Consider the following 144179-nt stretch of genomic DNA (forward strand, 5'->3'; position numbering starts at 1 on the left):
TATTTTTGACTATCTCTAATTCTTTGCAGCAGCCTTCCCCAATTTGGTGCTCTCCAGATTTATTGAAGTTGCTAGGAGTTATAGTCTCCATATATCTGGAGTATGCCAATTCGGAGAAGGCTGCTTAAGACAGTTGTTTAGCATCTAGAATTTTACCTTAGTTCAGGAAGTTAGAATTAAACCATCCTTAAGTTTTTTTTTTCTTGATATGAACTCAAATAGCTTTCTCATGGATTTTCTGGATACTATGGATTCTCTATCAAGTAGCAACCTAATTATAGAATCAATTTGGAAATGTGGTCCAGTATTACATCTGGCTTTCAGCCTATACCATAGACAAAGCAGACCCCTCATTCTTGAACTTATTTATATAGAACTAGTTCCAGGTTTATGGAGGAACTGGCAAATTCATTTCCTCCCAAATGTTGGTATGCCTCTGTCTTATTGGACCTAAATAAGATGTAAATTATATGGCAGACAACAATGACGGTATGGATTTTAATCAGCCAATGCTCTTGATTTACAACACCTCTGCGGTTGAGCCTGCATTTGGAATACCAGAGAAATTAAAAGGTTAAGTCACGCACAAGCTCCAGTTATGTGGTATGCCTTTCAAGGCATCTTCAGAAATAAGACTTTTAAAAAATTCTTAGATTAGTGAACAGACAATACTGTGCTATATTAGTCTTTACTAGGATTCAGAGATTTGTTCAAAGATAGTGAGTGCCAGTGTTCATCCTGGATTTGTGCAAGAACATATGAAATCATAAACAGAAGGAAAGAGAGAATTTCCAATACAACTGGGTTTCTTTTTCCCTTTCCTGAAATAGTTCTTAAGCAAACCAGGAAAGAAAGGGAGCAGTTAGGGCAAACTGCAATATCAAACTAGAAACCATATAGCAATGGAGGTTCTGAACATCGGTCTGACCTGGGAATGACTATATCTGGACAGAGATATGAAGACAGTCAAATATGTGCCTTATAGTTTTCTACTGCACTTGGTATTTAAATTATTTTAACAGCTTCAAAATTACTTGACGTGCACAATATAATTCCCGTAAATATGTTGATGTAATCAAATAGGCATTATTATCATTCATTTTCAAATAGAAAAATGGGAACTGGGTTTTAAAAGCCTTGCTGAAAGCCACAGAAAGCTGGATAAAAGAGCCAAATACTGGTACCTTGTTACCCTGTTGTTGCCTTAGACCAGGGGTCTGCAACCTTAAACACTCAAAGAGCCATTTGGACCCATTTCCCAAAGAAAAGAAAACACCGGGAGCCACAAAACCCTTCCTGTGCCTGACTATTTCTTGAGCAGCCACAAAACTAGCATATGTAGTTGAATTAAACGTTCTGTTTTCTTCTGAAACTTTTCTTTTCTTGGATTTTTCCATGGTTGGCCTACTAGGGGGTTGAAAAGCTCAATAAATTGCATGCCGGCGGGTGTCACACATTGGCAGTTGCGACGCATATTTTGAGTGACAGGGAGCCGCAGCAGAGGGGTGAAAGAGCCACATGCGGCTTCAGAGCTGCAGGTTGCTGACCCCTGCCTTAGACCAAACCTACTGAATTTGTATTTGAGGCAATATCAGTGATCAAAACACTATGGTAATTCAAGAGAATAGGACATCATAGCCTCACTGGTTGGGAACAGCCACTCAAATCCTGCAGAATATGCAGCATGCCAGTATTCATTTGAATCAATCAGTCAATTAATTTCGATGCAAGTCCAGGTTGGCACCATATATCAGGTATTGCTACTAAAATATTCGAAAGTTTCCTGATTTATTTGATAGATCTGCTGAAGCTTTATTACGATGTGTTTCAAACCTGGCAACTTTTAGATATGTGGACTTCAACATATCTGGAATTTGCCATTCAGCATGGGAATTGGAAGTCCAGGCAGTGCATCTTAATGTTGTCAAGTTTGAAAAACGGGCTCTACTACAAATGCCGCTTCTCTTAGAGATGTGGAGCAAGCAATGGTCACAGAAGAGAGGTTTCCAGTGAAAGCACCATTGACCTGGCATTGACCTTCTTGTCTTTTTAGTGTTCATGAAAGAGATTTTACTTCCCCAAGCTTTTAGCTGATAACTTTACATCTGCTAGTTTGATTTTACTGCTGCTTTTGCTTTTAGCTACTGGTTTTGCTGTTGATGTCATTTTAATTGAATGTCAATATCATATACTTCCCTCTTGGTTTTATAGCTTTGAGAACTGCTATGGAAACTTCAGTGAAGGATGACCTTGGAATCTTTTCAATAATAGAATAATATAAAACAATGGCACCATAGTCATTCTGATCATGAAGCTGTGCTCGCTCTTCTGTTCTGAGAAAATCTCAGCTTGCTTTGAATCTAAAGAAAAAAAAATCTTCTGGATTTGCTGTCACCTATTTAACATTACTGATGTGCCTCCCCAATGATTCCATTTCTCCAATATGTGTATATTTGTTTAAAGCATTTATAGTCTAGCTCTTCCCTCTCCACCCAAAGGGTCCTAAAACGTTTTTACAAATATCAGTCTATAAGAACTCTGGCTATTAAGTTTGCAATTCAAATGACATGGTGTATAAGGAAAGAGATAGGGTAGGGCAAAATAATACTTATAACAGTTCATTTAGTGACAGTTCAAAGTTACAATGGCACTGAAAAAATATGCTTATGACTGTTTTTCCACTGTTTTGACTTCTGCAGTATCCCCATGATCATGTGATCAAAATTCAGATGCTTATCTGGTTCATGTTTAGGACTATGGGTCATGTGATCACTTTTTGTGACCTTCTCACAAGCAAAGTCAATGGAGAAACCAAGTTCATTTAACAACCGGGTTACTGATTTAACAACTGCTGTGATTCACTTAACAACTGTGGCAAGAAAAAAAAAGTAAAATGGGGCAAACTTCACTTAACAAATGTCTCACTTAACAATATATATTTTGGACTCCATTGTGATCCTAAGTTGAGGTCTTACCAGTAGAGTAAACCTTGCACCACCACCCATCTCCTTCCACTTATGACTATATGACTGTAACTTTGTTGCTTGTATCATTACGATTTATATTGATATTGTTTCCTGATTGCTTATTTGTACCCTATGATTATCATTAAGTGTTGTACCTTATGATTGTTGATGAACGTATCTTTTCTTTTATATACATTGAGAGCATATGCACCAAAGACAAATTCCTTGTTTGTCCAATCACACTTGGCCAATAAAAAATTCTATTCTATTCTTCTGCATTCATTTATAAAAGAATAATTTGAAGATAAATAGCTTTGGCCTATGTCACTTGGTCATAATAATGATCAACTTTATAGAAGACTGAAAGGCCCAGGTATGTGGTTTAAATTATTGACAGTACCAGGGATCAGTCTTCTTGGACCAGGACTAGAGGTGGTATTCAGCTGGTTCAGACCAGTTTGGGGAACTGGTAGATCTGACGATCAGCTGGCCCCGCCCACCGGCCCCCGCCCTATCCTATCCTTTATTTCCTGCTTTCTAGCTCATCTCAATTGCACGGCACAGCTGATTTCCACCCTCTTCACTGTTCTACTTACTATGGCTGACTTGGAAGGTAAGCAACTGAGCTTCTAAATGCTCCATTTTCAGCACAAAGCACGCACTTACCGAACCGGTTGTTATAAAATTTGAATCCCACCACTGACCAGGACTCAATTATGCGTCTCCAATCCCTTCACGTGGCTGACCTTGGCTGCTGGACTCAAACATGGCTGAAATCTCTTGGACATTTGTGATTTTGTGACTAGACAAGAGATTTAAGGTAAACCACAGCTCCCCCATACCCATAGCAGCTTACTTCTTTTGCTGTGGCTGCTTGCTTTTCCCACACTGTAGAAGTTTTCTTGCTCAGTACCTCAGGGTGTTGAATCTGAATGGTTGTTGTCATAACTGACATCTCTGCCCTGAGAACTGGCTCTTAGCTTATCTCTTACTCCAGGCACTTTTATTAAGTCACCACTTCTAAACAGTCCCAAGAACATCCTTTCCAACACTGGACTAACAATTTCCTGTGCACTAGTATTTGGCATTTTCCTAGCTGATTTAAGTTCCAGCTTTTCATTGCTGCTGCCAAAATTAACCAAAGTCGGTGGAAATGTCTTAGTGATATATAGCCTGGGTTAGTACCTTCTGTTTTTTCTTATGGGAAACTTGCACTATTAAAATAGATAAAGCACTAAAATCTTTATGAATGGGAAAATATTCATAATCTTTGTTTCCTGCATATAGTGACTTGTTTATTTTTTCAGGCTCCTCAAAAAGTGAGGTTGCAAAGTTATTTCATACAATAAACAGTTAAATGTCTTAAGGCATAAATAAATAGCACAGGAAAGACATATGGCTTAAAAAAAAAGTTACCACTCTAGCTTTTAAAAAATGAGTAACTATAATAGTGACTGGGAAAAGAGAAATATCTGCCACTCAAAAGACCAATATGAGCATTAAGCTCATGTCTTGAAAAAAGCATTCCATAGACAAGGTCTCATAACTGAGCAGGTTTCACCCTTTAAGCAGGTGGCATATTACAAGAAACAGAAATACACGAAAGAAAAAGGAGGAAACTATAAATTAAGAGAAATTATGTTTTAATTAGTATACTATAATTCACACTCAGATGCCCCATTTTTGTCTGCATCAAGTGAACCAAAACAACTTAAAATTTAGAATATTTGTTTTAGCAGTGCTGATATGTAAATCCAATATCTAGATCTCCCTAGTTCTAGTGGTGCCCAGGAGCAAATAAGAAACATTTGACCAAGGTTCATATCAAACTTTTACTACAATATTTTGGCCCGAATGCAGGATTTAGACTACTTTCAAAATCAAACCTACATAAAGTGCATTGCACAAATCCAGATTAGAGATGACTAGAGCATTAATGCCTGTGGCTTTGGTTTGATTTCTTCAAGAAAGGGTGCAACTAAAAAGGATTGGAAAGAAGCAGGGGTGAAATCCAGCAGGTTCTGACAGGTTCTGGAGAACCAGTAGCAGAAATTTTGAGTAGTCCGGAGAACCGGCAAATACCACCTCTGGCGGGCCCCGGAGTGGGGTGGGAATGGAGATTTTGCAATATCCTTCCCCCAGGAGTGGGGAAGGAATGGGGATTTTGCAGGATCCTTCCCCTGGAGTGGTGTGGGAATGGGGATTTTGCAGGATCCTTCCCCTGCCACACCCACCAAGCCATGGCCACCAAGCCACATCATGCCCACTAAGCCACACCCACAGAACCGGTAGTAAAAAATTTGGATTTCACCACTGGGAAGAAGTATTCCAAGTCAGCAACATCCACAAATTATTCAGGAACAGGCTGGAACCAGGAATACATCGACACTGTGAAAGTGATGATTATAGGTACAGTGGTGGAATATAAGCCCTGAAACAGACAGCAGTAACTGCCTCCGAGACTGTACTTTTGCTCAAATGCTCAAACAATCAGCATAATTACATTACCCAAAGGTAGAACATCTGTGGCCCTCCATAGGTTGCTGAAATTCAACAACAATAGGCTGTTGAATTTCTGTGCACAGTCTGCACTGCGAAGGATGTTGAAAGCCACAGTTTAACAAGATCTGGGAGTTCTCTAGTTCCAACATAATTTCTATTGTAGCTAATTAATAGTGTAATTATTTTGTGTTGATGGTACTGGGGTGATGTCTTATTACATAATGAAACTAGAAGAATCCAAAAAGTTTTTAATCAGCCCATGTGGATAATATCAAGGTTGCATCTCATTGTAACTGGAGATTCTAAACTTCAGACATGTTGCCCTGCTAACTTATTGGCTTGAATTATACTTTTAAAGTGCTTTCAGAATTATGAAATATGCAGGATCCTAAATAAATCCTTTCAAATAAAAGGCTAGAGAGTAGGAAAGATGACTGGAAAAAAAAAAGAGAATTTGGCAATCTGAAATGGCTTAGGGTGGGTTTTTTTTTGTTGAAGTGGCTAACAAAATTCATCAAAGCCATTAAAGCATAAAGCTGCACTTTGTAAAAAGTGAGAGTTGAAGTTTGTTTATTGTGGTGTGGAAGAGCCTCTCCTAACCCATCACAAATGAGGCTAGGATAAAGAAAACTTGCCCAATTTTTGCTTTTAGCAAAGATTTATTTCCGAGAAAGGGGCAAAACCACTTGCTGTGATACCAATTAGAAGAACAAGAAGCATGACGTTGCAAATCTGGGGTATTAAAAATGTAAATCCAAAGCCCAAGGGTGCCTGGATCACAACTAAAAGAGATGGAGGACAGAATGTGTCAAGCGATAACAAGAGTGGTACTCAAATGGCTTGTGCTGTCTGATTATCTCCCGGCTTCCATGCTGAAGCTAAACCTTACCAGAGGTTTAGATTTTGAAGCTTCCAATAATGGAAGAATATCTCAACAAGAACAGACATAAAAAGAAACAATATTAAGGAATCCTTCCTTCCTTCCTTCCTTCCTTCCTTCCTTCCTTCCTTCCTTCCTTCCTTCCTTCCAACATTTTATATCCTCATCCTCTTTTTCGCTATAATCATGTAGAAGTTGTACAGCATCATTTCCATCTAGGGAGACATTTCTGTCTAATAATCTTCACATTACAACGCCACCATAGTAATTAAAAGATTAAAAACCAAATGTCTAATTTGGAGGTAACATCTGGTGAAATGGCAACACAGGAGGTTGCATTTACCGAGCCCCATCTGATAATTATAAAATTTATTCCATAAAAATATTGGGTAGGAGTAGTTTTCATCGAGGCATACAGCAGCGGTATCAGCTGTGGTTTGACTGCAACAAGCAAAGTTTACTGCAGAAGTGTGGTATGCCAATAAGAAAGAATGTAAAGTAAAGATGGAACTTCAAGTTTTATCTTGCAAAATTTATTTTAGCTCTCTCAAGTATAATACAGGCAGCCAGTTAGTAAAGCTGAGAGTACGTACTGCAGGAAGATGGGAGAAAGATTGGGAACATAATAAGTAGGAGGGCTACTATTATTATTTATTTGATTGGGAGGTAGTGTTGATATTTTTTAACATGAGGGAAGGGATAGACTCTATCCAGAAACCTTTCATGCTGAAATGATATTATTTAGGCATCCTGGGAGAATTTCATTGCTTCTAAAAACCAAAGGAATGCACTCCCTTCATGTCTAAAACATCCAAAAACCAAAGGAATCAACACAATTATTTTCTGATGGTTAAATCTTATTGTGAATAAAATTATGTATTAAACCATATTTTAAAGCAAATTTGACTGTATTTTTAAAAATACAATAGTATATGGTTGAAGAAAATTTATTTCTTGATAGATGTTTATTCTTCCCTTCTTTCAGGAGTTCATAGTGGCAGTTATAGCACGTTCTCCTCCAATTCTTTCTATAGCAAGTCAAGAGCCCTATAGCTCACTTTGATTGATTGCTCAAAGTCTCCAAGTAAGCTTCTATGACTGAGAATAGATTGTAACATGAGTCTTGCTGGTCTTGTCCCAATGTTTTCGTGAGGTTAGCTTAGCCCCAATGCTGATGGTCTTCCTGTAGTCCCTTAAAATATGGTTCTTTCAACAGGGGTAGCAATAGCAATAGCACTTAGATTTATATACTGCTCCACAGTGCTATACAGCCCTCTCTAAGTGGTTTACAGAGTCAGCCTATTGCCCCCAACAATCTGGGTCCTCATTTTACCAACCTCGGAAGGATGGAAGGCTGAGTCAACCTTAAGCTGGTCAGGATCAAAGGAAACAAACCAGGGGTAGGTTCTAATTTTTTTTACTATTGGGTCTGTGGGCGTGGCTTATTTTGTGGGTGTGGCTTGATGGTCATGTGACAATTCTTTAGGATTTAGCAAAGGTACTGGTCTAACAGGCTTTTAACTGCTTGCAGAGCTGTACCGGTCTACTCATTTGTTTTTGGAAGCACTGGTCTACCCATTTGTTTTTGGAGGCACTGGTCTACCCATTAATTTTTGGAGGCACCGGTCTACCCATTTATTTTTGCAGGCACCGGTTTACTCATTTGTTTTTGGAGGCACCGGTCTACCTCCACACTGCCTTTTAATACTGATCAGCTGTAGGGCGGTCTTTGAAGCCCCACAGCAAGAGTTTAAACAGCTTTTTCCTTCTAGCCAATCAGCTGGGATTCAGGAGGCAGCAATAGATTGGGGGTGGGGCCAAATAAAAGGTAAGACTAAAGTGGGGGGATGGGTGGGGGGATGGGGGTGGCAGAACCGGTTTGGTGACGTCATATCGTCACCGCTACCGGCTGGGCAGAACCGGGAGGAACCCATCACTGAATCAAACGCCTGGCAATGTGAGCAGAGTTAGCCTGCAATATTTCATTCTGACCACTGTGCCATCACAGCTCTTTGGCAACAGGGTGCATGCTGGATGCATCACGTCTTGATGTACTTCCGTCTCGCAAGCGTTTTTAAAATGTATGTTTCATTGTTTTAATCTGGTTTTGTAAAATGTGCTGTGGTTGGTTTTATTGCACACTGCTCAGAGTCGCTTTGTGTGAGATGGGTGGCCATATAAATTTGATAAATAAAATAAAATAAATAAATAAATAAATAAATAAATAAATAAATACCTTAATCACTATCCCACACTATAAATTTCTCCTTCAGCCTGCCAGCCTGATTAGGAAGGAAGAGAGAGATGCCCTATTTTCTACTGCTAGTATTCCCCTTTCTGTTTATTTCTCTGGAATACAGTGAAAAGCTCTGGTTGCTGTTTCTCCTTAATTTTCTTTTGGGCAAATTTATATTGAGGCAACCCATGTTACAAGTAAGCAGACAGGTACCAGCAATGATAAATTCCAGTGGAAGTTCATGACACAGGGGGTTGTAGCTAGCTTCTGTAGCCTGAACTCAGTGGTGGGTTTCTACTGGTTTTACCTGGTTTGGGCAAACCAGTAGCGGAGGTAGTGGGTGGCTCCGCCCACCCTCCCAGACATCATCACGGACGCTCTGCACATGTGCAGAAGTGTCTGCGCATGTGCAGATGTGGCACATGCGCTCACATTTGCGAACTGGTAGCAAAGCTAAGTGAAACCCACTACTGCCTTAACTTATTTCAGGTAATAACACCCATAGCACTGCAGTATCATAATGCATAATTATTTAGTTCATGCAATCTGTGATATGAGACAGAATGTGTCACGACATCATGACACTTGTTTACATGTAATCCTTGATTTATGACTTCAATTGAGTCCAGAATTTTGGTGATAGTTCATTGCAGTTGTGTGACTGGACTTGATTTGACAACCATATTTACAATGCTTGTTAAGCAAATCACCATGGTTAGTGAGTGTATCCTGGGGTTGTTAAGTGAATCATGTGGTCAGAAGTCTGACTCAAGCTTGTCCAAGGGGTGTTATTTTGCTGGTTTTACAAAAAATAATAAATTGTAAAACACAATTGTGTAATTCTACTGCCTGTCATAAATACAAATCAATTGCAAAATGCTTGAAATGCAATACTGTGATCACATGAGGTATGATGCAGCAGTTGTATTTTCAAAGTCAGGTCATAAGAAACTTTTTTCCCCTCAAATCTATTATAACTTTCAACAGTTGTTAAGTGACTGGTCATAAATTGAGGATTACCTGTAGTCATTTGGAGCTTGTGGTGAGAAATGAATACCTGTGAAATCAAGTGTATTTTAATTACCCGGACTATATTTCTATAGTATTTGAAATATAAGAGATGCAACACTATCCCTCTAATTTGAACTATATATTATTCTATCAGATATAAGCATAAATATCTGGAATGTGTTATTAAAAGAGGCTTTTAAAAGAATAATGTAAGCCTGAAACACCAGTGAATCAAATTTGGCGAATGGGAAAAAAGAAAAAAAGCTTTCTGGTTAATTGTACTGGCAGAATTTCAAAAAATTCAGATGATTTAGAATTGGAAATAGAAGCAAAAGGTTGAAGACTGGGACAATAATTGATATGCTTATTCCATAACAATAAGAAAGAATGGACAACCCTTGAGATAAGGGGCACATCCGGAATTTTGAAAGCCATGCTGGCTGGGGAATTCTGGGAGCTGAAGTCCACAAGTCTTAAAAGTTGCCAGGGTTGGGCATCCCTGCTCTAGTAACACATGCTGCTTTTAAAGTATGGTGAGTATAAATAAAAATGATGCGGAGGCTCAGCCTTTCCTATGCAGCATGCCACCAACTTCCCATTTAATTTTTCTAACAATTAAAACTATCTTTCAAAAAACAAAACAAAAATAAAACCCCAGCTGAAGCAGGAATCCTGCTATGCATCAGGGGTATGTTTTGGGGCACTTACAAGCACTACTTTGCCTGTTCCTAGAATCATGATAAATCTTAGTTACTGACAGTGCATTTACGTGGGTCACACATGATGCTTCTCTCTACTCCATAACAAAGATTCTTCATTATAGAAAATGTCTCCTTTCTCCCAACATGCCTAGACATATCAGTGTAAACTTATGATTAAAAATCTGCCGAAGTGTAATTTCTAATAATTTGGTAATTATTTTAAAAGGGCTCATTCACACATGTAGTTTATTGTGATTAGAGGGTTCTCAGCATAGCCTGCTCTTGAAGCGCTCGCCAGCAACCACAGGGATAATTGGCTCTAAATCCTCTGAAATTCATACCTCATTAAATAAGACTGTCAGCAATCCTGCTGTAATCTCCTTGCTGAATCCTTTTTAGATTTGCCTGCCTGCCATGTCCTTTCTCCTGTTCTTGCTAATCTGTAGAAGGGAAACCCTTTTATGTTCTTTGTAGTGGTGTCCAAGAAAATCAATTTTATTTTGATACCTCGTTTGTTTTCTTTTTCTTTTTCTTTTTTAAAAACTTTCACTGCAGCTTAATTTTTGTTTCATTAGTCATTTGTTAAAATTGTGTTTTACAAATCATTTATAATAGCTACAGACAACTTCGTGACTTCAATGAACGTTTCTTCCACTTCGCTCGATTTTCCCCTAATACGACAGATTGATATGATGTTATTTTGAAGCATATTGGGAAAAATAATGACTGCTGCAAAAGTTAGGTTTTCCCCTATTTTTCCTAAATGGAAGTTATGGAAGTCTTTGTGTTAGAATAAATGAAAAATGAATGAAATGCATCAAATCATTACATGGGTTCTTGAACCAGGGTCTAGCTAACCTCCCTGTTTTCTAGCATCTACGTAAACGGTTGTGGGAATGGGGAATTGATGGTCACAAGCACAATGTGATCTGGAATGAGGTAGTTGTGATCTGTTGGGGGACAAATTTTGCTATGCTTTATCCTTCTAGTAAATTGCAATTTTTTTTCCTGCTAACATTATTAAATTTGACTGTACAAGTATAGAATAAAGAACACCTAGCTTTGATACAATACTTATGAAAAATATCTTGGAATAGTAGTAGAACACAATCTGAATAGGAATTGATACTATGAGGTATCTGCAAAAAAGACAATTGCAGTTTTGCCTGAATCAACAATAGAACAGTTTCCACATCAGGGCAAGTAAGAATTCTACTTTATTCCACATTCATCAGAACCCATCCTGAGCATTTAGTCCCTCATTGGGCATCACATTTCAAGAAGGATTCAGACAGCTGGAACAGGTTTTGAGAAGGATTATACAAATGATAGGGGACTGGTTACTACATCCTATGAAAAGTGATGGACAGAACTGGAAATATGGAACATGTACAACAGAACACAGAGAGGTATACAAATATGATGGAAATCTTTAAATATCTGAGAAGGCCAAATCCTGTTTTCTGTCATTCTAGAACATCTAGCACAAATGACAAGAAAGCAGGTTCTGGCTTGCATAAGAAAAACTTTCTAACAGTAGGAGGCTTTTGACAAGTTGCAGTAGTAAGCTTCCTTTATATGTTTAACTCTTTGGAAAATTCCATGTTGAAAATAGGTAGTACAGGATTCTGTTGGAAAGTTTGGGTAGAAGCTGGGATCACAACTTTAAATCAATTATTATGTAAGGGTTTTTCCCCCAAACCAAATTGAATTTGCTCTTCCCAACAGTGGTGGTAGCCTTCAACTTAAGAATGCTCTAATGCAGGGATGTCAAACTTGCGGCCGAGCCTTGTCATGTCCACCATGAGGAGGCCCTTTGGCTGAGTGCCTTACCTTCGCGGGCAGCTGCAGTGAACACAGTGGGCGAGGTGCGGAGATCAGCTGGGCCATGAGGTCTGGATGAGCGAGTGCGACTCTAGCCAGAGAGTAGCTGGGTGCGGGCATGACTCTAGCCACCCGCCAAGGCGTGCGAGGAGAGATGGGGGGGCGGAGGAGCGGGGCCAGCAAGTGGTGGGATTTGCTGGCTCACTGAACTGCAGAATCTTAACAACCTGTTCACCCAAATTGGTCTGAATCGGCTAAAGCCCACCTCTGCGTATACTGCATCTTTATAAATATACCAAAGTAAGGTATAAAACAATAAAATGATTATAATTCACAATTATGTGGGAAAATTGATTAAACCTATTCATGATGTAAGAAGACAGAGCAAAAATAAATATTGATTGGGGAACCTAGGCAGTTAGGCAATGGAGTTGCACAAAGCACAGTAACCTTTCTACAACAGGCAGAACAGACAGCATCAAACTTTTTCTCCCTCAGTTCTTCCAAGAAATTTTTGAAGCAGGGCCATTATTTATTTTATTTCCAATTTATATACCGCCCTCCTCCCTGAGGACTCAGGGCGGTGTACAGCCAGAATTAAGAACATGAAATACAAATATTAAAAAACAATTAAAATATATATAAATAATTTGGTCCAAAAATTAAAAATCACAAACCAATTTAAAACTTTTAAAAATTTCTTCTTAAGCCAGCCTGGCTTGCTAGAAAAAGTGGGTTTTAAGGGCACGTCGGAAGGCACTGAGGTCTTGGATTCTCCTTATCTCTGGGGGCAACTGATTCCAGAGGGTAGGTGCCCCCACAGATAAGGCCCTCCCCCTGGGGGTCACCAGCCTACATTGTTTGGCTGATGGCACCCTGAGGAGGCCCTCTCTGTGGGAGCGCACGGGTCGATGGGAAGTCGTCGGTAGCAGCAGGCGGTCTCGAAGATAGCTAGGCCCTATGCCATGGAGCGCTTTAAAGGTGATGACCAACACCTTGAAGCGCACCCGGAAGACCACCGGGAGCCAGTGCAGCTCGCGTAGGAGCGGTGTTACATGGGAGCACCATGCTGCTCCCGTCACTACCCGCGCTGCTGCGTTCTGGACCAGTTGGAGCCTCCGGGTGCTCTTCAAGGGGAGCCCCATGTAGAGAGCATTGCAGTAGTCAAGGCAAGAGGTGACGAGGGCGTGAGTGACTGTGCACAGGGAATCCTGATCAAGATTAGTCTTCTTATTAAGACTAAGGATCAAGCTTCATAAAAAGGGCAGTGCAATAGGACATTGCAATCTCCCAACTGGCAGGGACATAATCCCTCCTGCATTGAAGCTTTAGTGTTTAGAGCATCAAGAGGAAGGCAACACTATAGAATTTTTTCCGATAGCTATCCTGACCTTATAACTCGTTTACTGCCACATTCGACTGTAATAATATTTGTTTTCATAATTGTTCTTAGCTGCTGTGTTTGACTTTAATATGCATTGCAAAAATATTTTTTTAAATGAATTGTCACTTAAACAAGGGGAGGGCCGAGGGGCACCATTGTTGAGCTGTGCATAGGACATCAGGACCTGGGTGCTATATTGTTATAGTTCCCTTCTATGAACGTAAGTGGCAAAATATTGAAGTTCACCAGGGAGTAGGTTTTCCGTGCAGCACATGTGAAATATTAATTAAGGAGCTGGGATGAATGGCTGTCCACAAAGAGTATTTCCATAGATGGAGGGATTTATGCTCGACTCATCCTGAAGATGAACATCAAGGGCATGTTGCTTCAATTTCCAGTGAAGTCCCTCAAGTTCAGATGAAACTAAGTATTGAATTGAAAAGCCATAGTATCTAAAACCCAATCCAATACCTTTATTCTCCAATAAGATTAAAAACAATCAAAAAGAGACAAAGAAATCAGGGCTCTCTCATAAAAGAATCTAAGGCAGCAAAACCTGGTACGAACCGTTAGAAAAAGCCAGACCAAATTCTAAACATAGCCAAGAGTTGGATATTTTCTGAAGGACTTGTAGTGTAGATCTGAAACATTTGGGTTGTTTGGACTGCTTCAAGGGATCTTAAGTCTTTGTAAATGCAAATCTGGGAACTGTAAAGCAAAAGACTAATCACTTTAGTTTTACAGATGCTGATAGCAGCAGACACATTATTATGGCTTCTGCTACCCGCGAAAGATAGAATTGCATTATCAGTCTTATGGGCCTGATCAGTGACATCTTTTATTTGTTCCCTCCAGGCAGCAGAGGACCGAAATATAATTCCCGGATATTTAAAAGCCTATGGAGATATTATTTATTTTCCAGCAATTACTTTTGTCTTAGAATACTGAGTGAAGAGCCTGTCTTCACCACACTATAAAGCAAAGGCTTGCTTAAAGACTGTGCCTCAGCCTACTTGCTTTGGGGAGGGCATGGCTTCCTCATCAGCATAAAAGAGAACTGAAATGGATTCTTATCCAGTTTGGGAGGATGCCATTCAGTATTTTTCAGAGCTTGGATTATAATATTAAAATAGAAATGAAAAAGAAGAAGGAAAGCAACCTTGCTCCATTCTTTTTCTGGTGCATATTGGACATACTGAACATTTAACTTCCATTAAAGTATTTTCATGAAGTTTCATAATCAAATGTAGGAGCCTTCAATCCATAGGAGAAGCTGCCAACTATATCCAGAATCTGTATTTGGTAAATAAATCCTTTTTAAGACAGTAAAGAAGAGATAAAGAGCACTCTCTGTGTTTAAGCAGAGACAGGATGTAGATAGAAGGAAAGAAGCAAAATGTGATGGTTTCTTCCTCATTTTAATTTTTTTTATGATTGTATCTTTCTGTAACTAGGTCTCATCCTCATTTCTCTGACTTATTTTATTATTAGATTTTTATCCCACATTTATTACTTTATAAGTAATTCAAAATGGTAAAGATCTATAATATTTCTTCCTCCTCCTACCCGTGTTTTCCTGAAAATAAAACTGGGTCTTATTTTCTTTTGGACCCCAAAGTAAGCACCAGGGCTTATTTTTTTTGGGGGGGGGGGTGTCTTATTTTTTCCCCATATATGGGAGGCCCATTTCTTCTGCTTGCTCGCAGCGGGGCAGGAGACTATGTGGTGTGCTAGTGCCACCACCATGAGGCAGGGAGGTGGAGCTGCCCCACACCCCCCGCATTGGCTTACTTCAGGGTCCCTGCAGTCAGGCCAACCATGCCCTTCACGGTGATAGCTCTGGCAGCCTCATCCAGCAAGAGCCCACATGGCTGCCGGCCCACTTCTTCTTTTTGCTTAGGGCAGCAATGAAGCAGAAGGCTGAGCCATGCACCGGTGCCACAGCCATGAGGCGAGGTGGGATGGTGGTGGAGCTGCCCCATGTGCCCCACAGGGCCCCCATAGTCAGGCCATCCATGCACCGACACCTGCCTAGCCTTATGGTAATGGCACCAGCATGCCACTTGGCCTCCTGCTCTGTTACAGCCGCAAGCAAGCAGAAGAAGTGGGCCAGCAGCCATGTGGGCTCCTGATGCACATGGCTGTCAGTGCTGTTTCCATGAGGCAGGTGTCAGGGCATGGATGGCCTGGCTGTGGGAGCCCTGAGGTAAGTTGGTACAGGGCACATGGGGCAGCTCCATCACCACCCCGCCTTGCCTCATGGCAAGCAACCAGATGGAATGGGCAGTCGGTCAGCTGAGCAGGTTCTTAATTGTTAGGGAATGGGGTTGAGGGGTACCCCGGACCGTGAACCAGCTCATGAGTAAACACACTGAGACTGAAATAATTCTGACAGAGGCGTCTTGTGTAAAAATATAATTTACTTTAAAACATTTAAAAAGCACTATGTCTTTAAGAAAGCACATTAAAAACAAAATCTTATCTGGGTATGTGAAGCAAGGCTATCTCCCTAGATCCCTCTCCACAATACCGAAACAGTTCACAAGAGAATAAAGCTAGCATGAAGGTAAGCAGCTTCGGAGTCGATACATCATCAAGGCAATCCAAGTGGGGGCAGCACAAACTTCACAGCTAAAAGTCACCTGAAGTAAAAACAGTTCAAACAGCAAACATTGCTTGAAGCTTGTGGGAGGAAAAAGGTCCAGCAGCAGTCCCGATGATAGCTTGCGTGCTTCAAAACAGCAAAAGGCAAGCATCGGTGGGAGTTTCTCTGCAACGGCGTCTGGAGTCCTTATCTGCATTCTTCTCCCATCTGCGGCATTGCACTGAGCTTCCTGCAGGAGCTGTGCATTTAGGCCTAAACCAGGAGTAGCAAGCGAAAAGGTCCTTGCTTATATGGGGAGTTAACCTGCAATTAACTAGGGTGGGGAAGGCTTGCAGGTAATTACAAACAGGAGATGGCTTGATTAAAATCATACTGTTTGTGAGTAGGCAGGTAGCCACAGCAATCCTGGAAACACTCGTGACATTAATTAGGGCTTATTTTGGGGCAGGGCTTATATTAGGAGCACACATAAAACTTACTAGGGCTTATTTTTGGGATAGGTCTTATTTTTGGGGAAACAGGGTATTTTCCCCACAACAACTCTGGGTTGGATTGACTGAGAGTGACTGGCCCAAAGTCACCCAGCTACTTTCATACCTAAAATGGGATTAGAACTCATGGTCTCCTGGTTTCTAGGCCAACACCTTAGCTACTATACCAAACTGCCTACTCTCATTTAACTCCCCCCCCGCCTCTTCAGGATGCACAGATTAAATTATAGAATAACCACTATTTTGCTTTAAGTACAGGTACTATTTGATATAATGCCTATGGCTTTGATGGACCTGGAAGCTCACTGTATCTTGTATCTGAAAGTTACCAGATCATTTTTCTTCCTATCCAAAAAGCATCAGCATAGCATCACTGCATCTGTTGAGCTGATGCTAATATATTATTTTGATTCTGGATACCTTGGTTGCAGTTCTAATCCCTTTCCTGATTTCAGTCTTTTCCTCAGTTAATTTTTTATAAGTTTCTTTTAAGTTATGTTTTCCAATAGATGAGGATATCTGCAGCTCAGGGTTGAAAAACTGTGAAGTTTTTTTGTGCTTTCTGATCTTGGTTGTTTGCTTGCAGGCATTCCATTATATGTCATGATGAAAAAAACCTAATCTCAAAACACATAGCAGATCCAATCAGTTTCAATTGGGAAACTATTAGCATCTCAGACCAAGTCAAATCCAAAAATGCTAGGAAATTCCTGGAAGCTTGGCATTTGGACAAATCAGCCATGAATATATACATAGTTATCAACCACTTATACACCATTCAAAAGAGACAATAAAAAACCTAGGAAAGAAACAAAAAAAGACTATAGGAGAACAAATCCCTTCCAGAAACCATCACTCAGATAAGCAATGATTAATACTAGACAAATAATCAAGCAGAAAATAATACTCTAATCAAGGAATCACTAAGGAGGAAGCTACACCCTCACTAACATTGCAAGAAAGCTACTGCATATAAACAGGCAGCAAACCCCACACTTACAGCACGGATGATGTTATCTACTTGGGTAATATCTGCAAGCAAAACAGTCAAGCTCAGGGAGCACCAAGAACTTCAGAGTTATTTATTGTTTTAATGCATCTGACTTGCCACTTTATCTTTTTGCTTCAGAGTATTACTTTCCATTTTCCTCTAAGGTTTTTTTTTGTTATTTCTTGTTTTTACCTGGTTTTTAAAATCAAATTAAAAAAAGAAGCTACTTTACTTTTTGTATTCCTATATTGTTTTAGTGTCTGTAAATTGTCAGATTATTTTTTTTCCAAATTTATAGCTTTTAACATTATTATATATTTTTTCTTAGACCATCATGCCTGTATTTAGGCTATCCTCATTTTTCTCCTTGAGCTCTTGTAACTGCATCTTCTGCAGCAACAACTCTCTCTAATTTTCTCTTCCATAACCTGGCAGCTTTTAGATCTGTTGACCAAGAATTCTGGGTACTGAAGTCCAATATAAGTGGAGGGCATCAGGCTGGGAAAGGATGAAAGAGCTCTAGCACTTTAAGACTTCTCCAATGCATGTAGTCTTACTGTATTTTTCGGAGTATAAGACGCACTGGAGTATAAGACGCACCTACCTTTTTTGGTTGTTTTTTTTTAAAAGTTTTTTTTTTATTTTTTAGACAAACACACATACAAACATACAATGTATTTTCTTTGAACAGAGTATTTGGCTGGTTCACAAATTTAAACAATGTTTAGTCATTTCAATTAAATTTACAATTTTTATATTTCCTTTTTGCCATATTTATTCCTCATCTATTTTTTTTAAAAAAACTAATATTACCCTTCATTCTCATCTCTAATCTTAATCAAATTCAATTTTTCCCTTCTATTCTATATTATACCCCTTCCCATTGTCATCTATTTTTATATCCATCCTCACATTGGTTAATTATTTAATATTACAATTGTTTAATATAAATTTAACATTTTTATATAAATCAATTAGTTATAACTATCTTTTTTGTATATTAATCAATATGAACATGAATATTCCAATTATTTCCATACAATCCAATTTCTTACAAATTAATTAATTATATTTACCAATAATAATAAACCAAATAATTTCCCCCATATATTCCTCCAAACCACAACTTAACCATTTCTGCTTTCAACACAATATACAATTAATAGTATCTCAATTATTACAATTCCCTAGTTAAATAGAGCTTTTTTTTCTTTTGTGTTTTAAAATCTTGAACTCTCCTCTTTTGCCCTAAATTTCCCATTGTTTGCACCCACCTTTTTTGGTGAGCAAAAAGAAAAAGAAATCTCTCTCTGTCTCATTTTGTCACGTTGCAGCACAGTCTGCTTTACTTTCAGTTTCATTTTTTCAGCATAGCTAGGGAAAAAAAATCTGCTCCAGCACTCTTTGCCCCTAGCAGCAGAGCCCTGTGCAAAACAGCTGAGAGCAAATCAGCTGAGAGTCAGGAGGCCGATCTAATCAACTTGTGCTAATTAACCTATGCTGAAGCTGAAAGGGGCTGTTTTTTCTTGCTGTTTGCTGGCAAGGAGGTAATTGCTGCAAGGCACAGGCCAAAGGGTGGGGGCCAGTGGGTGGGCAGGGCTACATTTGGTGTATAAGATGCACTTAAATTTTCACCCCCTTTTGGGGGGTAAAAAGGTGCATCTTATACTCCGAAAAATACGGTAAGTCTTCTTACCGTATATAATGTATACATAACCTGGCTATGAATAACATTGCTAACTATGGTAACATACAATGTAACAACACCTATCTACTATAACATGTTGCACATGCAGCTGCTTATGAAGACTGTATATCAATTGTGGGTTGCCCCCGGCTTGGACTGGTTCGCAAGAACCGGTAGTAAAACCGGTGGGAGGCTCCGCCCACTGACCCAGACGTCATCATAAGTGATGTGCGCATGGGCAGAAGCTTCTGCACATGTGCAGAAGAGCGCGGGCAAGTTGCGAACCGATAGTAAAGGTAAGTAGAACCCACCCTTGCTGTATATGCCACAGTTTTTGTAAGAAGTGTGCAATATGCTTCAATGTGAACCTTTAAATGGTTCAGTAATGCAATATTTAGAATTTGAATCCATTTGCCTAATGTTTGGTATGGTCCCTAGGTTTGCTAGATGAGCTTTATATGAAAATACAAAATTTCTGGAGAACACTAGATTGCCTCTCCCTGTTCTAAAAAGCGGGTGCATGTTCCACTGATTCTGAAATAATTACTTTAATTGCTTTTAAATCTGACTGAAGATGTGGAGACTCATTGTTATAGTCATAATAGGTGGGGGCCCAAGTAAAAGCCTATCCTACATGACTCTGCCTGGGCATTAAGATTATTAGATTATTTTTTTCTTCATGTCCATGAAAAATATTTTGTATTGTTATTTATGATGACGGGAGCCTTTTTAGTGGTGGCTGCTTGATTTTATCATGAAATCCAGGGCAGATTTGATTAGCATGGCATTTGACAGAAAGATTAAAGCATTTGTTTGTTTCTTTGTTTATATTTTTATTTATTTCGATGTATGTATTTTCCATATTTTAAATTTGGGATTGAGATTTCTTCTTAATTCCGCACAATGTTACCGGTTAATACATTTTAAACTGCACTGTATTTGTAAACATAGGTTTGTATACAGGTTGTCTTCTACTTACAACCAGTGGTGGGATTCAGCCAGTTTGCACCACTTCGGGAGAACCGGTTGTTAACTTTCTGAACAGTTTGGTGAACTGGTTGTTGGAGAAATCATTAGGGCAGAGAACCGGTTGTTAAATTACTTGAATCCCATCACTGCTTACAACCATTCGTTTTAGGTGACAGTTCGAAATTACAATGGCACTAAAAAAAGTGATTTATGACTGTTTTTCACACTTACATCCATTGCAGCATCCCCATGGTCATGCGATCAAAATTCAGATGCTTGGCAACTGGCATGTATTTATAACAGGTTGCAGGGTCAAGTGATCAGCTTTTGCGACCTTCTGGCAAGCAAAGTCGATGAGGAAGCCAGATTGACTTCACAACCGTGTTACTAACTTAAGAACTGCAGTGATTCACTTAACTGTGGGCAAGAAAGGTCATAAAATGGGGCAAAATTTACTTAACAACCGTCTTGCTTAGCGATGGAAGTTTTGGACTCAGTTGTGATCTAGAACTGCCTGTATTGTCCCAGACTTTACTTGACATAGCCTGGTAGCAACAATGAAAATATGATGTTCCATTATGCATTTGCAGGATAAGCAAGCCTCTTTCTGATGGTCATCCCACTGCTGAGGCAGGCTATAATTATGCTGAGCTATTCTGGAATGAAAGTCGTGTTTTCCATCTTATGCCAGCGCCAGACCTTGCACTGAATCCATAGTGCATCGAAGAGGAACATTTTGAGGTCGGCAACTTAAAGGGGTCCAGTTTTCTGCTGCAGGACCATCCATACCCATCATAAGCTGCTGAGCATTGCACTTTCCTGGCCATTTGTGCTGTGGTGGCCAGAAGGATTGGATGATTCTCTTGCACAGCTATTTTCTTCTATGAGGGAGGCTGTTCAGTGATGGGAATGTCAATTTCATATGACCGAGTATCTGAAGGTCTTTCAAAAGGTGGGTATTTCCATTGGTACGGGGAATTTATGATTTTCTGAGCTCAAGTGTTTACTGGATTCAGAGGCTCATTCCTAAGTACGTATAAGCAGGCATGCATCGACTTATATTTCACTTTTTTATTAATTATATTTATATAGCCTCCCATCTTATGGAAAGTGACTCTGGGGGGCATACAATGGTCTGGTGAAACAGTAAAATAAATAGAAGAATCATTACCTAAAATCATAATATAATAACAATTAAGAGAGCATTAAAATGCTGGGCATTTTTATTTGTTTGAATAGCTGGGCCAAATTATTTAATATGCTTTTAAATCGTTTTTAAATTTTATATTTGTGTGCTTTTACTTTTGGCTGTACACTGCCCTGAGTCCTTTGGGAGAAGGGCGGTATATAAATTGGAAAAATAAATAAATAAATAAATAAATAAACAAATAAATAAAATATATAGTCAGAACTAAAACTGGAAAAGAGAATAGTAAATGGAGGGATGTTAATAATAATAGGGCCAACTCATGAGTTTATCCGTCCCCAGAGTATTCTTGCCATGGGAATATTGAAATTCCCAGTCTTCCAGGAGATTAAATGATATTGTCCTAGCAATGAATGAATGAATATAGAACCTGAGCAGTCAAACAAATCAAACCAAAATATGAAACCAGAAAATATTCCTTTTAACAAGAGGCTAGAGTCTCCAACCTCATCCTGTCACAGGTTCAAAGAAACAACTGGGGCTTGTTTTGTGCCAACAGATGATGTAATGGAGAAGAGGAAAGTAACATGGATTTTGCCCATAGCTGCCCCGAAAATGCCTTGTTTATGTAGCAGCAACAATTTTGACTGGTTCAATGTGATAAAGATAGGTTGTGGGGATTTAAGTTCTTTCTGATTCAAGGAAAGGAGGAAAGCACATCACTGCAGACATGAGGAGCCTACACTCATATCAACTTCTGTAGATATCCCTCCCCCTCCCTCTTTCCCTCCCCCTCCCCCCCTCTTTCTTCTATTCAGCTTCATTTATTCATGTTATTATTATCAATACACAGGCATTCTGGAAACCCAGCAATGATTTTGAGACTATGTTAATATTACTGTTAAACCCTTTTAACCATTCGCCATTTCTATCCAACTTGAACTGGCTTTATTTTTTGCCTAGAGAACTACCTAGAATGAATTCCCAGCTTCCTTAATGTAAAAAAGTGTCATGCTTTCCTTTACGTTTGTTCTCTGCCAGGCCAGAAACCTATGTACTTTGCCCAAGGCAAAAGGCAAGTCTGAGATGCAGCCGGGTCTTTGTGTTTTCAGAAACTGGGAAGACAGACATTCCTTCTTTTGTCTTAGAATGCTAAGTGTAATCTGATAGAGGGGGCAAAAAAAATGACTAGGAACTAATCCATTTAAACTGCTGTCTCAAAATGGAGAGTTAAGCTGCACAGCTTCCAGCCACAATCCTTTGGCTTATTTGGGGGGGACGGACGACTTTTTTCTTTCTTTGCCAGGATCTGAGCTGCAAAAGACTGAATGATCTCTAGATCACAGCAATAATTTAGAAGTTGAATCATGGCAACTGGACTTCTTTCTTGTTGTTTTGAAACATTTTGCTCCTTCTCCAAGTAGCTTCTTCAGACTGAGCAAGTTGGTTAAGGGGACTAGCATGGAGGTTTCATTAGATGAGGTGAGGTGAGAAATGAAACCTTCCTGCAGGACATATATGAGTCCCCCTAACCAACTTGCTCAATCTGAAGAAGCTATTTGGATAAGAAGTGAAATGTTTCGATGCAACAGAACAACAGAAGAAGTCTAATCAGAGCAGAGAACAACTCAAAAAAGTAGAGCAAGATAGTGGAGAGACCTGACCCATAGAATTGCAAATAGCTGGCTGGAGAATTCTGGGAGTTGAAGTCCACAAGTCTTAAAGCTGCCAAGTTTGAAGGCCTCTGATTTAGGCCTAAGTGCTTCAGGTACTCCGTGCAGAATCAAAATCACTTTTCTCAACTGAGGAATTTTAATTGAGAAAACATAGTAACATGGTTTGACACAATGGCAGCGGTGAATGCTCTTGGCGGATGTAATTACCTTGGCTATGAATTTTATAATAACTTTTAAATACACGGTTGTATTCTTTTTATTCTTTTGGTTTTTTAAATATTACTTTATCTGTCTGGAAGCCACCCAGAGTCATATATATTTGAGATGGATGTATGTAACTTAGAATAATAAGTAATAGAATAAAATTTGAAGGTGGTCTGAGGGAGTGAAAAATGAAATGGCTGCTAGCTGAAGGAACAAATGATGATTTCTTTGGGATGTAAGGAAGAGAGGGAGCAGCAATAGGAATTGGAAAGAAGGAACAAAAAAAAGGAACATTATGCTTTGTTTAAAGTTTGTAGGGTTACCAACTCAGCATCAGGGTAAAAGTAATGTAACAATCAAATTGAACTTCATTCCTGGTAAATATCTGAAGAAACCTGGACATTTTTCTTGGCAACAATACAGAAGTGTTTTGCCATTATTTTTTCTGGGATATTCTTTGAATTTCTAGTCTACAACCTTGTTATTCCCTGGTAGCCTCTTTTTCAAGTACTAACTTGGCCGGTTGTTGTTTATTTTCCAAGTCCAGGTAACATCCACCACTTGCTGAGACCACCTTATGATAGGAAGCAAGAAGAGAGAAATGACAGGATGTTCATGTGATTTTAAGGTTGTGGAGGCAAAGGGATTAAAAAAAGGAGAAATAGGAGGGAGAAACTTAGTTGAAAACATTTGAAAAGCAATAACATTTTACTATGATGGATGAAAGGAATGAAGACTTCCAAACAGTGGTGAGATTCAAGTAATTTAACGACCGGTTCTCTGCCCTAATGATTTCTTCCAACAACCAGTTTGTCAAACGACTCAGAAAGTTAACAACCGGTTCTCCCGAAGTGATGCGAACTGGCTGAATCCCACCACTGCTTCCAAAGCACCAGAAGGCAAGACAAAAAACAATGGATAGAAACTAATCAAGGAGAAAAGCAACCAGAACTAAGGAGAAACTTGTTAACAGCGAGAACAATTAACCAGTGGAACAGCTTGCCTTCAGAAGTTGTAAGTATTTCATCACTGGAAGTTTTTAAGAAAAGATTGGATAGCCACTTATCTGAAATGATATAGGGCAGTGATGGCCAACCATTTTTTCCTCGGGTGCCAAAAACCTGTGCGCGCGTGCGATAGTGCCCGCGTGCGTGCCCACATCCATAATGCAATACTCCCCACGCACGCCATGCACATGCACATGCAACCGCCCTACACTCCCCGCCCCCTGCGCCTGTGCATGTGACTCTTCCTGCGCCCCATTTTGGGCCTAGCAGGCCTTTCTGAAGCCTCCGGAGGCCGGAAACGGCCTGTTTCCAGACTCTCAGTAGGCCCATTTTTCACCCTCCCCAGGCTCCAGAGGCTCCGGAGTTTTCCTGGAGCTTTTGGGAGGGTGAAAATGGCCTCCCCTGGCCCTCCAGAGGCTGGAAATGGCCTTTTGGACTTCCAGTACTTCCAGGAGGCCTGCTCTTTGTCCTCCACAGGCTCTGGAGACTTTCCTGGAGCCTCTGAGGGTGAAAATAGCCTCTCCCGGCCCTCCGGAGGTCCTCTGGAGGCCAGAAACAGCCCGCTTCCAGACTTCTGGTACTTCCGGGAGGCCTGTTTTTAACCTTCCCCAGCACTCTGGAGGCCCTCTGGAGACCAGAAATGGCCTGTTTCTGGACTTCCGGTCAGCCCGTTTTTCACCCTCCCTTTGGGAGGGTGAAAAACGGGCTGACCGGAAATCAGCCCGTTTACCTGGCATCCAAAACAGGCCATGTGGAGACTCCTGAGAGGGGCAGGGTGGGGCAGGGCGGCATGGGCATGCACACGTGTCTCCCGCATGCATGGCAGACACCCGAAAATCAGCTGGCCAGTGGGAGGCGTGTGTGGTGGAGTGTGCCATAGGTTTGCCATCACTGATATAGGGACTTCTGCTTGAGGACCAGAAGACCTCCGAGGTCCTTTTCAGCTCTATTCCGATTGAGCTCGTTTGGAAACACTCTTATGGCTCGTAGAAAAGGAGAGTATCTTGAACATTGGTAAGAAGAATGGATTATGTGGAAGAACTGAAGGATGAGGAAAGATGTGCAGAAGGTGACGGTGATGGAAAAGTGAACAAGGGTCTTCATAGGCCCAGAGTTTCCATTGCTAAGCAAGGTGGTTGTTAAGTGAGTCACACCCAACTTTATGACATTTTTCTGCCACAGTTGTTAAACTAATCACTGCAGTTGCTAAGTGAATCACGTGGTTGATAAATAAATCTGGCTTCCTCCATTGACTTTGCTTGTAGAAGCTGGCCTGGAGAAAGCGGATGATATTCTAGGTTTCCCATGGGACTGAAACAGCATTGGCCATGGCTGTGTGTGACCTCTAGTGGGAGCATATGGGATAGGCATTCGCCTTTGCTTTTCTTCATCTTTCTGCGGCTTTCAATGCTAGCACGATATAACAAAGTATTTAAGTACGTTTTTCATTTGGATATGACTTCTGGATTTTGTGCTTGTGCTGAAAACCCCCTGAAACTTTGTTTTTGGTTTTATCTATTAGATAGATTTGTCGTTATAGAAATAGCTAGTTATATACTAATGTGTAAAAGCAAAAAGTTGAGGCTGGAGTGTTTTTATCTTGTACTGTGCTAAAAAGAGTCAGAAGTCAACACCTTTTTTTTTTCTTTTTTCCCTTGTACCTTACATTTTCTTTTTCCTTCCCCTAATTTCTCTTTGTATTTTATATATAGATAAAACAATAAAAGCCATAAGAACGGTCAAAAAATATATACAACAAAGTCATTTGCTGGATCAATTTAAAATCCTCTTAGGTTTGCTTATTTTGCATAAATTCCAGCAATCAACAAATCATCACTGGAGAGAAAGCTAAAAAGTTTTCATTGTAGTTTCTGTTGGGAATAGTTTTGAGTTCTATTGGGAGCAAACTTAGTATGCTGTCTTGGGAGTTTATATCTTAAAACTGCCAAGTTTGAAAAACCCTGGTCTGCAACATCCACAAAACAAAAACAAACAAAAAAAAATTCACCCTGTGTTGGAAAAGAAGGAAAACAACAGAAAACTGCATACAAATGATGGTGGTAATGTTTATTTTTTAAAAAGTTGATAAGGAAAAGATAATTCTAAAGAACAAAAAGAGAGTAGCTTTGCATTCAAAAAGATTGTTGGGTGATATAGATACTAATATAGCCATGCCTAATAGGAAAGAATATATATATATATATAAAGCCTTTTGTTTAATAGCAATAGCACTTAGACTTATATACTGCTTCACAGTGCTTTACAGCCCTCTCTAAACGGTTTACAGAGTTAGCATATTGCTCCCAACATTCTGGATCCTCATTTTACCCACCTTGGAAGGATGGAAGGCTGAATCAACCTTGAGCCGGTGAGATTTGATCAGCTGAACTGCAGCTAGCAGTTCAGGTGAAGTAGCCTGCAGTGCTGCACTCTAACCACAGTGCCACCTCGGCTCTTTAAGAAGAGATAGTAAAGGTGGAAGGGTGTTAATTTTTTTTTTCCACACAATGTTTAAACATTTTTGAATTGGATTATTCCTTCCTTAACATGGAGGGGGAAAAGCAGACTGAATTTTTAGATTGTGAACTCTTCCCTCCCATGTTAAAAGATGCTATTTCCCCACCAGCTTAGCAAAACTTGCTTTCTTCCTTGGCTGTCAAAGAGCCTTTCAGGAGCTTTTCAAAATACAAAGGAGGCAAGAGAGAAAGCACATGCTGAGCTGTTTGACTTATTCTGTTATCAAGTTTAAATAATTGCTAATGTTTCAGCACTGAGCAGCTGCTCAGAAACCCCAGCTCCTCTCTATTGTGTGGCTGCAGGATGCAAAGCCCTTTTGGAATTGTAATTGCTTAGGGAAAGTGGTTCTCTGTTTCATAAAAGGTTATGTATTGCTAAAGCCAATGAATCACAGGAGGGGAATGTTTCCTCTCTCTACACAGCTTTCCCTTAAAGGCCCGAAATGTTAGGGTTTGATTAGGTTTACAGGGTTTTTATCATTGCCTTCTAGGGAAACATGATCAGATTCTTTATATTTTTATAGGTTTAAGATGGCCTTCCATGGGTTATACTGTTACAAAGACTTATGCTTGCAATAAGAGACATATTGCTTGGGTTATAAATGCTGGTTATAAGTACCAAATGCAGAAATAAACTCGGGCAAACTACAAAGAATCCCGAAGCAACATCACATGCTAAACCCAAAGGTGCTTTTTCAAGGAGGCAACTGGACTTTCATGTTCTTTTCTTTGAAGAGGTTTCACTTCTCATCCAAGAAGCTTCTTCAGCTCTGACTGAATGGTGAGGAATGGAAGGATTTATATTCCTTGCAGATAGCTGGTCATTTGCATTCTTTTAGAGAGTTGTTGAGGCCACCTGGAGATTTATCTGTGTCCTCAGGGTCACCTGAGTAGTGCAAATGGGTGTGGAGCTTTCTTGGATGTAGGATGTTTTCTGCCATGCGCCTGTCTTCAACAATGAAGGGATACAGGGCAGAAAACATCCTGCAGCCAAGAAGGTTCCACACTCATTTACACTACTCAGGTGACCCTGAGGACACAGATAAACCTCCAAGTGGCCTCAACAACTCTTTAAAAGAATGCAAACGACCAGGTGTCTGCAAGGAATATTGCAAAGCAGATTGTGGGGAATTGCACAGTAGTGGCTTCTGAACAGGAGCAGGACTGAGAGGCTTACAAGCTACTTACTGAATGAGTTCCTATAATTTTAGGATATGATAATGCAATGTGTTTTAGAGTTGGAGATATTTTGGAGTGTTGGCTCCCATTATCCCTAATCATTAACCATGTCGGGTTATGCATGCATGAACTTATTGGAAGACACTGATTGCTTTCTCTGCCATTTCAAGGACAGGAAAAATCATGCCTAATACATTTTTCTGCAACCTTTAATAATATAGATGCATTCTCAGGATCAAATTAATACTGCCAAGGCTTGCAGTAACTAATAGTCTCATACATCTACAGGTTTTGTAGAAAACGCCAGGAAATTCAAAAGGAGCTCCTTCAAAAGGAAAAAAAGAACGAATGAAAAGTTAACAAGAGCTCATTCAAAAAACAAATAAAAGCACGCACAAAACAAAACAAAAAAAACCAGGGGTAATGGTGGGGAAAAAAAGTCAGGATAGGGATTGTGGCTTCCTGCTTATGTGGTGCTACAATCATCAATCCTGACATCTTTTACCTATCTTGCAGATGCTGCAAAATGGTATCAGAGCAGGCTGATACAAGTATTAATACCAACCCCTCCACCCAGTGGTGGGTTCCACTTAAAACTTTGCTACCGGTTGCCAACGAGAGCATGTGTGCACGCTTTCTTTGCTCACGTGTGGTGCTTCTGCATAGAGTGTCCGTGATGATGTCCGGGCGGGTGGGCGGAGCTTCCCGCCGCTGTTACTACTGGTTCGCAAGATCCAGACTGAACCGGTAGCAATCCACCACTGCCTCCACCCCTCTTTTTGTGTTAGAGTGTTTTCTAGAGCGCTCATTAGAAGTCTTTCAAATGTGTCTGTTGTGGCCTGTCAGCTGCCAGCCCCTCCAGCAGCCGAATCAAATGAGGGGTAGGCGTGGAAGTCAGGGTCAGCATCAAGACAACCAGAGAGCTCTGAAGGGCAAGAGGGAGTGGAGCTGTCAAAGAGAGGGGGGGGCAGAGCCTGGGCCATCCATCAGCCCTTAGATGGAGAGTCAACAGCCCCCAGGTCTGGAGGTGGCTGATGAGGAAGAGGAGGAATAGCTGGGTCCAGTGCCTGATACGCAGATGCGCAGAAGGCAGTGGAAAGGAGAGCAGTGGAAATCTGTGGGCTGATCCTTGGGACGGAAAAGCCAGCACTGCTAGCGAAGCACCACCCTTGCTCTGGGGATAAAAGGCCAGGGGCTGGAGATGAATAGGTGTGCAGACAACTATTCATCTCCCTGCCGGACAGACTGCAGGGAGCCTGCTGTGAGCAAGAGACTTTTTGCTGGTGCTGCTGGTGGTCCTAATAAAGGAATCATTGATTTAATTACAGAGGGTTTGTCGTGTTTGGGGAGCTGGGTCAAAATAATGTCAGTCTCTTATTCTCACCACCCTAGACAGCATGGGGGAGATATGTAGCACATTAATAGCTCCTAAGAAAAATATGAATATTAGCTGTTGTTCTCAACATTAATATTTCCCGTCTAAGAATGGAAATAAAAATTACTTGATAATACACTATTCTTTCTATATTTACCTAGTTCTTTTGAAAGTAAAGATAGAGGAGTGGGGAGGTGATTTCAGACTTGCAAGATTCTATTGCTGTAATCTTACAAGAAATGTATAAGTAGTATTCATGGTTTTGATTTTCTGTCTGGGCTACAGTACCTAAAAGGGTTGACATATTTACCTGCTTTATAATACCCATATAAGCCACCCATTCCATGTACGAAGTCTGGTCTGAAAATGGTGCCAGAAGTCATAAATCCAACCAGAGCAAGTGGCCATCTGGCTGCTCCAGAATATATGAATCAAATCTGAAATAGGGCGGGTAGACCATATCTTTGACACAACCAGGACTTTTTTTAAAGGATGTCCCTAGAACAGCGGTCACCAACTGGTGGTCCGTGGACCACTGGTGATCCGCAGAAAAATTATTTGCACTTTTTATATTGCACTAAATCAGGGGTCCTCAAACTATGGCTCCTGGAACAGATACATGCAATGAATATTTGTGTTGCTGCAGAGAGTCTCCCCCTTTGGGGTCTTTTTGTGAGGGTTGGAGGGGGACAGAAATTCCAACTTGGGGTCTGCTTTGGCCTCCTGGTACAAAGCTTTGGCCAAAGGCTGGAGGGAAGTGACGCTGGTGGCAAAGAGCCGGAGGGTCTTGTTCCAGTGGGACTGCATCATGGCCTGGAACTGGCTGACCATCTCAGCCCGCTGAGCCCCCAGGTGCGGGTACCCGGCCTTGCACTCCCAAAGGTTTTTCCTCTGCTTGGAAAGCCTATGCTCGTAGTCCTCAGTGAGTTGCTTCTACTGAGCCTCCTTCTCGGTCAGATTCAATTTGAACTGAGCTGTTTTCTTGTGGTGGCTGCTTAGCTTCAACTGCTTCCTGTTGGGGCTCTAAGAAGCCTGGGTGGGGAGGTGAAGAGTGGCTGGGAGGGGATGGGTGACTAGAGGCTGGCGAGGCACCTCTCGACATGACATTGAGGTGGCCATGCCCACCCAGTCACATGATCACCTAGCCACTCCCACCCAGCCAGTCATTAGGCAGATCACATTAGTGGTCCGCGGCAGAAGTGGATTTCAGCAGGTTCTGACCAGTTCTGGAGAACAAGTAGCGGAAATTTTGAGTAGTTCGGAGAACCGGTAGTAAAAATTCTGACTGGCCCCGCCCCATCTATTCTCTGCCTCCCAAATCCCAGCTGATCGGAAGGAAATGGGATTTTGCATTATCCTTCCCCTGGAGTGGGGTGGGAATGGAGATTTTACAGTATTCTTCCCCTGCCACGCACACCAAGCCATGCCACACCCACCAAGCCACACCCACAGAACCGGTAGTAAAAAGATCTGAAACCCACCACTGGTCTGCGGGATTTAAAATTATGAATTTAGTGGTCTCTGAGGTCCGAAAGGTTGGTGACCCCTGCCCTAGAATGTAAATGTGTAACCGATGATCATAGCTCAGGTTTCCCATATGAGAAAATGCTTTCTGTAATGCTGTAGTGTTTAACTTTTCATGTTTATGAGACATCTTTTCCCCTGTTCTTTTATTCAGTAGAAATGAATTGTGGAAGTTCTTGGGGAAAAAAAACCCCTCAGCATCTTAATGTATTTCTGTTACCAAATTTCACTGATTTCAGTTCATGTAACAAAAAACTCTGTCCAGAAAGAATTTCAAGGAACAAGGTTGCTCAACTGTAGACTTGTTCAACTTTGCTTGATCAAGACTATTGGGGAATTCAGTGAATTCCATGCCATATAATGACCTAAGGCTAATGGGGCAACTGTTGATTTCTTCCCCATGATGTCTCTTGAATGAATCCACTTCATCTGATTGTACCTTCAGGCATAAAGATCTGAGTGCCATTTTACCTTGATACTCTCATGGGAGGTGAAGTGCACAAGTGGAGGTAATTTTTTCCAGTGGGATACTTGTCAGATCCTGTCAGTTACAAATTAACAGTATTGAAGGTGCAGAAATAGGAATCCTTGTCTGTTTCACTGGGGTTTTTTAAAGAATCTCAACACAGTAATTTGTCCTCACCTTGCCAGCAAGGCTGTGGGCAATCTGATGCCATTTCTTTCTAGGGACTTACTTTCCTTTCCAATAAGTGGACTGATTTACTCAGTGCCTGCTCAAAGAATGTCCAGAAAGCAACAAGAAGTTTAGTGTTCGCCATTCTGCTTCTTCTGTCAATACATGATTTGAACGCCTTGGATCCTAACATATTGGAGGTAGACAAAAAGAAAAAAAAATGTTGTAAATATTTATTAATTAATCAAATTTATATAGCCGGTCATTTCACCAAAGGTGACGCTGGGTGGCAAAGGCAAATATCCCTCTCTGACCTTTGATATTTAAGGAAAAATAACTTCACTATGTTGCAATTTTTTTTTAGGAAGCTCCATTAAATCCACTTTTTAACCTTGGCATATCAAAGTTATGTGTCAGCAATTGGCTTTTTGCAGTATTAATATATTAATATTTGCAGTATTAGATCTAAACATTTAAAGCAACTTGCTCTTCCCTTTACATAGATTGTATTTCCTTCTGGCTTTCCTGGTTTTACAGCAATTATAATTTGCTCTTTCATGCAAAGTACAATCATCTATTTAGAGATTATACAGTATGATATTTTCTTGGTTACTTTGCATTTTAATTTAATTCTATTTAAATATATTTAAATACAATTTAATTTAATTTAATTTTAATTTTGTTCGCTGCCCAGAGTCACTTGTTGAGATGGGCAACTACCCAAATTGAATGAATGAATGAAATCTTTGTTACCCTTTGTCACCCACAAGCTTGCAGGTTGTTAGGATTGTAAATCCCACTGCTGTAGTTTGCAATCTGCAGGCTACATGTACGGGAGTGGGTTCGGGATGGGGTGAAGAGTCAATTTCCCTCTTCAAAGCAAAAAACAAATGAAGGAGATTCATGCTCTTTCATCCTGAAGCAGAGGTACAGGACATACACATGTCTATGACTACACATACACACACATACAAATTTTGTAAACCACCCAGCGTTATCTATGTGTGAATTGGACAGCTATATACATTTGTTTTATAAACAAGCAAATGACCAAACAAACATACGCACGCACACCAAGATGCCAAAGAAGTTGTTTATTCCAGAATTTAACACGCTTCATCACTGCTTTGCTGCCAATGACATGCATGCAATCAACATCCATGTGTTTCTGATTATAAGCGCAGGGGTGAAGGTTTTCTCACCTGTTTTATTGCATCCACTGTGGGAACGAGGCCCACAGAGCCTCCCTTCTTTTTCTCCCTTCTTTCTTCAAGCCTTAGCATATTCTCTCCTTTTCCTCATTTCCTACCATAGGTCTGGGGAGTAAGGGTAAAGAGGCCCAGTTTATTCCCTGTCGAAATGCATTACGGATAGTGTTCACTGGCTGACTGTTCATTCAGCAACTATGAAAAGTTATGATGGTCCTGAAAAATTTACAACAACCACTCCCCAAAATATATCTGGCTGGAATTTAGGTTATTGCAGTTTCAAAACAGCTGTCAAGTGCCATGTTGGGGATGACTGTATAGACCAGTGGTTTGATTCAGCCAATAGCTAAAGATGAGGACTTGATATGAGGATTTCCTTCCTATAGAGGAAACAAGCTGTGTCCCTGACTTTCAGGGGTGAAATCCAGCAGGTTCTGACAGGTTCTGGGGAACCAGTAGTGAAAATTTTGAGTAGTTCGGAGAACCAGCAAATACCCCCGCTGGCTGGCCCCAGAGTGGGATGGGAATGGAGATTTTGCAGTATCCTTCCCCTGCCATGCCCACCAAGCCACGCCCACCAAGCCACACCATGCCCACCAAGCCACGCCCACAGAACCAGTAGTAAAAAAATTTGGATTTCACCACTGCTCCAGACTCTCTGCCATTTACATTCATGCACGGGTTCTACATTATTAGAACTTTGCTAGAGAATGGGAACCCACAGTTGATCCAGTTAAAGTACATATAATGAGGAGAACAACCTCCTCCCCTCACATTCTGTAGAGAGCATAAGGAAGAGTTTTGAAGGACAGGAGGAAGAATCACTAGCAAGGCAACATTCAGATAAGGGGGGCTTGAGCTAGGCCTAAGAAAATAACTCGAGACAATGTCTCAGACAAAATTCCTGCAAACTTCACACAAAGATAAAGTGTGCGTGAAGCATACTCAGAATTGTAAGATTTTGTTATTACCATGTTTCCCTGAAAATAAGACCCTGTCTTATATTGTTTTGAACCCTGAAATAAGCGCTTGGCCTTATTGCCATATGCTCAAAAGCCCAATTGAATTTATTATCAGGGGTTGTCTTATTTTGGGGAAAACAGGGTAATATTGTTCCAATAAAAGTAGCTTTAGACCTACAGATTATGTTATTGGATTATTAATCTTAATTTTACCCTTGTTGGGCTGAGACATTCCTTCTCTATGGATTTTGAAGGGTTCTCTAAAGCAACGTGTCCTTGCTTCTCCTTGTACATTTGGAAGAGCAAAGAGTAAGCATTCAAACACCTACTGCATAGCTCCAGGTCACATGAATCAACCACATCTTTCTCTGCAATAAGCACTGTGTTGTAGTACAACTGAAGAACATTGGAAAATAGTAACGCTCAAGGCTGTGGAGACACGACGATTTCCCAGTTGTTTGCTAGCGCTGTTAATCAACCTGAATCCTGCTCTCTCTTTTGTATTCCAAGCAATGCTGATAAAAAGCTAGATAAAGGATTAGTGGTAAATTCTCTACCCATATAATAATTTATTTCAAGTCATTATGGGTGTTTAATCGCCCTCAAAGTTATTCTACCTTCCGTTGCAGAGAAGTAGAGGAAAAAAGAGCCAAAACTATTTTGGATTACCACACAGTCCCTTGGAAATAATGTGCTTTTAAATTAGATGCATATGTGTTTCTCTGTTTAATATTCTTGTGCACTATGGAAACACTTTCTGAAATCTGAATAATACATTGGTTACCTTACATGCGCACACACATATACATGCAACACGCTCACCACCAATATTGTGTACCATACTGAATCAGGAACCGTTGTTTCATATTTGAAGTTAATTTGGTACTGAGATAAACAAATCAAAGTGTGTTTACAGAATAATTACACCATATCCCAGGACTGTAACAAATAATTCTTTTTTTTTTTTGTCTCAGTCACTGAAGTCCATTCCCTGGTTCCTGCTTTGTTTGTTTGCAAAATATACTCCATGGCAACATACGAATTAAAACCATTGGATTTGCTGGAGTAAAGTATTATGTTTATACCTTGTCCGTTGCACAGCTGTAAAAATTGTGACTGCTTTGCTTTTGGTCACGTGGCTTACTTTTTTCTCCTGCTACTATCTTTACAGACAGATTGTAGTATGAAGGCTTTTGTTTGCATGGCTTGGATTTTGCATGCGAGCCAAGCTGAGCCACTCCTGGTTCAATTATTTTATAATCATTTGTTCATGGAAAACAAAGTAAGTAGGGAGGTTTCTGGACCTGTTCCTGCAAGTATATACTTGGATACCGTTTTTGTTTTTTGCTCCCCTCCAGAATTCCATTGATTTGAACTGTGCCAGGACAGAAAGCCAAATGAATGAATTAGGAACCTGCCTCTCCCATCCATTTTCACAGGAAGGAAAACAACACTGGTTATCTCTACAGATCAGCAAAAGAAATATTGTATGTCTTTAAAAAAAAAAAGAAAAAAAGAAAATGTATAAATGGCTGAACACACTATAAGTAAACAGATGGAAAAGCTGCTTCTAGCGATAATCAAGAAGAATAAAAAAAAAGTCTCAAGAAGTCACTAAGTGGTTATCAGGGTTATACTGAGAATGAGGAGGTTGCAACTGCTGGGAATATCAATGAGAATGTAGGAGACAAACTGTCAAAGGATTGTATGGTCTTTCGATACCCAGACCTGAAGTTTGAGGTTGAGGGGATGTGATGACCTGTAAAATCTTCTCTTTCAAGAAGAGATTGGACTGCCATTTGTCAGAAATGGTGTAGGGTCTTCTGCTTGGGCGGGGAGGGGTTGGACTAGATGACCTACAAGGTCCCTTCCAACTCTGTTAATCTGTAATCTGACATCCCTCATAGGAGTTGAACAATCTGAAGATTCAGGGCCTTCCTGCAGCCCCCATGGCTTTCTTTACAGCTTTCTTTAACTAGATGACTTCTCAAGATTTTATGTGGTAAAACACAAAAGTGGTAGCACAAGCTTTAAGATAGCTTTAAAATCTCCCTGAAACCTCTCACTATTTGGTATCCCAATCTTTCTCATTGTAGCCTTCAGCTCTTCCTAAAATAGCATGGCTCCAATCTCCAGAGTGGTCTGAGATATAGGTCCTCTCCCTGCATGCATTTTTCGCCTATTAAAGATCTCCTGAGGGAACTATCCTCTCTACCTTCCACCAGAAGCCATCTGTTATGAAGAGATGTGAAAGAGAGGTTTGGGTTTTTTTTTGCTTCAGTGCCACCATTTATGGAATTCCAGTTCCTTGGGGACTACAGTGTCATCCTGGTTTCAATCTGATGTCAATTGAATCCTTAACTATTCACAAACCTTTGAAGTCATAGCTATTTTGTCTTCTGTTTCTATTGGATTGTGGAGAACAACAGTTGTGCAATAGTACTACAATTTAATCATTCACTGCTGTTGGTTCCTTGTTTTTATTGTTTCTGTCTTACCTCGAAATGGCAGTATGAGATCTGAACCCAAAATCAGGGGCTACTCTACACAAATATACTCCAGGGATTTTGATTTGACGCCCATCAACATCTGTTGGAATGGCCCAGGACAAAGCCATATAATCCAGTATATTTAAAGTTGTCCATTGCAATCCAGAACATATGAAGAAGATCAGATTTGCTTATTGAGATCAGTTCTTGATACATAGCAAGAGACCTTATCTTCTTTGATGCACAATGTAGAATAGGGCCACTTCTTCAACTCCTCAAAGGCAGTTTGAAGACCACCTTTCAAACCTTGCCAATTGTAATAGGCTTGCAATAAGAAATTATTGCCCACCCTCCCAAGCTGCATTCCTATAGAAACAACAACAACAACAACCAAACAAACAAAAACCATTAAGGAAACAAAGCAAGGTTTATTTAAGGTTCGGTACATCCCTCTGGCCAGATGCATTAACAACCAACCAACCAGCCCAACAACTCCAATCGGACAGAACATACTGGACATCTTTTTCCTTTGGCAGACTTAAACCCAGGGAGCTGGAAGGTGTGGGGAACAGAGAGTTCCTGCAGATGGGGATAGCTACAGAATTTTTTAAAAAATCAAAAATATACACAAATAAAAACAAAACCAAAAATGAGCAATTCTTTACTTTTAAAAAAAAGCAGTTGCCTTTTGCGGAAGTATTCATGGCTCATTTATGGGAATCTGGAAATGGACCACAATTCAATGAACACTATGTAGCTTTCCCTTCTTTGTCAAGTAAAGTATCACCAGCCAAATCCTCTCTGTCTACTACTTTTTTTAAAAAAAAAGTAATAAAAAAAGGATTTAGCTAATGAAAAACTCCTCCTCTTGAAGCCACTTCAGAGTGGTGGTTGTGGTGAATAATAATTCTGTGTGGAGTCCCAAGGAGAGGGGAGGAAAGGAGCTGGGTGTGCTATCCAAGCGTGTGGCCTTAAGTGGTTCTTTCTGACGCATCTACTCAAAATTCAAAAGCTTTCTGTTGGTGTTTTATTCTGGTACAGCCTCTTTTTGTCTTTTCCAAATTAGGGTGTATTAATTGTGTATATATAGATGTGTGTGTTTTTGAATATCATGTTAATGTTTAAGTCTTGAGAGCAGCTTTGGTGAATGAACAAAATAAAAATAGATTTGTTAATAAGGAAAAGGGAGCGGCTTTTCTAATGGTCTCTTTCCATCCTCCACTAAATTAGTTGGCAGGATTAAAGCATATATTCCTTTTTTATCCTAGCTTGAGTACTTGATCACAGAGGCATAGTTTAATCCAAACATCAATAGTGCTTCGTCAATTCAGTCAGATGCAGCTGTCAAAATGGACTTTTGGTTTATTTAGAGCTTTGTGTTTTATTCTTTTTTTTTTTTTAAAAAAAACAGAATATCATAGAATACATTCTTTGATTTTTGATGCTGAAATCTCTTTTAACTTTCTAAACCTGAAGAACATTTAAAATATTTAATAGAGTGTCTCCTACCCTTTGAAAGAATAGAATTTATTTTCCACGTATTTAAAATTTGAAAGGAAAAGTGCTGGAATATATTGCATATCAGAGATTAGCCTTTCCCGGTGAATAATGATTAGAAAATGGAAAACCAAGCTATGTTTTCTAAATTTTTAGCATTTGCATGCAAGTTAAGATTACGTTCCATTTCAAATGAACAACAGCAATTTTTCTTCATGCTGTCTCTTTAACCATGGTTTAGGGATGCTTTTAAAGATTGCGCTGAAAATGGTATAACCAGACCCAAAAAATTGTACAAATTCTCACCTCTTTCCACTTCTTTGTACTGCCTCTGTTGCATTCTGTAGCTAATGCATTTGAATAAAGAGTAACTGGCAGCTAAAAATATATACTCCTAAAAATATACAGACAGCTGTCACATCTCCTCTGAATATATTAGTCATTATCCTCATTAACCGTTGCAAAATAACAGCGGTTTTCATAATGTAGGCATTTTATATTAGGCAATTTGTTCATCATTTTTATGGGCCCTGTTCTAACCGCAGGGCTTCATCCTACCACTCCTATTTGGACTAATTTATTGAAGTAAAGGATTTCCTCAGGTTGAAGAGGTCTGCAAAACTCTGCCTCATGCCATTTTAAAACTAAAGCCTGCATGTTGACTATTGGTGCAACCAGGGGAGATGGGACATGTGGTCCCAAATCTTCCATCTACCAGTCATAAATAACATGATGGATTTAAGTATGGATTTAAATGTTACGTCTCTCTAAATGAAAATGTGAGGTAATATACAATGTTGTGAAATGGGCTGCATATTGGAAATCCAGGTGAAGTCTGAGCTGAGTGAATGAGGCGGCAGAGGAGCCTTGAGTGAAAAGCTCTTTTTAGCTTCAGCTGAGTAATATGGGGGAATAATGTCATGAAACTGGCTTACCTGGAAGATCAACATCACTCATAAGCTGTATGGAAAACTCTCTGAACAGGGTTGCCATCTTGGGGTTGCAAAAATAAAAATGAATGCTAAGAAGCAGCAAAGCATTCAGGGGTTTTTGTGGGTGGGTGTTTTTGCTGCAACTCTGGTTGTCCAGAGTTTTATAGCCCAGATAGAGTAAGACCTGCCTTTTCACACTTGGTTAAAGGTCTAAATAAAATGAGAAGTGCCATTGTTACATTGCCTTCTATTATCAGAGAGAGTCATGCAGGACAGCACTACTAATTGCTAAAGAAAGAATATTTTGGGCCTTAATTGCCAGCACAGTGATGGCTTGCTTAGCAAATCTCTGGAAAGCTGTAATGCTGCCTTTCATAAGGGAGCAAGAGCTGCATGAAAAGAGTGTGGTCCTGCCAATTCTTTTTTTCCTTGCCACTTCCTCCTCTTTCTGACAAGTTTTTCAATTAGAAGCTTGTAGCTACCCACATGATGGCCCTCTTTCCATGCAGCATGCACAACTTAATTCTCCCAAAGGGACAAAACTGTGAAGGAAAAACTTCAAAGAGACTTTAGTCAGGGATGTGCATCATAGAAGGAAATTTATTTAGGAGGTGTGATTTAGAGGGATTGCTGCACTACATTTCAGATATAATGATTCTCTGTATATATGTGTGTTTGTATGTGTGTGGAGAGAGCAAGAGAGAGAGAGGGAGGGAGGGAGGGAGAGAGAGAGAGGGGGGGATATATATATATATATATAAAGTGTTTACTGAGACACCTGGTCTACCCCAACATGTGGGAGGGGGCATTCTATTTGTATATGTATAACCTGTTTTCCTGAAAATAAGACCTCCCCGGATAATAAGCCCAATCGGGCTTTTGAGCGCATGCACTAAAAAAAGCTCCCCCAAAATAAGCCCTCCCCAAATATATTTAAATGTATGCGCAGCAGGTCCCCACGATTTCCTCTGGTTAGGGTTAGGGAGACAGAGCTGGAAATCAGGTAAAATGGCAAGAGGATCCCCGTCTTGCTCCATGTGCCCCAAAATAATAAGACCTCCCTGAAAATAAGGCCAAGGGCTTATTTCGGGGTTCAAAAAAATATAAGACAGGATCTTATTTTCAGGGAAACACAGTATATAAATATTTGACCTCTCATGTTAAGAGAAGTGTAAGCAGACTATCCTGGGTACTGCAACATGTGTGTTTTCTGTTGAATAATGCAAGGTGATTATGTGCAAGAATAAGTAGAATGACTTAGAACATTTTGGAAAAAAAATGCTAAGACATTAGGGACTATGACAACTCTAGGCATGGGCAAAAAAGGCAGGTACATGAAATACATTGTATTTCTTATACTTGGTAAGTTGAGGGGTGAAAGAGTCACTGTGGTTTCTATGAGTGATCATAAAATTTGGGTTCATACATCACGCTAAACCACATGTTGAAGAGCAGAAGCATTTTCATGATGTCAGGGTCAGTGGGCGGGGCCTCCCGCCGGTTTTACTACCGGTTCTATAGAACTGGTGCGAACCAGGGGCAACCCACCCCTGGGCTGCACGCGCATGCATGTGCAGGTGGGGCATGTGTGTAGAGCACGTGCACATGCGTGGGCTAGCCAGGAGCATGCAGGGGCACACACATGCGCAGGGAGCAGGGTGCATGTGCGGGGAGCGGACACACTTCGCATTTTGGGGGTTCGAGGGTGCGTGCCTGCATTCACGCACGCGTGCTTTGGGGCACTCAGTCGGGAAAAGATTAGCCATCACTGTACTAGGGGAAAGGTGGGGCTGCCATATATGGGTGGAACACTAGATGGCAGAAGAGAGAAACATAAACCTCTTTACTACTATCCCCTGGTCATCCAGAATAGTGCAGAACACATAAGGTAAAAAGGTAAAGGAGTCCCTGCTGGTTTTATTCCATTAGTTGTAGCCAATTTTAGGGAGTGATGCTTATATCCATTTCTAGGCCATTGAACCTGTGCTGTCTGAAGATATTTCCATAGTCATGTGGCCAGCAGGATATCACACCACAGTGCAGAGCATGTGGCAAAACACAGAATGCTGTTACCTTACTACTGAAGTGGTATTCTATTCACATTTACATGCTTTCGAACTGCTAGGTTGGCAGGAGCTGAGGTGAATGACAGGAGCTCACTCTGTCATGGGGTAGTAGAACTCCAACTGCCACAGCCTGGACCTTCTCTGGCATCTTTTAAGCTACTGAGCCACCACGTTTTATCCACATAAGGATAGTCCTAAAAAGTGCCCATTTTAGTCTAACCAGGTCCAGAAAGGCAGTACCCAATTATGGCCACTCCTAATAAAGTGTAGAAATATAGCTACTAAGCTTCCAAGGGAGAGTTAAACATACCAAAATAAGAAAAGGCATATTCCTGTTGGAAGGTTCTACCCTGAGGTATTTTGTTCCCTGCCAAGGTTTCTTACAAATCAAATAAACAGGCAAATCAGGGATGTCTTTGTTCCTGAATTAGGGCTCTTGTGTCTGAGGTGAAAAAATCTGGCTGACCACAGAACTGGCGGCAAATAGATACAGAAAAAACTTACATTTTCACAGCCAAATGTATGGCAGTGCTACCTTAACAGCTGTATCTCCCCTGTTCACTCTTCACCTCCGTGAAATCTATCTTTGGCATTATTTACGTTCCTAACGTAATTTGAGGCTGAAATGTTTTCTGGGCAGATTTGTGCCAGGTGAATAACTCTCCCTGAGAACACTATTAAGATATTCCAATTAACTGGAGCTTGGGAGAAATTTGAAGTATGACAATATTCTCCAAGTGATGCACTCTCCAGTATTTTACATAAGAGTTAACCAGTAAGTATCCAATGTATTATTACTTTCACATATAAAAGGAGAAATACCCCATTTTCCCCTGGATTCTAAGGGAAATTACATTTATATACAACATCCACTTTTGGCTGTTTTACTATGATACCATGTCATTGACTTGCTGTCCCCAGATCATAAAATTTTGTTAGTGCCTGGTTATCTTTAAATACATTTCCTATCGTATGTGTACCATCCATCCATCTATTCCTCTATCAGTTATATACAGTATCTATCCATTTATCTCCTTGCTGTTTAGTCTGTTCTGTAATGGTGCAAAATAGATTTTAGCCATTTTCTTTTTTTTTAGCACCACTCTTTGATAGATATAAAAATCTGTTTTCTATAATCTCCAATTTCTTCTCCCTCCCTCCCTCTGTGTGTACGTGTGTGTACATGTGCATATGAGACATTTTTAGCAATCTCAGCAGAACAGAAATGTATATTTGTTAATTTTTTTTATATCACTCAAAATATTGGTCAAAACAAAAAATTAAAGGCATCCATCTCTCTTGCTCCCCTTCTTTCTCTTCCTTGCTCTATTTTCCCCTTTGAGTTCCCCTTTTATTTATTTTAATCCTTCATTTGATGTTTTTCTCCAAATCCTGTTATTTCTATTCTGCAGTTTAAGGATAATTTCCTTCATGACAGACATGGCAATCAAATGATCCTTAGTTAAATTCTAGGCCCTCCTTTCTCTCTTCTTGATGGTATGAACAGGGGTACAGGATGGAGCCAAAGAATGGGGCCTGCTCATTTCCCCTCTCTGCTCCCAGATCAGGCACTTGGATAGGTCATTTGGGCAAATGAAATTTATAAGTATACTGTTAATAAATGGGGGTTTTACAGTAAGTGCAAGATATGATTATTTATCGGTTTTCTTATTAAAAATATTAACTTGATATGGCCACAAATGGGTGAGCATTCCACACAGGGACTTAATCATGAATAGTGGGGTTCCAATTGCAAAGATCAGAAGCAAAATAGTTCTGCCTCAAACACTTACTCCTAGATCTATGGGTTCTTCGTGCTCTCTGAGCTTGAAAATTTCCCTGCAGAGAGTTCATTACCCAACTAGGTAACGTCATCAGTACTAGAAGGGAGTGGGATTTGCTTTCTATTTTTCTACAAGTGGCTTGCTCTGTACAAGTGCTGGTGGGAGTCTTCTTGATTAGGCTGTTGTTTACTGTTTGATTGTTTGATTCTTTTTTTTAATTTTTATTAATTAAAAATACAAACAAAAATACAAACAAACATAAATACAACGATATAACATACAAAACAAACGAACATCAGTCAAGTCTTTCGACTTACTCTAAATGTTGTCACATTGGTAGCCTATTTTTCCATGTTTATCTATATATCTATATATATCTATATATAGCCATGACGGCTATGGACCTGACCCAGTTAGTTCATGGCCCTACTCACATGGGGGGACACACTCTGGACTTGATTTTTGTCTCAGGTCAGTGGCTGAATGATCTAGAAGTAGGGGACTTAGTCATTGAGCCTTTGTCATGGTCAGATCATTCACTCCTTCGACTGGACTTCCGTACCGCTACCCCCCACTGCAGGGAGGCGGAACCGGTTAGGTGGTTCTGCCTCAGGTGCCTGATGGATCCGGATGGATTCTAGATGGAGCTTGGGCCATTCCCTGAGGCTCTGGCTCACGACTTGGCTGAAGACCTGGTGGCCGCCTGGGATAGGGCGGCCACTGGAGCTTTGAATCGTGTCGTGCCTTTGCGGCCTCTGACCCGGTGCCGATCCCGTGTGGCTCCCTGGTTTTCCGAGGAGCTGAGGGAAATGAAGCACTAGAAAAGACGCCTAGAGAGCGGTTGGAGGGCCAGCCGTTCCGAATCTGACCGAACACTGGTGAGACGATAAGAGCGGCAAAATCTAACTATTTTTCTGCTCTTATTGCGTCTGCAGATAACCGCCCAGCCACCCTGTTTAGGGTGACCCTCTCCCTGCTTCATCTGAGAGCGAGGGAAGACCCCTTACAGGGTAGGGCTGAGGACTTTCTGCAATATCTGCATGACAAAATCGCTCAGATTCGGGAAGGCTTGGACTCTGACTGGGTAGGTTCAGACGGGGTGATGGAGGTGGGTCTTGAGAATGTTATCTGGAAGGAGTTTGACCCGGTGACTCCTGAGGACGTGGACAGGATTTTGGGCAGGCTTAGCGCGGCCACATGTTTATTGGACCCGTGTCCCTCCTGGTTGGTGCTGGCCTCCCGGGAGGTTACATGAGGCTGGCTCCAGAGGATTATCAATGCTTCTTTGAGTGAGGGTTTCCTCCCCTCTGCCTTGAAAGAGGCGGTGGTGAGGCCCCTCCTCAAGAAGCCTGCCCTGGACCTCGCTGTATTAGCAAATTATCGTCCAGTCTCCAACCCCTGCTTTGTGGCAAAGGTTGTTGAGAGTGTGGTGGCATGACAGCTTCCCCAGTACCTGGATGAAGCTGTCTATCTCGATCCGTTCCAGTCGGGTTTCAGACCTGGGTACAGCATGGAAACGGCATTGGTCTCATTGGTTGATGATCTCTTGAGGGCTCGGGATAGGGGCTGTTCCTCTATCCTGGTCCTATTAGATCTCTCAGCGGCTTTTGATACCATCGACCATGGTATCGTGCTGCGCCGGTTGGAGGGGTTGGGGGTATGGGGCACCGTGTTGCAGTGGTTCTTCTCCTTCTTCTCTGACCGGTCACAGTTTGTCTTGGCAGGGGGGCAGAGGTCGACCCCGAGGTGCCTTGTGTGTGGGGTGCCACAAGGGTCGGTCCTCTCGCCCCTTCTGTTCAACATTTATGTGAAGCCGCTGGGTGAGATTATCTGTGGTTTCAGGGTGAAGTTCCATCAGTACGCTGATGACACTCAGCTGTACATCTCCACCCCAGACCACCCCAATGATGCCCTTGACATGATGTCCCAATGCCTGGAGGCCGTGCGGATCTGGATGGGGAGGAACAGGCTCAGACTCAACCCTTCCAAGACTGAGTGGCTGTGGCTCCCGGCGTCCTGGTATAGCCAGCTGATGCCATCACTGACTATTGGGGGCGAGTCATTGGCCCCCACGGAGAGGGTTCGCAACTTGGGTGTCCTCCTGGATGCACGGCTGTCCTTAGAAGAGCATGTGATGGCTGTGGCCAGGGGGCCCTTCTATCAGGTTCGCCTGATTCACCAGTTGCGTCCCTTTCTGGACTGGGACTCCTTGCACACAGTCACTCATGCCCTCATCACTTCCCGCCTGTACTACTGTAATTCTCTCTACATGGGGCTCCCCTTGAAGAGCACCTGGAGGCTCCAACTGGTCCAGAATGCGGCCACGCAGGTGATTGTAGGAGTGACATGGCGCTCTCATGTAACACCTCTCCTGTGCGAGCTGCACTGGCTTTCTGTGGTCTTCCGGGTGCGATTCAAGGTGCTGGTTACCATCTTCAGAGCGCTCCATGGCTTAGGACCTGGGTACTTACAAGACCGCCTGCTGTTACCAATAGCCTTCCACCGGCCAGTACGCTCCCACAGAGAGGGGCTCCTCAGGGTGCCGTCAGTCAAACAATGTCGACTCGCGACCCCCAGGCAGAGAGCCTTCTCTGTGGGGGCACCTGCCCTCTGGAATGAACTGCCCCCCGGGATATGGAGGATTCCTGACTTGCGCACCTTTCGCCGTGCCCTCAAAACGTTTTTATTCCAACAAGCCGGGCTGGCCTAATTTTTTAACTTTTTAAAAAAAATTTAAAATTTTAAAACGGGTGTTTTATTTGAATAGCTGGGCCAAATTATTTAATATGCTTTTAAATCGTTTTTAAATTTTTATTTCTGTGTTTTTACTTTTGGCTGAGTCCTTCGGGAGAACGGCGGTATATAAATTGGAATAATAAAATAAATAAATAAATAAATAAATTTACATATTTACATGTAAAGCATTAATATGCATTCCATCCTTAAAATTGTTACATTCCTTAATTGGTACCCAAAGTTTAGTCTTAAGATTGACTTTATTCTTTAGTGTCCCTATGAATGTATTTCTAACTTTTTCTCCAACCAGTTATACCATTTTTGCCATGCTAAGCAGTACTCTGTGTCATCTTTCTCCTGTAGTTCTTTTGTAAGTTTGTCCATTTCTGCGCATTCTGTGATTTTGGTGATTATTTTGTTTTCTTTCGGTATACATTCCTGTTTCCAATATTGGGCAAAGAGTATGCGAGCTGCAGTTAGGATATGGATAATTAAGTATTTTATCTCTTTTTCATACTGTGCTGTGATTATTCCAAGTAGGAAGATTTCCAGCTTCATTTCCAACCTCTGGTTTGTAATTTCTTCTATCATTTTCCTTATTTCATACCAATATTGTTTCGCCTTTTGATTGTTTGATTCTTTGTAATTCCTTGATTGGGGTATTATTTTCTGCTAGATTTTCTACTATTTAATTATTTTGTGCTACTTAATTCAACTCTTCTGGGCTAGCTACTATATCCTCCACCCCCTCTTTTCTTAGTGTCATATCCTGTTATCTATAATGTGTAGGTCCAATGCTAGCAAGGTAAATGAGAGCTACCGGTCAAAACAGAAGACTTTGATATAGTGAGAATGGCAAGCAGGCATCAAGTGAGAGAAAGCAGCCCATGGAGATGGCATCATTCAATAGGCTACTTGTGGATAACTAGGCTGGATAAATCAAAACCAAGGTGCCAAAGGTAAGAATGTAACCACTGAAAAGACTGGACACTTGTGCTGTTACTGAATTCAAATGACTTAGAATAAGAGTAAGAAGTCCATGATGGTGCCTTAAATCGCAATCCCTTTGATGGGCTAGTGGAGTAGAAATCCTCAGAGAGAAAAAAAAACTATACAGGCTTCTCCTGCTGTCTCTACATCTTTTCTCTAATGCCCACTTGCATTGAAAAGCTTTCCTTCATGTGTAGATGGGGGAAGAACAGTAGATAGCAGGGACTGATACTTTATCTTTTAAAAATTAGAATAGAGTAGAATAGAATAACAGAGTTGGAAGGGACCTTGAAGATCTTCTAGTCCAATCCCCTGCCCAGGCAGGAAATCCTATGCCACTTCAGACAAATGGTTATCCAACATCATCTTAAAAACTTCCAGTGTTGGAGCATTCACAACTTCTGGAGGCAAGTTGTTCCACTGATTAATTGTTCTGTCAGGAAATTTCTTTTCAGTTCTAAGTTGCTTCTCTCCTTGATTAGTTTCCACCCGTTGATTCTTGTCCTACCCTCAGGTGCTTTGGAGAATAGTTTGACTTCCTCTTCTTTGTGACAACCCCTGAGATATTGGAAATTAAATTAAACTAATTAAATTAAACTAATTAAACTAAACATTTGGACAATTCCTTTGAAAGTTTTGGAGTATTTGATTGTAATATAATTTTGACTTGAGTACTAAGCTGCTCATGCATTCCAAAACAGCCTCTCAGTTCAGTGCTCCTGAATGAAAACTCATCCAATCCTGGGGCATTTGAAGGACAGGAGAACATCTGGATTCATAGACATACCATCCCAGTACCACCTCAGCGGGCTTCAGCTGGAGGAGAAACTTTGAGATACTATTTGTGGTTTTGATATTTTCTGATTTTTCTCTTGCATGGTGTTGGAACAGTAAGAGAATAATTTCTCCAAGTGGAAGTGGTGGGTGGGAGTGTGTTTGGGGATTGTTATGTGTGTTGGACCTGGTCTTTTGGTGTTAAGTGAATTTCGTTGTATGGGTATACGATGTATTTATTTACCCATTTATTTATTTACCATTTGTAGGACTTCCTTCCCAGCATGGCATACTAGTTCAGGTTTGCAATCCAATTAGATTGCTAAATCGGGACAGGACCAGTGATGGGATTCAAGTAATTTAACAATGCCCTAATAATTTCTCCCAACAACCAGTTTGCCAAACTGCTCAGAAAGTTAAGGTTCTCCCGAAGTGGTGCGAACTGGCTGAATCCCACCACTGGACAGGACTCAGTATTTTAAAAAGGAGCTGTAAAAAAGCTTGTTCACGAATAAACTGCTAAGGGCTTCCAGACTTGGGCTGCAAAAATCCAGATGACCATTGGATGGTAGCAAAAGATTAAGAATTTGGGAGCCCATGCTGACAGCTCTGTGTAAAACAGAGGATAAAAATTATTCTTAAAACTTTTAAACTGAGCTATTGTGAGCAATCCAGAATATTTGTAATAGAACTTGTTCTTCTTCCCTTCTTCCCGTCTTCTCTTTGTTTCCTCCAGACATCTGTTTGTTGATAAGGTTGGTTCTACCCTAACAAGTTGTGTGTTTTTAGTAAACTTTCAAAACATTCCAGTCAGTTGAACAGAAACTGGGATGTTTCTCCTGCCAACATTTAATCATGCAGAAAATGTCGAATTTAGTTTAAAATTTAGATGATTTTATAATGTGGCCACTGGAGTGTCGAGAGGAAGGGAAGCCAGGAGTTGGATGATCGTTGCAACAAAGTCTAGACTGTTGCAATTTGATTCATCAGAAGGGGGATAGTATTATGGATTGGGCCTGACTCATGAGAGTCTTGTTTGGAAAAGTATGATGTCATTATACCAAGCATGTCAGCACAAAAGGTGGTTTTTGTATTTATGTTAGCTAATGGTTTAACTAAGGGTATGTGGTGGGTCTGATTTATTACTGCTTTAACTTTGTTTGGCCACCAAAAGGCATAATTTATGTTGGCAAACTTAAACAGTGGCCAAAAGTGACCATGCAATTAAAGAAACAGCAAGATTCATTATAGTACTACTAAATCACTTGGTTGCCAAGCTATTTTAATTAAGGCTGGTTGAGAAAAAACAAAACAAAAAATAAAGAACCCCCAACCTCTGGGCATTTAATAGGAAATAGGATATGAGGAAGAAGGAAAGGCAACCAATTAAATCTTATATCAGTTCTATTCTTTAGGAAATTCCCTTGAATTATTTGAAAGCATGTAAGTTAATTTATAATATCACGCTGCAATATTCTTTTTACCTTCAGTACTTTCTTTGTGATGAGAGCACATTTTTTTCAAAAAGTAAATTAATGGTCTAGTTTTGATCACTTTTTTTTACTGCATAGCTTTTAACTGTTTTTTTTTACAATAACAATATCATCATTTATTGTAAACAATTTTAAGGCAATCTGAGTTAGTGACAAATTCAGGGGAAGACCTTTGAATTTTTACATTCTAAATGTAATAAACCATTACAGTTATCCATTAATGATAAAAAAACCCAAAATGGTAGAGAATTGATTTCATCTTGTGCCAAACAACAACAATTGTATCTAATGTTTGAGGGGAGAAAATTTGATACTGGAATACTACCACAGAGAAGTTTGCATGATGAATTCCAGAAATCCTGGCTTTTTACCTCATAATTTAATAATGAATCATTATTCTTTATATTTTATCTTATTCTTTATATAAAGAGCCTCTTGATGTGGGTGAAGGGGAAGAGTGCAAAAGTTGGCTTGAAACTCAACATTAAGAAACTCAACATTAAGAAAACTAAGATCATGGCTCCTGGCCCTCTCAATTCCTGGCAAATAGATGGAGAAGAAATGGAGGTAGTGACAGATTTTATTTTCCTGGGCTCCAAGATCACCGCACATGGGAACTACAGCCAAGAAATTAAAAGATGCTTGCTCCTGGGGAGGAAAGCTATGGCAAAGTTAGACAGCATACTAAAAAGCAGAGACATCACCCTGCCAACAAAAGTGCGTATAGTCAAGGCTATGGTTTTCCCAGTTGCAATGTATGGTTGTGAAAGCTGGACCATAAGGAAGACTGAGCACCAAAGAATTGAGGCCTTTGAACTATGGTGCTGGAGAAGACTCCTGCGAGTCCCTTGACTGCAAGGGACTCATATTAATATGCATTACAAAATACACAATAGATAAATTACAACAAGGTTGGTCGGGGTTTGGTATTGGGAGAAATTTCAAGCATTAGAAGGAATATCAAGCAGAAGAAGAGATTGACCACAGAAGTTGCATGTTTCTTCACTGGAAAAAGAGCAGTGGTGGGTTGCTCCCCGTTCGCACCGGTTCGCAAGAACCGGTAGTAAAAATTTCTAGTAGTTCGGAGAACCGGTAATAACATTGGCTGGCCACACCCCCGAACTGGTCCCCGGCCCGGTCGCTGCTCGCTTACCCCGCCCATCTCATCAGAGGCTTTTTAAAAAAAACTTTTAAAAGCATTTTTTCTACAACCTCTTTGGCTGAAAAAATGCTTTTAAAAGTTAAAAAAAAAAGCCTCTGATGATCGCGCGGCTCAGCTGGGATCGTCAGAGGCTTTTAAAAGCATTTTTCTACAACCTCTTCAGCTGAAGAGGCTGTAGGAAAAAAATGCCTTTAAAAGCCTCTGGTGATCCCAGCTGAGTTGCCTGATCCTCAGAGGCTTCTAAAAGCATTTTTTTCTGCAACCTCTTAAGGTTGTAGAAAAAATGCTTTTAAAAGAAGAAGAAGAAAAAAAAAAGTTGCCCACGCCCACCCAGTCACATTACCCCTTACCAAGCCACACCCACAAAATAAGCCACACCCACAGAACCAGTAGTAAAAATTTTTAGAACCCACCCCTGAACAAGAGGTCAGATAACCATCTCTCCAGGATGCCTTAATAGAACCTGCATTGAGCAGGGAGTTGGCCTAGCTATCCCCTGAACTCAGTGGTGAAATCTAAAATTTGTTCTGTGGGCGTGGCTTGATGGGGGGGTAATGTGACTGGGTGGGCGTGGCCAACTTTTTAAAAAAACTTTTAAAACCATTTTTTCTACATTTTTTTCTAAAAAATGCTTTTAAAAGGCTCTGACAATTCCAGCTGAGTTGCCTGATCAGCAGAGGCTTTTTTTCTTTTAAAAGCCTGGGAGAGCGAAAATGGCCTCCCCAGGCTCCAGAGGCCCTGGGAGGGGCAGGGCAGGGCGGGGTGGGCAGGGCCAGCCAGGAGTGGGATTTGGGGGTTCCCTGAAGTGCACAGAATCTTAGCTAGAGGTTCTCCAAAACCCCTGCGAACCTCCAGCAGCCCACCCCTGGTTCCAACCCTGATTGTAATGGAAAAAGTTGATTATTAGGACTTTCTGAGTGAGTTTCTATGGCAGTCTCCAAAGTAGCAGAAATGGCACAGTGAAGTGAACACTAGCCAGCAGTGATTTCTGGCTGGCAAAAATCTTTCTGGATAAAGAAGAAAATAGAGATTGTCCACCTATGCTTTGGACAGTTGCTCTTCAGGAAGGCTGGAAGTCTTGTGGTCTTCTGGTGAGTAGAATGGCTTGGGGTCATGGGAAAAACAGCTCACTTGCTCTAGCTACACAGAGAGGACATGAAGTAGTACCAACCCTCAATTTCTTAATCACTTTGGGATATAGTCAATTTACAGATCAAAAAAAGTGTTTGAAAAAAAGGGGGACAGAGAAAACAACTTAGTGAGTCAGCCAGAATTAGAAAAAGTCAAATAAAGAGGAAAATAATACTTTTCAAACATTTTAAAACAACAACAAAGAGCTTAATCCAATTTTTTGACTGATAAGCAAGTAAAAGGCATGGTATTAATTTGAAAGATAAAGATTTTGGCAAGAATGTTTTTGGCATTATATGGAATTAATGAAATAAGCAAACCAGACCTTTTGTGGATAAACTGATTGTTTGACATCAAACAGAAAGATAATTGGTAGAACTTACAGAATAAGAAGATAAGTGTAACATGAGATGGACTGTGTCATTAAAATTACAGAAAGACAGAATGGACTAACCCTCAGGGGCATAAAGAAAGTGAATGAGGGGAAGAGCAGCCTGCCGTTTACATTTAACTTTGTAATTAATTTACTTTTACTTTATGGCAATCACTAGAAAAGCTGCAAAGCAGGGTGAGGGAAGAAATTCATAAGAAGAACCAACAGAAAAGGGAATTACTCCAGAAATATTACAAAAATTGTTTGAAGAGGTGGGAAAGCAGGTATCTGAAACTGTTAAATCTGTAAAAAGTGAACTAGTTGAGTTTGAAGAGAAAATAGAAAAAAGTTTTTAAAGATGAAAGATAATGACAAAATAGAAATTTTAGAAAAATAAAACAGAAATTAAAAAAAAGAGAGATGAAAAAGGACTTAGGCAATCTTGTGTTATTGGAACTGAGAAAAAAAAATTCTGCCAGAGAGTTAGAGCAATTCCAGAGGATCTAGGAAAAGAAATAGAGAAAAGGACCAAATACGAACCTTCTCAGACTTAAGTGGGGGATCATTGAAAGAGCAAGGAGTAACTAAGATCTCATGCTATAATTTCCATGGTGTATTAGTATTGGTGAAGCTTTTCGGCACTGAGTGCCAAAATGGGAGTGCTGGAAACTGGGAGAGCAGCTCCTTGGTGCGCGCATGCAGGAGCACTGGAAACCGGAAGAGCAGTTCCCTGGTGCACATGTGTGCGCTAGGAAGCTGAGCTTCCGGTTTCCAGTGTGCGCATGCATGCCAGTCACCTGGTCTTCTGGTTTCTGGCATGCATGCACTTGCGAAGACCAGCTGGCTGGCGTGCATTTGCGCCTGGAAACCGGAAACTCAGTTTCCCGGCATATGCATGCACACAAGGGAACTGCTTTTCTGGTTTCCGGTGCTCCCGTGAGCGTGAAGATCAGCTGGCTGGCATGCATGTGCATGCCGGAACCCGGAAGAGCAATGGGCGATGGCTGGTGTGCCTGGAGAGATGGCTCTGTGTGCCACTTCTGGCACGTGTGCCATAGGTTCGCCATCATGGGTGTATTATTTAACTGCTGTATACAAACAGTAACCATTTTATGAAGAGAGCTCCCGTAGCAAACCATAATATACCGTATTTTTAAGCTGTGTATTGTGTGTGCAGTTAGAAGTGTGAAATCATGAGGATGAATTTCAACCAATGGAGCTGTTGGACAGTATTTTGGTTCTAGCGTGGTATTATCAAATGGAATGAGAATGTACTTTGTAAAGTTCGCTTTTTCTTTTAACCACTAATGTTAACTAGCTGCTGTTGTTAAATACTCAGCTTTCAATACTGCAAAAATGTCGCTATGATGATTTGTTTTGTCACAAAATGTTTTTAAATTTGATCAGTTAGTTTTACATCACTGGATGGCTGTTGATTATTCTGTTGCATTTGTATTACTTATTTGTCATGTAGCATCAATGGCCCTCTTAGTGCCAAATTTCCATTTGTGTATTTTTAGCTCAGTTGCATTTCTCTACTTCATTTTTAAAATATGCAAATATGCATTTTTCTCTGGATACCTTGTCAGATTGTCAGTTAATTGAAATATTTAGTGATAATCAAATTGTTACTTAGTTAAGTTGAAATAAGCTTTATGTTTCCACTTCACTGCACAAGAATTTAGTTAGATCACTACTCTGTCAAACACTCGTTATATAACTAATGAGTATTAACAGCAGAATCCATTTAGAGATTTCCTTTCTTAAAAGTGAAAGACTTCAAAGTTACTGTGGCTAATGGCATAGGTCAACTGCATTTGTTTCTAAATTGTATAAACCAGTTTGGAACTTTAAAAAGCAGAAATATAGTTGTTAACCTAGCTTCTAATACTTTTCATATGGGATTCATACTTTCTCTTCCTTCAAATCTGTCTCCACCTTTGTTCCTTTTGGTTGTTTCCTTTTCTTCCATACCCATACCTTTTCCAAGATCCCCTCTTGACATTATCAAATAATGGTCTGTCCCATACTCAGAATCCACCACAATTGTCGTAATCAGATATGAGCAGTCATTCAAGGAAAGGGGAAAAGTCCTCTCATTTCAAATTCCAGAGGGAGGAATTACTGACAGAAGAGGGAAGGATTTGAAAAATGGTGGGATGGGTAAGAGAAGGTCTTGAAGTCCTATCCCAAGGAAGTCCTCCAAACATCAGAGTGATAGATTTAGGAATATATGCTGTATATTATTGGCAGGGGAGGTAAGGACTTACAAACTCCAGATATTTTGAAATATGCAAGTTACTAGAAGTTATCTTCCTGTAGGAGCTAAGGGAATGCTCTAAATAGGTTAACTGAAACAGTAAATGTAAGGGAAACTCAAAGGAATCTGCTCAGTGGTGGGAGTCAATTTTTTTTACTACCGATTCTGTGGGCGTGGCTTGTTGGGTGTGGCAGGGGAAGGACACTGTAAAATCTCCATTCCCTCCCAACTCCAGGGGAAGGATACTGTAAAATCCCCATTTCCTCCCAATCAGCTGGGACTCAGATGGGGGCAGGGCCAGTCAGAGGTGGTATTTACCGGTTTTCTGAACTACTCAAAATTTCTGATACTGGTTCTCCAGAACTGGTCAGAACCTCCTGAATACCACCTCTGAATCTGCTGCCACCCATTTAAGTTATATAATGACATTTAATTTGATTCTTAATTTAAATGTTAGAGAGAGAGAGAGAGAGAGAGAGAGAGAGAGAGAGAGGGAGAGAGAATGAATATAATAAAATATCTGGTGGTGGCAATAAAGCTAATAGATCCATTAGAGATCTCCTTAGTTAAAGGGATGCCTGTTTAATTCTGATGAACAAAAGAGAAAGGAAAAAGAACACACACAGCAGTAATCCTTTTACTATTTATCCCATCACAATTTTTCATCACAAATCATCAACTCAATCAGGCTTTTCTATTGATTCTTTTTCATTTCTTTTTCATGCGTATATAAGTATATGAGTATATAACTTAGGTTTAAATTATATACTCAAAAGAAACAGACCTTTACTAAGAGGTGTAACAATCACAATTCTCATTCAGTTTTCAAGTCCACAAATAGCTTCCTTTCTGTACTTCCTTGTCTCTTTCCTACTAATTCATTTATTCTACTTTACAGAATTATTCCTCCAGAATGCTGCAATTTGTTCTAAACATCATTAGTAGTTCTTCCACATTATCATCATTATACCTGCAATACCCAGTGAACTATGGCTAGTTATTTTGATACATACCCACAGCACGTTAGATGACATGAATTCGTATTTTCTGATACGTATTTGTTCACAAACACATAACTTTATTTTGTCTTAGTTATAAAAGAAATGGATGAACAAAACCATGAAAGCTCTGAAAATGTTAAAAAAGGGAAAGGCAACAGGTATAATGGTTTAACTGGAAAAATGTTAACCTGTATGTTTTCTTATGGAGTGTTTTTACAGTTTGTTTAACCTCTAAGTGAAGTACACGTGTTAAAATGAATATCTTTGAAATTATGAAGTATTTTGCATGAATATATAGATGAAGCTTGGTTGCTGGATATAATAAGAGCTGAATGTGATGACAGTAAAGCAGACAATGTATGAGAAAAAAATGCAAATGCTTGAACACTGACAAGGGAGTAAGATCAGAATATGGCATTCTTCCTTGGTTGTATGTTGTACTATTTATAGATTAATTATACAGGATGATACGTTGTTAGCCCTTCAGGATAGATCAGGTCAAAAAACAGATGCCTTAAGAAATACCGTATTTTTCGGACTATAAGATGCACCAAGATTTCGAAGAGGTAAGCAAGAAAAAAAAAGTTTTTGCCTTCCCTGGCCCCCAGGAGCACTCTGCAGGTCTCCCAAACCCTCTGCATGCCCCGTTTATGTGAAAAATGGGCCCGTTTTTCACAAAAACGGGGATGTTTTTGCCCTCCCCAGCCCACAGGAGTACTCTGCAGGCCTCCCATAGCCTCTGTATACCCCGTTTATGCAAAAAATGGACCCGTTTTTTGCAAAAACAGGACACGCAGGGTGGGGCTTTGGGAGGCCAAAAATGGCTGTATTTGGTGTATAAAATACACCAACATTTCCACCCTCTTTTAGGGGGAAAAAAGTGCATCTTATACTCTGAAAAATACGGTAGTAGAAATCTACTTCTTGGATGTAGAGTATAATAAGAAAATCTTAAAAGTGGGACACAGTTCAACTTCCTCTCCTCTTACACCAAAGACAGCCAAAGAATGGCAACCGTGAGGATTTTCTTATACTTTCTTCTTATCCCAGATTAAGGTAATGGTTTAACATGTTGCTGCATGTTTTCTTCAAAGCTATCTCTGTGCCACTGTACATGTGGTGATATTGGAAGTATGTTCATTGGGAATATGAATGTGCATATTCTTTTGTATGCATATGATGCCTTGTTGCTGGCTGAAAACCAAAATAATTTATAGCAAGTATTAAAGAAAGGAAGTTGTGTTTTATAGGGAAAATGGAATGAATTATTGCAAGCTACATATAAATGATGAAAAGTAGAACAAATAGATTGATTTGGCATGCTAAAATGTACAAAGGAATGGAGAAATGTAAGAGGTCCAAATGCTGGTGTAGAAAGGTAGTAAGTAGTAGTCACATGGTAGCATGTTTTGAAGAATGAACGTTTGCTGAAAGAAATGAAAATAGCTGAGTATTAGCTGTACACTTTTATCTGCTATGTTATATGGAGACTTGAGTGTAGTGGATTACCAAAGAACTGCGTGTAGTAAAACAAACTGAGATATCATCAAGAATGAAAGGATGATGAGTGAATGTGTCTTGCATACAATAGTGAGCAACTGATATAGAAGTAGTACATTAATGAGGGCTGAATTACAAAAGAAATACCTGAAGAAAAGAGTGAATGGATAAAGAGGAAGGAGAATAACTGAACATTTTATTTGGATGAAGTTGAAGAGCTTCTCAACAATAAAGAGGTGAGATGTTTAAAGAACAAAGGTAAGTAGAAAGAAGTACATCAAAGTGATAGGAAGAAGTACAGGAAAATATGGAAAGGTATGTAAACCAGATGTATCTATATTTTCTTTTCTTTTTCTCATCACATATTTACATTCCTTTATCTTCTGTTTCTTATCCTAATGCATAACATAACTTCCCTTGCAAGGAAAGCAAGTTTGTAAGAAAAAAAAACTGTTAAAAAGCAGTAAGATTCTCAATGCAGTAGCAAATGTTTCAAATCTCTTGCAACATTAAATACATAATGAATAAAATATCTCTTATCAAGCAAGATCTTCTAAATGCATATTTTTGGGTGGGATTATGCATGTACAGTCTTGTTGATATGACTCACACCCTTTGTGTCATTATGACAGTGCATCAATAGGTTTAGAGGCCCATTGCCCTTTAGACAGTTATAAGAACTGCAGTATTTTGAACAAGGAACTTCACTTCCTTAATTTAATGGTGCCAGCCCAGAAGGCAGGCCCACTACTGAAGATGAAGAAAATTAAAGAGACGCCATCTTGTTACACAAACTTGGCAAACCCTATAGTCTTCCTGTAACTGCAAGTTGCTGACTTTTGGCAATCACTTGATATGGCAGGTATGGACTGGATAGCAATTAATCCCTCTCATGTCACTCTAAAGCTCAGTCAAGCTGGTTTGCTGGTGGGAAAATGAACAGGCAATTTGTACTGAATCTTGGATGGATTACAGTTTTACAGTATCAAGTAGCTAAACTACTGTATCTGGAAATTTACTCCTGTGCTTCATCCTCTACCATGGTAGTGACAATGGTTTTGTACTGAACAGATGTTTATTTTTTAATCCCCCTGTTCATCCCATAACAGTGGGAGAGCTTCTTCTTAAAGTTGGAGAAGTTGACTGAAGAAAAAAGAACTGAACCTAATCTATGCATTAATAGCCAAGTACACTTTGGTACCTTGACTACTTTACAATAAATGTTTCCAAATGAATGACAATTCAGGGATATATTAGCAGTGACAATAAGCAGTGTAAATATTAACAAAATTCATTATGAACAAACATTGAATTGTGGGTAATTCTGGAATAACTGGGAAATCTGCTCAATTTTCCTTACAGTTAATATTGGTACCAACTAGGAATATGCAAAATATTTTAAATTTAAAATATCCAAAACTTAATAGCAATAGCAATAGCACTTAGACTTATATACCGCTTTACAATGCTTTACAACCCTCTCTAAACATTTTACAGAGCATATTGCCCCCAACAATTTGGGTCCTCATTTTAACCACCTTGGAAGGATGGAAGGCTGATGAGCCTTCAGCCTGGTGAGATTTGAACTGCCAGATTGCAGGCAGTTGGCAGTCAGCAGAAGTAGCCTGCAGTACTGCACTCTAACCACTGCACCACCACAGCTCATACATTTAATTAATATATTTCCAACTGTTTCAAATCTGAAACTCTCTGACTAGAGTTTGAAAAAGCTATTCTGAAAATGTTACATGTTTCAAAAAGCATCAATTGAAGCTAGAAACACCTGCTCTGAACTCAAAACAGGGTTGTTGTTACCCCATCCAGAGTAACTGCAATTGTGTCAAAACTGTTCTGAAAAGGTTGGTTTAACCATCTTGAACTCAAAAGTGTTTGAATTCAAAATGTCGAAGTCTTAATGTATCTCTTCACTATGGTTAAAGTTGGCGGTTAGGAAAGGAAGGGATTCAGGAAGAGGATACCTAATTCCTCAATCTATTTTTCACCTCCAAACAGATGTTGATGAATTAGATACACTACACATGTCTTTATATTTACACATCTAAAAAGCTTTTTATCCAGCAAGAATTCAGAATGATGAGGCATGTATAAAATGTATTTCAAATGAATGGAACTTCACTGCCAGTTTTCCTTTGGAATAGAATAGAATAGAATAGAATAGAATAGAATAGAATAGAATAGAATAGAATAGAATAGAATAGAATAGAATAGAATAGAATTCTTTTTTGGCCAAGTGTAATTGGACACACAAGGAATTTGGTACATAAGCTCTTAGTGTACATACCAACAACAAAGTAATAGGTCATAGATCATAGTTACAATCATTAATCATAAGATACATCAAGAAGTGATAAATCATAAGATACCAATAGGCGAAGGTGGTAGGAAAAATGAGAAGATGATGCATGTCCACATATTAAGATGAAGTAGTATAAGCCTGAGATCACACAATCATTAGGTAAATCAGTACATCAGGCTGAGAAACAAGAGGCGTTAAAATTGGAAGGAACAGAAATTGTAGTGCACAAAGCAATATGAATAGATGATCTGTTCCCGATTTCATGTCAGTTTTCCACGCCGTGTGTGCTATAACTTGTTATGAACCTATCCATGGATTAAAGTCATCTCTGCTTACTAACCACAGGCACATCCTTCTTTGGTCTTTTGTGCCAGCTTTAGCCTAAAGGCATTCTTTCCATGCTCAGACAGACTGTCTGCAAGCTTGGCATGCAAATTACAGCTGAGAGTTTTTTATTCGAAGACTGAGCCGTGCATTATCAGAGCAGCTACTTCTACAAATCTGTTTCCGTTACACAGAATGAAGAGAGAGCAAGTGGGTAGCAGAGGACTCCCAATGAAACTATTATATTCTTGTGAAACAAATCATCATATTTTAGGTTTACAATACATCTCCAATTATGTCATAATGATTTGTCTTCATCAGTTATCCAAAAGTCGTATAGATGTTAGATAAAACAATATATTATATGTTATGAAATTTATTTGAAATGCTGCCATTTATCTACAAGGGTTGAGAGAACGTAATGCCTTCGGTGTTGTAAGTCATTAACCCATGGCATTGCTGACATACTAGTTTGGACGTGTTCTTTCACTTCAGTTGTTGGGAAACTGCTGTGAGAAAAGGTTTTTAAACTTATTTCTTATGGAAGGGAAGCCTGCAGTAATATTCATCAATGTGCTTTAAGCAATGAGATGTGATTACATTTTTGACTACTGAAGGAGTCCCACTAACTGAAATTCACTATTGAATCCAGATTGTTAAAGGTAACGACTATGTTGATGTGAGTATTGGGCATTGCTGGGCCAAAAAGTTTAAAGATGGTGGACTGTGAAAAGCTGATTTGTGAGATCAAGAATGAAATGGAAGACTTGTGACATCAAGTGAAGACTTTCGCATTAGAAACTGATTAATTCATTAAAAGCAGATCATGGATCACTACAGGGAAAAGTATTGTCAATCTTTGCATTTAAGAAAAACATGTGTATCACATTGTGGATCTTCTTCAATATGGGAAGTTTTGTGTAAGATGGGTTTTTTTACATGCTGATGGTAGAGATTAAAATTCCAAGAGTTGGAAATTGTTGTCACACTACAAAAATTATGGTGAGGAATTTCTTCACTGCACGGTAACAGTTAACAAACATTAGCTCATTATTATCACCAGAGATGAAATATCAGTCCATGGAAAATCATCACAAAACTTCACTGGCAAAAATGAACAAAAAACACAAATCAAAATACTGAATTTGGTAGGAAAACTCATGGTTACAGTTTTTGGGGATGTCTCCAGAAAGTTTGAATCAAAGGACTGTCAGGACCCAGGTTGAGGAGACAGTATGGAGTAGTATAAAGCTCTTTTGTGGTGCTGTAAGAAACTTGCCTGTTATCGGAAGAAGTGTGTAGCGAACAGTGTTATGTAAAGAAGTAAATACAGATAACCAAAGAGCTCATTTCATAGACTATTTTCCTGTGTCATTAAAATATCTCCATTTCCATTAAAATTATGGATGCAGAGGCATCATTTTCCTTCACTCTTCGAATCTAAGATGATCGAATATGTTAATTCATGCCTCTTAAAATTAGTTGCATGACTTTAAAAAACTGGAGATATTTAAGTATAATGAGATATTAAAAAGCATGGTTTCTAGTAGGGCTGTGAAAATATTGGAATTGGAGATTCAGTTTGAAGGTGACTGTATCAATCTGACAGGCTGATCTGAATTTCTGCACTGAATCTCCAAAGTAAAAATATCACATTAAATTGGACACCTCTTAGTCACTTTGGAACAAATCTGGACCTGATTTGTGTATCTGACAAGCTTTGATTCATGCATCGGTGCACTTTTTCTAAATGGATTTGAACATCTGAATCAAATTTCAAAAGTCCAAATTGGGTAAGTTTTGCTTCCTCTGAGATCAATTGGGAAACTTGGCAGATTGAGACCGATTCTTGTACTTCTGGTGTCTAACCTTCACAGTAGCAGAAAGCTGCTTGAGCTTTCAAGCTGCTTGAATGTAACACCACCACCACCACCACCACCACCACCACCACCAACAACAACAACAACAACTTTATTATCATTGTACGTGTATACACAGTATACCCATACAACGAAATTCACTTAACACCCAAAGACCCAAACACCCAAAGAATATTACTGTGCATTAAAAATTCTCTGCCCATCCACTTCATAGAACAGGCAGCATATGAAGTCTAGGTTACCAGCTGCCACTGACCTCTCCCTTGCAGGCTGAGGAATCTGCCTTCTAAGCACAAAGTATAGGCCTAACAAAGCCAAAGGGGCCATAAATGGTTGTATATCTTGTGCTTCACCAATCGCATACATAAACTTTCTTGAGTGTAAATGTGCACCCTAAATGAAAACAAAGCTAGTTTGTCAGGTGTCTATATTCTGCATGAATATTTCACTTCTGTGATCTTTGGGAGACATAGAGGTCTACACCAAATGATAAACTCCTGTCTTTAATATCTAGAACTCTTGATTGAACAACATTACTACTTGTAGTATTACTGCTTGTTCCCATTCCCCACCCTCTTCCAAAATTATCATCACAACCTTATGGACTAGAAACCAGAAGTACAATAGACACACACGGAGCTAAGCAATCTTGCAGTAAGTCTTTTTTGAGTGGGAAAGATATTTGAACATATGCTTAACTGTCCAACCCAAATCTGGCTTGTTTAATTTTGGATTGCACCTTTGCATATTTAAAAATCAAACAAGTAAGCAAGCTGATATTTTTCTGGAAGCTGAATCCTTTACTCAAGGCTGTCATTCTGCCCTTTCTGGGAATCCCTTATTGATCTCCCACTGGCAGAAGCAAACATTGCTAAATCCCGGCTATTATTTATTTCATGATATTCTTTTGGCAGGGTGAATTTTTATTAGCCGTATTTTTTTTTAATGACAAGCTTTTCCATTTGATCCTCTGCACACATTCTGTTCTGCTGCATCTCTCTCCCTTAGAATAAAGACAAGATAATTACAGTTTTCTCATCATCTGATGGTGGAATGTGAAACTTAAGAGCTGAGTCCCAGAGCTTTCTTTCCAAATAAAAGATATGCAGGATAAGGCAGTACTTCTCAGCCACATGGAGGTGTATTTAGCTAGGGCAGGTGAGAGGTTTGATGCTTATTCCACTGGGGGAGGGGCAATTTTGGATTAATGCCAAATATGTGCTGCTGGCCTAAGATACCAAACTTTAGGCGATGCCAACACTGCCCCTCCTTCCAAATCAATGTAAAAATGCAAATCTTCACATTGGAAGGAGGTGGCACTCTTAGTCAATGTGATCTAAGGGTGTCATATTTTCTTGAGTCAGCACTAGTCTATTCTTCCCTGTAATGTTGGCCTATAATACAGCATATAAAATGAATATAAACATCTGGATCGGGGTGGGTTCTACTTACCTTTACTACTGGTTCGCAATGGGATCGCACGTGCTTGCTTCGCTCGCGCATGCACGCCTTGCTTCTGCACATGCGCAGATCGCCAATGATGAAATCCGGGATGGTGGGCGGGGCCTCCTGCCGATTTTTGGTTACCAGTTACCTGCTTACCAGTTCTTGCGAACCAGTTCGAACCGGGGGCAACCCACCACTGATCTGGATAGATTGGCCATCCTTTCTCAAGGGTGGATGGGTTGCAAAGCCATTTCTCTGTTCCACCAAAAAAATTTAATGAAATTACATGGAGGCACCACAGAGCCTTGACTTCAGCAGGCTGGAAGAAAACCAGAAGAGGTCATGATTTTTCAAAACCCCTAAGCCTAAACCCCCATCTGCAGGTTTCCTGCCCAGAGTCACTTGTTGAGATAGCTGGTTTTAGAAATCAAATAAATAACATTAAATCTGCCCTGCAACTTGAGAGTACAGCCTTTAAATCTATTCATAACAGACACTTTTGCCTTCCACTCTGCCCCAGTGTGCTTTGGGCAGAAGAACTGCAGAAACCTGATAAGTTGTGTGGCACTTCTCCCAGATGGGTTCAACATGCTACCTGGGGAAAGTCAAAAGGTCTGCTTAGCTTAACTCACCTACAGTATCAGAGCTGAGCTAGTTGAAAAGACTTCCAGAGAGACATGCCAAGGTATAAAAAGGGACAGGGTGATAGTTAAATTGACTGCATGAAGGCACAAACAGCAATAAAAACTCTTCCTATTTCATATCTAAATAAGTCATAATAAAGATCATGATCATATCTAAATGAGTCAGTTTGATGTCATGGTTAAAGGCATTGGCCTAGAAGCCAGGAGACGGTGAGTTCTAGCCTTGCTTTAGGGACAAAGTCAGGTGGGCAACTACCGTAGATCAATCACATTCTTTCAATCCTAGGAGCATGAAAATAGCAATCCATTTCTGAAATAGTTGCAAGAAAACTGCATGGACCTGTGAAGGCAGTCACCAGAACACTCGATTAACTTGAAGGCATAGACACACAACCACACACACACATATATACCACCCACAATGACTAACCCACCCTTCCAAAGGCTCAAACATACACATACACGCACAAATACCAAACCCAATCTATTTAAACTGACCTTTATCCTGGATGATATGAAACAACTATTGGATTTTTGAGTCAATTCTACTCAGACTCCATTTTCATTCTCCTACCTTCAGTTAAGCAATTCACTTCAACCCACAGCTGCCATACTGCAAATGCCAATATTACTGGGTGAGCTGAGCAGTACTCTCTCCGGAGGGCCCACAGGCATGTCCAACAACAGCCTAGGCCAGGGGTCTCCAACTTTGGCAATTTTAAGACTTGTGGGCTTCAACTCCCAGAGTTCCTCGGCCAGCAAAGCTCAGGAGACCCCTGACCTAGGCCATAATATCATCAAACATGAGAGCCAGTTTGGTCTAGTGGTTAAGGCACCAGGTTAGAAATGGAGAGAATGTGAGTTCAAGTCCTCACATTAAAGCCAGATGAGTGATGTGGGCCAGTCATTGTCTCTCAGCTCAGCATACCTCACAGGGTTGTTGTGGGGGAAAATAGGAGGAGGAATGTATATTGGATATGTTCACTGTCTTCAGTTATTTATAAAAACAATAATAAATGTGGGATACAAATAATCAAATAAAAATAAAAATGTCATCCTCTGCATTTGTCCTTTATGTCTTATGAGAATCTGTGCCAGGCTGGCTTAATTTTAAAACCTTGGGTGAAAGTGGCCTTGTCATGCCACTGTAGTCACAAAAGGGTGAGGGAAGAAAGAAGGAGCTGGGAAGCAGAACGAGAGCAAGTTCCTGTCAAACAAGAGCCCTGGTGGTGCAGCAGACTAAAGCACTGTTATTAACACCAGCTGCCTGCAATTACTGCAAGTTGAAACCTCCCCAGGCTCAAGGTTGACTCAGCCTTCCATCCTTTCTAAGGTAGGTAAAATGAGGACCCGGATTGTGGGGGCAATAAGCTGACTTTGTATAAATATACAAAAGTATGAAGGGTATTGCTTAACGCATTGTAAGCTGCCTTGAGTCTCCGGAGCAGGGCAGCATATAAATCAAATAAAAAACAAACAAACAAACAAACAAACAAAAAACAACAACAAAACCCCCCCCCCAAGAACTTCTTACCCCAATAATTCATTACTCTACAGAACAGTCAAATTCCTTCTATGCTGCAGCTGAACCAGACATGAATTAGTACAGCTGTCTAAGAGTGACAATGAGATTGAAACACAACCTGGACACCATAAAGTACCTTTAGAAAAATCTACAAAAACTATAGCTATAGTAGGATAGCAAAGACATTGAGTTGTTTCCCCATGTTGGCAGGTTCCTTGTTCTAGACAGCAACTATGGAAGTTCTTGGCAGCTTCTCAATATGTTTTTGATCAAGCAAGCTGAAGCTCTGGAAATGGGGACTCACATGGACCTTATGAGCTCTTGAGTGTTGCTCTCTTAGATGCTTTCTGTGTCAGTTTTTTTTTCCATAAAGGAAAATCAATATTGTGGAAGAGGAAGAGGAGGGTGATGAAGATATGCAGGAATGTGCGCAGGAGAAAGAGAGACAAAAATAAATGCAGAGAGCCAGAAAAAAGAACAAGTGAAAAAGGAACTCAAAGGGGACTTTTTTAAAAAAAAATAGGCAAGGCATCATTTTTCCAAATGCTAATCAGATGACAAGGAAAAGAGTGCACTAATTGCAGTGATTACCACATGACTACACCAAAGGATAATATTGCAAGTGTGGGAAAAATAAGAGATGTTGGGAAAGTCACATGCAATTTTACCACTTAGAGCCCTGCCAGCTTAAATTAGCACTCCATCAGATCTTTTCCTCTATCTTTTTGGCTGTCCAATTCATGGAGTTCTTCACCTCAGCAAAGAAACACTGATAATAAAATGAACAGTGTGATTATCTGTAGCTTCACACCTTTGGAGGCATACAATGGAAAAGAGACATTGAAAATACAAGTCTCTAATTTCCTGCTCAGAGATCATTCCCCCCACCCCCTTAGAGCAAAGAGCAGTAAGAGAGAAGATAAGCAAATATGGGCTGCAATCCTCCAGATGACCAATAGATGGCAGACTCTAAAAGGCAATTGGCTGGGGAGTTCTGGGAGGTTAAGCTCACAACATCTTTACCGTTGCTAAAGGTGAGAAACGGCACTTTAGGAGTTGTCATTTTTACAGTCTACAACTGATAGTCCTAGCTTGATTTCCAAGCGGCAACTCCTTTTAGAAACATTTGATGACTTTGATCTTGCTGAGTAAAGCATCTTTGTTTTGTCTTTCAGAGAAGAGGCAAAAACTGGCAGGCCGGCAGGCAGGCAGGCGATTTCAGGGATGATAGAAATGTGCAGATTCAAAACAATAATAATAATAATAATCCAGAAATCTTTAGAATAAAACCTTGCAATTCTTTAGGGTTGCTGAGCACTTTTTTCATTTTTCTCAAAGTACTGGGGAATTTTTTTAAAAACACTTTATGTAATATTTTCTTTCAAGATGATGAATAAAATATTTAGAGCAAAACATTCATATTTGGGAAGTCACTGCTTCTTATAAATGACATCTAAGAACTATACAGAACTAAGAACTTTTCAGCACAGAACCATTACAGTTCGTATGCTGAGGACAAACAGTTCTTGTAAGAACAAACTGCATTCCTATGCTCAGGGGACATTGCTATTTTTTTTTACAAGAGAAGGAAGCACACTTCAACTCTTTTTGGGTTTGCAGGTCCTGATTGTTCTCTCTTTCTAGACATAAAGCATATTCTCACAGCTTGGTTAGCCATTCTTTAATTTAAGGGACCAACAACACTTCCATTAAGAAGCATATAGTATATTTTTGTAGCCCTTGACAACAGAGGCCTAGAAGACGGCAAGGTGAAAGAGAGGTCACCTGACTAGGTGAAATCTGACCCCAGGTCCATATATAGTGGAAGTTATTTTGTATCACATTTCTTTTATCTTTAAAGATATTGAAATATCTTTTGTAATAGACAGTCATTATGTGAATTATTTCATGCAAATCCTTTAGCGCCCAGTTGCTATTCTCCTGTTGCCCATTAAAGAGTGACAGAAGCCAGGAACTGTTCCTCCAATGTCCAAGCATCTAGAAATATGAGGGCTGGTACCAGGGGTGGGTTCTACTTACCTTTACTACTGGTTTGCAATGGGATCGCGCGCGTGAGCGAAGCAAGCGAACCGGTCTGAACCAGGGGCAACTCACCACTAGCTGGTACCTATGAGGGGGAGGTAGTATGATGGACTATGAGGTAGCAACAGTTTCCCAGGAAGAAGGAAACACATTTCAAGACAAACAAACAAACAAACAAACAAACAAACAGACATCCCTATCTATCTATCTATCTATCTATCTATCTATCTATCTATCTATTATCTATCTAATTTAGAAACCACCTATCTCCACCACAGAGGGGCACTGTATGGTATACAAATACAATTTCTATCTTGCATCCTCAATTTATTTCATTCTTGAAAAACTCCAGCACTGGTCCCAAGTTGTCAATATTTGGGTCTGGTTGGTAGAGACTCAGTGGGACATCACTCATATTTTAAAGCAGCTCTGTAAGACTGTACAGTATATCCTACTACAGGTATGTGGGGCTGTTACTAACAAATTATTAGGAACAGGGCATATACTTTATTCAAATACTTACTAGATGAAAACAGAGATGTAACTTGTTATGTATGTATCTATTTTGTGTGGGAAATTCAAATGTTCAGTGAATTCTGATTGGTTCATGGTTGCCTCTGAAAAGTATATAAAGAGGGCTGTTGCCTGTGTTTCTTTGCTGAAGTCTCACCCTGAATTAAAGAGCTGTTGTCACTAGCTTGCTTGTGCCTCTCATTATTCCCGCGCTACAACATAACTAATGTCTTCCCTGAAGCCCACAATGATGTTAAGTGGAGATTGAGATTATTAAACATTGTAGTGGACTGCAATGCTGCAACACTATCTGAATTGGTTGGTCTCAGGATTCCAGGATTGTTGTTAAATATCTGATTCCTCTGAGGAACATCCTCTTAACAAGACATTTGGTTAATGTTACTGGGTCCAGAATCCACAAATGTGAATGAATATTGTCCTTTCCATGTCTTATTTTAATATTGACCATGGTCTTGTAAACTGGGCTATCTTTGTCCTTTGCAAAGAATGCCAAAGAGGCAACTTTCATCACTTTGACCTTGACATTTCAGTTCTATTTCATGCGAGAAAACCTGCTTTGTACAGCAGATTCAGTGAAACCCATCATGGATATTTGTTGACCCCAGTTGCTGTCTATCCCACTTTGTAATCAGGCTTGCTGAATATGGGGTGAGATCATTATTGAGTCATGGGAACCCATCACCATCAAGTTCAGGTACACTTTAAAATGCCACTCAAAAGCATGTCTCAAAGTTTACAACCAGTGTTGTTTTATGATAGTGTTACAGACTAAGGTCACTAATGTGCTTGCCAAGGAGGATGAGCTTAGGGGGGAAACGCCTCCTATTCAAAGGACTTAATAGCTCTGAATAAAGATTCCATCCTAGATCTGTAATGAGTTTACCTAGGTAAAAAAACAACAACCATGAACTCCCTTCATGATTTGTTGCTATGGTTGTAAAAAGAAACTGTTTTTGATGATAACCTTAAAGGACAAATGTTTTCATTAGCTATCAGACCTCAACACTGCCATTATTTAAGAGTTACAGTAGGCATACACAGTTATCTATTTTGGGGACTTCCCACTGGGCTTATCACTATTCCTTGAGTCTTCACCAAGTGTGTATCAGCTGCACTAGCCCACCTGCACCTTTGTTGAGAATCAAATACACATGTATCTTTGAGGACCACAACTAGTGGTAGCTTTGTCAAGAAATTATTTCCAAACCAGGCAGCCTTAGGCCAGGCTGACTCTAACCTAGGGCTTTAGTAAAAATTGTTGGTTTGTCCACATGTATTGGTGTTATTCTCAGTACTTGGTGATGGGTTTTGCATTTCCCCCTTAGATTCAAGCCACTCAGCTGTTACTCACAGTTCAAGAACTTTTCCTGCTTTTGGGTTTTTGCTTATAACATCCAGCACTTACTAGATCTTACAGCAGTCACAACTAGCATATTTCTGTTCACAGCCTCAAATTTCCCAGGCGCCTCATCAGCCCCTATTTTACTGTCTTGATCTTCTGTACATGCCAAATGAACAAGTACTTCATCACGATTCTAATATTGTCACCTAGTGATATGGAGGATTCGCATAAATTCTGCTCAAACATGGAAATATAAATTTTACAGTAGCAAGAAAAGCTTCCACAAGTCAGTTTTATGCAAGGCAGTAAAAACTTGTTATTTGACATTTGCAGAATCCAATCAATTGAATGCAAGGTCAATTTTGTTGCAAGCTGTCTTCTTTCTTATGTCATTATAGTTTTAAAGCTTAGTTGTTATACAACACTATTTCTACCCTTCACTTGCCTGTAGATGCTTTTCATCTTTTTTTTTTTTATATCATCCAACAATGAAACATTTCCTCAAAGTTTTTTGGACTTTCTTCTTTCTTCTTTTTGAACTTGTTTTTTGTTGTCAGTTTTGTTAATCCTTACCTCATTGCTGACCAAATTATTTGAACAATTGGAAATGTCTTACTTCTGGTTGCTATTTATTTTTTAATCATGTCTCCCTCCCTCCCTCCCTCCCTCTGGAATAGCCTATTTCCATAGATTTGTGCAATACCTCCCCTTATAATGTTTAGCAAGGTGGTTAAGACAGCTTTTTTTAAAAAATAAATGTTTAATTCTTAAGACTATTAAGAATTAAGCCCATCACTTACTAGTGAGCTCATTAATCATTCATGAATGTGATGCACAATGATAATAAAGAAAGATAAGGAGGTTATTTATTTGTAATTGATATCCTACAACTGGTCATTTATGCATCCAAACTCTCTTCTTATCTCCTGCAAACTTAGGTAGTGAATATTCCTAATCGTCAAGGACTGCTGTGACACTCGGGAACTGAGAGTAGCAATAAGAACCCCACCCAAGACAATCCACAGTGGAGATGTGCTTCTTACTCAGTAAAGGTAAAGGTTCCCCTCGCACATATGTGCTAGTCGTTCCCGACTCTAGGGGGAGGTGCTCATATCCGTTTCAAAGCCGAAGAGCCAGCTCAGTCCGAAGACGTCTCCGTGATCATGTGGCCAGCATGACTAAATGCCAAAGGTGCACAGAACGCTGTTACCTTCTCACCAAAGGTGGTCCCTATTTTTTCTACTTGCATTTTTTACGGGAGTAAAGTAACGGGAGCTCACCCCGTTATGCGACACTAGGGATTCGAACCGCTGAACTGCCAACCTTTTGATCGACAAGCTCAGCGTTTTAGCCACTGAGCCACCGTGTCCTTTGTAAGTCCCTTCTTACTTATGTCTTATTTCTTACAAACTAAACAAATTATGCTGTTTTATGTGGAAACCAAGGCAAATAGCAGTGTGGGATTAACCATTCATCAACAGGGGCTGAATTGGAGGAGAATTCCCCATTAGTTGAGAGAAAACATTTTTCATTTACTTTAAAAAAAGAATTATTTGTGGCTCCTGGAAGGTTCCAAATCCTGTGAAGCAGTCAAGATAGGGCATTCCTTCACTCAACTTTTGATGACAGGATTGGATCAAGGAAGACAATGAACCACCATTTGGATCCTGTTGTGGTGGAGTGCAGTCTGGATTCCCAGGAGGGAGGGGCTGCATTCCAGAGGGCAAAGAGACAATGAAGTATGGAGCATTTAGTAGGGAGAAAGAGTTAAGAAGGTTCCTCCCTAGCAATATCTACAGCATGTCTATATAGTGATGCAAATAGTTCTTTACTTTGGCAAGATTTCTATCTGTAGGTCAGAAGCAATAAAGGAAACTGCTCAGAAATTTCTTTTTCTTGGTTCTTGGGGCCTGAACTGGGTAATATTATTCACCCAGTTCAGGGTGAATAATTTAGGGTGAAGTATTTGATATTATTCAAATACTGTATGAGGATACTGAGAGTTTTAATGAATTTTTAGTTGCAGTGTGTTGAGAAAAGCAACATCTCCGTGTTTATCATATATCAATTTATAAAGTAAATTTAAGCTATTGTCCTTTGACTGCAAGTTCAGTCTTTATGCTAGGGCAGAGAGGAATGTGTTATTCCTCAACTTGGCAAAACATCTGGCTGTTTAAAAGAGCAACCATTCTTTTGTTAAAAGCAAAAGCAGATAATCATTTGTCTGCATCCAACTATGGCCTCTCCCAAATGAAAAGCCTTTAATGAAGCTTGCTCTTTTTGGAGAGGTTATTTGCAATATGATCTTGGTGACTCCAGCAGTAGCTTAAGCCCAAATGGGCATTGTGAAAACTCACTGTTTGCCATCCCATTATGTAAATAGGAAGAACACTGGCTTGGAAATCTATTTGTCAAACGGCAGAAGCAGATTTTGGGTGATTGGTTAGAAATATCAGAATGGCAAAAATCAAGCTGTTCTTTTAGTGATGACCCAAGAATCTGCAAGGGAAATACATCGGTCAAGGTCAAAGGTCCTGAAACATTTACTGAATTTTGAGAAGAGAGGAAAAGAAAGGAGAAGATACTTTTTGATCTATCTATCTATCTATCTATCTATCTATCTATCTATCTATCTATCTATCTATCTACAGTATCTATCTACAGTACCTATCTATCTACAGTACCTATCTATCTGTCTGTCTGTCTGTCTGTCTGTCTGTCTGTCAAAGGTCCTGAAACATTTACTGAATTTTGAGAAGAGAGGAAAAGAAAGGAGAAGATACTTTTTGATCTATCTATCTATCATCTATCTATCTATCATCTATCTATCTATCTATCTATCTATCTATCTATCTATCTATCTATCTATCTACAGTATCTATCTATCTATCTATCTATCTGTCTGTCTGTCTGTCTGTCTGTCTGTCTGTCTGTCTGGCCATCCATCCATCCATCCATCCATCCATCCATCCATCCATCCATATCTGTCTGTCTGTCGGTCTGTCTGTCTGTCTGTGTCTGTCTGTCTGTCTGTCTGTCTGTCTGTCTGTCTGTCTATCTATCTATCTATCTATCTATCTATCTATCTATCTATCTATATCCATCCATCCATCCATCCATCCATCCATCATCCATCTCTCTCTCTCTTTCCCTCCCTCCCTCCCTCCCTCCCCTCCTCCCTCCCTCCCCCTCTCTCTCCATCCAATCTATCCCATCCCACCTGGAGGTGACTCTTTGTGGCTTACCATCATTAAAAATCTGATAAAAAATTAAAACCTCACAGCAATACCTAGTATCATTAGATTAACTTAACATTGACAAAAATGGTAGGAAAGGAGCAAGATGAACACAGGTCGGGGTGGGGGGGGTGGGGAGAAGGAGATGGGGTCTTATCATAGTCCATTAACCACCCAATCATAAAGTTCTATGATCTGTGGAACCCTTTCATGCAGGGAAAAAAAGGAAAGAGAAAAAAAGAAGCTGTTCTTATTTCTATTAGTACTGTTTTCCTAGGGCCTGTAAGTGATTTATTTTTCAAGCGATACCTATGTATTTTAGTTGAGTTAGGGTTATAACTTGGCCACCAGACCTATTAATATTTTTGTGGTTTTGCTACAGTAAATACAGGTTGTAGTCCTCAACTTACAACAATTCATTTAGTGACCAAAGTTACAACTATACTGAAAAAAAGTTTTTCACACTTATAACCATTGCAATATCTCCAGGGTCACGTGATCAAAATTCAGATGCTTGGCAACAGATTCATACTTATGACGGTTGCAATGTCCTGGGGTCATGTGATCACTTTTTATGATCTTCTGATGAGCAAAGTCAATGGAGAAACCAGATTCATTTAACACCCGTGTTACTAACTTAACAACTGCAGTAATTTATTTAACAACTGTGGCAAGAAAGGTCATAAAGTGGGCCAAAATTCACTTAATGACTGCCTCAGTTAGCAACAAAAATTTTGGGCTGAATTGTGGTCATAAGTTGTGGCCTACCTGTACTACTAATACATACAAATAAACAGAAAAAATAAACAGAACTAATGATGTGGTATAAGCCAAAATTTGTCTTCCATTTTGTTTGAGAGCTTACTGCCTTATTACAGAATGACAGAGGATACTGCTGTGGATATACCTTTGCATATCATTGCTCTTATGTTATCTTCCTGTCACCCTTCCAATCATCCATGCTTCCTGGTTTGAAGGCTCTCACCCTATAGTGCAGTGATGGCTAACCTTTTTGCCATCGCGTGCCAGGAGAGGGGTGGGGTGGGGGAGGGTCGCGTGCGTACGTGCCCATGCACATGTGTGTGCAACCCCCTCCTCCCTCCCCCTGCTCCTGGCACATGATGGCCTGGTAGGCCCGTTTTTCTTTCTTACCTGGTTCCAGATCCTCTCTGTGTATCCGGGAACGGTGAAAACAGCCTTTCCCACTCCCTTGGAGGCCCTACGGAGGCTGAAAGGGCCCATTTCCCAACTCCCGGTGGGACAGGAAGTGACATTTTTTGCTGTCCCCAGCCTCCAGAACCTCTCTATGAGTCTCTAGGAGCCTCTCTAGGAGTCTGTAGGAGCCTCTCTAGGAGTCTCTGGAGGCTGGGGACAGGAAAAAAGTCACTTCCTGTCCCACCGGGAGTGGGGAAATGGGCCCTTTCAGCCTCCGTAGGGCCTCCAAGGGAGTGGGAAAGGTTGTTTTCGCCTTCCCAGATACACAGAGAGGATCTGGAGCCAGGTAAGAAAGAAAAAACGGGCCTTCCCCACCCCCCCAGGCCCTCCAGAGGCAGGAATCAGCCTGTTTCCCTACTTCTGGTGGGCCCAGAAGGCCCAAAAATCAGCTGGCCGGCGCGCACATGCGCCCCAGAGCTGAGTGGCATGCCCACTAATATGGCTCCGCGTGCCACCTGTGGCACACGTGCCATAGGTTCGCCATCATGGCTATAGTGCATTCAGAAAGTATTCAGAGCTCAGAGACAGGATTATTGCAAGGCATAGATCTGGGGAAGGCTACAATAAAATGTCTGATGCTGTTATGACCTAGGCTTCCTGAGTCATTAAAACACACCAGTAGTCCCAAAAACCTCTTTTATTGCAACAGCTGTGAATTACTTTCATTCACAGCTGAGTCCCAAATTAGTTGCAAAAAGTCCTTCGGGAGAAGTCCTTCAGGATAATCACCAACCTTCAGCTCCTTTGACACGCTGCCAAAGACCTACTTGGCAAAGTCACAGAGTCCAGAATCAAACAGAGATGCTGACTGGGAACAGAATTAACAACGTTGCTTTCCTGCAAAGGCCCCACGTGCCTTTTCTTTTCTTTTAAATCTTATGGGAGGGGCCAATCATCTCCAGGCCTTACTCCCGAGTCGTCCCTTTTGTTTAAACTGTTCATGCCTTCTGGCAGCTCTGCGCATGCGCACACTAGGAACAGGTTCCTCCTGTTCCTCTGCCTCTCTCCTGTCCGACTCTGGAGGTTCTGAAGTCCATGCATCACTCCCAGATGGCCCTGGCCCCATCTCTGCCTCTGACGCAGAGCCCTCATCTGGGCCTTCCCCAGACTCCAGGACTGACCCATGTTCTTCCCCAGCCTCCTCACTGCCTGACTCTGCTGCCAGCTCCGCAGGCTGCTGGCGGACCACAACAGATGCACTAAAGCAGAGTGCTTCAACAAAGTACTGAGGGAAGGGTCTGAATACTTATGCCAATGTGATATTTCAGTTTTTTCTTTTTAATAAATTTGCAGACATTTCTAAAATTCTGTTTTTACTTTGTTATTATGGAGTACTGAGTGTAGATTAATGAGAAAAAAAAGTGAATTTCAAAAACTGTAGAATCAGGCTGCAGCATAACAAAATTGACAAGTGAAAGGGGTCTGAATACTTTCTGAATGCACTGCTACTGGAGTTCCCTTATAATTTCTTTAAGATTTTATGAAATTGTTGGAAGTCAAGGATGCTGTAGCTGGAGATATCATTTTGCAGTAAAAATAGGAAAGTCATCTTCCTTCTCATTGTAGACATTTTATAAGTAGATAAATTAGACATTTTATTATCCCCCCCCTCATCTTCTTGCAAAGATGATTGATGGGAGGAATAGGAAAAGGAGGAGGAGAAGGAGATCCTGAACTGGTGATCACTTTCTCTGTATGTCTGTACTTTAGAAGTCCAAGACACTAGAAGAATGTTAAACAATCTAAATTAATGTCTATGTGTACAGTACAGGAATCTTGACATCCCCCCCCCACCCAAACTTCAACTTCAAGTGCATATGCCAGGGATAAATAGAAAAGTATACTTCATTTTTGTAAGGAAATGCCAAAATGTAAAAATGTGCTTTCTTTAAGACTGATGCATGATCACCTTGCAATTCCACTTAATTTTTCTTGAGACATTCTATTTCAGATTGGAATTTAACATTCCACTCATACAAGTGGTACAAGTGATTTCTTAACACTATGAATTAAATTAAAGAAGAGGAGAGCAGGCACATATGATGCAGCACTTTCAATCAAATTTTATTGGAGAGAGCAACCTTCTGTTTGAATTATTTGGATCTCCTCCTATGTAACATAAAGTGTCATGCATCCACAGGTTTTATAAAGTTCTGTCTTTTGAATAGTGACAAGACTGTTTCCCACTCATAATAAATGAAGTCAGGAAGAAAAAAAACCTTCTCTGATTTATTTAACTGCCTTTGTTGGTGAGAGGAGTCAAGTCACTCCTTCACAATAAACCAGATTCCTTCACAATCAAACCTTATCATGATGTATAAACACCAAACAAGTGTAAAATATGCTATCTCTCATCTCTTGTGTTTTTACTGTAGCACAATGCAAAAAAAGAAGGAGGATGTGTGTGCATATGTATATATGTGTATGTATTTATATGGGTATATATTTCTTTTTCTTTTAAAATATGAGATTTTCAGATGTCCTCCTTCTCTAGAGAATGCTGAAAAAGAGACATTACCTCTCCACATTGCCTTCCTGTTAAACTGGTCTTTCTCGGCAGGTGACAGGTTCAGTTCCTTATGAAGGGCCACTCCTCTCCCGAAAGATACTATACAGACTAGAGCCCAGGAAAAGTTCAAGAGAGTTGCATTTATTCTCTTTTGTCAATCTGCCCAGGAACTGATTACTGAGCAACAATTATTTCTTTGTCTCCACTGAACAAGAGTCATATTCTTCCATCCTCCCTTGGTCTTATTTATACTTGTGTTTAAATTGTTGTTTTACATTTGTTTTAACCAGTTGTTTTATTGTACTCTGTTCAAAGTCATATCTGCAATGGGAGACATTAAAAATGTGATACATATATATATATATATCTATTGTACATGCATACATACCCTTGGACATTTCACTGTCATCTTCCTGTTATAGCTGCAGAGATAACTTTCTCAAATCGTATTTTGGATAATTTCACTTGCTCAGTTAGGTGATTACGTTCTAACTGGTGTCATGGCAGATGCATATAATGCCTCTCTCTCTCTGATCAGAAGACAACTACATTCCTCTGAATGTGACTGCCCAGATTTAATGAACGAATAAGCGAACAAATAAATATATCAGTACCTAAGTTCTTGTTTTGGATCAAAGTTGCAATGACTTGTGAAAGCCAGCAAGATTTTCCAGGCTAACTTTATTTATGTGTCCCCCCCCTCAAATAACAAGAAAATACACAGTAAAGTGTAGCAAATACAATTAATAGATAGATAGATAGATAGATAGATAGATAGATAGATAGATAGATAGATGATAGATAGGAAGGTAGGTAGGTAGGTAGGTAGGTAGGTAGGTAGATAGATAGATAGATAGATAGATAGATAGATAGATAGAGACCCAGACTCTCTAATGTCATGGCTAGGGGTAGAATTTACCTTTCATTTCTAAACTTCATGTAAATGCCGTTCCATTAAGCTTTCCTTTTTTTCTCCTCCTATCCTTTCTCCCATTTCTTTAATATCTTGCTCTTTAACATCTATATGAAGCCGCTGGGTGAGATCATCTGCAGTTTTGGGGTGAGGTATCCTCAGTATGCTGATGATACTCAGCTCTACATCTCCATCCCAGACCAACCCAGGGAAGCCCTTTCCGTGATGTCTAAGTGCCTGGAGGCAGTGCGGGTCTGGATGGGTAGGAACAGGCTCAGACTCAACCCCTCCAAGACGGAGTGGCTGTGGATGCTAGCATCCCAGGAGCTAGCGGCCCCACCACTACTGATGGGAGGGGAGTGGCTTACTCCCTCTGAAAGGGCTCGCAATCTTCGCGTCCTCCTGGATTCGCGGCTGTCTTTAGTTGACCATCTGATGGCCGTGACCAGGGAGGCTTTTGCACAGGTTCACCTGGTGCGTCAGTTGTGACCTTTCCTAGACAGGGATGCCCTCTGGATAGTCACTCATGCTCTCGTTATCTCTCGTCTGGACTACTGCAATGCCCTCTACATGGGGCTGCCCTTGGGGTACACCCAGGGGCTCCAGCTGGTCCAGAATGCAGCCGCATGGGTTGTTACAGGGGCGTCCCATTACTCCCGTGTTACACCTCTCTTGCGCGAGCTGCACTGGTTGCTGGTGGTCCTTCGGATCCGCTTCAAGGTGCTGGTTCTTACCTATAAAGCCCTTCATGGCATGGGCCAGGGGTACTTGCAGGACCACCTCCTACTGGCCTCCCTGTGCCCAGTGCGCTCACATAGGACTGCCCTCCTTCGGGTGCCATCGGCCAGGCAATGTCAGCTGTGGCGCCCAGGATGAGGGCGTTCTCTGTGGCTGCACTGACCCTCTGGAATGAGCTACCTACTGGGCTCCGGACGGCCCCCGACTTCCGCTCCTTCCGCGGCGACCTGAAGACATGGCTTTTTCAACAAATCTCCTGATCGGTTGGGAATTCAGTTTTAATTGTTGGGTTTTTAATTGAATTATTTTTCTATTTCATTTTATTGTTGTCGTTTTATTGTTGTGAGCCACCCCGAATCCTTCGGGAGAGGGGTGGCATATAAATGTGAATAAAATAAATAAATAAATAAATAAATAAATAAATAAATTTCAAATTTCAGAGTATAAGTGGCAGCATTATAGTTTAGTTGCTAGATGATTGTTTCATCAAGAAAACTCAAAATAGGCTGGTTTAAATTATGACTGCCATAAGCTAAAACTGTTACTGGCTTTTGAAGAGAATTGGCTTTCAATATTTAGAACTTTCCATGATAGAAAGAAATATCCTGCTTGGTGAAATAAACTACTTTCTTAAATGTTGTAAATGGAACAAAGGAATCAAGAAATAGCTGAATTGGACCATTTGGTGTACTAAAAACAGATGGTCACTACTGCTGATCCAGGAGAGGCTTAAATTTTGGGGTCACGAGAGTTGGCAACAGCCACCCACTAGAACAGGGGTGTCAAACTCATGGCCCACGGGCTGGATGCGCCACATGCTGGCCATGCCCAACCCCATTTTAGCGAAGGGGAAAAAGTTGTGATACATCCCATGACAACAACTTGATGCCGTGAGTTTGACACCAGTGCACTAGAAGAATAGAGAAGATTCTTTCCACAAAAGGTGCCTAAGTGAATCCAGCCCTTGCTGTGTCAGAGAACAAATTGTGGGTGCAATAATAGTTTGCTCTGAGTCTTTTCTCTCTCCCCTGTATTTTGTGATCAGTGGTTCAATGTAAATCAGAGGCAAGAGCAAGACCAGTTTCATGAGGAGAGAATTAAAGCCAGGGTTGCTTGGCCATCCTGATGACACTATGAACAATTCATGATGAAAAATTCTTAAGATACAGAATGATTAACAAGGCATCTCTTGTTAATTCTAGTATAGTTTTCTGTACACTTTTAGATACCTAGTTCTGTTCCCAGCTTTTTGCTTTGCTATCCCAGAATACTGAAAACTCATCTGGGCACATGACCTGAGAGAGGAAAAATGTTTTTTCCTCATTTTGAATTATTCTTTCCCTTAAATGAAGGTAATTTAAAAATAGCTTTGCAACTTTCCATTTTGGACGCTTATTGTGAAATAGTGGTTTGCATGCGTCTCTGTATTTCTTTGCATTGTATTTATATTTCCAGTTGATTTGCAACTCTTCTTTGCTTTGTGGTAGCTTCTGTCCTTTTTCTACCAGCAGAAAATCCATGTAGGAAAATAATATGGAATCGCTGAGCAATACCTGTGACTGATAGAGCTAGGAATCACCTATCTAAAAGCAGCCTGAATCGTACATCAACATAGAATGAGAAAAATCAACCAACCAAAAGAAGGCAGAAAAAAAGTAGATGGATCAGTTCAGGGATCCACAAATTATTCCAGGCCAAAGTTGGCCTTCCAATTGACTGCCTTCTAAAAATTAGTGGGTGGCAGAGGGCAAGATTAAAATAAAACTTGATTTCATTTACATTGAATTAAAGTTAAGTATAAGTTAAAATGATTGGTATCCAGTCATGTATTTACCAAGTTTTGCCTTCTAAAGGATAATTTACTAATACATTTTGGAGGTCTCTGGAGTTAGCAACCAAGCCTTCATCAGACTTCTCTACTCAACTTGCACATCTCATCTTAATTCAATTATGACTTTCTTCCTTTTCTTCTTGAAGACTCTAGAAAAACATTTGGCAGATATAATAGTTAAAGGTGACCTTCCAAGGATCAAAGATTCATGTTGCATAAGCCTCACTATCTGTGTATAGAAAGGTGTCCTTGTGTGCTTGCTTGTGTAAAAAGTATTCACGTCTGAGGAAGACAGGGAGCAGTCGAGAAGAGGGCATGGAGTTGGCAAAAGAACTGCTTAAGTAAACAAGTAGAAAACAACCTTTTTTCTCTGGTGCCTCTGAGTCTGTCAAAGTCAAGAACAAATGACAGAATTACTCAAGGATTCATTTATTTGTGTTAATCATAGTGTTACTGTAACAACAGGAAATATCCACCTTTTCCCCCTCCCTACCTCTAATATGCGCTCCTTAAAAGCCATCTGCGTTTATGTCTAGATGTCTATTAGGGATACCAACAAATAAATTAACAGTGCTTATCATATTGTTGTGGCCACTAAGAACAGTGTTGTGATCTTTTTAACCAAGTTTAAATAGTTCTTAGTTTATGATTGAAAAAAAAAGTTAAATTAATCAATGGTTTATTCATTTTTCTCAGTTCTGACTGTGCCTTGCCAGAATATTGGAGAAATCCAGTGGTGGGTTTCAAATTTTTTTTACTACCGGTTCTGTAGGTGTGGCTTGGTGGGCATGGCAGGGGAAAGGATACTGTAAAATCTCCATTTCCTCTCGATCAGCTGGGATTTGGAAGGCAGAGAATAGATGGGGGTGGGGCCAGTCAGAATTTTTACTACCGGTTCTCCGAACTATTCAAAATTTCCACTACCGGTTCTCCGGAACTGGTCAGAACCTGCTGAAACCCACCTCTGCAGAGGTCTCATTTATCTATTTGTCAAGGCAGTTCCAAATGTGGTGTTCCGCTGATCTACTGAGACATTTATTGCATTTGAATACCATTCTGTGTTATAGCATTTGCACTGTTAAATGCATCTGGATAGTTTCAGTCCAAGAATGGCACTTAAATTGAAGTATTCCTTTTCATTCTTTTGACAGGAATTCTTTGTGAAAATGCAGAAGATATACCACGGTAGTTAGAGTTAATATTAAGTGGTGAATACCTACCAATAAAGACTTAATTAAAGACAATACTGTAGCTGTAGGTCATTACTGTAATTAGACTGCTGACTATGTTATTGTACTTGGTTGTAGTAGGAGATTATCTCCCTGCTGGATTTGAATTTGATAAGGCAGCTCATCAAACTGCATATTTCAATTTACGTAAGCTTTAAATACACATTTTCTGCAGCAGTGTTCTTTTCTGATATATAGATTATAGTTGAAGGCATAATTCATCACAAATTTGTATTGGGCTTCCCCCGGAGTACACTGATTTGTGGAGGTGGAGTGACTGTTTTTAGCCCTTGATGTGCTACTGAATTGTTTATGAATGCATTCTAGAAGTCAGAAAAAATGCCACAAAAACAAATTGCCCTCCCATATCATTTTGAGCCAATCTTTCACAGTCACATTATTTATGGCGAATGTGAGGAATATCTGTATTGAGCTTTCCTTTAAAATATTTGCAAGTGTATTAAGAGCAATGCATGTGGAAACATTCAGACAATGAATGTTTGTATATAGAAACAGCTAAATTTATATGCCACTGAAAAACAAATTTACAGAGGAGACTGGATGAGCTAGCTAATAATTTACATTAAGGTATTTCTATGCAGTTCTGCTGATACTATGTTATGTATTCATTTGTTATGTTAATCTGCTATCATTAGGATTAGTCCAGCAGTTTACATCTGTGATAAGAGAGCCATAATAGAATGCAGTAGTTTCTATCCTTCCTGTGTATGTATTTGGGTGTGTGTGTGTGTTCAACTTGAGGCCTTCTATATGTACCTGAGGCATTCCAAAATTCATCTTAACATGAAGAGTGCCTGAGAATTTGGGAAGCTGAAAGGGACAATGGAGAGTAAATGATAAACAAGACAAATCTAGGATTCCTTTGAAATCAAAGTATGCCATTGCATTCTTAGAATATGTGGCTATACATAGGGCTACCTCTAAAGATCACCTGGAAGTTTCAGCTGGTCCAGAATGCAGTGGTGCAGGCAGTGATAGTAAGCCCATGTCACACCTCTATTTTGCAAGTTTGCTTCTGGGTATGATTCATGGTGCTGGTCACAACTTCTATGCTCTAGATTGGCATTGGCATAGGCCTGATTACTTGAGGGATCATCAATCTCCTATAGCATCTGTCCAACTGGGTTCAATCTGGCAGGTTGGTATGCACTAGGTTCCATTGATTAAATAATGCCACCTCTCAGGACCTCAAAGCATGTCTTCTTGTAACAGCACCTGCCCTCTCGAATGAGCCCCTCCCCAATTCAGATGGCTGCTTAACTGACATTTCAAAGTTGCTTAGAGACCTGGCTCTTCATCCAGGTCTTTGGAGAAGACAACTGATTCTCCTTTCTCTTTTTCTGTTTCCCTCTTGGTTTTTCTTTGCCATGGTTGTTTTTTTGTCTTGTGTTGTTTTTGTGTTGTTATATTGTTCTTTGCTTTTAAATGTTTTAACAATTTTAAGCCACTCAGAATGTTGGGTGGCATATATATCCAAGTGCTTCTTGTTTTATTAATACTGTGCTTGGTGGTTCTGAGTGCTTTGATCTTAATATATATATATTCATTGTTTTAAGTTATTATATCTACTTTTCCTCCAAGGAAAAAAGGATTACATGCACGCAGGCTGTTTCTTTGACCCATCTTTTATTGTATAGCTCTGTGAAATTAGCTTGTTCTGAGAACCAATGTTTGACCTTTGTAGGGGAAATTTTATTGCCTTGTTTTACCCAACTTTCCATTTTGGTTGTATTTAATATATAAGAAGAAGCAATGCTTAGTGAGATGTAATATATTAGAGAATACCCCATGTATATACCCCAGGACCTTAAAAGTATCAGCACTGTAGTCAATCATTCAAGAATGATAATCTAATGATTTGTTGAACAAGTCATTGTGCCAGACCATAATTCAGTGGATAGGTTCACACACAGCTCTAAATCAAAAATAAACAAGCAAACACATTAGAATAGAGTGGGGAAACAGTCAATCATATAATTACAATTGAGTTGTTAACTAGTCCTCATGTAAAGACTGGACTTCATTTGTTCATTGCAGTTTTTAAACCAGCTGATGTATTTTGGCTATATAAGGCATATACAAGGAGCCTGTAGTACAGTGGACTAAAGCACTGTTATTAACAGATTAACATCTGCTGCTTGCAATTACTGCAAGTTCAAATCTCATCAGGCTCAAGGTTGACTCAGCCTTCCATCCTTTCAAAGGTAGATGAAATGAGGACCCAGATTGTGGGGGCAATAAACTGACTTTGTATAAATATACAAAAGTATGAAGGCTATATTGTAAGCCGCCCTGAGTCTCCGGAGAAGGGCGGCATATAAATTAAAAGCAAAATAAATAAATAAATAAATAAATAAATAAATAAATAAATAAGCAGAGAATGTGTATGAGTTCTCATCAGCAAGACATAAGCAATGCATATTCTTCATTAGCACTTGCTACGGCTTCCATAAGGCAAGACTGGGGCAATGTTAATCCCTTGGTCGAGTCAGATCTTTAATAGAACCCTGAAACTGATGTCCTCTTTGTTGAGGAGTTGAATAATTCTCTTCTTTTTCCTATTCTGGTGCTGCGAATGTTTTCTTCTTGAAATATCCTCATCTGTACCTCTTCAGCCTCACTTCCTTGCATTGATCTGCCCATGCTGTTGATTCTTGGCTGTGGTCTTGGACCCCAGACATCATTTAATCAATCCCCCCCCCCATCTTCATGTAAGAAATCTTCTTGTCACCGTGTGCCAATATAAACAGATTGGTTTATGAATGTCTGTGAGTTTCATGGTTTCTGGCACTGAGATTATTAGTGTGGTTGAAATCACAGCAGGTTGGATTAAAAAGCAGTCCCTTTTTCTCTGCTGGGATTTCAGCAAAGAGACAATGTTTATAATTTTTTTTTCCAGTAGAAAATTGATTGCAACTAAGAGAATACTTGGCCTGAAAGCAGGGAATTATTGTATCATATGATTAAATGAAAGCTTACCTTGTTATAAGGTAACTAGACATATCCCAATAGAATTGAGACAATGTTTGATTAAGCCAGATTTTCCTACTTTACATTCAAGGAACAAATTAAAGAATAATTGAGATCCTTTTCAGATCTTTTAGAAGCTGAATATATAAAGCTTCAGCTCCAGGTGGCAAAGCAATTAGTTGATGAATAAAATGAACGGTACTGTCATTTGTCAGATGTTTAAATTCTGCAGACCAGATAAGTTAATGTGTTCCTTAAGCCAAATAAACTGTGAGGTAGCAAACAATGAACTCCTCTGAGAAAGAGAAGCAATGTGAAATTTGCCCTGAAACCATTTAACCAAAAAAAAAAAAAAGCACTCACCAAATTAATGGTTTGATCACTTAAAAAGGTTTGTCATATTCAAGCAGAAATTCTTAAATAAATGGGTTAATGATTTTAAAGTATTATCAATATGTCTTCCAAATTCCCACCAGATTATAAAGCAATTCTCCCCAACTTGGTACACAGTCCATGGTTTTATACATCAGCTACTGCTGCAATTCTACTCTTTAACTTAATCTTCCTTGATGGGACTATGGAAATTGGTTCCACCCAACTGGAGGGTTTGTAGTTGGAGAAAAATAATATATAGAAATACTATATATTACTGTATATAGAAATATACAGTATATGGGTATAGTCTGGGAAAGAAGAGGGACCTACTTAATATGAATAAATGACATTTTAACCACATTGCAAAACTTTATTTAAACGACAAACAAAAAAGCCATAACCCGTAACCCTGTTCTGTGACTTAAAACTACAAGAGTTTTGATGGTAGCAATGTTGGATTTGTATTTCTCCTTGCTATAGCAGAAATTCAGAAGCTGTTTTAAATTTCCCAGAATTTAAAAAAAGAAGGTTGAGGTGGTGGAGAAGCAGGGGTGGGTTCTAATTTTTTTTACTACCGATTCTGTGGGTGTGGCTTATTTTGTGGGCGTGTCTTGATGGTCATGTGACAATTATTTAGGATTTAGCAGAGGTACTGGTCTACCAGGCTTTTAACTGCTTGCAGAGTTGTACCGGTCTACTCATTTGTTTTTGAGGCACCGGTCTACCCATTTATTTTTGCAGGCACTGGTCTACTCATTTGTTTTTGCAGGCACTGGTCTACCACCACACTGCCTTTTAACACTGATCAGCTATAGGGCAGCCCTTTGAAGCCCCGCGGCAAGAGTTTAAACAGTTTTTTTTCCCTCTAGCCATCAGCTGGGACTCAGAAGGCAGCAATAGATTGGGGGTGGGGCCAAATAAAAGGTAAGAATAACGCGGGGGGTGGGTGGGTGGGGCAGGGGAGGTGGGGGGCAGAACCGGTTCGGTGACATCATATCATCACCCCTACCGGCTCAGCAGAACTGGGCTGAACCGGGAGGAACCCACCACTGTGGAGAAGGAATAGCACAATTGTTCTAAATTCTGTTTTGTAAGGATATTTTGGCTTTTCAAAGGCTCTGTGCATCAGTAGTCTAAAATATCAATGTGTGCATTTTTGATACAACCTGGGTCACTTATTTATTTATGAAGTGATACTATGCCCTGATTCACTTTCAAATCTGTTTTATTTACCCAAATAATTACCACCCCCCCCACCAAAGGAAGAAAATTTGGCATTGTTACAAGGGAAAGGATTTGGCTGTTCTTGCTAGAAGTGCCAACAGTTTGATCCCTTCCTTCTAGCTGTCTCTTTAACAGCAAGTTCATTTACAGTAATTAAGAGGTGATACTTTACCTCCAAGTTCTTTCTTTTGAAACAAACATACAGTCTGTGCATAGCTGATACTTTTTTCACCATGGACATAGGCAGTCTTTCCCCCCCATCTCCTGTAAACCTAATCTAATACATACCTTGCACTATATACATTTTCTAATAAGTAAGTATGAAATTGTGGAGTAGAGACACAATTTATTTATTTGGTAAATAATTTTATATAGTTGCCCAACTCATAACAGATGATTCTGCTTGAATAAAATATTAAAAAGCTTTTTAGGAGCTATGGAGGTATTTAGCAGCATTGTTCAGAAATCAAAGAAGAGCTGGATAGTCTGCCTATTGTTGGTATTAGTTGCTATAGGCCATTCCACTCTACTAGCCAATACAGTGAAATATCTCTAGCATCTAAGCAGACTCCACCATGTACAGAAATTGGGGAATCTCTGGTTCCCCAAACCAGAGATTCTCAACCCATTGGCTTTCCTTTTAGCAAAGTCTGGCTTGAATTCTTCTACAGGTTGGGATCAGGGTCTCTTCCGACACCACTGGCCTCTCACATGGTTAGTAGGGAACCATCTTCTTATCTCCCTATCATTAGACCCCTTTGCTGGAAGAAGCCAGGGGGCTTCTAACAAATGCCAGGTTCTAGAATCTCCCACCAAAATCTCTTCTCCAAGCTTTGGTGTTTAGGACCCTGGCCATAGAGGAATTTGAAAATATCTTCCCAATGACCTTTTCACTGGTGGTGACAACAGTTTTCCTACTTTCTCTTTTAATACCATCCCTTCCTTTTCTAACACTGGCACTGATCTGGAAGTTTTCCACCAATTTCCACACACTTCTTGTTCAGTTGCACATTTTTCCATAATCACTATCAAATTTCTTCTCCAGTCTCATCCTCAAAACCTTCTATAAGAATCTTTTTCTGTATAAGTCTCTCTGAGATACTTTTAGTATCTCCTGCCATGCTGTATACCACCGCTCTACTGATCTTCTACCCTCTAATGTTCTCTGTTGCTTCATTTCCATTCCGCTTTTGTCCTTCAATCTCTACATTTTTCTTCCTTCCACACTTCACTCCCTTCTTCACATACTTTCTCTCTCCTTCACCTTCTTGCTCTTGCAGTTGTTCCACTGACTTGCTTCCACAAAGGATTAATCCAGAGATTCCACTACCTGTTTTTCTCATATTACTTGGAAAATATATAGAAGTAATTGCAATTACATATTCAATTTTTATTTAGGATATTTATATTTGGCTTCCAGCCTCTGAAACCTAGCCTGATTCTGATTGGAATCCCTGAAGAGGGATGTCAATGGTGGACCTTAATGGCATCCTCCTGTCCTTATCAGGGGTGGGTTCCACTTACCTTTACTACCGGTTCGCAGTGGAAGCTTCTGTGCATGTGCAGATCACCCATGATGACGTTGTGGCGGGTGGCGGAGCCTCCCGCCGGTTTTACTACCGGTTCTATAGAATCGGACCGAACCGGGAGCAACCCTCCACTGGTCCTTATCCAATCAGAGATAGGTCAACATTGTTCATGAGAACAGATTCAAATATACTTTGAAGATGAGTGCTATACTAGAGTTGGCAGTGATAGATAGCCTCTACATTTGGACTACTTTTGTAAGTTGCTTAACTTCATGCTAGCTTCTGCTGTTTACCATGGGGATTTTCTCTCTCTCTCTCTCTCTCTCTCTCTCTCTCTCTCTCTCTCTCCCCCCTCCCTCCCTCCCTCCCCGCCTCTCTCCATACACACCATGGTAAATATATTTCATATGTAGCAAAGCTAAATAAGAAAGTCCAGCTATATGCTTTCAATTAGGACAAAAACTATCTTTCAGGTAGAATACGAGCCAGAATTAAAAAAAGGACCTTTACATTCCAGCAAATTCTAGCTTATTCAAAAGCTGTCACCTGTGGAAATAAATAAAAAAACTCAGTTGGAATCACGACTGAAAGATCTTAATTGTCCTACATAATTCATTTTTATCTTGCTAAACAAGCATGTAGTAGCATGTGGAAAGAATTAGTTATTTGTTTTTGCAATGGTGGGTATCATTACAAAGGAAAAGAAGTAGGCTGCAAACTTATATACTGTAAAGATTAGGATGCTTAAGCCCAATGGTTAAACATTAGGGGACAGGTGGCTTGTATTACGTGCAATAATTACAAGTTTATTTTTTTGTTGTTGGATTTGGAGTTTTGCTATCATTTTAGTTCCCTGTTAGTTTTTTATTCTGCCTTTCTATCTAAAGTGTATTCTGAAAGTGGCTAACAAAGTGAGAAAAGTGTAATACAAACTAATTAAAACCCAATAGAAAACACAACTCACATAGTAAAATGATTATGCACACAAAATTTAACACACATATTTTAGAATAATCCAAAGAGTGCATGCTTTAGTGAAATATAAACTGCCATTTATTTATCTTGAAATCTCCCTAATTGTCTCAATCCCCATATAGCTCTCTCATTATTGAAGATAAAATAACCTAAATAATGCATCACACGAATTAACAAATAATATCAGTGATATAAAGCAACTAAAAAACAGAGAGAGAAAAAACAATATCCTCATTGTGAATGGACTGATGCAGCGAGAATTCACAATGACCTGTGCAGTTGACTAATCCCAAAGCAATTGGTTGGTTAATGCTTTTAGCTCTATTGAGTTCCTTCATGGAGAACTCCACTTGAAATGATGAATGCCTATTTCATAGAAGCATAGCTGCAGCTCAGTTGGACCCAGATTGGAGGAACAGGATCGCCTGTGTGGAAGACAATTGGAAAGAGTTCTCCTTTGGGATTCCAGGAGATGGTTCCTTCTCGGCTTCTATTCATTTTCACTGGGTTTCTACAGGAAACATTCTGGGAGTAATTGCACCTTTTCAGTGCAGAGCTGAAGAAAAAAAAAAAAAGCAAATTATGTTTGTACGTATGTGCTGGCATTCTGTTTCTCTCTTCTGAAGGAAAAAAAATCTTTAATTTTTTTTTCTCCCTTTAATCTGAGACTAAAATGCACTTCAGGGCCCCGAACCATAGGCATGCTTCATCTGTCTTGTATAATATGTGCCTTATTTTGCTTGATCCCAGATCATCTGCGGTGGCAATGGGATTAACACAATTTGACCTTCATGGCTATGGAGGAACCATTGTGATGTCTCGGGTCAATAATTATGTGAACTTGGGAGGATTTGCCTGATGCACCATAACGCTTCTTTCTAGGCCATTCAGTGGCTTTTGAGTTCTGCTTGCTAACAATTTTAACTTATAAAAGTCGGTATCTATTATCCTCTAGTTCTGAGATTTTCAAACTTTGTCACAATAAATTAGCTAACCCAGATTGAAGAAGCAGTTGTTTGAACCACCTCACATGTAACTAAAACAAAAGGACAGATTGTCCTGAATGGTGCAGCCTTGGGTTCATTCCCTTGTCTACCATCCAAACAAGGGAGGCAAGAAAGGAGTCCCATGGAAATCGACCCAAAAAGATACAGAGATGGTCTGACACATTTGATTTCTGAGCCTTAATCAAGTGGAACTTCTTAAAATACTAACAAACAATCTATAAATGAAAGAATGGGCCATTTTTTCTGCCCTTCGATAGACTACAAACACGCTGCCTTATTCAAGGACTAATCTTGAATCTACCAATGCCTTTCCTGTCTCACTTGTGAAAAGATTGTTTGCGGCATTGAAGATACATACAGAAATTTGGAGTATATAGCACCCCCTCACTGCATTGACCCAAAGTGGATAAATTAGAACTAGGCTTTTCCCCCCAAGCATACACTAAAAATGGAGAAGGGGGTCTTTCTTTCTTTCTTTCTTTCTTTCTTTCTTTCTTTCTTTCTTTCTTTCTTTCTTTCTTTCTTTCTTTCTTTCCTTCCTTCCTTCCTTCCTTCCTTCCTTCCTTCCTTCCTTCCTTCCTTCCTTCTTTCTTTCTTTCTTATAGCCCAGTCTTGCTTAGAAGGAAATCCACATCACTCTTGATTTCCAGAAAGTCATCCTTTCCAACACCCAGTCCCTCCCATTCTATTAAAACACAGCTAGCATTGACTATGCTGTTCCACATCCATTAGGACACCGGCATGTCTACAAGTTTATGGAACTTGCAAGTTTCTAACAGCCAGTCAGTGTTCACTTTTCCAGGCCAATTGTTTAGCACAGAGAATGATCAACTAATCAATTCTTCATTGTGAGCTTATCTCTCCTTGTGCCTACTCAGTTTCACAACAAAATGAATATCCCTTTCTCCATTAATCACATACACTTACAAATAAACATTAATAAAAGAAATTAAAATTGGCAATGTTTGTGTGATCAGTATGGCAGCATGCTTCCATTAAACCTTTGCCTGGTAAGATAGAAATTCTTAGTTTGGCCCTTTTTAGTTGTTACACCATCACCCTACTCCACCCTACCCCAGCAGATTCCCATGGCTTTGAAAGATAGGGTGAAATATCTCATATTATGATACATATTCAGCAGATACATTTATTGCTATGAAATGGGATCTCCCCATTTAACCAAAAGTTCAAAACTGCAACTAAGCGATGGTAGGACAACTACACAGGTGCTACAAAGGTGAGGTATAGGGCATAGCTGATGCATTAAGTAGAGGACATGTGACGAAAAACTCAAGGATCTGAAGGATGGAAGTCAAGCATCAGGGTCAAGATAATAAAGGCAGGGTACAATATAAATAAATAAATACATAAATACATACATACATACATACATACATACATACATACATACATACATACAATGTTCATCCCTGTAGTCCTCCCATAATACTCTAGAATGCTGGTATCAGCCATCCCAACTTGGTCAGTTAGAAAAGAAAGACTCTCAGACTCATTATTGGTGAAAGTATACTTTACTAAAGCCAAGTGGTTACAGAAGAAGCAAAGCTGGATCTAGGATTTTCATGCCCAAAGCATATGGTTAACATTCCCTTGTTCCCATCTTCCCACTACTTGGTTATCAATGAGTGTCCAATTAGGTGCCAACAAATTATTTGGGTAACAGTCTCTGTCTTCATGGGCTGGATGGTTCTGTATTCTATAATGTGACCTTGGAATGGCTGGCAGCTCTCATGGGAAAGTCCGATGCTTAGGGTTTTGATTCCTCTCATGCTAACCCCTCCTTATCCCAACCCACAGCGCTCCATCCCTGTTTAGCATGACAGACTGATGGCAGTAAATGCACAGCGTAGCAGGATGGGAGTCCTGGCAGCAGACAACCTTCTTTGAGTTCTGTGATTCTGAAAACAGGCCATTAAAAAAAAAATGATGGCAGTAAACTAATCTGAAATGTGACTAGTTATTAAAATGGAAAACTCCTCAGGAGCAGCCAGAAGTACCCATCGAGCCTTCCACTTGAGGTAAAGACAATGTGATGCAGTACATTTGAATGATGCAAAGAAAGGGAAATAATCTAATTGCATATGGCACAGCACTTGTATTTCTGAAGAGGCTCATAGTGTATTAAATCTTGAGCTGAATTTATCATGTGCAGATCACATGTCCATGGGCAAAACCATGGCTACAAAGCATTCAGTACGTTCAAAAACAATCCTGTGAGAAGCAGCCTTTGTTTTAATTTGTATATACATAATTTGTGACATGTTGGGTAGGCAGACTTTAAACATAGGGAATTAACTTTGTATTTTGTTCTATACCCTGAGATTCGCCATCAGAGTATAAGACCCTAGTTAGAGTTAAAGAACAAACCACATTATGGCTTTGCAGGGTATATGCACCAGTTTGCTCCAAAACTGGTTCCAAAACTTTATACAAGAACAAGAACATGAAGTTAATTAAAAACAAGAACATAAAGTTCCAAAACTTTATGAATGGTGTTATATGTATGTTATACATTTATACTATGATTTGCATTTCCAGGGCTAATTTATTTGGGTATATTTCATGGTATCTTGACTGTTTGGCTTCATAATTTAGAAGCCACAATTGATTGTGGTTCCACAACATGAAAGTCTGTTAAGCCTATTAAGACTTAATACATTGCTTGTGTCATAAAGGGGCAAACCATTTTCAGCACAAATTCAGTTATTCTAAATACATAATACAGCGGCATACTGCAACACAGAACACCCAAAGGACCTTTTAAGGTTTTTCAAAATTGTGCTTTCATCTGGTCATGCAATGTCCCATTGGAATCCATTTGAAATCCTTCCTATGCCACAACTTCATTTTCTTCTTCCCTTGATTCATTGAGAGGAGGGGAAAAAAAGAGCCCATAATAGATTTCAGAAACCAGTTATAAGTAACTTCCACTTCAACATGGCATCTCTTTGTTCCTGACTCTAGATAGTCTTTGGGCTTTTCTTCAATGGCCATGTTAATATGCTGCCCTCCAGTTTTTATATAGGGAGAAATATAGTAACAGTTCAGTAACAAGGCTGGCGATTGGTTCTGTTTTTATTGCTTTAGTATAGAACAGTTTAAAAAAGTGATAGGTGGATTCCCCTGGCTTCACCGCCCTTTCCACTGACTTGTCATCTGCTGGTGAGAAAAGTACACTGTAACTGTCTTTCACTATCTTTCACTGTCAGTCACTGTCTTTCATGGTAGGAAAGGGTGAGGCCTGGAAGAGAGTACAGGGGGAGTCAGGATGCTATTCAAGAATAACTTGACTGACAGGTCGTAAGTGTGGAGGAAAGGTTGCAAGAAGCACTGAGAGTGCGGTCTCCCACATGTCCTCCATGTTTGAGAACTGTCAGTCAGGCTAACAGGCATGTAGGAAAGTGGCATAGTGAAGTAGGAGGGAGTGATAGCTAACAAGCAAGCTCAGGGTTGATGGCAAATAGTTACGGTTGGTGTCGATAAGTAGGCAAATGGCATAGGAATTTAGAAGATTAAGTCACACTCTCAGAGTAATAAAAACCTTTAAAAATCCAGTCATATGAAACCTTACCCTTTAATGCATTATTTGGTGACAAAACCAGTAACATACACTTGGCAGAGCCTGGTTCTTTTTCCTGATTTAAATCAATCTTTTGTGAAGCACAGGACTAAACTTTCTTTGAAAAGAGCACTCCAGAGGTGGGTTTCAGCGGGTTCTGACCAGTTCTGGAGAACCAGTAGCGGAAATTTTGAGTAGTTCAGAGAACCGGTAAATACCACCTCTGACTGGCCCCATCCCCATATATTCTCCCGAGTCCCAACTCATCAGGAGGAAATGGGGATTTTTCAGTATCCTTCCCCTGCCACGCCCACCAAACCATGCCACGCCCACCAAGCCACGGCCACAGAACCAGTAGTAAAATTTTTTGAATCCCACCACTGGAGCACTCATAAATGCAAATCCAGCAAGATTTTAAGAGAACAGTAAACCTGTAAAAAAAGTTTTATACTTGTACTCTTTCAGAAGAGAATTAAACCCTTTGGTTTAATAGAAGCTATTCTAATCTCAATCTCTGTTTATGTCAGTAACAATATTGTTGATGAAGGCTGCCAGATTGTGTTGGAAGAAATGGGAAAACTGTACTGGAAGTAAAGATGTCTTTAAATTGTTGTGAGCTGGGGATAGGCAATATCATGAGGACGTGCCATTTAGAAATTGCTCATTAGCCATGTAGCAGTGAGCAGGATGTGAGGATGAGTCCATTGTCAGGTTGACTAACAGCACTGAACGAGATTTACCAATCACCCAACTTTGAATAAATCCAGCTTCTAATCTTGTAAGGTCATTTCTGCTAAGGATTTCTGCCTCCCCACACCGCAAGCTTTTTAATCTTCTCCACTTTCCTCATAAAATGACAGCTATCCAGATTTTTAATCTGTGGTTTTTAAAAAATGCTTATATCACTGTAATAGCAGTTTTGCATTTATTAATTGCCAGGTGTTTGCTGATTGCTAATTGAGAAGTTCTGTTGTGACAAAGACATGATGTAGATCTGTGCTGGTACTGTCTTTTTTTTTTGTCAAGTGTTGCTGCAGAGAGTAAAGGACCTGGAAAGTCTATTAGGTGTCCTTGTTGTAGAATCGATGGTCCATATTTTCCTCCACCCTCATTCTGCTGCTTAAGGCTCTCACTCCTCTTCTCTCTCTTTTTCTCTTGCTGCTCTTTCTTTCTGTTGCTTCTCCACTGAAACCACACGGGAGCAGTGTGGGCTTGCCTTTGAGAAAGGCTGCCTCTCTTCTTTTCTCTCCCCCCTCCCTCCATCAGTGATTGAACTTATCTGTCAAAAGGTGTCTCAGTCTGAGATAAAAGGACCAAAAGTGATGACAAAGAGAATATTTCACAGAATACCCATCATTCACCTGGCAAATGCCCTTTTGTGAAAAACTAGGTAGTTGGTAAAGGCTGGTCAGAAAATCCTCTTCTGTTGAATGAACTAATGGACGAAGCTGTCATTTGCTACTTCTAGGACTGGATAATGCAGATTTCCCCCCCTCAAAACCTGGAGAGAAAAGAAGATGTCATGATGAGTCCATTAGCCCTAATCAGATTGAAAATTGGAATTGCTTCTGTTTTCTTGTACCAAACAGTTCTATCTTTTGAAGGAATCTTCAAAACTTGACGGGGTGATTTTCAACTGTGAATACCAAGGATTGGGAAGTAAGTGAGTTGTTAGCAACTGTTCAACTGTTTAGTATTCAGGACAGATCTGTAGAACCAAAAAAGGTCCACTGGTTAAAATTGTACCTAGGTTTTGGGTTTGAATGCATCTCATAAAAATGCTACCTGTGTCTAGAAAAATCTAGGCCAGTCAAGATTTCTTAGCTGGCTCCACTAAGCAGAAATATGATGAAGTGGCATAATCTAGATCAGGGGTCAGCAACCTCCAGCTCTGGAGCCACATGTGGCTCTTTCATCCCTCTGCTGCGGTTCCCTGTCGCCGGTCGGCTCCACAATTGATAGGGCTTTCGGTTAGGACAGGTAGAGGAAAAAGGACGCCATGCTAGGAGGAGACTCTATGGTGGGGGAATCGGACTTCCGGTTGGCAGAGGAAAAAGAACACCACGCTAGGAGGAGATTTTATGGTGGCGGAACTGGACTTCCGGCTGGCTCCAGAATTGAATGTGGGGGCTTCCAGTTAGGACCTTTGTGGCTCTTGAGTGTTTAAGGTTGCCAACCCCTGATCTAGGTGAATTTAATCCAGGATAATATGCAATGATTATATGAACTTTTTCTAACTAGCTTCAGTGAACAATTGGATAACACTCTTCTTTCCTACCTCTCTCAGAAATAAGGTTGTACCCAGTATTGTTCCTTTGCTGATGAAAAGTATTTGATTTAAGGAGGTGATATTCATAGGAAAGGAGGAGAGTTTTCTAAATTTCCAGTCCCTCCTTCAACTCTCATGACTAACTTCCATGTTGTCCAAAGAGTTTTGCAGTCCTCCTGGATATGCATCTTTAAGAGAAGGAACTGGCTAAACTTGCTTCTCTTCTTATTTGACTAATGAAAATTTTTCTGGATCAAAGAGCATTCTCTCACTGGAGAGAGCTCACTTAATATCCCTTGTAATACCCATTTGAAAGGCAGAGGCTATGTATGATGTACTCATAAAGATAATTTCAACCCAGTCCAGAACAGTATCTATTCATCCGTTATCTCCATTTTCAGTTTTATGACTTTAAATGTTTTGCTAAAGCGCACAATGGAAATGGTTTTTCAAAATATGTTGATTCATTAGCGGTTGAAGCAAAGCAAACCAAAATGGAAAGGCCCAGGCAGTGATGTTTATCTTAATGGAAGTGGCAAGTTACAAAACAGTTGCTAAGTATGAAGACATTCTTGCACCAATGAGTTATTAATTTTTTTTAAAAAAAATATTAGATATATATCTCATCTTTTCTTTTGTGAACTCAAGGTTGCATATATGGTGTCCCAGTGGTGAAATCCAAATTTTTTTACTCCCGGTTCTGTGGGCATAGTTTGCTGGATGTGGTGTGGCTTGGTGGGTATGGCTTGGTGGACGTGGCAGGGGAAGGATACTGCAAAATCTCCATTCCCATCCCACTCCAGGGGAAGGATACTGCAAAATCCCCATTCCCTCCCCACTCCTGGGGGAAGGATATTGCAAAATCTCCATTCCCACCCCATTCTGGGGTCAGCCAGAGGTGGTATTTGCCAGTTCTCTGAACTACTCAAAATTTCTGCTACTGGTTCTCCGAACTACTCAAAATTTCTGCTACCGGTTCTCCAGAACCTGTCAGAACCTGCTGGATTTCACCCTGTGGTGTCCCCTGTTCCCCCGTTTGCTTCAGTTCTTTGAGGGTTGGGCTAAGAGAAAGTCTAGGTGTCTCAGTAGCTAAGATGCTGAGCTTGTCGATCAAAAAGGTCGGCAGTTCAGCAGCTCGAATCCCTAGTATAGGTCTCCGTGAGCAGGGAGTTGGAGTAGATGATCTCCAAGGTCCCTTCCAACTCTGTTACTTTTATTATTAGAAAGTAACTGTCCCAAAACCTGCCAAGTGAGCTTCTGTAGCCAAGGATAGACTTCAGCTAGGATTTCTCTCATTTAGGTCAAGCTCGTAATTAAAAAGCCTTTGACTCTATTTGGGCCATGATTCAAATTTGAAATTCTTCATAAGTTCCCCATATCGATTTTTTGAATATTTAGGTTTTGCTACCAGATATTTATTTATTTATCTATTTATTTACTTATTTACTTACTTACTTACTTACTACTTTTTATAGAGTCCAACCCAGTGGTGGGATTCAACCAGTTCGCACCACTTCGGGAGAACCGGTTGTTAACTTTCTGAGCAATTTGGCAAACTGGTTGTTGGAAGAAATCATTAGGGCAGAGAACCGGTTGTTAAATTACCTGAATCCCACCACTGGTCCAACTTGTTTATTGTGTGTGCAGGACAGTAAACCATTGTTGATACCTGATAATGATGGCATTTATTATACTGAAAGCAAGTGGATATATGAACAATAAAGATGTGCATGATGACATTAGATCCTATTAGTGACAAAAGCAGCTTCTCTTTTTTAAGAGGAATCCTAGTTTTGAAAATACATTACAATACCATACAATAAAAATAAAATGTTAGTGAGTCACAGGTTTTGACTGAGCTGTGAGCATCAATAACCAAATACTACTCAGCTGCAATACCATGAAGAGAAGGGCAAGGAGTTTCTTGACATGCAGGAAAGATATAAAGCACCAGCAGTGGGTTTAAACTGCTGTGGATATTAAACTGACCCCTTACGCTCATAGAAGGCAATTGGTTGCTCTGTGTAATTTCATTGAGCTTGTAATAGAGATTCTCATTTAACCTTTTTTGGGGCCTGGGAGACTTCTGTGAGTTTGACTGAAGTTGAGGCATTGAGTTTCACAGCTGATTTCTGGTCTCGGGATCCTGGAAAGAGGGGCACATAACTAAGGCAGAATATCAGCAAATAGCCCGAGCCTGCAAAGATGAAGTGAGGAAAACTAAGGCTCATAATGAACAAAAGCTTGCGACAAAAATAAAAAATAACAAAAAAAATTCTTCCAACATTTTAAAAACAAGAAAAAAGTCAAGGAAACAATTGGTCCATTGCTGGGAGAAAGTGGCAAGAAGGTAACAAGCAACAGGAAGAAAGCAGAACTACTTAACTTGTTTTTCGCAACTGTCTTTACACAAAGGGAAAAAACAGTCCAACCTATCAAAAACAGCACCACAAAAAAACAGATTAGGAACACAAGTTAAAATAGGGAAGAAAATGGTAAGTGAGCACCTGTCTACCCTAGACGAGTTCAAATCACCAGGACCAGATGGATTATACCCCAAGGTTCTGAAGGAACTGGCAGATGAGATCTCAGAACCATTGAACTATATCTTTCAAAGATCCCGGAACACCAGGGAGCTGCTAGAGGACTGGAAAAGAGCTGATGTAGTTCCCATCTTCAAAAAAAAAGGAAAAAAATAGATCCAGGAAACTACAGACCTATCAGCCTGACCTCAATACCAGGGAAGATTCTGGAAAAGATAATCAAGCAATGAATCAGCAGACACCTAGAAGCAAACAAAGTAATAACCAAAAACCAACATGGGTTTGTCAAAAACAGATCATGCCAGACTAATCTTATTACATTTTTTGACAAAGTGACAAAATTAGTGGACCAGCGGAATGCTGTTGATATAATTTACTTGGACTTCAGTAAGGCATTTAATAAAGTAGACCATAACCTACTACTAGATAAAATAGAAAAATATGGGTTAGATAGGAGCACCACCAGATAGATTTGTAACTGGCTGACCAATTGCACTCAACGTGTAGTCCTCAATGGAACTGCATCTATATGGAGGGAAGTATGCAGTGGGGTACCCCAAGGCTCTGTTTTAGGCCCAGTACTCTTCAACATCTTCATTAATGATTTGGACGAGGGGATAGATAAACTCATCAAATTTGCAGATGACACCAAGCTAGCAGGAATAGCCAACACTCCGGAAGATAGCCTTAAGATACAGAAAGATTTTGACTTGAACATTGGGCGCTATCTAACAAAATGAAATTCAATGGTGAAAAAAGTAAGGTTCATTTGGGCAAGAAAAACAAAATGCACAGATACAGTATATGTGGTACCTCGCTCAATAGTAGTAACAGTGAGAGGGATCTTGGAGTCCTAGTGGACAACCATTTAAATATGAGCTAGCAGTGTGCAGCAGCTGCCAAAAAAGCCAACACAGTTCTAGGCTGCATAAACAGAGGGATAGAATCAAGATCACGTGAAGTGTTAATACCACTTTATAATGCCTAGGTAAGGCCACATTTGGAATACTGCATCCACTTTTGATTGCCATGATGTAAAAAGATGTGGAGACTCTAGAAAGAGTGCAGAGAAGAGCAACAAAGATGATTAGGAGACTGGAGGCTAAAACATATGGAAGAATGGCTGCAGGAACTGGGTATGTCTAGTTTAATGAAAAGAAAGACTAGGGGTGACATGATAGCAGCATTCCAATATCTCTGGGGCTGCCACAAAGAAGAGGGAGTCAAACTATTCTCCAAAGCACCTGAGGGCAGGACAAGAAGCAATGGGTAGAAACTAATTAAGAGTTTAACTTAACTATTTTAGAGCTAGTAGTTTCAGTAACCAAGTAAAAGCTTGGCATCTCTGTGACAGTATTATTTGAATGGTTGCAGCTAAGAAGCTTTGGATAAGTCGAATTCTTTTGTTTTCTCTTTCAGCTTTGTCCTATAGCCGATTACTCTTTGTATCAAGCTGACCTTGTTGATTCGTTGGTGTGTATTTTTGTGCCACACTCAGCATAAAATTCCTCATTCCTGATGAAGTGGCAGTAGCCCATGAAAAGCTCATGCCCTAATAAATTGGTTATTCTTAATGGGGCTACAGGATTCATTTCTGGTTGGCTGAAATAGAATGACAGAGTCTCTATTCCTTTAGGAGTTCAATTTTTAAACATTTATTTTTTAAAAAATTTTCATATGCCAGAAGAAAAATAATTAAATAAAATAAAGAGAAGAAAACAGAAAAATCTTCAAAGGTAAAAATTTCATAATTGAATAACTACACACACACACACACACTCATGTGTCTATATTTAAGTGAGTTAACAATAGTGAAAAGGAAAATTTCATATCAACTAAAGCACATTTCTAAATTGGCTTCCAGTCAGGATTACTAGCAGTAAAGTGTATGTTTGAACATAGAAAGAGGAAATATTAAGTTTTTCTGGCCATTGCACAATAGATGGAGAATGTATCTATATTAGCCATGAAAGTACCCACAAAATCAGTTGTGTGGACTTCCTGATAATTTCCAAACCAACTCAAGAGAACATGAACTTCTACAAAATCTAATAGATTTCCCAGAGCAAAATTAATATGGCATATAAATTGCATTTTTTGCCAGTGATCCTTAAGTTACAAACTCCAAAAATTTTGTGAACAATCATCTACCTTTATTGCAGTTTCCCCCCTTTGCCACAATTTTCCAATAAAAGCCTTTCTGTTTCCAAGTTTGGATTTTTGCATAAATGTTAATTTAGTTCATATGATTTAAACCAGAGATGGTGTGCTATTAGAGACCATACAATTCCTACAAATAAAACAAAAGAAAAGGAGTGCCATACTCTTTCAGATAGGTAGACTGTAACACTTTCCAATTTATAAGTTGGATCAAATTTGCTAAGTTCAAGATGGCCCATAAGCAGTAGTGGGTTCCACTTACCTTCGCTACTGGTTTGGAGCCGTGTGTGTGTGTGCTTGCTTCGCTCGCGTGCGGTGCATGTGCAGAACCTTCTGCGCATGCGCAGAGCAGCCGTGATGACGTCCGGGTGGGTGGGCGGACCCTCCTGCCTCTGCCACTACCGGTTCGCTGAACCAGGGTGAACCGGTAGAAACCCACCAATGCCCATAAGGGCATGTTTTCAGCAGGCAAATCTCCCCATTTGTCAATCCAAGAGAGGAGTTACACACTGTGATATAAACATACATCTGGAAAGTTAAAATCTTCCCTGAGTGACATTTGAAGCTTCCTAAGTGAAAACTAAGCGGGATAATATCCACTTTCCAAAACCTCCATGAAATACATTTTAGGGGTAGATTAATACCACATTTAGTATAAATTACCCATGGTGAAACACTCATTTTCGAAGTATTAACTTTACACCAAACACTCAGTTTAAGTGAAGCCCAGGGAATTTATTAATAGTAGATTAGGTCTTCACTTTGATACTTGTTCATTCCCTGGTGGTTCAGATTTATATAGCTAATTTGCAAAAAGAGAAAAAAATACAGGAGGCAGTATGAAGTTGTGCAAATGGGGACATGAGATGAGTGTTGTACTTTTGAGTGATTAATGCTGCATAGCAGCTCACCAAGAGCAGTGCCCCCTCCCCCCTAATTTTACCCCATAAAAGCCATGTTACGTTTCTCCAAGCACACTGAAAATGTTTAAAACATGCCAAGATACTTCAAGCGAGTTGCTATGTTCTTATTTACCTGGGAGCAAATGCACATAAATTCCAAAGGATTTCCTTTCTACTAAGTATGGGACAGATTATGCTACATTAATTCAAGCAGCCCCACAAAGCACACATTTAATAAGGCAGCCCATGAATGATGGCATTTGTCCCTCAGAGATCTTAATATTACTATTCCTTACAAGACTCTCAGGGAATGTTTGGTAGGTCCCAGGAAACTGCAAAAATGTTTACATTTTTGTTCTACCTGAAAGACCACCTGGAAATCCTGAGATGCAAATGAAAAGAGTGTCACAAGTATCAATAATACTGGCAACCAATTATTTTAGCATACTGCGTGATAAAAGTATAGTTCAAAAATAACCTATGCTAGTGACATACTGACATCACTTTTCTTTTTTGAAAGGAAATGGATTGCTACCAACAAGTTGTATAAAAGGAAAGTAAAATCCTGATTCATAAAGAGCTGAACTAGACTATCACACTTAGCCATAAGAAAGCCTTATTATTTAACAAAGTGTGTGAATACACCACTTGTGGTTTATACCTTGGCATTACATGTGCACTCAGCCATTGTCTTTTATTCAATTAACCTTGTGTTTTAGCATAGAGTGTGAATCCAACTACTGAGATGTTTATATTTCCTTACTTCAGAAAAATGGAAAGTATTTCTCTATGTTGTGCATGCCTACGCAATGAAGAACTTTTTCTAGTTCACAAAGTGTTGGAAGATGTGAAGAACTGGGTCACAAAGGATTGACAGGATCAATGCTTTTTGTGCAGCACCATCATGTTTCATAATCTGAAGATCAAGGTCTTAAAAATGACTTTGGCACTGTTATCAGAAGGATTTTTTTTTTTTTGCCAAACCTTGGATATTAGGCCTGAGATGAAAGCTACTGTCAAATACTGAAGACTTACAAATAAAAGAGAATTGCCAACTGACCTGCTTCCAAGTGCACATTCTCCATTATAGATTGTTATTTTATAAAACCAATTTCAAAGTAAATTTGATGGCTCAAACAGATTTGATACAGTCATGTTCCCCTGAAATCAATGAAGCAGGGTTACCATGAAAATTCAAGCCCACATAATAATCAAACCTAAATATAACTAACCTGGAGTTGGGCCACACTACTTCAAGGATCACTACAACAGGAAGGCAGGGCATGTTGCAGGTCCCATCTATTAGGAAAATACACCTAGTGGGACCAAGGAAAACTGTGGTGTCTTCCTTCCTATGGAACCTCATTCCCCTGGATATGAGATTGGCCCTCATCTTGATACTTTTTCAGAAGGCCCTGAACATGTAATTCTATGAACAGGCCTAGGATCCCTAGGCTGATGTGGGTCTGATCAAGTGACTGGTTTGATTGTGCTTGTTGTTGTTTCAAGGGGGAAGATGGTTTAGATTGTGGATTTTTAATGTAGTAATCCACCTGGAGTCAACATGGATGAGTTGAGCAGCCATATGAATTTGTTTAATAAACAAACAACTAAACTCTCTACTGATTAGGCAACCTGCCTTTAAAATTAGAAAAAAAAAGATTTTTATCTATTATTGACCAATTCATTTTTGGAGAATTTGAAAATAGGCTAAGAATTTCAAGAAGGCTACCATGTGCGTCAATTAACAAAAGCAACGAACATATAAAAACCTTTTCATCTTTCTTTTGGGTCGTTCTTCTCTGCTTCACCTCTGTGAAGAGCTGAGCAGATGGGACTCGGCTGAGGAATGCCTGATAGAGAAGAATCTGTTTTTAAAAGGAACGACTAGTGTGTGTTCCTGATAGATGGGACCCTCCAAAAAAAGGCATAGATTAGAGAGATTTCCAAGATTAGAAAGAATGAAGGAAACAAGTCTTGCCTCCATATGAATCATATATATCTGCTGATGATCATAGGATCCTAGATTCTTCACAGAGGAAAAAAAAAAACCACACTGGGTGTCAGGTCCCAGATATTTCTACAGGGATGCTGGCATTTTGGTGGGAGGAAGGGTGGGGGAGGAATGTAGTGGTCTGTATATGAAGTTTATGTTTCTGTTTTCAGTTTCTCTTTCTGTTTCCTGCATTACTGTGCTAATCTCAATATGAAGTTTCTGTTTCTGTTTCTTGCATTACTGTGTTAATCTCTATATGAAATCTCTGTTTCTGTTTCTGTTTCCCTGCAATGATGTAGTGTGGGAGGGGTTTGGTTAGCATTGCTTTAAATAGCTGGTTTTAAATGAGAAACTTCAGTTCTTGCCTAGATCTCTTGTTATCACAAACCTTCCAATAAAAGCTCCTTTTGGAACCACTACAGTTTCAAGAGTCCTGCTTTCTTGGGAAGATTGGAGAGGCAAGACCTTACACTGGACTTTTTTTGCCCCCAGCCATTTTGCTTCCCATTTCAAGTAACTTTATTTCTGGTTGGTTTATCTTGATTTCAAAGCCTACATCAAGAAGAATGGCCATTCTGTTGGTGTCATTCTTACGCCACAAAATTGGTCAGGGGTTGTGTTTGAGGGATTAGGGACTTGGAAAAATGCTCCGCTGAACTGACTTCTAAGCAAATGTGTATAGGATTGTACTACTCTTCAGTGTCTGTTATGTACACTACGTTCTATACCAAAAGAGATAGTGTTTTCCACAATGCACCAGGGCAATTAGGACCTGCACCTTGAAGGAGGAAAGCTGTGATGATTACTTCTGATCCTTCTTATTAATGCACATATGCAGAGAGGCAAATATTCAAATGGTTCACAGAGAGCATGGGATCATTTGCCTCTAGATCATTTTGGTTAAATGCCAGTCTTTGTTCCATTTGAATGTCCTCCAAAAAAAAAAAAAAGACATAATGATTTGGACCTGTCACCAGAACAGTTCAATAAAAAGAGGCAACTTGTTTTATTTTGTAAGGAGCCTGGAGAGGTTATTTTAGATCTCTCACTCGTAGCAGCCTTGCACATTTAATGATGGTTGTAATTTGCATAAGGAGCTGGCACCACGGCAGAGAAGGATTAATCCCACTGTCGGCAATAAGATGATCATTTCTGCACATGAGACAAGAAGGAGAAAGGGCTACTGTAAATAATGAGGCTGGTGAGGCTGCAAGAAGCATATAAAACAGAATATTAATTTTTCTTCAGTGGGAATAGCACATGACAAAAGCGAGGCTTTCTTCTGCTTGTTTGTTTATTGAAAATTCATCTCCACAGAGGCATTATGTTAAAATTTGCTCTCTGATGTTGGTGATTGCAGGATGCAGAGGGCCACTAGAGTATGTTCTCATTTACGTGCCTTGATACAAATCTCCAATTACTGTCAGAGATAGTTCTTGTTAAATATGGTAAGCTTTCTGGCTTCTAAGAAGAGTATGAATATGTATTCTAGACTCCTGGGCCAAACCAAGGATGATTCTTTGGACTGAGAACACGGGAATCGCTGGTTCAAAATTAATTAAATATCTAAAGAGGACATCATAAATAAAAACTTTCCAGAAATACTGGCTTTGGAGACAATCAGATTTGGGAAGTGAAAATAGTTGGGTTTGAAGTGATAGAAGAGATGCTTTACAAAGTACTTTTTGGTGTTTACAGCTAAGCCAAATCAAAGGAATCTTTGTCAGCCATTGGTTTTCTTGTTACAGGAAGCACAGAGACTCTGAGACTTGAATGAATGGAACCTCATTTCACCTGTTGGGAAGAATAAATGCAACACTCCATGGGCAACCTAAAAATAGAAACAGAGGTGAAGAAGAAATACATTTTAAAAATCCTCTGTATCAAAATATGTGTTGGGATACAATTAAAAAAAAACTTTTTTGCATGTCTACAGAGCATGAAAAAAATGTCCCAGAGGAGTTGCGCGTAAAAGAGGACAATTACAGTCCATTACTACAGAAAATAAAGCAGGATATAGATAAATGGAAGAAACTAAAACTATCCCTTACAGGTAAGATTTCAGCAATTAAAATGAATATTCTTCCCAAAATTATATTTCTGTTTCAAACCATTCCGGTGAACCTGGATAAAAAATATTTTTTAGATTTGGAAAGGAAGGTACGAGATTTTCTGTGGGAAGGGAAGAAGGCAAGAATTGCATATAAAACGCTGCAAGGGAAAAGAAACATGGGCGGTTTCGGACTACCGGATTGGCAATTATATCAGAACGCGGCCAAATTAGTATGGATTAAAGATTGGGTCACATTACAAAATAAAAGAATTCTGACATTAGAAGGCCACGATCTACAGGCAGGCTGGCATGCTTATCTATGGGGCCCAAAGAACAAAAAGAAACTTCATTTTCACAGACACAAATTAAGGGAGACTCTGATCCAAACATGGGAAGAAATCAGACAAAGATTTTATACCAAAATTCCGATTTGGCTCTCAATTATGGAGGCGCTGCTTGCTGCTAATAAAAGAGACATTGGAAAATGTGGCACGTATAAAGACATATTAGATGGAAATGGTACTCTTAGATCTCGAGAAACACTAAACAATCAAGGCTTTAATTTGGACTGGTGGAGTTACATGCAGATAAGCTCTAGATATCAAAAAGATAGGGATCAATTTGGGATAGAGACGAAGCACAATAATTTAGATAAAATTATGCTGGGGATTGAAAAGAAAATGTTAGCCAGATTCTATAACCTCTTATTAGGCGAAGACAGAGCAGAAGGGATAGCGAGAAACCAACTAAACATTTGGGAAAAAAATATTGGCCACAGACTAAATTTTAATGATTGGGAGGAGGCTTGGAATAGAAATTATAATTTTACTAAATCAGCTACTTATAGGGAGAACCACTACAAACTACTTCACAGATGGTATCTAGCCCCAGCTAGATTAGCAAAAATATTTCCTAATGCCTCAGGAATTTGTTGGAAGTGTGGAAAGGAGATTGGCACCTTCTTTCATATGTGGTGGTCTTGCTCAGAGACAAAGAAGTTCTGGACAAAAATACGAACTTGGCTGCAGGAAATAGTGGAAGAAGATATAAAATTCTCTCCAGAAATTTTCCTACTGGGAATGACAGGAGACGGGCTCTCTAAGGATAAGACACAACTAATAATACATATCATAACAGCGGCCAGATTAACCTTCGCAAAATATTGGAAGGATAAACAAGTTCCTCCAGAGGTGATAATAATAAATAAAATTTTGGAATGTGCAGAAATGGCGAAATTAACCAGTATGCTTAAAGATGAGGAAAATTCAAAATTCAAGGCAGTATGGCAAAGGTGGTACATATGGTGGAATAATAGAATATGATTATAAGGATATACTTATATCTAATAACGATTAATAACAATGATTGGTTTGAAGATACTTGCTGTGTATATACTGTATATTTGTAATTGCACGATACCTCAGATGTTACCTGAGATTTGATATTTTCTTTTTTTTTTAAAAAAAAAACCTTTTTAAAAAACTCAATAAAGTATATTTAAAAAAAAAAAAAAAGAAAAGAAAAAAATGTCCCTTCATGTTCATATTTCCAAAATACATTTGAAATGTCTTTATACATTCCATATAATTTCTCTGTTCTCATGTACCCATGATACATTATTTTATAACCATTCTCTTTGAGTTCATCACAATGTAAATTTTAACCCTTTTAATCACATATTTTCCCACTGAATTTATTTTCATATTGTAACCACAATTCTTAGTCCATCTTATCATACATTCTTTAACTTGTTCTTCCTCTGGTTTAAATTTCTACAAATTATACATTTAGCAATTATATGTTCTTCATCAGTACACAACTGTATTTCAAATTCGCCATACTGTAAGTGCTCCATACCATAAATCTTTTTACCCATTTTAAATATTTCAATCTGTACATGGAAAAACTGTATCCTTCCACTATTAATTGTTCTCTTGTTGTAATTTTTAATTCCTTTTAATAGTTTTTCATTAAGTCCTGGTATGTCAAACATCTATCTTTGTCTACCAGTTCTCTTCTATGATATGCTTCTTGAATTGAGATCCATAAAGGTGTTTTTCTGCACAACTTGGGTTTATACTATTCCATATTCTCAATGTGGCAATATGGCCCATCTAATGAAATGATTTTTAAAGCCGACATTTATGTTAACTTTATCTTACTATAAATATCCATGCCATCCAAACCTCAGGTTATGATCTTCTATGTGTGAAAATCTCTTGTTTCTCAAAAAAAAAATCAATTTTTCATCCATCCAGATCAAACAACAAGCAACAGAATACAATTTCAAAGCCCGAAAACCCAACCTTCCTCTTTCCTTTGCATCTTATAACACTTTATATTCATGTATATTCAACCCTAACCTTAACCCTTTCCATATAAATTTAGATATAACTTTTTTCCATTGTTTAAATAGAACATCTGTTGTCAAAACAGCTGCTGTCTGAAACAAAACACCATTCTTGGCAAAACATTCATTTTTATCACAAGAATTCTTCCTGACAGTAGCAGTTTAAATTTCTCTGATCTTAATACACCCTTCTTAAGTTCAGTCCATGTCTTAACATTTTCTCCATCAGTTCTATCTGGTTTTCCTATTAGAATGTGTTCTATCTCTGCTTTCAATTAATTGAAATGCCACTTCCTTTTCATGTAATCAACCTTTCTTCTAAGCCAGGTTGGACATGAAGGATCTTTCCACGTGATTTTGGAAACAGATTCATGAATGTTACTTAATTGTGAAAGAGAGTATTCTCTAGCTGCTTAGACGTTTTCCTATTGCAAACAATCCATGGATGTTAATTGGAATTATTGATTGGGCCCGGAGGGGGGGGTCCCTCTGGTAGAAATGTGCCCACCAGGCTTCCTGGCATTCCATCAGCCGAGGTCACAGGGGAGGGGCGGGGGAGTAGCGGTTATTATTAGAGAAGGCCTTAGGCCGAGGGAGGCCACTGTTCCTCAGACGGCCGGTTGTGAGACCCTCCTTGTGAAGTGGGGTCATGGGGTTCAGAGGGGTTTGCTGATCACGTACCTGGCTCCCTGCCACGTGGCAGCAGCCCTGCCCGAGCTACTCAACGTTATCGCCGCGGTGGCGGTTGATACCCCCAGACTAATGGTCATGGGGGATTTCAACCTGCCGTCCGTGGGTGAGATGTCGGAGGTGGCTCGGGAGTTCATGGCTTCCATGACGGCTATGGATCTGACCCAACTAATTCATGGCCCTACGCACATGGGGGGAAACACACTGGACCTGATTTTTGTCTCTGGACAGTGGCTGAGTGATCTTGAGATAGGGGACATAGTCATCGAGCCCTTGTCATGGTCAGATCACTCTCTCCTTCGCCTTGACCTTCGAACCGCTGCACCCCGCCGCAGGGAGGCGGAACCGATGAGATGGTACCGCCCCAGGCGCCTGATGGAACCTGATAGGTTCCAGACGGAGCTTGGGCCAATTCCTGAGGTTCTGGCTCACGCCTCGACTGGAGACCTAGTGGCCGCCTGGGATAGGGCGGCCGCTGGAGCTCTGGACCGAGTCGTGCCTTTGCGGCCTCTGACCCGGCGTCGATCTCACCTGGCTCCTTGGTTTACTGAGGAGCTGAGGGAGATGAAGCGCCGGAAAAGACGCCTAGAGAGTAGTTGGAGGGCCAGTCGTACTGAATCTGACCGGACACTGGTAAGATCTCATATTAAGAATTACCTAGTGGCAATAAAAGCAGCAAAATGCACTTATCTTGCTGCTCTTATTGCGTCATCAGATAACCGCCCGGCCGCCCTGTTTAGGGTGACCCGCTCCCTGCTCCACCAGGAAGCGAGGGAGGACCCCTTGGAGGGAAGAGCCGAGGATTTTGTTCAGTATCTGTATGATAAAATCACTCAGATTCGGGAAGATCTGGACTCTGACTGGGTAGATCCAGTGGGGATGACGGGGGCAGGTCCTGAGAATGTTATCTGGGATGAGTTTGATTCTGTGACCCCTGAGGACGTGGACAGGATTCTGGGTAGACTGAATGCGACCACATGTTTGTTGGACCCGTGCCCCTCCTGGTTAGTACTGGCTTCCCGGGAGGTGACGCGAGGCTGGCTCCAGGGGATTATAAATGCTTCATTGGGTGAGGGTGTCTTTCCCGCCGCCTTGAAAGAGGCGGTGGTGAGACCTCTCCTCAAGAAGCCTTCCCTGGACCCGGCAATATTGGCTAACTATCGTCCAGTCTCCAACCTTCGCTTCGTGGCGAAGGTTGTTGAGAGTGTGGTTGCACGACAGCTTCCCCAGTACCTGGATGAAACGACGTATCTAGATCCGTTCCAGTCGGGTTTCAGGCCCGGGTACAGCACGGAAACGGCATTGGTCGCGTTGGTGGATGATCTCTGGAGGGCTCGGGACAGAGGTTGTTCCTCTATCCTGGTCCTATTAGATCTCTCAGCGGCTTTTGATACCATCGACCATGGTATCATGCTGCACCGGTTGGAAGAGTTGGGGGTGGGAGGCACCGTATTACGGTGGTTCTCCTCCTTTCTCTCCGACCGGTCGCAGTCTGTGTTGACAGGGGGACAGAGGTCGACCCCGAGGCCCCTTATATGTGGGGTGCCACAAGGATCGGTCCTCTCGCCCCTTCTGTTCAACATTTATGTAAAGCCACTGGGCGAGATCATCCGTGGTTTTGGGGTGGAGTACCATCAGTACGCTGATGACACCCAGCTGTACATCTCCACCCCAGACCACCCCAACGATGCCCTTGAAGTGATGTCCCGGTGCCTGGAGGCCGTACGGATCTGGATGGGGAGAAACAGGCTCAGGCTCAACCCATCCAAGACCGAGTGGCTGTGGTTTCCGACGTCCCGATATAGTCAGCTGGTGCCATCGCTGACTATTGGGGGCGAAGCATTGGCCCCCACGGAGAGGGTTCGCAACTTGGGTGTCCTCCTGGATTCACGGCTGTCTTTAGAAGAGCACTTGACGGCCGTGACCGGGAGGATTTTTCATCAGGTTCGCCTGATTCGCCAGTTGCGTCCCTTTCTGGATCGGGACTCGTTACGCACGGTCACTCATGCCCTCGTCACCTCCCGTCTGGACTATTGTAACGCTCTCTACATGGGGCTCCCCTTGAGGAGCACTCGGAGGCTCCAACTGGCGCAGAGTGCGGCCGCGCGGGTGGTGATGGGAGCAACGTGGCGCTCCCATGTAACGCCTCTCCTGCGCGAGCTGCACTGGCTCCCGGTGGTCTTCCGAGTGCGCTTCAAGGTCTTGGTTATCACCTTCAAAGCGCTCCATGGCTTAGGACCTGGCTATTTACGGGACCGCCTGCTGCCACCAATAGCCTCCCACCGACCAGTACGCTCCCATAGAGAGGGGCTCCTCCGGGTGCCGTCGGCCAAACAATGTCGACTGGCGGCCCCCAGGGGGAGAGCCTTCTCTGTGGGGGCACCTACGATCTGGAACGAGCTCCCCCCGGAGATACGGAGGATTCCGGATCTGCGTACCTTCCGTCGTGCGCTTAAGACGTTTTTATTCCATCAAGCTGGCCTGACCTAAACTTTTCCTTTTTTAAATGGAATTTTAAATTTGGTTTTAATTTATTGGGGTTTTAAAATGTCTCAGCCAAATTTATTTAATTAGTTTTATCTTTATTTTAAATTTTGTATCTACATGTTTTATTTATGGCTGTTCACCGCCCTGAGTCCTTAGGGAGTAGGGCGGTATACAAATTTAATAAATAAATAAATAAATAAATAAAATTGACAATTCGATATTGACAGAAAAGTTATGCAGGTTCATATGTGGTTGGATATGGATAGGGAGCCCACCAGGAAATGCCAGTGATAGAATTTTTTTTTTAAAAAAACCCTTTAAAGAGAAAAAACCATCCTATACTGTTGCCAAGTAAAACAACATGAAGGAATAACCAAGAATTAAACTCATTTTAACTCTTGACGAGACTGTATAGAGACAGTACATTTATTGGTTGATCGTAGGTTTAATGCTTGGATCAAATTAAATAGTGACCTCAAATTTAAATCTATGCCCAATAAAACCTAACAGTATATTAATAGTATAAAACATTTTCCTGGATATACAGACTATAATTACTAATTAAAATATGTTAGCAAATGCTATTGAATAGAATTCAAATAATGCTAAATCTGATATTTTAACTAGAAAAAACATGAAGTGAAGAAAATAAGGCCCCCAAAGTGAATACATACCAATGCTGTGGTAAATACAATATAAGAATAAAATGTCTGTTGAATGGGAAGCATTGATTTCAAAGTGAAAGTGAATCTCTATGATATAATTTGGAGCGGAAAGAAACTAAGGTTAAATTTTAATGTTTACAATGCTGTAGCATGTATAGGATGTTCATAAAAGTGTCCTCCTTTTAGAAAAAAACTGAAGACAAAATCCCTACTGCTTTGCAGTCTCATGAATTTGCTTAAAATATGTATTACTGATTGCAATTTTATAATGATCTTTAAGGAATCCTGTACAATATTTACCCATAACTCACATGGTAAAAAATTGAGGATTTTTTGTATATCTCTCATTTTTACATCTTCTTAAAAGAAGATATATCACTTTTTTTTTAAAAAAAGGCACCTTCAACAGCTTTAATTATGTTAATTATCACATATTTTGTTAATAACACTTTCATTTGAAGACATCCATTAGAGATTTAAAGTGTTAATTTACCAGGATATTTAATGAAACACTGATGGAAATTTCTCTTTAAATTAAGTTTACTTACTTTTAATGCATATCCTAATTAGACAAAGATACAGTATTATAGGAAATATTGCACAAGCGGAAATAAAGCCATAGATATTTAATACAATAGATATTAGCCTTAGATAATAACATCTGCATTCAAACAGATGTATTTTGCTTTCTTTTTAAACTGTAAATTCTCATCAAAATATTTGTTTCGATCTGATACTTATTTTGGTGGTGGTGGGGTGGGGTGGGGTGAGAGAGAGGAATTCAGTTTGATTTTGGTTAACAAATATCTACTTTTCCAAAATGACTGTAGAACTGGACTCTAATAATATTTTTTTTTCTTGCAGTTAGATATACTATGGAGGAGGAAAGATAGAAATGCCCCAAACACAAGGACTGGAAGTGTACAAAAAATAGCCTACATTAACTGAGATAACACAACTTTTTCTTCTAGATGACTATGATTTGGTCCTTTCAAATTGAAAAAATAAAATAAAAAACCCCCCACCACTCAGCACCTCAAAACAACCTTGTCATATTTTTTTTTCTTTGAAAGAACTGATGTGAGGCCACATCAGCTGGGAAAACACGTCAGAGATAGATGGTCCATCTAATTTGCAGACACTTCTGCAACTGCTGAACAAAGCATGGGATGCAAAACCGCTGTCCTAAAAAGTTTTGTTAGAATTGTATTTCTTTGTTTTCAAAAGGATGTTAGTTATTTCAGGTGCTGCTCAGAATTCTAGGCTGATAGGTGTCATCATACCAAAAGCTTAGGAAACTCTCATATGCACACATAAGCAATTCTCATTTTGTATTCTTTGTGAAACAAAAATGTGCATTCATCTCATTACCCTCACACTCAATTTGTACAATTCACTGGAATAAGATCTGTAATGGCCATTAATTTAGATGGTTTTTTTAAAAAAGGATTAGACATGAATGAGAGGTCTGTCATTAACTATTAATCATGGCAGCAGAAAATGGAAGCACTATGTATCTCAGCCTTCTTTAACCCAGTGTCCTTCGGATGTGTTGAACTCATCATGAGCTTATTTCTAGCCAGCAGCAGGGCTGATGGTGTTGAGAGTTGTAGTCCAACATGTCTGGAAGGCATCAAATTGAGGAAAACTGCTCTATGTCTATCTTTAAAAGAAACATATTATTATTAAGTGTTATTAATAACAATGGACTGGCTGATGTTTGGAGCAATGCTACATTACACATAAGAAAATCCTTTCATTGGCATCAGTGCTGTTTTTATCTTTAGGATTCTTGGTCTGAGAAAGTGGGAGGAAAGAAATTATATTTTCTAAACAATGAGGTGAAGAGGAAGAAGTGGGATCTCCCTCCTCATGCACATTGTCCCACTCTATGCTTCCATAAACTATCAATTAAAATGAAAGTCGAATGGCATTATGTTATCACAGTTTATAAAATGAGAACTGTGTCTATGTGTTTTGTACAAGACTTTTTTTCAGATGAATCAATCCACAATTTCCATACATTTGGGTGTACAATTGCATAGATTTAAGGAGAACATTATAGCAGCACCGATATGCTACATACTAGAAAAAAAAGCTGGGTGAAATGTAAAGCAGTCAAGTCTTCTTAGAATGATAGAAGCTGCATGAATGTTCATTGGGCGAGAACAAGGATAAGTCTATCTTTGTCAGCTTTTACGCATGCCAGCTACCATAGAAGCCTATGAAATTGGCATGTTCTCCATATAGCTAACCATAGCTGATTTTATGTGGGTCCAGTGGTGGATTCCTCCTGGTTCGGCCCGGTTCTCCCGAGCCAGTAGCGGTGACGATATGACATCACTGAACCGGTTCTGCCCCCCCCCGCGCCCCGAGACCTAGCCTATAGAATCGCCAGGAAGTAGACTTGACTGAATGGATATCATCATCATCATCATCATCATCATCATCATCATCATCATCATCATCATCATGTCTTGTCAGAAATACTTGCAATATTCTTGGATTTCTTCATGAACCTGTGCAGTCATAATATCTGCTTCTATGATTGGTGCTATTAGAGTTGGAAGGGCAATCTGTAGACACATGCGGTACCCAGATCCAGTTTGCAGTCCCTCTGGCAGCCTGAGATCACATCACCACAATTCAGTGACAAAGTCACTGCAATTTGTATTGTGTTTTCCCATAAATGAAAATCTAGAACGGTTGGGTTGGATTTAAGGCTCAAGTCATCAATTTTCACTCTTAAAAAACCTCCAGGGTCCTCAAATAAAAAAATTCAGTTTCACCTACCTTAAAGCTCTAAGGTCCTTGCAGGCTGAAATAATAACATTAAAAACTATCGCCCCAAAGCCAAACAAAATTGCCTGTTCCTGAATTCATGTGACCAACCCAAGCAATCTTTTTAAGGAAGAAGGCAAGTACTTTCCAATAGGAAGAGATTAGGAGCCTATTTTCTACTTGTGTGCATATTTCATTGAACAAGTACATAGTACATATTTGTCCTTGCAAAAAAAGAGAAAAGAATTAACCATGGTGAACTCAGAAGTGGCCAGCTGGATTAAAGTTCATTTAATGGAAGACTTGGAAAGAACTAATATATTGCTGCAGTAGAAAGTGGTGAAAATTTACCAATTCAGTTAAAATTTCTATGGATTTCCAAAACAATTTCTCAGGCATCAGGCAGGGGCTTCAATGCATATTTGGCTGGCAATACTAGAAAATGCTGTCTTACATTTTGAAGAGTATCTAACTGAAGAAGGTTGTAGGGATAGCAGGCTTAAATTGCAAAACTCTGGATGACCACTAGATGGCAGTAACTTTCTTTAACTCCATGTTCCCATCTAGTGGCCACTTGAATTTTTGCAGCCTAATCTGGCAGTGCAAAGATTTAATATGACATTTATTCTATTTTTTTATTTATTATACACATACATATTTCTATGCACTAATAATTGTATTATGACATGCACACTAACAGAGAAGGTACCCTACCTTTCCCCTCCAAACCTTTGTTTCTTGGTTTGTTTTTATTTTTGTAATTTTACTCCATTTTATATTTATAATTATTATTATATGTTGTTTAATCTTAATGTAAGCCACTCAGAGTTACCTAACCCATGAGATGAACAACAAATAATTTTGATAAATAAATAAATGCAATTTTTTTAAAAAAAATGGGAAAGGAGAAGAGGAAGGAACGCAGGGATGTTTTTCTGGAAATAGGAACTGAAATCTTTATGGGATGATTTTGTGGATATTTTGAAGGAACTGAGAGAATGAAAAGAATGTCAGTTTCAGTATGGAGTGGTGTAGATGCATTAATTAGGAGCACAGTTTGCAGTATTATGAACTATATTCTTTGAGCACCATTTGTTTTCTAATCTGTCCCCCCCTTTAAATTGCCAGTGTTATCTTTAGTGGAATCAATACAATGCCAACTGAAATAAACAATTTCACCTTCAATTGATTATTGGGGAAGTAAATATATTTGTTTGTATCCCCCCAGAAATAGACCCCCCTTTTTCACAATATTGATGTGGATGAGTCAGATGAAGGCACACAGTAGTATGGTGTTGAACAGCATAAAAAGAATATAAAGTAGATCTTTACACTGGAGCGATAAGATATGATAAAGTTTTTAAAAAGCTGTCACAGAAAGCAAAGTTTAGAATTTAACACTCTGTCCTCTTCAAAAATTAATTTAAACCACCACAAATAGTTTTTATGGTTATTTGGCTATCGACACATTACAATTATAAACCATCAATGTGAATGAAAACAGTATGAGATCACATTGGAAGCCCATTATGGATACAATTGTTAAGGTTAAGAAGAGAAATGGAATTATAATCCCTGCCATTTTGGGGGGTAATTGTTATTAATAAATTAACAAAGAATGAGCAGCAGATGGATGAATTGTTGTAGTTCATTAATTTTATGGTGACTTTCTTTGCATGAGCCAATTATCTCTGTCATTGTATTGTTAAGTGGTGATGATGCCCAAAAGAAAGGGCACCGCAGGCAGGACAAATGGTCTCTGGAGTTTTTGGTTCAGGATTCTGCCAAAGGCTTCATGATGATCTTGGTGAGCCTGTTTTAAACCCTGCAGATCTTCACGGCCTTGAATTCTACACAATTCAGTGATCTGAAAACTTAAAAAATGAACATCATAAAGATTAAAACTGAGGAACAAACACACAATATAGTTAAGATATAGATTTGGCTCTTCAGAGGATAATTTGATCTGATCTGGACTGAAGCAAATGCTGCCCAATTTGATCTCTCAGCAAGAATGTAAATGAAGATTTATGCTTTCTATTGATTGGTATGGGAAAACAATGACTCCCCCTTCCCCATTTTTGAAATGAATGAAAGTTGAGAGTTGTGAACATTATGGATCGTTCTGATGAACGAATCTGTCCAATTTCCAAGGAAATATAGTATTTGGGAGGAGTGGAGACTATTAAAACTCCTAGCTCAAATATATAGTTACTTAACTAGTGAACCTCTGTGCAGAACATCCACAATTCTTAGGAAATAGTGAAACATGTCTAAAAATCATACCTGAGAAATTAGGATCTACATTTCTGATAATATAAAAATTCTAAGAGTCAAAGACCACGCCTCAGAGCCACTAAACTCTGAGGCATGTTGTCAGCATTCATGACTGTGACTCTTTTTTTCCTAGCCACATAGGAAAGGGATGAGGGCCCAGGGACAAAAATGATCTCATAGCAAAAGAAGACAGATCAGGAATCCAGTTCTATTAAGAGAGCAAAACTCTTGAATATTAGAATGTAGAATATAGAATAACAGAGTTGGAAGGACCTTGGAGGTCTTCTAGTCCAACCTCCTGCTTAGGCAGGAAACCCTTCAGAGAAATGGTTATCCAACATCTTCTTAAAAACTTCCAGTGTTGGAGCATTCACAACTTCTGGAGGCAAGTTGTTCCACTAGTTAATTGTCCTCACTATTAGGAATTCTCCTTAATTCCAGGTTGCTTCTCTCCTTGATTAGTTTCCACCCATTGCTTCTTGTCCTACCCTCAGGTCTTTGGAGAATAGCTTGACTCCCTCTTCTTTGTGGCAGCCCCTGAGGATAATGCAATGCTTTCTGATGCTATTCAATAAATATAAATGTTCCGTAAAACCATAGGACAGCAAAGTGAAACGCCAACAGGGAAATCAACAATATGAACTTTCCAGGTGTCCATAATAGTGACTATAGAAAAAAGAATACCTATTTTTATTTTCACAAAATTGGTCTTCCTTTAGACTATTTTAAGAAACACCTACATGTTCTTTCTCTCTCTGTGTCCCCACCTATCTCTCTCAAGAACACACTCACTGATATGTAAAGACCTTAACTAAGTTAGATAGTGAGACAATGGGAGAACTAAGTTCTCATCTTTAGGTATCCAAGAACTAAGAAGCATTCCAAGTCTCCATAATTTAAAATGGAAACAGCCAATGACATCAAGCCATCCATACGTTTGCAGGTGAATCAATATAAATCAAGTTCATAAACTTCATTATTTCCCTATTGGGCAGTCATTCAGAACCTCAAATGAATTCCTATTTGTAGGTATAGCAGCTCAGAATCCACATGAATCTCTATTTTGTAGATGAGATGGACCTGTAATGTGAAAAGAAACACAACATATACTGATATTTTGAACAGGAAGGGTGGTTTAGACATAGTGTGATGACATGTTTAATGATGAAGTTCTTTCAACTAGCCCCTGAACCATTGAAATGTGATCTGGTAATAAACTTCAATGCAAAATCCAGATGGGTTTGCTGTCTTTGCCAAGCCTGCATTCTCTACTTAGTGATTGTGCTGGACATATGCTTTGCCTCATGATTGTAGTTAATTACGAAGTAGGTCATATCTTGTGCAAATTGGGAACACACACCTTGGAGATTCTGAGTTGGTGGAATGAGATGACAAGTGTCATTGCTGTTGTTTTCACCATAGCCCTATGGAAAAAACTAATTACCTTTTCATCTTGGTGAATCTCGAGGTCAGTTTACCACTACTATATCACTCCATGACAGGGTACATGGGTAATTAGGTAGGCTATGTAACCTGGATATTCCATGGATCTCATTACATCTTATTTAGAAAGGCTATAATTTGATTGGTGGAAAATTAAGGCATCTTCTCATGGGTCATTTTATCTCTCTGCAATAATAATTCTTGGCTTGATTAAAAATTGATCCAGTGTCTTAAAGTGAATTTATTATTGCTGCAATCTATCACCTCAGACAGATAATCTGGTTCCCATCTTTATCTGATTTGAAAAATCTGTCACTTATTATGTGTTGTTTTCTCCCTCCCCCATCATTTAAATTGATAGTTTGCTAAGGCAGCAATAGCCTCGTGAAAGAAAACTTGAGACAATAACCCGGTGATTTTTTTTCCTATAAGAGTCTTATAATATGTCAATTTTAATATATTGATCTGAATTGTATTCTGGCAAATTTTCTATGGGGAAAAAGAATCTAACCATGGTGTACTCAGAGCAATAAAGCTATGCTTAGCTCATGTCAATTGTTATATTTACATTCAGCTTTATTTCTGCCTTAACATTTATTTTTATCAGTTGCTGGATCCAAACAAGTTCTTGGTTTAAGGCCTGGGATTGAAATTTCTGGCTCTTATCCATTTTTAAATGACAGATCTATGGTGCCATTTGAAGAATATCCCCCCCCCCCAATTTTAAAAGAATCATTTGTGGCATCAGGAAAAGATATTCTGACAACAAGGATATATTCATTTATCTAGAGATATAGGCCAACCCAACCCAACTGGAATGTAGCATACACACTCCCATATTTTGAAACCTAATAATTTTTTTCACTATCATTAGTGCACATTATTAGGTTCCAATTAATGCAGGATTATTAGATCCCTGCATTAAAAAAAAAAAAAACCTCCAAATCCCTAAAAGTCAGCTAAAGTTCAAACCAAGCTAATAAATGTGGATGAGAATGCTAATTACAATTTCTTTTTCAAAATCCTGCTACTTGATATTTTGTGATAAGAATGGAGAAAAAGATATGTGTGTGTATGTGTGTGCGCCCGCATACTCAGTGCCTATGTCTGTAAGGAGATACTTGTTCTTCACTGATTTATTTATAACAGCCTTTCTAAAGATAATGGGACTGCTATAGATCAAACAGGTTGTGGATGGTGGCCAAAGAAAAGGAGAGAATCAATTTCAACCTTCCATAGAAGTAATTTTCTCCCAAATAGAGACTCTCTGATTTTTCTCTCTATGTGTCTTTTTTTATTAATTCATTTTCAGGTCCATCACAACTTGTTCCACAACACATAAATAAGAGGTAATGTAAGGTATTATTAGCCACCAAAGCATTTTCTACCTTTATTATTCCATCTGCCTAACCTCCTTCACTTGGAATAATTTCTTGAAGCTGGAAAAGAAGCATGTCTTGGGGCATCCTGGCTGGGAATTCTGGGGATTGCAGTCCCAGCACATCTGGAGGGCAGCAGAGTTGAGTAGGCTTTTCCAGTGTGTGTGCTTGCTCTGTGAACAGTATGCTCTCATCTGACAGCACCTGTGATGAAACAGTATTTTGGCTAATTAAATCATCTTAAGCACCATTGTGTACCGAGTGTGGGTTCAACAGATGCCTAGAGTGGTGTCATGGCCCACAAGGCAAAGCTGAGTATTTCCAGCCATCTCAACAGTCTCTTTTTCTTGGCAGAGCAGCCTATCTCCAGATGTCCCTCTCTGTATTCTTTTGAAGCCTCTGCAGCTTTTCTTTCAGAATTCTTTGGGGATGCATATCAACAGTAATGTGGAGATTCATCTGAGGGACGCTTGGCACACAAATAATTTCTTCCCTGGGAAAAAAAATGGTGAAAATCCAAGACAACCTTTGTTTGTTTCTCTACTTCAGTTGCCTTTTAAAGAACATATTTTGTGACAGAAATCTGAAAAAGACACGAGTTGCTGTACAGGGAAGTTTGACATAAACCAGGACAACATCCTGCTTCACTTTTCTTGTTGAAAACATTCTTTACTTGGAATATTAAATGGAACACATTTTAGTTCCTGCTCTCTTTTAGTATAAAATGCTGATTAAGAACCTCTGCTGTTTTCATTTGAGGCCATCACAGAGCAGTGTAATCTTTAATTTTTTACTGAATGCTTAAGGGACTTCTTGTTGTCAGGTTGAAAAAAAGGAGAAAGAAATTCCTCTTTTAAAGTTCATTTTGTACGCATTTTCATTTCAACAGATGATCGATTCTTCTGAGGTGTTTTGGCACTCCTCTGGCAATTCCCCCAAACTCTAGAGAGGGAGTATTGTTCGGAAGCAAGTTCTTGAGGTGAAAGTCACTATTCCATTCTTGTTGATAAACTGGCATTGTCCTAATAAACTTAATTGTGCTAATAAAAGCAATAGTAATATTACACTGTGTGGCTGAGCCTATAGTGTCAATAGCTTATTTCTCTTGGCATGGATTATAAGTTATTTTTATGTCCAGAAGAACCTCAGTTAAAAGAGCAGATCGCACCCCCTCATTTCTTATAGAATTGTACTTGCCTTGGTCATACACTCATATTTTATAAGCATTTGAAATAGCAAGCTAACTTTAAGGCTGCAGGCAGGCCAAATGACAAACTCAACTCTGTTTCTAGCATCTTACTCCTAGACTCATGCATCAGTCTCCGAAAAGATGGACTCAACTCTTTCAATCTATTTTTTCGTGTGAATAATTCAAGTTATAGTATTGGTATGACTTGAAATATTTGAACCATAGTGCTAGTTATCTGGAAAATGGTTTTCTGCATAATAATTGCAGGAATTCTCAATGATGAGATCTGCACACTAGTAATACAATCCTACAGAACTTTAGTGAAAAAAATGTCATTTTATTTGGGATTTATCCCAGATAAGTAGCATATGACTGAAGTCTTAACGAATAGTAGATGGCTCTGAAAAATGAAGAAAGCATCCAGAAATAACTGATCCTTAGTCTAATATGTATCAGATATCTACCCAGGCGCAGAATTAGTATGTGAACCTATAACATGTAACAGTCTTAAGAAAAATCTGCCACTGGAATATCAGAAACACAGCAAGCCTGGAATGAAAATTATAACCAAATGTCTGGTTGGAAATGGTTATTGTTGCCTTTTCATACTTTTGTCAGCTTTTAAGTCTGATATCAGCCCCCTCACTATTGTGCAATCAAAATGTATCCTCCCCCTAAAAATCAAATAAAAATTATACACTAAATATATTCATTTTATAAATATGCATGTTAATTAAATATACATTTACTTTAAATGCATGTGTTAATTATACATGTTACATTAGATCACAATTAAGTCAATAGAAATTGACAATTTGCATATAATCATACTTGTATAACTAATCAGTTGTCAGTCTAGAATACCATTTTGTGAAAGATGGAGCTATCCATTCTAAAATATGTGAGCAATGTGTTTATGGAGAAAAAAAATGTAAAAAAAATAATTTTTCAGCTGAACGTAAAGTTCAAAGCACTTCTGTTTTAGAATATATTGGAGACATTCTTCCTTTTCTAGAAAGGGAATTATGAGGCATTCTGTTTTCAACGTCCAGCAAAATATAGGTATGAAAAGTGGTTACTGTAACTAAATATCCTTTTTAAGGTGTACCTAAGTATTGAAAGTGATGATGTTAGGAAGAAAATTTCTGGTTCAGTGTATTATTCATCTTTCCATGCTTGCTTTTTATGAATAGGGCTTTTTTCCTCAGATGGGATAACATTATATGATACATTCCCAAACAGCACATGGGTTTTTGCAACCTATAAATCAGTCCTTAGATTGCTATTGTTTCTGAATATGTTCTGAATATTTTCTACCTTTAATTTCATAATGACACTGGCAGTGCCATTAACAGGCAACACAATTTCATGTGGCAACTAAGAGACAAGGAAGAAGGTTTTGTAGACTGAAGGCAGACTGGTGTTATCTCATGTTCTTGAGTTTATGGATGACACTAATGGCTACACCACAAATAGATATTGATTTAGTTGCTCTTTGCAGCCTTTTCTCAAATGACTTCATTATTTTGTGTACCTGATGGTTGGTACCTAGTTGGATAGGCAAAATACAGGTAATACAGACATTTATCTTCTCAGTGAAACAAAATTAAGGGCAATATGAACTTGTTCCAATGAATTATATATATGTATTTAGATACATAATTTTATATATATATATATATATATATATATATATATATATATATATATATATATATATTTGTTTTCTCAGGTTTTCGCGGGTGTTTGTATGTAGGTCTTTGGTTATTCGGGTCTTCTCCCACGTAAAATTGGAAGTGTCTTGGCGACGTTTCGACGAAGTCTCATTCGTCATCTTCAGGCTGGTGTTCTCGGCTTCGTGCTTCCAGGAGCAATGTGAGATCGCAGCTGTCTCTTCCTTTTAACTGCTAGTGGGGGTGTGAGCTGATTGGGTGGGAACTTGGCTGTGTTCTGATTGGGTGGAGGTGTGTTCTGATTGGTTAGGGGCTTGGCTGTGCTCTGATTGGCTGGGGGTGTTTTCTGTTTGGGTGGGGGCTTGGTTGTGCTCAGCTTAGTCTGAGTTGCAGGGGGATTTGAGCTGGTGAGCTGCGTTGTTGTTGTTTGGCTTCGTGTTTGTGGCCGTGCGAGCTCTTCATGGTGGGTGTCAGTCTGCTTCATGTATGGATTGGAGGGGTTTAAAGTGGCTAATGATGCAGCTGCGGTCTGGCTTCTGGTCCTTGGTCGTGGCTCATTATCAGTGTGGGTTTGAGTCTGCTTTCTGCGTGGATGTGTGGTGGTGACATCAGGTGTGGCACTCGTGAGTGTGGGTCTGGTGTCATTTGTCGTGTTAGGGACTCGTTTGTCAATGAGGGCAGGTTTCCAAATGGCTGGTAGGCGGGAGGTATCGTCTCGTTTGTTCATGCTGTGTGGGCGTTTTTCTATCTCGATGGCTTCTCTGATTATTCTGTTGTTAAAGTGTTCAGTTTTGGCGATAGTTCTGGTCTTTTTAAAGTCAATATCATGTCCTGTGGCTTTAAGGTGTTGGACCAGGGAAGAAGTTGGTTCCTCTTTTCTGACTGAGTTCTTGTGTTCTTCTATGCGTGCACTTATTCGTCTGTTGGTTTGTCCGATGTATGTGGTGGGGCAGGCGGTGCATGGGATTTCATATACTCCTTGATTTTCTAACTCAATTTTGTCTTTGGGGTTCCTTAGGATGGTGGATATTTTTCGGTTTGTGCAGAATGCTGTCTTGATGTTATGTTTGTGGAGGATTTTGCTTATTCTGTCTGTGGTGCCTTTTATGTATGGGAGGAGGGCCTTGCCGTTTTCTTGTTCTCTGTCTTGGATTTTAGTGGGGGTTTCTTTTTGGATTAGGTTGGTGATCTTATTTCTTTGGAATCCATTGGATGTGAGTACGTTAGTGAGGGTGTGTAGTTCGGTTTTTAGATGTTGTTCGTCAGCTAAGCGTTTTGTTCTGGAAATGAGTGTCTTGGCTACAGAGTTGATCTGGGCAGGGTGGTGGTGTGAGAGTGCGTGCAGATAGCGGTTTGTGTGTGTTTTCTTCTGGTAGATAGTGTGTCCTAGGGAGCCATTGGATTTTCTGTAGACTAAGACATCCAGGAAGGGAAGTTGGTTGTTCGCTTCTGTTTCCATGGTGAACTGTATTTTGGGGTGTAGGCTGTTGAGGTGTGTGAGGAAGTTGTCCAGTTTTTCTTTCCCATGTGGCCAGATTATGAAGGTGTCGTCCACATATCTGAGCCAGAGTTTGGGTTTGTGATCGGATTTTTCTAGAGCTTGGGTTTCAAAGTATTCCATATAGAGGTTGGCAATGACAGGTGAGAGGGGTGATCCCATGGGTGCTCCTTCTGTTTGTTTGTATTTCTGTCCATTATAGATGAAGTATGTGTTGGATAGGCAGTGGTTGGTCAGATCTAAGATGTGCTTGGGGGGGTTATATTTGTTTTGGATAACTGTCAAGGCTTCTTTGATTGGTACTTGGGTGAAGAGGGATATGACATCAAAGCTCACGAGTAGGTCACTGGGCTGTAAGTTTTGTTGCTTTATGATGTCTATGAACTGGAATGAGTTTTTTACGTATGAGGTGATGGATTCTGCATAGGGCTGTAGTTGTTTGGCGAGAAATTTGGCTAGGTTTTGTAGAGGTGAGCCTATGGAGCTGACTATGGGTCTAAGTGGGGTTCCTTCTTTGTGTATCTTGGGGAGACCATAAAGCTTAGGGCATCTGGATGATTTCTCTCTAGGTATGATTCTTTGCTGAATCTCTTCGCTGATGGGGGAGGCTTTTATTTTGGATCTGGTGGTTTTTGACTACCAAACCAAATTAACCAACCTACTCCAAGACTCCATATACAAACCCCTAAACACAGACCCCACCACCTACCTGGAAAAAACCACCAGATCCAAAATAAAAGCCTGCAGCCCTGGTTCTGTGAACAACCTAGTTTACGTAGGTAAAACCTGGCTAGAAAGAATATGCACATAAAAGCCTACGAAAAAGAAAAAGACACATTGTACCTTTACAGGGGGAATATCTGAGAAGTGGGTGTGGCTCACTGACGACGCCTTAAAAGGCAGAAATAGCTATCTGAGTCTCCCAGAGAGCAACACAGAGTTGCAGTTTGTCAACAGAAAAAAAAGCCCAGAAGCTTGTGAATGAAATTTCACAGAACCAGGGCTGTAGAACAACCTAGTTTACGTAGGTAAAACCTGGCTAGAAAGAATATGCACATAAAAGCCTACGAAAAAGACATACACACACACACACACACACACACACACACACACACACATATATATATATATATATATATATATATATATATATATATATATATATATATATATATATATATATATAAAATTATGGATGTGTAGTAATATTAGCCTTAGAGTAAAATCATTGAAATCAGTGAAAATTTAGTCATGACCGATATATGTTACCATGTTTTCCCAAAAATAAGACCCTGTCTTATATTTTTGGAACCACGAAATAAGTGATTGGCCTTATTTTCAGGGAGGTCTTATTATTTTGGGGCATGTGGAGCAAGAAGGGGATCCTCTTGCTGTCTTACCTGATTTCCAGCTCTGTCTCCCTAACCCTAACCCTAACCAGAGGAAATGGAAGAGACTGGTAGGCATACCGTTAAATATTTTTGGGTAGGGCTTATTTTCGGGGGAGGGCTTATTTTGGGGGAAACACGGTATATTTCAGCAGGTCTACTTTCCTATAGAAAATTAATTACAGTAAGGAATAGACTAGCTGCCAAATAAGAAAGAACAGAGGAAATACATTGGATTGTTTAAAGCTGTTAAAGAAGAGGCAATTAAAGTGCTAACAGCTCTATTTCAACAAATATGGAACAAAACTATGTGACTTAGAGTGAGTTTATACCTATACTTATATTAAAACAGAGATTTGTGCAAAATAATGTGTAAATGACCAAGCCATTACATGAATTCCACATATAAGCTATGTTTTATTTAAAATCCTAACAAGAAAATTAGAAGCATAGAATAGAAAGAATAGTAATAGTAGACTTTTGTGTAGCCTAAACACTGAGAAAAAAAAGATTGCTTTGCACTGTGGATTTGGAGACATAATTTAGAGAATACTTCAGGAAGAATTTATCAATTGAACCTAGACCAAGTAAAGGTTGAGTGACTGAAATTATCACCAACAAAACCTCCCTTGATTGTTGATTATCAGTTAATACCAACTGTAGGCAACTGATCTGAGCAGATAATAGAAAAAAAATTGATTATCTTTGGCAAGGGTTGAAGAAAGTAGAAGAAAGAAAAGATCATGAGACAAATATATGGACAGAATTAGAGAAATGATTGGAAGTCCTTTGAGGAGTTATGTTATTACCAGAGGTGGGATCACTACCGGTTCGCAAATGTGAGTGTATGCACATGGCCTTCTGCACATGCACAGTAGTTACGCATTACATACAGGTGGGTGGGCAGGGCCTCCTTCAGTTGCCGTTACTGGTTTGCATGATCCGGACAGAATTGGCTGAATCTCACCACTGGTTATCACCAAAGACAGATGAAGATTGTAAAAATTTTTCTATGCAGTCATAAGAAGTCAAACTTGACTCAGTAGCTTCCTTTAAGCATGATTATGACTAGACCAGGGGTGTCAAACTTGTGGCCCACAGGCTGGATGCGTCACGCGCTGGCTACGCCCACACCCGGTTTAGTGAAGGGGAAAAAAGTCCCGATACTTCATGTGATGCTGCCGTGATGATGTGAGTTTGACACCTCTGGTCTAGACTGAATCTATAGACCGCCCCAAGGAATTCATTTTTAAAACTGAATAAAAATATTATACCAATATTTCTACAAAAACTTCTACATTTTTATGGTTTGGGGCTACTATATTTAATACTGTACTCTGATATGTTTAAGGCCATATTCCATAAATATTTATTTGTTAAAGCAACTACTCAGATAACAGTACATTTCAAGATACTATGGATAAAGTCATTAAAAGAAGGACAGGGCATAAGGTTATGAATGGAGCAGGGGTGGGTTCTACTTACCTTTACTACCTGTTTGCAACAGGAGCATGTGTGCGAGTTTGCTTCACACACGTGCTTCTGAGCATGCGCAGATCATCAATTCCAGGTGGGTGGGTGGAGCCTCCTGCCACTTTTACTACCGGTTCTAAAGAACCAGACAGAACCGGGAGCAACCCACCACTGGAATGGAGGGCATAAGCAGAAATACCCATGTAACATTCATTGTTATATATTGTATGTTCAGTAGCCCATTATAGGCAAAGATGGTTTTATGTGGTTTTAAATATTTGATTATCCTTACTGAATTCAGTGCAGCTTACCTATTGTTATTAAAGTTAAACATGCATATTGCTCAAAGTGTATTATAGTAAAAATTAATAAGGATTCTTCATTATCTTCTGTCTAGCACAGAAGTATTTATTTGGCTTAATGAAGAGAGATCACTCTTCCTTTGAAACAGGAGTCTGTATGGTTGTTTGAAAACTTTCTTGCCTCACCTTACTAGCTCAAGTCAGATTAAAGTTATGTTTTCCTATTATTATTCAGTCTTGATTTCCCTTCTGTAGTTTTGAATTTACTTTCCTCAAAAACATTATTCATTGCAGAGAATTCATTTAGCTGAATAGTTTACAAGCTTTAAAAAAGGAAAAGAAAAGGAAATCACCAAGGTATTAAAATGAGTCTGTGAAAAAGTACATATTTCATCAGTGATTTTAATCTTTAAAATATTTGCTTCAGGTATCTGGGACACCACTGATTCTCTGCTACATAATGTAAAGCCTAGTGAAGAAATTAGGTCAGCATTCAGATTGTCTTCCTCATAAAAATTCAGTGGTGATGCATTAAGAGAATTAATTGTGCTTTAGATAATCACGAACTAAAAAAATCTGCAAGGTGTGATGACACAAACGTAAAGTTAGTTGATGTTATGGATGGAATAAATCTGATGTAAAAATATAATTTGCATCAAGTCTACAATTACTGCCAAGCTGTATACATTGAAGTTAATTGATTTACATTTCCAACTAGGAGAAATGGGATTGTTCACCAGTTAGTGGAGAGAAAATTGTTTCCCTGATTTTCACTATTCCTGTATATGAAATCTAAGATTATCACAATGCAATCATATGTATTTTTACTCAGAACTGGTTTCCCATTTTGTTCAATGGATGTTATTTCCTAATAACTGTATTCAGGACAGCAGCATTAAACTCCAAAACATGGGTCAGGTCTTATCTTGATCTTTTATAATGAGATTTCAGAGATAAATAAGAATGTTAAGACTCTGAATTAATGTGGAAGTAGCAGTTTTTCTGAAGGAATATGAGAAACAGGTACACTGATATGATCAGATGGTGATCACAGCGCAATGTTGAACTAAGCACCATTACAATTTATAGTCTGCCTGCTTGCCAAAGCATTTTGCAGCACAGAATTGTATCTCAAAGAGCAAACTGCTTTGTAAAATGACATTTACATTTTAATAATATATACATTAAAAAAAAACTATCGTTAATTGTGACATCAAAGAACAGTTTGAAGGTCACAAAATGATTTATGAAGGTGCCAACTTCATGTGATAGAGGGCTAATCCCCCCAATGTATCTGTTAATAGTATATATAGCATTATAGTATAACATAGCCTTTATAGTCAGATGTTATTATAGTAAATTTCTTTCTTTCTTCCTTTTGTTTGATTGATTATGTGTCATTAAGTCATCTTCAATTTGCAACCACATAGACATATTTTTTCTTTTTTTTTTATTGAAAAGTTTTACAGAAAAAAAAGATTTCCCCCCCCATATTCCCCCCACCCTTTTCCCCTCCCCCCCACCCCCCTTCCCCGCATCCCACCCTCCCCCCCAGACTTCCCAGAACAAAATACAGGGTATTTCAGTTAACAATCATAAGCTAAATTAACCTATCTATCCTTAGACTACAAAATCCCCCCCGAAACCTTAACTCCACTATAGATAACATAATACTTCTAAAACTTAACATTCATTCATAAGCTATTTGATATTTTCTTGTCTGATACTTATTTTGAATATAATCAATCCATCTTCTCCATTCCGATACATATCTTTCTTGTGTATAGTCCTTCAGATATGCTGAAATTTTCGCCATTTCTGCTAAATTCGTTACTTTCAGTGTCCACTCTTCAATAGTAGACAAAGAGTCCTTCTTCCAATATTGTGTTACCAACAGCCTAGCTGCTGATATTAAATTTAAAATCAGTTTAGTCTCTAATGCTGTACAATCCGTAATTATACCCAATAAAAACAATTGTGGAGTAAATTTCAACCTCTTTTTCAAGATGTTCTGTATCTTCTTCTTCTTCTTCTTCTCCTGCTCCTCCTCCTCCTCCTTGTATTAGTGCCCAATATTTTCCAGCCCAAACAGGGATGAATAGACATTGGTTTTATTACTTTCAACCAAATCTGAGCAATGGTCAAAAAGGCCAAGTAGCATTGCTGTGAATGACTCCATCTATAGTTTGGGACTAAAGCAGCTGTGGGAGTGGTCAAATTATTTTGAGATGTGTGTTAGCAAGGGACCCCTGTGGAGACTCCATTTACTCATATCTGCATCATTTTGACCAGATAGAGCTGAGGGATTCAGCATGAAATGAAATACTAAAATTGACTCTTTGCTTTATTTTTTTTATAAAAAAACAAATGTTTGGTATATATCCCTAAGTATAAATTACTAAGAGGAATGAAAACATCATCTTTTAATGATGCCATAATCCCTTGCGGGATGGAGTCTGGGTAACTGAATGGAGCTGAGTGTTTACTGGCCGGATGCCTTTCCTGTTGCCAATGCGGAGTTATATTCAGCAGATATATTCTCAATGTGCCCAGAGAGAGAAATATCTGCCTCTACCTAGGATTAAACTCTCAGCCTCCTGATTGAATGAAGAGGAATGAAAACACAGGCGATATTTAATGAATAACAGGAATAGTGTACAATATATAGTTCTTTTTAATCTGAGATTAAGGCAGTAGTTACTAGGTCTGTGAAAGGTGGCTTTGATTTACCTTGATGAAAATTTTCTTGTCATTTCACTGCCTAGACCAGCACTTGTGAAATCTGAAAAAGGCAGCGTAATCCTTCTCCCAATTCACTTTTAGAAACCAGAGAGTTGTTTTCCATCTCAAAAAGAGCTTTGAGGAGGTTCTTCGGTTATACTTTCAAAACAAGCAAAATACACTCTCAAAGATCTGCTCAGCTGTTGTATTTGCAGATCTCCTCTCTGTTGCAAATGATAGCTCTCAGAATATGTTTGCCATCTTAATTCCCTATGTAGCTCAGGAGTCATGCATTAATGTTTAGGGATGCATCTAAGATGTTTAAGCGCAAAAGCTACATCAATGAATGCTCAAGAGAGAAACAAGATGACTTAAAGCTATTTGTCAGATAAATGCACTGTGGCAAAGTGGATTTGCTTCTCAAACTTTTGTCTTCCAAATATACTTTGCCGTCATTAATATGTGGGTGAATTTCCTGAGAGAGCATAGCAATCATGTGTTTTGATCTTTTAAATGTTTGAGGTAATGTTTGATTAAGGCACCAGACTAGAAACCAGGAGGCAGTGAGTTCTAGTCCCACCTTCGGCATGAAAGCTGGCTGGGTGACCTTGGGCTCTCTTAGTCCAACTCATCTCACTGTCAGCTTTGGAAGCCATATTAGGCCGGAAGCTTCCATGCTGCCACCTTCTCATGTGTGGGAAAGTAGGAGGCGAGATTTAGTAGAGGGGTTGTCTGTAGATATAATAGCATTCTTCCTGTCAGTCAAGGTCAGGGCGATCCTGCATCTGGAGAAGGAGTGGTCGGAGTGATGTCTCGAAATGGGACGGTGGTTGATTGGAGCATGTGATCGACTGAGGACTGAGGGGATGGTTTTGGGGGTTTTGATTTACTGAGGGAAAACCCGGACCTCTCAGATTTGGGTTTTCCCAGATATGCCAGTTTAACTATTCTAGTAAATAGAACTTGGAAAATGCTTGCTTCAGAGTCTTTACTTGGAGTTGGGGGGTTTTCTGGAACACTCACATTAACCCGAATCACAACAACCAAACAGGGTTGTTGTTTGTGGGGAAAATAGGAGGAGAATAAGGCATGTTTGCTGCCTTGAGTTATTTATTAAAAAACAATAAAGATGCAATACAAACAATACAAATAAATAAAAATAATTGCATGTCATTGCTGTAATTTTTATAAATCAGGATCAGAACAAAGTCTTCCAAAAATGGCTAACAGGATATGGATTTCAACATGAGATTGGGATGAGATTTGTATAGAATTTAAAAAGAGCTTTTCAAAATGAAACTACCTCCTATGTCCACAAGTGAAATCTGAAATCTAGATGAGTTTCCAATATTTAGCTTCATGGAAGGCTGGCGGCTTTTGTACCTATAGAAGGGTAATCTATTGTGATAGTTTCTCTAAGAAAAACAGTGGCTCATGTGTGTGCTGTTAACTTAAACAGGTGCTTGAATAGACAGCTGAAGGTTTAAGGGCAAAGGTCAAGCAATCAAAAGTGGCCATCTATTGCATAGATCATCAAACAGCAAGCCCATCAATGGGTTCAGTGAGGAATGCTGGAAATTAATCAGTTCAGCTCTGGTGTTTAGCCATGCTGATTATATAGTGGCAAAGCAACTGTGAGATGACAGGCCGGAGAAAGTAATGTAATAGAAGTTCATTCCCAACAAAGGCCAAAAAGGCAGATCAATTTGCAATATTCTTTTCTGCACCCATGCACCAAAGCAGAAACATGAAAGCAGAACATTAAGGGATGCTCCCTATGAACTAGACAAATCAATAAACATCACTGGGAAAGGAGGAGAGAAAAAGGTGAGCCTTCTGTTGAACATCCCCAGTCCATTTTTCCATTTCAATGAAATGATGAGGAGCAGAGGCCTCTCACTTGTTTCCTTTCACTTGGAGCGTCCTAGAACTCTCAAGGTGAAAGCAACTTTCTGAGTAAATCAAGTATATGGCCAGATCTTGGCAGAAAAGAAGCTGTGGGCCAGCCAGTAGGCAAAGAAATGGAACATCTGAACAGGTAGAAACAAGAAATTGGAGTGCTTAACAGTTAATGCCTTTGATCTTAAATTTTCAGAAAGAGAATGAAAACTGCAATTAGATTGATTATTGCTCTCTTCTGGTAAGAAAATGGAATATTATTATCACATCAGAGAACTGGCAAATATTGGTCCTATATGTGGAAAATTCCAGGAATCAAAATTCCAAGTATAAGCATGAGTTTAAAATCAATTTTAATATGCAGTTGGGTTTATCTAGTAAATCATGCATCACTTAATTATGGCTTGTATGAAAGGGAAGGAGGGAAATGATACAAAAGGATATGAATCAATCTGACAAAGCCCATCTTTGTCATGTTCATGTTCAATCGTTCAGTTACACAAAACCAAAAAAATAAGTTTACTCTGATTTACTATAATATGTGGGCATGGGCATGGTTGTATGTAAATTATGACTTATAATTTATTGTATGTGAGGGGACACTATAGCTTGATCAATAGATTAAAAGAAGAATTATTTTAGCATGACTTTTGAATTCAATGTATATCAATCTCAATAGGCAACTTTTTCACTTTTCGGGATGTAGACTATTTAATTTTATTTACTCATCCCATTGATATCGCTGACATATGTGACTGTGGGTTCATCCAATAAAAACAGACCATAAAAGCAAACATTAAAAATTATACCATAATAAATAGTGTTATAAAAATAACAAAAACCATTAATATTAGATTAACTAGGCTATATTAGCAAATGTATTTATGTTCCTCTGTGCTAATATTATAATGTGTGAATTAGCAACAATCATGGTCTTCTTTGTGGAGTGCAATGAAATAAAATCAGAGGAGGGTTGGAAGAATCAGCGAAGGATATTATAATAAAACTCTAATAAAAAAGTAATAGCACCTAGATATTCTTGTCCATTTTTTATTATTATTATTTTGGATCCCGCCTTTATTATTTTTACAAACAACACAAGGCGGCAAACATATCCACCACACTTTCCTCATATTTTCCCCACAACAACCGCACTGTGTGGTTAATTGGGCTAAGAGGCTGGCCAAAGTCACCCAGTTGGCTTTCATGACTAAGGCGGGACTGGAACTCACCATATCCCACTTTCTAGTCTGGTGCCTTAACTACTAGACCAATCTGGCTACAATGGAACCTAAACAGGTTTGGGTCTGATTTATACTTTGATGGGATTCCTCCAGGAAGTTGAACTTCCTAGAACCGGGATGGCGAACCTATGGAGCCATATTAGTGGGCACGCCAGCTCAGCTCTGGGGCGCATGCGCGTGCCGGCCAGCTGATTTTCGGGCCTTCTGGGCCCACCAGAAGTAGGGAAACAGGCTGTTTCTTGCCTCTGGAGGGCCTGGGGTGGGGTGGGGAAGGCCCGTTTTTCTTTTTTACCTGGCTCCAGATCCTCTCTGTGTATCTGGGAAGGGCGAAAACAGCCTTTCCCACTCCCTTGGAGGCCCTACGGAGGCTGAAAGGGCCCATTTCCCAACTCTTGGTGGGACAGGAAGTGATGTTTTTTCCTGTCCCCAGCCTCCAGAGACTCCTAGAGAGGCTCCTACAGACTCCTAGAGAGGCTTCTAGAGACTCCTAGAGAGGTTCTGGAGGCTGGGGACAGCAAAAAATGTCACTTCCTGTCCCACCGAGAGTTGGGAAATGGGTCCTTTCAGCCTCCGTAGGGCCTCCAAGGGAGTGGGAAAGGCTGTTTTCGCCCTTCCCAGATACACAGAGAGGATCTGGAACCAGATAAGAAAGAAAAACCGGCCTACCAGGCCATCATGTGCCAGGAGCGGGGGGGGAGGGGGGAGAGGGTTGCACACGCATGTGCGTAGGCACGTGCGTGCATGACCCTCCCCCACCCCCCCTCTCCTGGCACGTGATGGCAAAAAGGTTAGCCATCACTGTCCTAGAAGAAGAAGAAGAGGACAGTGATGAACTACCTCTACAAGGTTGCAAAGGAAGGCACAAGGGTTTGTCTGCAAAATCATCAGGGGTGAGATGGTTGGTGAATATATATGTATCTGGACTATATATGTATCTGGACTATGGAAAATATGGGCCAGATTCAGCCCATATTAATAAACCAGAATGGTAGAAACTAACCTTGTTAAGTCTTAACAAGGCTAAATGCCAGCTGGTATAGCTTGTCCTGGATTAGATGAAACAGTTGTTCAGCTCAATACATGATATCTTGCTATATTTATATAGAACAGGGGTGTCAAACTCAAGGCCCGGGGCCCAGATCTGGCCCGTGGGGTGCTTAGATCTAACCTGTGGGGCCGCCTTGGAAACAGCAAAGGATAGACCCATGGTGCCTCTGCCAGTGAAAACAGAGCTCGGGAGGATTGCGGGCGGCCCTCCTGAGCTCCGTTTTTGCTGGCAGAGGGTTGCAGGAAGCTGTTGCAGCTGAAAACGGAGGTCAGGAGCCTGTTTTCACTGGCAAAGCGCTCAGGCCATCACTGGTGCCCCTGACACGAGTGACATCAAGCTGGCCACACCCACCCTGGCCCCCGGAGGTCAAACTGATGCAGCCCTCAATGAAATCGAGTTTGACACCCCTGATATAGAACATGAGTGGAGAGTCATAGTGTGAGAGATGCATATCCATTCCATTGTGTCCAAAACAAAAATGAAAAAAGCCCATTGTGTAAAACAGGCTGATGTGGAGAATGAAAAGTGAATAGACCCACAATTGACAGTGGCCAGAACTATATCATGCTTTCTTCATACATTGCATATACAACATATGTATGCACACATTCCACACATTTGCACTGTTATACAATGCACATATAGAAATCAAATGATACCATGCACCCAACATAAATTACATCTTCCCTAACATGCATACAAAGTTTTGGAATTAGCTATTTATACTTCTAAAGAGGTGAAAGCTTGGCTTTTCATATTATCACAAGTTCTTCGCAGATAGTGAATAAATCTATGCAACCTGCAATGCCTTAGTCCAAAATCAGAGCTTGCCTACTGTATGTTACATAATATTTGTATTACAGAATAGAGGGCTACAAAGTGGATTAGCCCTTTTGCTTTTTTTTTTAATAGCCTTGATTGATTGATTGATTGATTGTTCCTTTATATGTGGATAATATATTCTCACATAGCAAAATTCTGGGCAGCATACAAACAATTTTAGCCACCCTTTCATGAAACAGAATTAGGCTTTTAATTTTCCTTAAGGTCATTGTGGGCTTCTGTGGTTCTCTAGATGTTGCTGAAAGTAGCAGCTACAACCAGGCTAGTAAATGACAGGGGATGTTGGGAGTTCAGGAACATCTGGAGGGCCTAAAGTTCCCTTCCTGTGCTTTGAAGACTGTGTAACGTTTCCCCATAGGCTAAACGTTGGCATTAGGGCTTGCTTAGTTGTTGGAAATCCCTTGATTTTGCACTCCTCAGCTTTCTACGGCATACTTACCCATTATACAGGTTTAGGTGATCACTTACAGTGGACAAATACTTAAGACTGAGATGGAAACTATCAAAATTGATTGAGTAGTCAGGCCTCCATTCTAACAGACTAGACGCACTACCTTCAAACTAGTCCCAACAGTCTGTCAGCATGGACGCCTGACTATTGTTAGCCACTATATCAGCATTGGTGGGGGAGGGTGTCATCTGTCCTGTTTCAACTGGCACAACCAATATCTGTGTGCTCTCCAAGGAGAACCCTGGCAGCTGCAGGACATAATTACCAGATTCTCCTATATCTTTTAGGCATTTGGATCTATGGCTGATTTCTACATTGCTCCCTTGCTAACTAATATGTTATTGGCTTGACACAATTGACAGCTGACAATGCTGGTGGCTAAAGAACGGCCTCTGGGACTGTTTCAAAATGAAGTTAATGATGGGCTACGATAAGCTCCCTCCGTTTCCTATACATCATTTACCTGGAATTGCACTGCGTGTGCAGGTCTCTTTTGTGATGGCAGGACATGTGACCACATGGCCAGATGTACTAAATGATGCAATAATTCCACTGGGCCAAATTTGGCCTTTTTTTTTTTTTTTTGCAGTTTTGCAGTAAGAGGAAAAACAAAGAGATCTGCTTAGGAAATTCTCTGGCTAGGGAATGTGTAATGCTGCCTAACCCAAATGCACAATATTATCTATTACATATGAGGACAATAAATGAATACCCCTCAAAAATTATAATAATCTTGAAGCTTGCAAAAGTCTTGTTGACTTTTCTTGAAATTACATAAAATGGAAGGTCATCAAAACCTCAAACGGTCATGCAGGGATCCTTATTTCTTTTACAGTTGTATAGATTGGGGTTTGATAAACATGGCCCAATGTTCAAAAATAAGTTAAACAAACCTTCTGAAAATCCTTTGCTTACTAGTTACCTTAAGGCATTGGAACCTTCTTCATCACTGAATTTGGACATCATAATCAAGGACTTTTTTCAATTGAGTTTTCCAGATTGGCATGATAATTTTCTAGGTTCTTTAAAAGCATATTTTGTAAATGGAACATTTATATAGCACCTTCTCTTCAGAACAAATATTCAAAGATCTAAAAAATGAATATCAATAAAACATTACAATGGCATACAATCAGGGGAAATCAAATGATGTACAGTAGCTGAAAATAAGTTCACTAGTCACATTACAGACAATTTGTTACAACTTCCATATGGGGGTTTGCTGTTCCTTTCTTCTTCAATGGTCTTTTCGCTGCCCAGTCTACTCTATTTCCTTGTACTCCATGAAGATCTTTTACCCAATATTAACCAGGCCTAACACGCCCAAGATGATCTCTCTTCTCATCTCCTCATTACACATAGATTTTGTGAATATTGCTGCCTGGCTGTCTCTTTTTGCACAGTCCCTATGCCATATATAAAGGATTTATGCCTTTGCTTAAACTAGTCCTGAAACTCTAGTCCAGTGATGGCTAACCTTTTTTTTCCTTGGGTGCCAAAAGCGTGCGTGTGCGCTATTGTGCATAAGTGCGTGCCCACACCCATAATGCAATGCCCCTCCTGCATGCCCCGTCCCCTGCACATGCTCGCACGACCCCCTGTTCATGCGCACATGACCCCTGTGCTCCCCTCCCTCATGCATGCGTGTGTGACCCGTCCTTTTGGCCTCACATCCCAAAACAGCGCTGGGGGTGGGGGGAAGCCTTGCGTCCCAAAATGGCTGGGACAGGAAAAAAAGCCTTGCATCCCAAAATGGCTGGGAGAGGGAAAAAAGCCTCACCTCCCAAAACAGGGCTGGGTTGGGCTGCGGGGGGGGGAAGCCTTACCTCCCAAAAGCCTGGAAGGGGAAAAAAAGCTTTGCTTCCCAAAACGGCTGGGAGGGGAAAAAAAGCCTCGCCTTCCAAAACAGCACTGGAAGGGGAATCTCCGAGATCTGGGAAGGCATGGGCAGCAGAAAGCGAGGAGAAGGTAGCCCTCCCCCGCGCATGGGCGCACGTCTCCTGCTTGCAAGGCAGAGACCCAAAAATCAGCTGGCCAGCGGGAAGCGCACACGCATGCGCAGTAGAGCTGAGTTGGGCGATGGCTCGCGTGCCCACAGAAAGGGCTCCGTATGCCATAGGTTCGCCATCACGGCTCTAGTCAATGCCTTTGCCTGCAGTGCACTATCTCAGAAAGAAAAAACAGGGAGATAGGTTCATCTTCAAAGACACATCTGAATATTTGACAACCTCATGTCATTCTTAATTTGTTATGTCTGTCACTAAAAAAAAAATGCTTTGCTTTACCCTAGAAATAAGTGCCACTGCTTTCAAGAGGACTAATTTTCAGGTACTTAGGCAAAGGATCATAGGATTAGCTAGAAGACCTGTGCTTTATTAGTTTAAAATGTCTAAAAAGTCCTAATAGTCATGTACTTTGTTCCCACAGTGGCTAACTAGATACCCAGGAGGAGCCCAGAAGCAAAACATGAAAAATTCTTTCCGCTTGTGTTTCCATCATTGTATGTTTCTAGACAGGCTAGTTCTGAAATTAAATATAATATATAATCAAGACCATCAGGCATTGATCTCCTGGTCTTTCATGCATTTATTCCTTTCCTTTCCAAGGCTGTCCAAATATGTAATTGTGCCCTGGTTCAGGACACAATTCTTCTTTTTTCTCTTCAATTTGATGCTACTTTCTTTTTCGTATAATCTTTACCGGTTTTGCATCATATTGGAATTGCACAGCTACTTACTCCTGAGCACACACAATTATACTGTAGGTTGCTTGTCTGCCATTTTCCTAAATTGTCTTTTTTTTTCCAATCCAGGAATATCATATATTTTTTAATATTTTTGATTGTGAATTAGTCACTATAAAAGGTACAGGTCATTTATCCTCCCTTCCCTATGAATGTAGTGAAGAATGCACTTGCTGACTATCAACCCCACCTTTTCTGCTAGTGGAGAAATGTTGACAAAGCTAGGATAATTATTACATTTGATTTAAATAATTTAATTTTAAATTGATTTATTTTACAGGATTTGAGGTGATTACATTTCATGTATAATGCTTCTCTTCCAACACATAAAACAGTATAGTTTAGTAACAACCCTGAGGGGTAGGGACTCTATGGGCGACATACAATGGAGGGGGATGTCATTATGCAGTTCTGAGCTCACATATTCAGCATCCCTGAAAAAGCTTTAGAAAAGAGATGGAGACCAACCTGAACTGGCAACCATACATTTCAAAAAGGCAAAATATTAAAAGAACATATTTCTCACTTCAGTGGTTCTTAGATGGGATAATAACAAGTGTTGAAATGACTTTCCTTGCAATAATATGTAATTTTTCTTTATTTCAGTTTCTAGTTATACCACACATTCTTCAGGTGATAAAAAAGGTATTTCTTTAGAAATACTTAATACTTAATACTCATCTATTAAAATACATTTAAATTGACTAGAGTGATTGCTTAATGGCAGAGACTTTGTAAGCAGTAGCAACGTATCTATATCAGGGAGCAAATTATGATTGGAATGGAGGGGACTATCAGAAATGTGAAGATTGTATAGAATTGAGTTCCATTAGTCCAAGCATTGTTAGGTACCCCACACGCCCACTTTACAGTCTGTTTCTGTTGCTCCCCTCTGTGAGAGGTTTTGAAGTATTTCTAGCCAGACTACCAGATTCTGAAACAGCTTTGTTCCCTATGCCATCTGTTTGGTAAACTCACAAGATTCGTTTCTCTCACCATGTACATGTATACATCCAAACTAGACTGTGTTGTTTTTCTGTGTCATATAATATATGTGGGTGTATGCATAATTTTGTTCTATCTATCTATCTATCTATCTATCTATCTATCTATCTATCTATCTATCTATCTATCATCTATCTATCTATCATCTCTCTATCTCTCTATCATCTATCTATGTATCTAGTCAGGTTTTTGTAGTGTATATTGGAGGTAGTGACCCTTTGAGAGCTGTATGCAACAAAATTTCATTTTAATATATGCCGATTAGTGTACATTCAAAGTGACAAGTATTCTAAATTCTAAGAAGAATCAGGATTCTTGGAGGCACCTAAAAGAACTCCTTAAATTCAATTCAATACATGCAAAAGCCCGAGGGAGAGAGAACAAGTGAAATTCACTGTAATTGTGCTTGTAGGAGAGAGCTAGTGTAGAGTGAGTTTTATATTAAAACAAGGCTTATTTCTCTCTGCATCTTAAAAAAAGTCACAGGTTTTTTTAAAGCTGTAGGCCTAGGACATGTATTTATTTTTGTTATAAAAAGGAAATCCCATCCCATTTCACTGAGATGGCAAAGTGTCAGATTAATAATAATTTGGTAACATTTCACAATATCTTAAGAGACTTCTTAGAAGTTGAAAAGAATTCAGATGTCGGAGAAAATAACATGAGTTCAAAAAGGGAAATCTCTCGGATTTTTTTCTCACCTTAGAAAAATTCTTTTTATTTTTTATTTTTTGGCTGTGATTGAAGATAATACAAAACAGATACGTTCAAATTTATCAGAGGGGGCGTCACAAGGGGCTAAATGTGCATTCTAAGAATATTTGCTCTCTGTTTCTTTGTGAATTTACTGGTATAACTGTCATTTTATTGCCTGTCTTAATGTTCTCCATTGCAGGCTTCATCTGCCACCTGGGCATAATACCATCCTACTTGTATAATATTGTGCTATGTAATGCCCATTATTCCCTGAATAATACTGCTAGCATTCTCCTAGATTAGTTTTTTTTTTTTTTTTATGAAAAGAAGATTATTTTTTTTCTTTTGGGAAGCATTCAGATGGACAGCTTCCCATATCTATTCCAAAGCAATATAAATCTGGGAGAAAAGCTTTTATCATTTTAATTAACAGAATTACAGGGTTGGAAGGGACTTTGGAGATCTTCTAATCCAACCCCTTGCTCATGCAGGAGACCCTATACCATTTCAAATAAATGGTGGTCCTATCTTTTCTTAAAAACCTTCAGTGTTGGAGCACCTACGACTTCTGAAGGCAAATTGTTCCACTGATTAACTGTTTGCACTGTCAAGAAATTTCTCCTTAGTTCTAGGGTAGTTCTATCTTTGATTAGTTTCCATCTATTGCTTCTTGTCCTACTTTCAGGTGTTTTGGAGAATAGCTTGACCTTCTCTTCTTTGTGTCAGCCTCTTAGATATTGGAACATTGTTATCATGTTAGCCCTACTCCTCCTTATCATTAAACTAGACATACCTAATTCTTGCAACCGTTCTTCATATGCTCTAGCCTCCAGTCCCCTAATAATCTTTGTTGCTCTTTTCTGCACTCTTTCCAAAGTCTTAGCATCTTTTTTTATATTTATATATTTATATATTTATATTTTAGATGTACTATGATGTCACTGAATTAGGTTTGGTACTAGGTGACTGCTCAAATAAATGCTTGCTGTCTTGCTCCACTTTTTAGAAGTCACACATCACTCTTCCAGAAATATTCTTTGCATGTTGAATCCTTTGATCTCATCTATCCAGCTGGTGCATTGTCTTTCTTCTATAGAATTTCTATCAGCCTCGCAAAACATAATAGGAGAGGCTACTCTAGTGTGCAACTCCAAAGACAGCTGCTTTGTTTTTACTTCAAGTTTATCTCAAACATTTTTACCTGACAATGTAGTTAGTTTCTTTCACCTGGCAAACAAATATATGGAAAAGTTTAAGTTTGTGTGGAAACATAGATTCATGATAGCTGATTTGTTATTTTCATCCTTGATCTTGATTCCTCATTAAAATCACTTAGTGCCAATTTTTAGATTTAATCTATATTTCAGGACTTCATGAGTAGATTCAATTTTTTTAATACTTTGATCTTTTTGATACTTTGGAATGACTGTTGCCTTTTATGCTTCAAAATTTGTAGATGAAAGTCCTTTCATATACAGTTTTTATCCGAGAAGAAGCACTATTAAACACGATAGCCCTTATTTTAGGCAAATATCTGTGGGACTGGGTTATTAGTTACACAAATTATTCATTGATTGCTACTTCTTAGAACATCTTAAGTATCATGTATAGTGATACTTAGTGAAGTTGCATGCTGCCCTTTTAGTGGCTGCTATGAGGTATTATCCAACCATAAATAACTAATGACTGCTTCAATGTCATAACCTGGATCCAGGCACCAGTACTTATGCTTATATATATATTTGATGCTGTAATATGGATTCTGAGCCATTATAGATGTACGCTGTATTTAATGTGTAGGTTAAGCCTACACATAACATGCAAATATTTTTTCCAGTGAAAAATCTTTAACCTGCAGATGAAGTTATATTCCAAGTAAGTAGAGACAAAGCTTGTCCCTACTTATGACTAGATTTCAAAAAACCTAAGATAATATAAACATTTTATTGTAAATAAAGGAAAAGAAAAATAAGTTGGAGCACAAAGCCGGCCTACTTTGTATCACTCTCCCCAATAATGTGGTAAAATATTGTCTGGGGAGGAATACATATTAGAAAAATTCATATTATAGTTTGCATCTCCCAAAATTTTAGCAAGAGGGATTTTAAATTTGCACTTTGGGACTTTTATCGGTCATAAATGTAATTGTAGCTGGAAGTAAATAAGACTCTGCAATTTATAAGGCCTTTACACTACCCCAATTTGCTATGGATGTAGAATTACTTTGAATAATATAACCTTGTTTTATTCTGGCGGCTAGTGTGTATTTTCATTTTTATTTTTACCACTGCTCTGAGGATTATTTTAGCTGCTAGCTTCTGTCACAATATATTTCTAAGGTGTTTATGATATGGCCCTTAAAACAGCACTCTTAAAGTCTTAGTCTAGGATAAGAGCAGTTAATAGCAAAACATTAATCCTTTGAAGAGATATGCATTTTCATGCACACTTTTCAAGATTTATTAATACAAGTGGCTGAAGCTGTGATCTTGTTGGAGGAATGTTGTTGAAGACCTTTGTGGATTGGATAGATTAAGTATATGTGTAGCATTCTGCAAACAACTGATGGAGTCAAAACTTCACTTTGAACAAGACCAGAGGCAGAAACCTGATTGGTGGAGTAGATTTAATAGACTATTATACATGCAATTATCTTTTATTTTTTCTCCTCTTGTTACTGAAGTTTTTGTAGCAATGGATATTCATGAATCTTATAAACATTAATATCAGAGATGCACTGTAGGATACACTAAGCACGTTTTCTTCAATTTGATAACCCCCATATGTATTGGACTTTAATTCTCATAATTCCTACTTGGCATTACTAATGCCTTTATTAGCTGGCGGATTATGCAAGCTGAATTCTAGTTTTTTAGAAAATACTAGAGGTCAACTGCAATTCAGCCTGGTTTCAAACATTTATAGCTAATTCTGTGAAGAATGTGGAGAAAGTGTTCACAAATATGACAACTGTCATGAACTTTTTGCATGGGAAATATTCTTGTGTTTACAAATATTTAGGAAACAGAACCATCAGTAGACTATTACTATCAGTAAGACTATTACAGTGATCATTATTGCAGTGTTTGTTTGCATAAAAGATTATATTCTTAGAACAAACAATGCAAAACCATAATGGAAAAATCTGGTTTCATGAGAATCTTGCACAATGACTGAGGAGGACATACTGTAATCAAAGCATGCAACAGATATCTATTTTTTTTTCTAAGAAAAAAGAGATCTCAAATCATCCTGCTTCACATATAAAACATTTATAAAATTGATAGAAATATTTTTATTTTGCCTCTTTAAGGGAAATATAGATGCCTTGTAATCAGATGGGTCAAACAAATAGAAATGGTTTACAACTCCTTGAGGGGGTCATCTATCAAAAGTCCAAATACTGAGAATATTTTGACTCTTCTATAAAGAGAAAACTCAAAATGTTCCAGGTTCCCATTCGCTATGGGAACCTACCACTGCAACTATGTGTTGGACTGTCTCTGAAGACTCTGCATAGTCTGCACCTTGGGCCCTTTCTAGTGTAGTAGACTTCTGCTTCTGTGGAACTGGTGCTTAGTGGTGCTATGATCACTATCTCAGTGCTGCTCAGTGTGGTCTTTTAATCCAGTCCTTTCCAGCTAATGGTAGGATTTCCTAATGTCTGCCTTGTCAGCTACCTTTGGATGGTAATCCCAGGTGGAGTCTTGTCTTGCCATGGTGCTTCCTCTGTTTGATCTTCCTTCCATGTCTGCCTTTCCCTCAGACATTCACTCAACAGCTCACCTTGGGTGCCATTGTACTCCTGGATGCTCTGAGTTTCATCCAGGACAGGGGTCGGCAACCTTAAACACTTGAAGAGCCATTTGGACCTGTTTCCCACAGAAAAGAAAACATCGGGCACCACAAAACCCTTTTGACATCTAAAATAAAGATAACACTGCATACTGTATATTGTTTTTTACCTTTATGCTATGTATAAAAAAACCGATAGTGTGTTGCATTTATGAAATCAATAAGCTGCTACAGAGAAAACAAATTTGTATTTCTGCGTGCAACAAAAACTCCCCCCCCCAAAAAAAAGATGGGTCAAAAAGCTCAATAAATCATGTGCCGGCAGGTGTCGCACATTGGCTGTTGTGACTCATATTTTGAGCGATAGGGAGCTGCAGCAGAGGGATGAAAGAGCCACATGTGGCTCCAGAGCTGTGGGTTGCAGGCCCCTGATCCAGGACAATAGCTTTGACATCCACCAGAACCTGCCTGCCCTTTTTCCAGATGGTGTAAAAATTCTGGCTGTTAGCAACATCCAAGTACCACAAAAGGATAAGACAGGTCAAATTTGCAGATGATACTAAGATGGCAGGAATAGCTAACACCTAGATCAGTGATGATTAACCTTTTTGACACTGAGTGCTGAAACTGGAGCACATGCACCGGAGCACCAAAACCCAGAAGAGAGCAGCTGGCCAGTGCGCTTGTGCACCGGACCAGCTGTCTGGCTTGCATGCATGTGATGGAACCCAGAAGAACAGCTGGTGATGGCGCACATGCCCACAGAGAGGGCTCTGTGTGCCATCTCTGGCACGTGTGCCATAGGTTTGCCATCACGGCCCTAGATGATAGGCTCAAGATCCAGATGGATCTTAACAGACTTGAACATTGGGCCCTATCTAACAAAATGTAATTCAACGTAGAGAAAAGTAAAGTCTTACACTTAGGCAAGAAAAACCAAAAGTGCACATATAGACTAGGTGAAACCAGGCTTAGTAGCAGTAATTGTGACAGGGATCTTGGAGTCTTAGTGGACAACCAATTAAATATGGCTAATAGTGTGTAGTGGCAGCCAAAAAAGCCAATGCAATCCTAAATTGCATTAAAAAATTAAATTATCCCTCTGTTAAATTGCATTAACAGAGGGATACAATCAAGATCAAGTGAGGTACTAAGACCACTCTATAAAGCCTTAGTAAGACCACACCTAGAATACTGCATCCAGTTTTGATCACAACACTATAAAAAAGATGTTGAGACTAGAGAAAAAGTACAGAGGAGAGCAACCAGGATGATTAGGGGACTGGAGGCTAAAACATATGATGAACAATTGCAAGTTCTGGGAGCTTCATCACTGGAAGCTTTCAAGAAGAGACTGGACTGCCATCTGTCAGAAATGGTTTAGGGTCTTCTACTTGGGTGAGGGGTTGGACTAGATGACCCACAAGGTCCCTTCCAACTCTGTTAATCTGTCAATGGGAAGAATAAGATCTAGGCCACCAAGATGTATGCTCTGCCTATCATCAGCTCTTTTGCCAATATAGTGAACTGGCCAAACCAGGACATGAGGACTGCTATGAAGACCTGGAAGCTCCTCACAATGTATAGAGATTTCCATGCCAACTCTAATACCCAGAGACTATACAGCATCTGGAAAAATGATGGGCAGGTCTGGTGGGTGTCAAAGTCTTCCTTACCTCTTCATTTTATTTTTATTTTTATTTTATTTATATGCCGCCCTTCTCTGGAGGCTCAGGGCGGCTTACAATGCGTTAAGCAATAGCCTTCATACTTTTTGTATATTTATACAAAGTCAGCTTATTGCCCCCACAATCCGGGTCCTCATTTTACCTACCTTAGAAAGGATGGAAGGCTGAGTCAACCTTGAGCCTGGTGAGATTTGAACTTGCAGTAATTGCAGGCAGTTGATGTTAATAACAGTGCTTTAGTCTGCTGCGCCACCAGGGCTATCATTGTGGTTCCCATGTGATTGTGGAATACCAAGGAACTTGTAATGTGTGTGTGTGGTATGTGGTGAATTTGTGTGCATGTCTAGAAAATACAGAGGAAAATAAATATTTAATAACAAGAAAAATGCTTAGCGCATTGTAAGCCGCCCTGAGTCTCCGGAGAAGGGCGGCATATAAATCAAATTAAAAAAAAAAAAAAAGGAGCACCTGCTTTGGATAATGCTTATACTTATTAAATTAAGTGGGAGAATTATTGCTGATTCTCGAAATGCTTCTTTATGATAATCCTTTTTAGTCTACATCAGGTCCATTGAATATGCTGAGGTCTGGGAATCGCTAGTTAAGGTATTATATTAAGGGAGCAGCTGGTGGAAAATTTACATTATTACGTAGCGTATGCCACAGGTTTAGCCTCAGTGGAGAAGCACTAGCATGCAGATGGTATTTCTTTACATTATAAGGAATAAAAGTTTCCCACAAAATCTGTGGGATAACTTTGATACATTTCCTAAGGTTAGATGTTGGGATCTCTCCCTATCTCTCCCTCTCTCCCTGACTCCCCTTCTCACACACACCCCTTCAAAAGCAGAAAGCTTCCTTGGATTCAGTTTGCAAAATGGGGAATATTCAGAGTACTGCTGAACAGTCTCACTGTCCTAGGAGAATATCCACCAATCTAAAGCATGGTGTTCCATGTACAACATGCTTAATATTTTTTTTTGACAGCAAAGATCACATCAGTGTATATGAAGATGATAATCCAAATGTGGATTGCTTTGAAACTGAAATCCTTTTGACTACTTACCCAGTTTAAAGAGATCTTTTGCAATCACTTTCAGTTTTCATCATACTTGAAATTTAATATCGTCTTTAAATTTGGCCAACTCACTGCTTATCATTAAGTCAAGAAAATGTATGAATAAGTTAAACAGCACTAGTCTCTTGAGACACTACTTACTTCCATCCATTGAGAACATTATCTATTTATTTCTG

General features: G+C 39.6%; 2 long non-coding RNA genes across 2 annotated transcripts; one reads left to right on the plus strand and one right to left on the minus strand.

The window, feature by feature from the left end:
* Nucleotides 1-31006: 31006 nt before the first annotated feature.
* On the minus strand, nucleotides 31007-38023 carry LOC117674445 (uncharacterized). The gene is made up of 3 exons (XR_004593862.2): nucleotides 37972-38023; nucleotides 32712-32825; nucleotides 31007-31695 (listed from the first exon to the last, which is right to left on the minus strand). It is a non-coding gene; the product is annotated as an uncharacterized LOC117674445 (long non-coding RNA).
* Nucleotides 36601-110337, plus strand: LOC117674446 (uncharacterized). The gene is made up of 4 exons (XR_004593863.3): nucleotides 36601-37203; nucleotides 68861-68974; nucleotides 102893-102993; nucleotides 110254-110337. It is a non-coding gene; the product is annotated as an uncharacterized LOC117674446 (long non-coding RNA).
* The last annotated feature ends 33842 nt before the right edge of the window (nucleotides 110338-144179 follow it).

Source organism: Pantherophis guttatus, chromosome 1, assembly GCF_059756535.1.
Source record: "Pantherophis guttatus breed Tessera chromosome 1, ASM5975653v1, whole genome shotgun sequence".
NCBI classification, from domain to species: Eukaryota; Metazoa; Chordata; class Lepidosauria; order Squamata; family Colubridae; genus Pantherophis; species Pantherophis guttatus.